The 144,179-nt window shown below is 40.1% G+C and overlaps 1 protein-coding gene across 1 annotated transcript; it reads right to left on the bottom strand.

The window, feature by feature from the left end:
• Nucleotides 1-58,172: 58,172 nt before the first annotated feature.
• LOC126198913 (DNA repair protein complementing XP-C cells homolog) lies at nucleotides 58,173-142,529 on the bottom strand. The gene is made up of 6 exons (XM_049935543.1): nucleotides 139,828-142,529; nucleotides 105,128-105,369; nucleotides 98,550-98,775; nucleotides 86,399-86,567; nucleotides 75,003-75,157; nucleotides 58,173-59,330 (listed from the first exon to the last, which is right to left on the bottom strand). The coding sequence occupies exons 1-6, from the start codon at nucleotides 142,057-142,059 to the stop codon at nucleotides 59,091-59,093; spliced, it is 3,264 nt and encodes a 1,087-aa protein (XP_049791500.1). The 5' UTR covers nucleotides 142,060-142,529; the 3' UTR covers nucleotides 58,173-59,090.
• Between the last annotated feature and the right edge of the window lie 1,650 nt (nucleotides 142,530-144,179).

Below are 144,179 nucleotides of genomic sequence, written 5' to 3'. Positions count from 1 at the left end.
ATTGTCACATTACATTTCTTTATTTCCTTTTTCAGGTTCTGTAGTCCTCCAGGATTCCGAAGCCAAGGCCATTTATCCATTACATCCATCCAGCTTTCTTTGTCCTTTGGTTCCATAACAAGCTCTTTTTTCCTGGGGTGAGGTAGTTAGTCTCACGCCCAACCTCCATCTTGGAGGACTTGGATTTTTTTAGGGTTCACTCCTCTAGGAGGGTTGGCTTCTCTACACCTATAGAGCCCCCCCCCCCCCCCTCCCTGCCCTATATTGCAAGACACACTTCATCTGTCTCCTCTGTCAAGACCAATCTGGCTTGGGTGACCCTGGCAGTAGCTACACTACCGCAGGTACACATCTCGGCTTCATCGGAGCACACAAACCCTCCCACCCAGCACTGAAGGTGCCTACGATAAGGTGGAGAGGAGCAAAGCATCTGCATTAAATTTTACATGAAATTCAAGAAAATCTTTACAGAGACACACTAAATGATGCAGGAAGCCTACGGTGATGAGTGGTTATGTAGTACTCAGTGTTACAAATGGTTCACAGGGTTTAAAAATGACCTGGCGGAAGTTTAAGAGGACCCTTCTTAAGGATGCCCTTCGATGTTTACCAATGATGCTCATATCCGGAATGTCAACAAAACTGTGCATGCCAATGGAAGAATGGCTGTTCAGGAGATTGCAGAAGAATGTTACATCTCAGTTGGATCATGTCATGAATGCCTGTGTTGAATGCATTGTGTTGCCACCAAGTTTGTTCCACACCTCATGACTCAAGACCAGAATGAGCTTCACTTTACAAACTGTGAAGAGCTTTTGGATCAAGTAAATGAGAATGAAATGTTTCTTAAGAGAATCATAACTGGTGATGAGACACTGGTCTACAGTTATGATATTGACAGCAAGGTTCAATCTTCACAAGTGTCAAGAAAGGTTCTCCAAGACCAAAGAAAGCTCATCAGGTCAGTTCAAATGTCAAAGCCATGCTGACAGTTTTCTTTGACTTTGAAGGATTAGTTCATCATGAATTCACGCCACAGGGAGAAATTGTTAGTTGATGGTACTATCGAGATGTGTTGCGATGCGTGTGAGGAAATTTCTGTTGATCCATCATGGACATGGGACATCAGCTGATCAAGTAATTATCAATGAAATTCGCCAAGAGCCATGTAATTGAGGTGTTATTTCATTTTATTTTGACTATACCATCTTCAAGCCCCATAGGCATCTCTCAAAAATAAATGATTTTGTCATACAGTGCCATATATTCCTGGATGTTGTGAATTCAACTGTATTTCAAGTGCTTCATTCAAAGACTTGATTGCAATCAAGTGTTCAAATGAAGCACTTGAGATACGATTGAATATATGGTACCGTATGACAATATTGGTTATTTTTGAGAGATGCATATGGAGCCTGAGATAGAATAGTGGAATGCTGAAACTGGTATTAAAAGTAACATAAAATAACATCTCAGTTACATGGCTGTTGGCAAATTTCATTGATAATTACCTGAGAGAAAATGTGAGAAGGAAATGGCCTGAAATGTGGTGAGACAATTCATGGCTCTTGCATCATGATAACAAACCTACACATTTATCCCTGTTGGTGCATGCATGACTATTGCACAAAAAGCAAAATCACTGTGCTGCCTCATCCTCTGTTCTTTCCACACCTGACCTCTGTGGCCTTTTTCTAAATTTCCAATGTTGGAAAACCTGTTGAAAGGACAAAGCTTTGCAATGATAAATGAAATAAAAGAAAATTCACAGACAGCACTTTGCAGGATCCTGCAAGAGGTGCACCAAGACTGCTTCCGGAAGTGGAAACAGCATTGGGAGCAGAGTATCAATTGTGGAGGAGAGTATTTCGAAGGAGACCATGCACAATAAGTAAAAGGTAAGTGCAGAAAGATTTTGTGGGCAAGTTCTGGAATTTTTTGAGCATACCCTATAAGATGTTCCCAGGGCATCCACAATTAAAACATGCCAGTGTGCTGTCCTCTATTCTACGAATGTCCATTTCTCTATGCTGCAATTGAATTCGAGAGGGATCCTGTTTATCTGCCTCATCAGTAACCTTGGATGTTATTTGACATTTACAGCATGACTCATTCCTCAATGCCATTAACATTGCAAGGTCCTGTTAGTTGTCCACAAATGACATTGACACAACATTTGGAAGTCTCTTGGATATCTTTTGGTGTACTCTTTTCTGGTGCATTGCCTCAATGTAATGACATGATATGATGAAGACTTCTTTTGTGGTGACATGCTTCAAATGGAGCTCTTGATAAACATCCTCCACCAAGCCCTTCATTAGGTTTAAAACTTCATTGACTTCCATGGTATTTGAGTGTACTGTGTGATGTAGCAGACTGTCAACTGGACCTGTCATTGGCTGCATTCTTGAACTGTCCTTCAGCTATGTGGACTTGGTGCTGGTTGTCACCAAACGTTTTCTTAATTTTTGCCTGTTATTTTTAACAGCTCTTGAAATTTTCTTTGTAATCGAACTACTGCTTGGCCTTACTGTACTAGCAATAGTAAAATTTGTTAACATGTGTTGTACCTGTTGTACATATCGAGGAGAAGTCCATTTAGTCAGTACATCAGATCCTATTGAGACTCTCCAGAAACACTGCTGAGTGCCTGACGTGCAGCTGATTCACTAATGCTTTCTCTCCATTGCTACCTTGACAACTCAGACAATAGGAGGAAGGTAGTATATGTACTCAGGTTCATGCTTGCGAAGGCGATGTATTTTGCATAACGTTATTGGGGCCATGGTGATGTTAATATGATAGACCTGGCATCTCCATCAAACTGTGTTACATAGAACCCAGAGTGGAAAATCAGTCATGAAAGCAGGATCATCAATAAGAAATGATATTTCACACTGAAAGCATGATTATTGGTCATAAATGAACTGTCTGTCTCTGCAGAGTGCTTCTATTTGTACATTCATAGAATTTTCAAGAAAATTCCAATAACAACCACCTGGAATTAAACAGGTGATTGGCAGATCAGCAGTCAGTAACTGTAATTGCTATATCATGGCAGATGGCACACAGGAATATCCTGTTATAAGCTACATCCTTAAAAAGTTATTAGAACATGGGAAATGAGCATACATTTAGAGGGCATTTGCTCACCTACACTTTCATAAATGGGTGTTACAATCACATACTTCAATCTTTAAGAAAATACACTTTCAGCCATCACCTGATTACAAAGATAACTTCTGTGTGTGATACAATTAAGTCCGTAGAAGTTTTTAAGAGTCAGGTTGAAATACTATCATAACCAGAGAAGTGACTGCCATTTAGTGATCTAATGGTAGATGTGATCCCTGTAGCATATAACTTTGCCCAACTGATGTCCACTTATTGAGTATACAGTACCTGTCTAAGTAAATCTAATGGATCTGCCTTTGTAGGTTGGCTTTCTGGATCAATGTTTTCAGCTATTGTTTGCAAGAACTGTTGAACTGAACTTTTGAATGATTCTCAGGAGTAGTATGTGTCAAGTAAGTGGATTAAGGATGGAAAAGAACATGGAAATGCTGAGAGGCAAAAGTTAGTACAAATTCAGATATCTATAAAAACAAGCATACAACTTAGATAATTATACCTTAGCAAAAGATCTTGCCAAGAAATTCTGGTCCTATGCATTAAGTGGGTCAAAGACTTCCATCCAGTCACTTGTTGACTGGTCTAGATTGGCAATAAAAAACAGCAAAAGGAACGGTACAGTTTCAAATTTCCTATTTAAAAAATGTTGTAGATGCAGGATAATCACACAATCATACCATTATTTGAGCATCACTCAGACTCCCACATGAAGGACGGAAAAAAAGGCATCCCTGGCACTGAGAAGTAACTAAAAGAGTTGAAAACAAATAAGTCACCGGGTCAACATAGAGTCACAAATTGGTTTTACAGAGAGTTTCTTCAATACTGGTCTCATATTTATCTTGCACTTATTGCATATATCTCACCCAGTGCGAAGTTCCAAGTGACTGGAAAAAGTACAGGTGACTCCTGTTTATAAGAATGATAAAAAATGGACCCACAGAATTACAGACCAATATGCTTAACATTGGTTTGCTGAAAAATTCTTGAGCATATTCTAAGTTCAAATGTAACAGCAAGCTTCTGTCCAGAAACCAGCACAATTTTAAAAAGTGTCACTCATGCAAAAGTTAGTTTGCTGTTTTCTTGCACCTTATCCTGTGAACTGTGGATGAAGAGCTACAGACAGAGTCCATACTAATGGATTTCAAGAAAGTTTGACACAGTGCTTCACTGCAGACTGTTAATGAAGATCTGAGCATATGGAATAGGTTCCCAGATATGTGAGTGGTTCAAAGGCTTTTTTAGGTAATAGAACCCTGTAGGTTGTCCTGGATGGCAAGTGTTCACCACAGACAAGGTACTACCTGTAGTGCCCCGGGGAAGTGTGATAGGAAAACTTTTGTTCTCCATATACATAATTGATCTGATGGAGACGGTGAGCACAAATCTGTGACTGTTTGCCGATGAAGTTGTAATACATGGGAAAACATCATTGTTGCCTGACTCTAGAAGGACAGAGGATGACTTAGATGGAATTTCTATTCAGGGTGGTGAATGAAAGCTTGTTCAAAATGTAGAAAAATTTAAGTTAATGCAAATGAGTAGGGAAAATAAGCTTATAGTATTCAAATGCAGAATTGGTGGTGTGCTGCTGGATACAGTAGTCATGTCAATTAAATATCTAGGTGTATCATTGCAAAAAGATATGAAATGGAGCAACCATGTAAGGACAATACTATGGACAGCAAATGGTTGACTTTGGTTTACCTGGAGAATTCTAGGAAACTGTAGCTCATCTACAAATGAGCCTACATATGGAACACTAGTGTGACCCATTCTTGAATATTGCTCATGTGTTTGAGATACCCATCATGTCAGATTGAAGAAAGATGTCAAAACAATTCAGAGGCATGCTGCCAGATATGTTACTCAATACATTCAATCAACAAGTGAGTAATACAGAGATGCTTCATTAACTCAAATAGGAATCCCTGGAGAGAAGACATCATTCTTTATGCAAAACCCTATAGAGAAAATTTAGAGAACTGACATTTGCAGCTGATTGCTAAAAATTCAACTGGCACCAATGTACATTTCATGAAGAGCCACTAAGATAAGAGAAACCAGGCCTTGTTCAGAGATTAAAGAATCTCACTTTTTTCATGCTTCATTTGTGAGTCAAAAAGGAAAGTGGTGCAAAATATCCTGTGCCACACACTGTATGGTGGCCTATGGAGTATGTACATGGATACAGATCTGAATTTAACATAATCGGTCTCACAGCAACAATTATCTGAGGCCTGAATGTCATTTGCCTTACTGTGTATTTGTTTCATGCTGTGGTGTTATGTGTCATTTGGAACTTCTACCTGTACATATGTCTTATAATAACATGAAAAGAATTGATAAAATGATAAAGAGAAACAAATATTCCAAGAATTTTGGAAGAAAAGCAAGAGTTCTGATAAAAACTAAACAGGAAGGCATGGTCGACTGCAGTAAGGAAGTCCACTCTATGGAATATTGCTTGTGTGATGACAGGAAAAGATGTCTCACACACGTACAGTTGGTGTTATAATAAGGAAGAAATCTTGGTGAGTCCAGGAGTCCAGCAAAGAAGAGTGATGTTGGGATGGACATTGCATCTGCTGCTTGATTCAGCAAGCAGTCTACAGCACATTGCAGTTCCAGTTGTCGGCTACACTAGACCAGCAGCCTGTAATTACTGATCAACGCAATGTGTCTGCAACATGTCAATACACCAGCATGCATTTCTAGTCTTAGAGTGAGCTGTGGTTAAAACAGTTTTAATGTAAATTTGTTTATTTTGGTAGTGTGACTAGAGTAAAGAAATTAATTGTTGATATTAGCTAAGCATACAAAAGTGACTTTGTGCAGGAAGTACTATAAAAGACAAGTAATTTTAAATTTGGTAGACTGAATATACTTACATTTGCTAAAAAAGTAGCTGCTGAGAGACACGGAATGAATATGGAAATTTTATTTGCAAAGTTTCAGGGGATGCTTGCTAGTAATAAGAAAACAGACAGATAAAGGTATTAATACTCAAGGGGGTAACCTTAATAGTAAAATACTTCAAATACAAGAGAGTATAACAAATCTAGAAAAGAATAATTAGATTAGAAGAAGATTGAAAGAAACAAATTTGGGAAAAAACATGAGTTTCTGAATCATACCCTGACATGAGGCTACAGAATAACTGTCACCATTGAAAGAGAAGATATACACAGAACCTTTACAGAGAGAACGACATTACCACACAGATATGATCTAATGTATCACTCGTGTGTAAATAAAGAAATTCGTAAAACTAACATTAAGATAAAGCAGATGTGTTCTTTGTTTGGAAAATGTAGCGTCCTTGATATAGGCAAATTGGACACATGCCAGCATACCAAACACGGAATGCATCTAAATTATGAAGGAAAAAACTTTGTATGTAAAATGATAAATGAAATCATTGCGAACAGAGAGAGAGCGAACAGAAAAATTCCATGTACCGGTATGGGACCAGTCTCAGCAAAGGAAAAAGAAGAATCCTCAAAAGCAGCAGAATCGTCAGTGGCAGAACCAACAACTAAAACAACATATTGAGCAATAACTATTGCCCGTCCTACATGCAACAGAAAACAAACTCAGCGTTTTTTATGGTGAGTAACACGAGAGATGAGGAATCAAAGTTGCGTGAAGCATCTCTCTCGTGTGTTCAATATGAGTTTTCCACACCTCAAGCTATACTATCAATTAATGTACTGAAAAAAGCCACTCCTAGCAAACATCATGCAAATGCAGAGGTGAGAAAAAATCAAACTTTGTCTTTATTCCACCAAAATATATGTAGCCTCAAGAATAAAATAGACCAGTTGCTAATAAATTTAAAAGATGAGTGTGAAAGTGAGCCTGATATACTGTGTTTCTCAGAACATCACGTTATGAGTGGGATCCACATGATATAGATTGAGAACTTTAGTTTAGCTACTCATTACTGTAGATCTGTTATGGAAAAAGGTGGTGTTGCAATATTTATAAAAAATAATATAGTGTATAAATCCCTAGATTTAAGCAAATACTGTGATGAACAACATTTTGAGGTGTGTGGCATTGAGTTAACAGCAGACAGTGCAACTGTTATTGTTCTGGCTGTTTACAGGGCACCTGCTGGAAATCTAAATGTATTTCTAAGACAAACTGAATCATTTCTGGCCCACCTATGTAGGAAAACTAAATGTATCATTTTTATGGGTGACTTCAATGTGGACCTTTTAACAGAAAATAGAAACAAGACAGATTTTGAACATTTAATGTACTGTTACAATTTAGTACCAGTGGTGGACACTCCAACTAGAGTAACTGCCAGCTCTAGCACTTTAATAGATAATGTATTTGTAGATAAGGATATTTGCTATAATTTAACCATGAAATATATTATAAATGGTCTCTCTGATCATGAAGGGCAATTCCTCACTTTAAACCAAATGAATGTACAAAGAAAAGAAAATTTCATTTGGAAAACATTTAGGATTATAAACACACACACCACTGAAACCTTTAATCAGCAATTACGGCTTGTGGACTGGTCTCCTGTATATGCTACAGTTGATGTTAATTCAGAATTTAATATATTTATCAATGAAGTTACAAGCCTTTTTGAAGAAGCATTTCCTAAAAAATCAGTGAGAGAAAACCTGTTCAAATCTGGAAACAAGCCTTGGATTACTAAAGGCATCAAAATCTCTTGTAAAACAAGAAGAGAACTATATGCTGCAGCCAGGAGTTCAAATTAAATGATAACAATAGGATTACACACTATAAAGTCTGCAATAAAGTTCTGAATAAGACCATTCAGGCAGCAAAGAACATGTGCTTGAAGTCAGAAATTGACAACTCGAGCAATAAAGTAAAAACTATCTGGAAATTTTTAAAGAAGTAAATGGGGAAAAATGCATTTTGTAGTGAAAATATCCAAATCAAAAGTGAGGGTAATCTTGTTAGCGACCCAAAAACAGTTGCAGACACATTCAACAACAATTTTTAACAGTAACAGAAAAAATAGGTTTACAAGGGTCCATGAAGCAATCCATCAATCTTTTGGAAACTAGAGTACCTGGTTCAGTACAACACATGAAGGTAAAAACAGTCACTGTTCAAGAAATTGAAAGAGTTATTAAATCCCTGAAAAGTAAAAACTCTGCTGGAATTGACAACATTTCTAACAAATTATTAAAATACTGCTCCAGCCATGCAAGTAAAGTCCTTTGCCACATTTTTGATGCATCAATTAAGCAAGGAATAGTTCCTGAGAGGCTTAAGTATGCAGTTGTAAAACCGCTGTATAAGAATGGGGATAAGACGGATACTGCTAACCATAGGCCAATATCACTACTGACAAGCTTTTCAAAGGTTTTAGAGAAATTAATGCATGCCAGGATAGTTAAGCATCTCAGTGAACACAATAGCTTCATCAAAAGTCAGTTTGGATTTCAGAAAGGTTTGTCAACGGAAGATGTAATATTTGCATTTACCGGCAAACTCTTGGAATCTATCAACAAAAAACTGAAAGTGATTGGCATATTTTGTGACCTAACAAAAGCATTTGATGTGTAAATCACCAAATTCTTTTACAAAAAGCTGCACATCTCAGTATAAGTGGTGCAGCAGGGAAATGGCTCGACTCATATCTGTCAAACAGGAAACAAAAAGTTGTAGTAGATAGTCAAGATGGTGTCCCAGTATCTTCAGAATGGGGTACCATCACATGTGGAGTGCCACAGGGCTCAGTTCTGGGGCCCCTACTTTTATTATATTTATAAATGATCTTCCTCTCTCTACGGTATATTGTAGATTCACCATTTTCGCGGATGACACTACACTACTTATTGATAATTCAGTAGATAAACTTGAGGTAACGGCAAATAAGGTTTTAAATGAAACGGTGAACTGGTTCAACATTAATGGTCTTATTTTAAATTACTGTAAAACAAACTACATTCAGTTCCACAAAACATCCAAAGATGAGGAAATATTTGTAAAGATAGGTGAGCAGACAATAACCAGGGTAGATTCCTCAAAATACCTAGGCTTGCACATTGATAGCAAACTGAATTGGTCAAACCACATCATGGATCTGTGCAAAAGACTAAGTTCAGCAACATACGGATTACGCACTGTTTCTTCTTATAGAAATATGGAAACCATGAAGTCAGCGTATTATGGTTACTTTCATGCAATTGTGGCATTTGGAATTATACACTCCTGGAAATTGAAATAAGAACACCGTGAATTCATTGTCCCAGGAAGGGGAAACTTTATTGACACATTCCTGGGGTCAGATACATCACATGATCACACTGACAGAACCACAGGCACATAGACACAGGCAACAGAGCATGCACAATGTCGGCACTAGTACAGTGTATATCCACCTTTCGCAGCAATGCAGGCTGCTATTCTCCCATGGAGACGATCGTAGAGATGCTGGATGTAGTCCTGTGGAACGGCTTGCCATGCCATTTCCACCTGGCGCCTCAGTTGGACCAGCGTTCGTGCTGGACATGCAGACCGCGTGAGACGACGCTTCATCCAGTCCCAAACATGCTCAATGCGGGACAGATCCGGAGATCTTGCTGGCCAGGGTAGTTGACTTACACCTTCTAGAGCACGTTGGGTGGCACGGGATACATGCGGACGTGCATTGTCCTGTTGGAACAGCAAGTTCCCTTGCCGGTCTAGGAATGGTAGAACGATGGGTTCGATGACGGTTTGGATGTACCGTGCACTATTCAGTGTCCCCTCGACGATCACCAGTGGTGTACGGCCAGTGTAGGAGATCGCTCCCCACACCATGATGCCGGGTGTTGGCCCTGTGTGCCTCGGTCGTATGCAGTCCTGATTGTGGCGCTCACCTGCACGGCGCCAAACACGCATACGACCATCATTGGCACCAAGGCAGAAGCGACTCTCATCGCTGAAGACGACACGTCTCCATTTGTCCCTCCATTCACGCCTGTCGCGACACCACTGGAGGCGGGCTGCACGATGTTGGGGCGTGAGCAGAAGACGGCCTAACGGTGTGCGGGACCGTAGCCCAGCTTCATGGAGACGATTGCGAATGGTCCTCGCCGATACCCCAGGAGCAACAGTGTCCCTAATTTGCTGGGAAGTGGCGGTGCGGTCCCCTACGGCACTGCGTAGGATCCTACGGTCTTGGCGTGCATCCGTGCGTCGCTGCGGTCCGGTCCCAGGTCGACGGGCACGTGCACCTTCCGCCGACCACTGGCGACAACATCGATGTACTGTGGAGACCTCACACCCCACGTGTTGAGCAATTCGGCGGTACGTCCACCCGGCCTCCCGCATGCCCACTATACGCCCTCGCTCAAAGTCCGTCAACTGCACATACGGGTCACGTCCACGCTGTCGCGGCATGCTACCAGTGTTAAAGACTGCGATGGAGCTCCGTATGCCACGGCAAACTGGCTGACACTGACGGCGGCGGTGCACAAATGCTGCGCAGCTAGCGCCATTCGACGGCCAACACCACGGTTCCTGGTGTGTCCGCTGTGCCGTGTGTGTGATCATTGCTTGTACAGCCCTCTCGCAGTGTCCGGAACAAGTATGGTGGGTCTGACACACCGGTGTCAATGTGTTCTTTTTTTCATTTCCAGCAGTGTATTTTGGGGAAATCAGCCATTGGCTAAAAAAATTACTGTGTGTACAAAAAAAAAGCCATAAGGATCATGTGTGGAGTCCATCCTAGAGCCATGTGCAGGAATTTTTTTAAGAAGCTTGAAATACTTACATCCACTGCGCAATATATATTCTCATTGATGTGCTTCATAAGGAAAGAAAAATCCATCTTTAAGCTGAATAGTGCATATCACAGTCACAATACTAGAAGGAAACATGATATCCACTATGAACAGCCAAATCTAAGTATGGTGCAGAAAGGAGTCCATTTCAGTGGCTGTAAGGTTTTTAATGCCCTCCCTTCAAGAATTAAGTGTTTGGTAGATGATGATCTCTTGTTTAAAAAAGCCTTAAGGCAGTTCCTATTGCAAGGATCATTTTATACATTAGAAGAGTACCTGAACTACAGTGTTTAATGTTTCTTGTATTGTAAATTGCAAATGTATGCCCAAATTCGTATATGTAATAGCAAATATTTTTATTGTAAACATATATTTTGCAATATTTATTTCTCTGTAACACTTATTACTTTGTAATCTTTATCTATATCTAAAATGTATTTTTGTAGTGGGACCTAAGTTACTGTTTACTGTTTTTTGTTTTGTAATCTGTATCTATCTCTAAAATGTATTTTTTTTTTTTTTTTTTTTTTTTTTTTTGTAGTGGGACCTAAGTTACTGTTTACTGTTTTTGTTTTGTTTTATTTATTACCATAAATTCTGTCCAAAAGTTTGTAAAATTGACGCGTTCCATATCCTGTGATAGGGTCACAACATGGATCACTGGAACAAGAGATAAATAAATAAAAGAGAGAGAGAGAGGGAGGGGTCATATCAGCACCCTTACACTTATCGAAACAAACAAATAACACTAAAATTTTTGCACATTCATACATGTAGTCACTCCATCTCACACAGCGCTAAAACAAATTAGGAAGAGAGAAATTAGGAAGAGTGAGATTAAAACACAGAGAAAACAAAACATAGAAGAGCTGGAAGAATGGTACAGGCAATTGGACTGGCTGACCACTTACAAAATCCTTGGGTGAGCCAGTAACTATGTTAAGAAATTAAAAACATCTCCCTAAGATATTGTTAAAAATGTTGGACAATTTAAAAAACCTTAAAACTTGAACCACATTCATTTCAACATTACCAAAAATGGATTGCAGATCCCTTGGCAAATCTGCCATGGCCTGCTGGTCATAAAAGAAAATGCAGTCCACTAAAATGTGGCACACCATGATCTGCATGCCACAAGCACCACACACTGGAGGGTCCTCTTGCCAGAGCAAGATTCCATGCATCATAGGGCTGTGGCCAATGCAAAGACAAGTAAAGAGGACGTTGTCCTGTCGACATTGCTGGGAGGAAGGTCACAGCCAAGTTGTGGGCTGTATGATATGGAGCTTGTTGTCAGTCACTTCCAGCCACTCGTCTTCCCGTTGACACATGACTTTTTACCTCAGCAGTGAGGTGATACCATGCAGGAGGCCAGCACACTGAAATGCATCCTTGGCTGCTAGATCCGCCCTTTCATTCCCTGCTCTGGTACCCAGCAGAAAGACACCTCCTTCCCCAGTCATTGTAGTTGGAGGAGAGCATCCTAGATATTCTGAGTTACTTTATCTGTTGGGTATAAATGTTGGAGAGAGTGAAGGGCACTAAGGGAATTGGAACAGACAAGATATTTAGCACTGGAGGAATGTCACACCTGCTGCAGTGGCCACAAGATTGCATATAACTCTGCATAAAAGAGTGTAAATTCTGGAGGCTTTCAGATCTTGAGGACATGATCTAGGAAAACAAAAAGCAACCAACAGAGTACCCCTGTTTAGACCCATCTGTAAAGACAGTTACATAGTTGTGAATATAGCAAATTAAAAACTGAAGTAGGAATGCAATCTCTCCTGTACTGCACTAAATCGAAAATTATGCTTGGCCTCTGCAGTAACCAGTGTGGCAGATGGTTAAAACACTGAATTTGGGATTGTACTTGCTCCACACAGAGTGACTCCAACACATGCTGCAAGCAGATCCCGAATGACACTGTGGCTCATGGACACCTGGAGAAAAGGCTTTTCAGAGGCAGATGAGCAACAGTATGCAGGTGAAGTCAGAGCTATGAGGAACTTACATGCCAGCTGGTGAGAGGCAGTTCCCTAGCCTCAGAACAGAGACTGGATATGGGACTGGTCCTACAGGCACCCGTGGCCAGCCAAATTCCCTCATGGTGGACAGCACCATCTTCAAATAAGAACACCTCACTGATCCATACACTGTGCAGCCACAGTCGAGCCACGAATGCACGAAAGCCCCATAAAACTGGAAGAGATGTGCCCTGTCCACTCCCAAGGGCCTTTGGGTGAGGCACTTTAAGAGACTCAGTGCCTTCAGGGTTCTGACTTTCATATCTCTCAGGTGTGGCAACAACGACAATTTTGAGTCAAAAATGAGGCCCAGGAACCTCACTGAGTCTCTAAAATATAGGATAGTATCCCTCATATGCAAGTCAGGCAAATTAAAAAGGTGATGGGAACAATTAAAATGAATACACACTTGCCTCCAAAAAACTGAAAAACCGTCTTTGCAACCCACTCCTCTAACCTGCGTAATGTACGCTGCACCTGACAGCTTGCTGTTGCAGCACTGGAAGAGGAACACAGAACAGCAAAATCGTCCACAATCGTCCACAGATAAGGAGCTCTCTTGGGACTCCTTACTGTAGACATGACACTGTTTATGCCTATGGCAAAGAAGGTAACACTTAAAACACTGCCCTGTGGGACATCATTCTCCTGCTCAAATCGATCTGGCAGTGTGTCACCAACTCAGGTTCTCAAAAACCACTGAGACAAGAAAGACCATATAAAGATTGGGAGGTGGCCATGAAAGTCCCATTGATGCAGTTGTGCGAGAACACATTGTCTCCAAGTAGTATCATACACCTTACTGATATCGAAGAATATGCCAACACAATGATGTTAACATAGGAAACCCTGCTTAATAGCCACCTCTAACAGAGTCAGGTTGTCAACAGTGGGCCAAAATCGCCAGAATCCACACTGAGAGCAGCTAAGGAATTGCCTGGTCTCTAACAGTCAGACCACCAGACAACCAGACGATGGTTTACCATTTGCTCCAGTGTCTTTCCTACACAGCTCGTTAAGGTGTTACTCCAATAACCACTGGGACATGTTTGGTCCTTTCCTCTTTTGAGGAGAGGTATCAGAATTGCCTCTCTCAACAAATTAGGGAAGTTACCTGTCTGCAGTATATGATTAAAGCATTTGAGGAGGATTTTCTTTGACACTTTTGGCAAATGTCGAAGCATGCAGTACTGGATTTGGTTGTGACCAGGTGTAATGTCACGAGTGTCAGACAAAGCAGACTCCAGCTCCCACATAGAGAAAGGATAGTTGTCACAGATTTTCCTCTCTCTACAGTTGCACAGTAGTGATGAAACACAGGATCCTCGCTGTCATTGGCAATAGTTTTAGCAAAATGCTGAGCAATGTCTCCGGGTGTTGTTTGGAGACACCCCTATTTCAGTACTGCTGCTACTGGTAAATGTGTTTAACGGAAATACTCCAGATGGCTTCCCATACTTTTGTAGAAGAAGTGGAAAGGTTGATGCAGTCCAGGAACGCTTGCCATGACCTTTTCTTACTCTCTCTAATGATGGATTGAGCACTGGCCCTTGTGACTCGAAAGACCCTGAGGTTGTCTGTTGTCGGTCAGCATTTAAAATGTCAAAGGGCCACATGCCTGTCCCGGATTGCTGAATGACATTCATCCATCCACCAAGTACATGTTGCTTCCTTAGATGACTGGAAGACTTGGGGATCGATAAGTCAGCAGCATGATGGATCACTCATGTGATGTGGTTTACCCATCCTTAGACGCTGTTGTGGTGTTTGAACACTGCCAGCTGGATGAACAGCATCCAGCTATCTCTGTTGACCATCCATGTTGGTGGTTTCTCTTCAGGTTGTGATCCATCCAGTAAGCGAATGTGGAGTGGGAAGTGGTCATTGGAATGAGGGTCATCAATGACTTCCCAGTGAACAGAGTCTACAAGGACTGGAGAGTAGAGACAGAGGTCAATGGCCAAGAATGACCCAGTTGCAGCACAGAAATGAGTGGGAGTTCCAGTGTTTGGGATGCACAGCTCTTGGGATGTCATGAGGCTCTACAAGACCCAACCCTGAGGGCATGTGGAGGCCGAGCTCCACAAGATTTGGTGAGCGTTGAGGTCTCCCAAGAGGAGAAATGGGCAAGGTAGTTGTTCCACAAGATCTGTGAGAGCCTCAGAGTCGACTGCATCAGAAGGAGGTAAATACAGTGAGCAAACTGTGATCTGGAGACACGTGAATTTCAGCTGCAACTGCTTGCAGGTCAGTAGTCAGAGGGAGAGCAGAGGAGTGGTGTGAATGATTTACAAATGCAACAACACCTCCCTTGGCCCTTTCCTCAGTCAGGTCATCCTGTATAGCCCCATAGGACAGGGGCATCGAATGCTTTAAAATGTATTTCCTGTAAACAGATACATATGGGCATTCCTGTGCTAGGAGCTTCAGTTCCTCCACATGGCTTTCCACATGGGAGGGGAGCCTACCGTATAAGGTGCCTGAGCTTTGGGGCAAGATGATTGCCTCAGTCTGGTATCAAGTTCCATTTGCTCCAATGAAGAATCAAGAGATACATCAGAGGGGACAAGTTCAACATCATTGGACAGTTGACTTCCTGCCTCTGTTATAGATTGATGATTTGACTCGCATTTTTTGCCCTGAGTGGGCTTTGGTGCCACAGCTGTGATTGCATTAGTAGCAGCAGCACTGAATGGTGGACCAGGGTGAACCTTCAGACAGGTAGGGAGCTCCACAGCAGCAGCAACCACAGCCTTGTCTGCAGTCTTGGGTGGAGGTATAGGCTTTGAAATAACTGAGGTAGAACAAGTGCACTGGCAGGCACAGGTACTAGTGCTGACACTGGCAACATCCATTTGTGTAGCAGCATCAATTTTAGGGACTGACAAGCACAAAGGAGGTAGCTAACATTGGGGGCTGCATGGCATCCCCATATGAGATATGTTTAGTTGTATCTTCCTTTCTTAAGAAAGACACTGCAGTCCCTACTTCAGACAGGGCAATTCCCAGAGCAGTTGACACACTTCACAGGAGATGAACATCCAACTCCTTCATGGGTGGCTTTCCCACATTTGCCACAAGTGGCTTCTCCCTTACATCTAACAATAGTGGGCCCAAAGTGCAGCTTAAAACATTGCATGAGGTTTGGGAAATAAGGCCATACACTAGGGCGAATGAAGCCAGCCTTAATGTGTTCTGGAAGCTTCGTGCTGCTGAAAGTCAGTATAAATGAGCCTGACTTCTTTAGATTGCCATCCACTCTTATTGTAAACTTCTGCACATCAACAATGCCTTCCCAGGACCATTCAGGTTTCAATTCATGTTGGAGAATGTCAACCAGATCTCTGCATGTCACAACACCTTTGCTCTAGTTCAAGGTGATGTGCAGTTCAGTTTCAACTGCATACTCCCTGAGACATAGAGATTTACAAAGGTTCTTCACTTGTTGGTAACTGGCCATTTCAACAAACAGTGTCCCATTTTGCAAGTTTTTGACAGATTTTAATGATCCAGCTATGCCCTCCAATCCTTTTTGTATATAAAATAGTGATTTTTTTTTCAAAACTGCTCTCTTTTCTTTTAACTATTAGAAAAACATTCTGAGAAACAGTATGTGTTCTGTTACAAATTACTGAATCAGGAGGATTGGTTACCTGAGTCCTCTTATTTGATTGGGTATTGTTACCTACTAGCAGCTCATTGATTCCACTGGGAAGTGGAAGAGAAAACTTCAAACGATCCATCTCAGTTCCATGAGCAGCTAGGGAACTAAAAGTCCACCCAAACAGAGCCCCACATACACAGGTAAGCCTTATACAACCTAGGTGTGGCAGGTTCCCCAAATTTTGCCCGCTAACGACTGTTCCACTTCAGCACTGTTCCTGTCAGCATGCAACACACACTGAGATTGAGGGATTTCTTCATAGAAGTTTTTTCCTTTCCCATAATCTGGGAGGTAAGGCCAAGATCCCTGTTCCCTGGCAGCACTTACCAGTCCTCAGCTCAGGAACCCCCCATTCACCAAACCCATACCAAGCAAATGAATGCTGAGTCCCTGAGGGCATGAACACATTAAAGAATTACTCACTAATGTAGATCATGATTTCACAGAGAAGGAATGCAAATATGTAAACAGTTAACTCTCAGAGGCTCAAGGCCATATCTTATTATTAGAATACAGAGGTGAAAACAATGGTATGGTCTCCTCAAAGGATACACTTACCAATTTGGAGGAAAAAGTACAAGAATCAGTAGGCCAAATATTTCTAGAACAGATAGAGAACTTGAGTAGTATCAAAGTTTCTGGGGATGAGGCTACTCAACAAAAGTGGGAATTCCAATGAGTATGGGATGGATTAGCAAAAATGAGAAAAGAACTTAAAGAATGTCAATTTGTGGAGAAAATCCCATGACACTAATATCTAATTGGAAGAACTGCAGTTAGGAAGTAGTACGAATTTGTATAAACATTTTTCAAAATTTAAACCTGATGGAAATGTACATTCTACTTACATCTTGAGTAATCTTTCCTTCTCATCCCATCTGGTAAGTCTCCCCTGAACCGAGGTTCTGGATGACTTTTCTGAAATCTACCCCTTATCTTAAACCTCTCCAGTCCTTTTCCTTCATACCTCTTCCTTCCGCTTCAACTCTTCTGCTGGAAGAAGGAGCCATTGGTTCTGAAAGCTTGCAAATTTAAATAGCTTTATGTAAGTTTACATAATTGTAACCTTCTTTTATGCGTCTGTTCTCCTGCTGCCACTTGGTGAGTAGTTTTGTGTTATCTGTCAAATTACATTACCTCTGGAGGGTATTTCCTAGGCCATTACCACACAAGTGGGAGGATTCTGATAAGATTGATTTTGCATTGAGTTACCTAGAAGGGAATGCAGCAGTCTGAGGAAACACTTGGAAGAGTTTATGTCTTGGGGAAAAATTTAAATGAAAATATTGGCAGAAGCTACGCAGGAAAAACTAAAGTTATAATTAGTAGACCCAAAATATTGTAACAGTTCATGGGGCAGTTTTAAAAAGTATATAAAATGGCACCTTGTGCAATCTAAGTATTTTGGCAACCCACTCAAGGAAATATGCTGAGCTGAGGTACTTGTTAGGTGTTTACTTATTATGTACCCAAAGAAATTTTGTATAGAGACTGATAAACAGTAAATGAATTACTCTCTTTTGTAGAAGGTTTAGATACCATGCACAAAAACACAGGAAACCAAAATCAAGAAGAGAGAAATCACAACAATAGTACACATAATCTGAAATTTCAGAAAATGAATGAAGTAAACTTTTGTCAAGTAAGAAAGGGCACACAGGATTTTTTTAAAAAAAAAAAAAAAAAAAAAAAAAAAAAAAAAAAAAAAAACAGGATGAGAAATGCAAATACACACACACACTTAGTAATACTGAAAGGAATGATAAAAATACAATATTACAACAATATACACCATCACAAGCCCCATTAGTAGTGGAAAATGGACAGTATCCTGCTCAAAGATCTAGAATCCAGGACGTGTCAATGTAAGATCATACCCATAAATAGAAAAATTAGTCACATATGCCAAAAACCTACCTGTGAAGAAAAGGTTGCTGTAGGAGGAACAGAAAGATCATACCACTGTTAAGCAATTAGAGAATAATTGTGAAATCAAGATACATTTACATTCAGAAGGCAAAATCTCTATTGTTTCTGAATCTTTATTTGAGCTATTGAAACAAAGAGCAATATATCCTACACTTCCTGCAACAGGAGTAAATGTTATTGGTATAACCGGGGCCACAGCCAAACCAATCAAACAAAAAGCAAGACTAGCTCTAAGAATAAACAATTTTACATCTATGTAAACATGTATAGTATTACCTAATGTTAACATATGATAGAGTATTTGACTGTTTTCTGGAAATTGTCTTAAATGATTAATTATGTCATTTTATGCTCCTAATATGCTTTTTCACCCTCTTGAATGTCAGTATTCTTTTATAGAAATAGAAATGAAATTCAAATAATTTGAAAGCCCAGTAAAATGCTCCATTTGAGTCATCTGAGACCTGTGATGTCTCTGGCTAGCTCACTACTCCTACTGTAATAATGCTAGTTCACTGTGATGTCTTGTTTTGGAATTTACATTTTGTAAAATGATTTACAAATGGTGTATAACACCGTACTGTACAAATACATCTATTAAAACTCCGGAAAAGTTTTTTGAGTGTTCCAGAGAATGAGAAGATGTGCAAAGTGAAGTTGCACTGTACCAGCGTATTGCCACCACGTTGACACACATGTTCACTAACTTAATTAAAAATGTGTTGCACTGTGAAGTTAACATTAATTTACCTCTGAGAAATGCGTTACTACTGTTACAAGGAAGGATAGCATCCTTCAATGAAATTAGACTCCTTACCCAGCTTCACGAAGATTATTTGGTAGCTCAGATGTTAGAGTGGAGGACTCTTGAATGTTGTAACATGATATCCATAGATCCCTCATTTGAATCCAATCCAAACAATATTTTACCTCTTTTGTATAATGACTTGACACTCCTCTCATATGAAAACCAAATAGTTATGAAACTGCACCACACCGATCAAAACCAGAATATTATTATGTTTTCCTTGCTATTTACATCCACTTACATTTGCGATTGCAGTTACACACATCATGTTCAGAAATATATTTTATAGTTAATGTGACAACACTTTTTACTTTATTAGAAACAGTTTTCTTTTTTTTTACCTTCATACTCTCTAGCTAGGATCCTTATTGTTTAAACTTTTGAAGTTTCATCACCTTACATAAATATGAAGTAAGTCTGCTTCAGACATTGGCGTCAATTTACACTCAAAACATCACAGCCCTTACATTTGTGTTACCTACATGTTGTACATGCTAAAATATCTCTGTGTATAGAAAACCTCATCATTAAATACCTTGCTGCACTGTGGGAGTATGGTAATAGCTTCACTACTAGCAATGTTCTCCAAAAAAATTGTTTTCTTTTTTTTTTCCCAAAGTAGGTGCATTTATCCTCTGTTGTCCATTTCCCAGACTAGGATTAATGTGAAGCTATATAAAATATACCCCACCATAGAAACAAGTACTACAATCTGTTCTTGCTAATGCAGTTTTCGTATTTTGTTTAAAACTTCTAAAAGTGTATAAACATACCAGGATTCGAACACATGACCTCTTTATCCACAGTCTGAGGCACTATTTTGTTTTTACTCTACATCAGTTTTGCTGCTGAGTGCCTCATCCACACAGCAGCCCTGCCACATGTCTTCTATGGAAGTCAGCACTAAGATTTTCCAAGAACAATTTTACTGAGCTTCAGCTCATAGTCAATGACTGACAGTCGACAATGTAGTTATAATACACTGACCCATTTGCAAAAGTTCTAGAATTCCTTAGTTTTGAGTGAGTTTAATGACATTACAGGGAGCAGGGAAAAGATAATCTGTCATTGCATACATCACTGTTCTAAATGGGTGGTGCATAAACGCATCAACTTTAGCAAGGTTTCAACTATCAGCATTCACTAATTAAAAAATTGTAGGGCGTTTTCCATCACTAAATAGCTAAACTGGTGCAGAAAGAGTACATAAAATCCTTATAACTTCAGCTAATATCCCTGTAACACGCATATAGCTTCGTCATACTCCTAGCCTCTGATGTCACCAGAGCAGCAGCCAATAACAGAGCATTTTTGATCAAGTGATCAGATCTTGATATTTAATGATTTTTAAGTTTTAATTACACAAAAATAACAGAAATTTTGTGAGAATTCTGTCCGAAAATGTTTTTTTAATGTTATAATCAATCAGAATAACAACAGTCTGAACCATATTTTTAACACAGGAAAATAGCCTAGTGTTACTTGTGACTGACAGGCTCATTACGTATAATGTAATTTTAGATATTGCTACTAAGAAACTGACATGTAGCTGTAATAACTAGGTTTATGAGGTACTATTTAAAAATAAGGACATTGTAGACATGGGAGATTATGAAAACACTTAATTGCTACAAAAACAACAATTAGTTTGCAGGATCCAATCAACCCTAAGGTGTGCTACAGGCACAAATTAGGATTAAAGCTTATGAGCCTGATTTATTGAATGAGTCACAAAAGGAAGATTGTACAAGACAATATTAAAATATTTGAAGGTATTTTCAGATAAATCAGGTATACTTGGAGATTACATTTGTATTTTCAAGATAAAAGATGAAACACTTTACAAAAAAATTATTTTATCTGATACTTTTAAGTGTACATCCCACTGCACAAGAGGAGATCAACAAGATGATTAATGATGGTATTACAGAATGTATACAACAATCCATTACTTGCAGTGCACAAGGCCACTGGTGGAGTATGTTTAATTGGTTCGTTGGCTAGTTGTTGGAGTTAAAGGGACCAAGCCGCTAGGTCATCAGACCCTTCATACTACAAGTATTGAACCAGGCATAACTCTCAGAAGAAAAGGCAAATCCTGGGAAACATGACAGTAAGCAAGATACAATAAGACTGAGATAAAATCAAGAAGAAGAAGGAGGCGAGTGAGGGGGTAAGGTAGGCAAGCTGCTCTGCCCAGAATGCAGTTGGAGGTCCCTGGAGCACAGTATGCAGTGGGAGAGACACCCTCTGCATCTCACCAGCACCACCTCATCATCCTTAACCTGAAGAAAATGAGCAGCACAGCAAGACCATAAAATAATAGGAAAGATAAAACATTTAAAAAGCAAATATAATAGATAAGGAGAATAAAAAGGTGGGAAGGGTAGGGCCCAGGCCAGACCACCAAGCAAGGCAGCTGAGAGGTGCCACTCCAAACCTACAGGCAGTCAATAAAGCCAAAGTGCCCCACCTCACAGAGATGAGAAGAAACCACCTTCACAGGTGAAATGTAAAACCAGATCAGCCACTTTGGCATTATCTGCTAGCACTAGAGGGAGCGTGTCAGGAAGGCTAAAAGATCGCTATAAAGCAGCCAAATTTGGGCAGTCTAGTACAATGTGGGCCACTGTCAGGTGGGCAATACACCAGCAGTAAGGTCCTCACACCAGAGAATGTGGCTGTGGATCAGCAAAGTGTGGACAACATGTAGCTGACAAAGTACAGTGGATTCCCTGTGAGAAGCGTGAATGGAAGACTGCCACATGGTTGTGATCTCCTTTATTGCCCTAAGTTTGTTTGGGGAGTACAGGGTAAACCATTCTGAGTTCCAGACATCCAAAAACTGATGGCATGGAGTCAACCAAAGGTCCAGTTCTGGGAGCTCCATTTCCAAAATTGGCATCCTGGTAGCCAACTTTGCCAAGTGGTCAACATTTGCATTCTCCATGATCCCAACATGTTCAGGGTCCAAACAAAGACGAATGGCTGTCCAGCTTGATGGAAGTCAAAAGATCCTGGATAGTTGTGACTAATGTATGACAAGCGTAGCACTGGTCTATAGGTTGAAGGCTGCTCAGGGAGTTGCTACAGATTACAAGCATCTTGCTGGAGCAAGAGAATGGCTAAGGGCATTTGATGGTTACCAGTTCAGTGGTGAGGACACTGTATCCATTTGGCAAGAAGCATAGTTCGCTGCACCTTGCATGTGTGTGTGCAAACCCAGCTTGTCGATTGACCATTGAACTGTCAGCATATACTGCTCCTGAACCTGGAAAAGCATCGTGGACCAGAAACAGGTGGTGAGACACCATGGGGTCAACTGAATCTTGTGGTCTAAAGGATAAATTGAAACAGATATGAGGTCAGGGTATACGCCATAGGGTGTACACGATGCACCCTGACAAGATGCAATAGTGGGGAAAGTTGGAATTCAGAGCAGAAACACTATAGTCGAACTGCAATTGTGACACAGTTCTGGGTCTGTGTTGTGGGAGGTGGACCTCCCTATTAGGATAAAGGACACAATAGTTTAGATTCTTAGGGTAACTGTGGACATTTATAGCATAACTGAGTAGCTGTTGTTGGCACCTGATCTGTAGTTCAGAGACCCCAGCCTCTGTGAAAAGGCTGTTCACAGGGATAGTTCAAAATGCTCCTGTTGCAAGTTGGACCCCTCAGTGGTGCATCAGGTCCAGTGACCACTATGCTGAGGGCAGTGCCAAACCATATTCCAGACTCCTGTAATCTATAATCGAAAAGGGACAGGATCAGAGTTTTGTAAAGCTGCAGAAGGGGTAGTGTAGACTGCACCCCAGCTGGTGTTACTAAGACAGTGAAATGTACTAAGGCGCAGCCAGCACCTTTGCTTAAGGTGATGAAGATGGGGAAGCCACATCAGCCAGGCAGCAAAGACTAGCCCCAAATAGCTGTAAGTCTCCGACACATTCAGTAATTGGTCACTGAGGTGAAGTTCCGGTTGTGGATGAATAGTACAATGGTCACAGACATGCATGATGTGAGTCTTGGCAGTGGAAAACTAAAAGCCATGGGTGAGGGCCCATGACTGCATCTTTTGAATGGTGCCCTGCAGCCCTGCAGCAACACCCACACTAGATAAACAATAGTAAAAGCAAAAATCTTCGAAATAGGAAGAGGATGACACTGAAGATCCCATAGCTGCTGCTACACTGTTGATGAGCACCAAAAAGAGAGGCACTTTTGCAAAAACAGACATAATGTCTGATGGGATACAGCAATCACTGGTTATACAATGTTACTTATAATCCATCTTGAGTGCAAAAATGTTTATTCAGATGACCAGTTTCAGTTCCACTAGAACCATCTTCAGATCTGAAAAGATAATGATACTAATTTACTATTTCACAAATGCAAAACTTTTTTCATCCTATCCAATCAACATCAAATGTACCAGAACATACCTGTAATTTTGGTTACAGGAGTAACCCATCCACACACAGCATCTTCACGTGCTGCATCACATAAAACTGGTTGGCAGAATGCACGTCATTTATATTAATTATAAAAAAATTAGAGACGAGTATGTTCACAAAAATTTCATTCTCCTTCTACAAAAAATAAAAAAAATTAGAAACAACTGTGCATATCTTTTTGAATGCTCTTTGTATTTTGACCAATGTTCAGCGATACAAATATGTATGTCACATCTCCAGTGCTTGTTGTAATTGGCCGAAGAAATCAGCTGCAGTGTAATCTCTTGGATATTGTAGGATACAAATTATACATCACCACTTTATTGTCATCTTTCATTCTCTTGCATACTTTACAAATTTGATAACTGTTAAGACTTCCTTACTTATATTTTTAAAGTAATAGAATTTTACCAAATGCTTTAGTCACTTCCTCATCCCAAAATGTCCATAACCATTGTGAATAAACTGAATAAGATCTAATTCGACTGTGCGAGTGTACACAACCTTCACTTGATCTTATTTTCTTCACTCTCCAGACTAGTGCCTCTCTCAGAACAGTCCATTTAGATGTGTTACCATCCAAAGCTAATCCCTGTTTGGGTGTTAATCATTTGTCTTTAAAGTATGGGTCATCCATTATATCTTGTTTAATACTTTAGATGAGGTTCTGCAGTTTGTTGTTGGTGTAGCTTAATGCTAAGAAATTTATATTAAAAGTAGCTCCAGGACCTTTTGTCTGTACCATATCATTCATTCCTCATGAAAGATGTGATAATGCATCAGTAACCACATTTTGTGAACTTTTTATGTAAATAATCTCAATATGATACTCCTGCAAGAATTGTGCCCAATGAATCAATCTATGTGCAGCAAACAGCTTTCCATGAGGAATGCTAGTGCCTGGTGATCTGCGTATATGATAATTTTAGATCCCCAGATCTGAGTTTGAAACTTTTGTACACTCGACACTATAGCTAATAAGTCTCTTTCTGTGGCTGTATAGTTCAATTCGTGTTTGCTCAAAGCTCTACTGGTATATGCTAATGTGTTACACTCTCTTATACCAGGGTCCCATTCACCTTGAAATAGTCCACAAGCTATCCCATACCCTGAAGCAGCATTACTTAGTGTAATTGGTTTATCAATACATGCATGTTTTTAAATGGGTACACTCACCAGTGCTAACTTAATGTTGTTTAAGGCTTCCAATTCTTCCTGTCACTCAATCCATTGTTATTTTTGCTTCAAAAGCTTTCATAGACATGAATCAGTCATAGATTGACCACAGACATAGCGGCTGTAGAACCCCATTAACCATAAAAATGACTTTAATTGCTTTGTATTCTTATGTTCTGGACAATCATTAATTGCCTTAATTCATTCTGGATCTGGTTTGACCGCATTTATTCCTACCAGTTCTAAATATTTTAGCTCCTCTCTACCAATGTATAACACTGAAAGCTTGATTGTATTACCTTTTGCATGAAGCCTTTCCATAGATTTTTGTTAATAAATCACTATGTTCTTCGGAATTTTTGGATACTAAAGTATATTATCAACATAAATGATTAAGTGGGCAATATCTAAAGCTCAAATAAATACAGATACTGAGATGTTCAATCCAAATGGCAACACATGACTTACTCTCACATAAAAAAATGCTGTGAATTTCTATGATGCCTAATCCCATTGCACCTGCTAGTATACAGCAGTCACATCCATTGAGATAAAGTATTCAGTTTGTTCAAACTTAGATAATACTTCATTTATACTAATAAGTCTGTCTGTCTCACATTCTATGTGCTTATTTAACATACGATCATCAAACACTCCCCCCAGAGGGCTCAGAACTCTTTCGTGAGTACATGCTTGGCTTCCACGAGACCCCAGCCTTTGCAGCACTACTTTCCTTTCTGTGCTGCAAGCCTGTACTTCCACTGCCCTTTTCCCCTTCTGCCCTTCCATTGAACGGTCTTTTTGGTATAGACCCTACTTAGACCACCAGGACCCTAGTTTTCCATTTCACTTGCAGTGCTGTCTACACTTTCTCATTAATAATTTCATGATCCCTGTTGTTGGGACTTACATGCCATCACCTCTCCAAATTTTTCAGAAGTGCGGATCATGCAGTAAAGGTCACCCAGTGTGGTGTCTGTTCCTCCTTTGTGCCTTTCAATCTTAGCACCTTTCCTTTTCACTAAGGTATTACATTCGAAACCCAGCATGGTGGCCATCCCATTGTGTGGGTATCATCAAGTACCTGCACAGTTGTAGCCCCCTGACCATGCGGGGATCACACAATTTGCGCCTGAGCTGAAACCTCCCCATGTATGCCAAGGAGTATGTGCCCTCTGTGACTGGGGCATGGGGATTCTATGCAGTGGATTACTGACCAGGTAGCCACTGCTGAGCCCATGAAAAGAGCCCCCCTTTTGGGGACAGGTGACACCATGGCGGATGATTCGCATGTGGAGCAGATGCAGCTTTCTACTGCTGGTAGTCATACGGCCCCAGTAATTTCTCCATTAGGAGAGAACTTCTTTGAGACAGAGAAATATGACCTCAAAATGGGAGGAATGTTGGGCTAAGCTACAAGCAGAGAAATACTCCCCCAACACCTGGTTTGTACAAGAACAGATGGGGATTCTTTTTTGCCACAAAGCCTTTATTCTTTAGAAAGGCTATGGAGGACGAGTACAGTCTGGATCTTCTCATTAATAATTTCATAATCCCTGTTGTCTACAAAATGAAGAATGTGCAAAACTTTTTGAATGCCCTTTATATGTAAAACTTTATCCTATTAAGCATGCAAATACAGAAATAGTAAACCATTGTCTAAGAGAATACTTCATAGATATGGGAAAACCTCATAGATTACTGACAGATAATGGACCACAGTCTATCAGTCAGGTGTTTAATGAATTTTTATCATGGGAAAATATAAAACATATTGAAGTAACACCCTCAACGTAACCCATGTGAAAGTGTAATGAAGGAAATTCCAGGTCTTTGTAGAACATCTTGCTCTACAAAACATACATCTTGGGCTCAACTGATCCCATATTCAGGTAGTGATGAATGAACTGCCACACATGACGATAGGGTTATCATCAGTGGACATAATTGATGAGCCATTTATAAGAGAATCATTACTGAAAGTGTTTAGTTGGGCTCAAAGCACAGTATTAATGGTAGAAGAACTACAGTAATTAGTAATGAGTAGCATAAAAGATAATACAAAACAAAGAGTGGAGCAATGCAGTACTCATGCGCATGTATCTGAATTTCAGACTGATGACTTAGTTTTAATTCTTGGCCATCATTTAAGTTCAAATAATAAAGAGAAGATAAGTAAATTTTTCCTGAAAATGTAGGACCATACACAATCAGCGGTATTCCACACCCAAAAGCATTATTCTTGATAGAACCAACTACTGGAAAGGAAAAAGGACTATATAATGAAGATATGATAAAATGATTTAAATCCAAAGAGTAACCAGAGGAGTTAACGAATATAATGTTATCTTAAATAGTTGAAGTGCTACTTATTTGAGAAAAATGCTCAATGAAACATGTAGTCAGATTGAAGATACAGCTGGACATGGCATTTGGTCTTATCTTGCATTGTTATCTACCTCTGCAAAGACTAGTTAATAGCATTGTTCTAATCTTGACTTCCATGAAATTGATACAATAAATATATTGAGAATTAAGTGTGACATGAGAATTTTGTACCTTTTATGAGTAATAAAGAAGTGGTTGGATTTATATACGATTTTATATGGGAGGTTTAGAATAGGGATCGGGGTTCAGTTTACACATACTGAATGAGAGACAGGCCTTAACACTAAGTGGTATTACTTACTCTTTATAGTTATGCCATAGCAGTGTGTTGGATTCACTTTTTATGATCCCTTCAGGAGAAGTCAGAGCAAGTCCGTTCTGTAGGGCATGTCAACCATTCTGAATCCTCCGCATCCTGATGATGCACCTGGTAGGAAGTGTCCTGGGATAGGGAGTTGTAAGGGATTCAGTCTTTGGGGTTATCATTTTTTTCTTCCTTGGGTCCAACTTCTCAGCTTCTGCAAACTGGTTCTAATTCCTTCTTTACAGATACATACATTTATGAGGACGAAGCCCTTCCTTTTCTCCGATTCAATAGTTGACTGTAAATTGTCACTAATTGATTATAAAGTCTATTTTCATAGGTTATTTGAGTAGGTGAAGGATGTGGTGTGACTTGTTGGTAGAGAGTAAGGAAGTTTATGTGTAAGTTACTACATAGAAGGGAACTTATACCAGGCTTGAGTGGACCTAGAAAAAAAAGATTACTCCTACCATATTTATATTGAGGAAATAAGGTGGTAAGGATGTACATTTAAAAAGAGAAAGAGCATTCATCCCTATAAATAAAACAATGGAAAATCCAGGAAGGAATGTAACAATATTATGAAAAGGTTAGTTGATACTCAGCATCTCTGGTATATGGTGAGTAGTAATTATCCTTTTCATAATATTGTTACATCTCTAGAAATATTGAGAATGAGTAGTGAAGTTTCCTCTACACCATGTAAAAAAAAGAATAATTAATAATTTTGTGTGACTTATCTGTTTCAAACTTAATCATTAAGTACCTTTGTGTTCTGGAATTTGATCCTTAGGACAAGGTCTCATCTAATAAGGGAATATACAAGGATAAACATGACAGCAAAGACACCTTAGACACAAAGACCTTCCACTGTTGTAAGTGCAAAAATGTGAAAGTCTGTATGTCTAACCATATATTTATGTGAAATGTGGTATTCTCAGAGGTGTTTGAGATGTTTTTGTAGTTAGATCAAGAATTAAGCTCTCTTTAAACGTATTCCTTAAATGTTTGCAGAAGAGGGCCTGATCACAGTACAAAGAAGAAGACAGACTGGAACTGAATAGCAGGGCCAGCTGTGGATTCTGAAATACATATTATAGACAATCATATATTCAATAAATTTGTGTCGAGCAATGATATATGGATTTCAGGGAGTAAAAGAACTTTGACAGCCTGATGTGTGAACTGGATAAAAATGTATCTAGTCTGCAGACAAGCTAAGACCCAAACCAAGTGAAAACAGTTCAGTGTGTTATAATAACTCTAATATATCTTTGTTTTGTTCTTGGAATTTTGAATTCTTTTGGTGTAGTATACAGTTTTTGTTTTTTGAGAAAAGGTGAGTAATGTTGCAGTATTACTTGTAGCATATCTTTAAATCTTGATTAGAATTATTTTTCTTCATTATGTAAAACTCTCTTGTCCTGTTACAAGCTACTTTGAACCCAAGCAACCATCCTTTTACTCATGTTCAATTATAACTGTCCCTGAGCCACAAAAATTGTGTTCATAGGGCTATAATAAAATTTTTAGAAAATAATTAAATTTCCCTTCAGCTGTATGCCTTTGGTAATTTTTTCCAGTTTTTCACCCACTGAAAGTCTCTCTAAAATTATGAGTATGCTTTCGTTCTGCCATTTGCATCACAGTCCCGGTCAATCTCTTTATTATGAGACTTGTACCTATTTAATCCAAGACAGATGAACATAAAAAAAAAATTACCAACTGCTGCTGCACTACATCCTGTTTTTGTTGGGAATGTTACAGTGAGACATCAGTAACTGTAGGTATCTTCAATCACTACCATTAAAAATGAAATCAAAATTGAAATTTCCACGTGCAATGATTTTCTAGTTATTTCTCCGAGGCTTATTAACACTCTCCCTAATTGTTTAATGAAGCATAAAACATCTCCTGTCAGGGACTTGAAGACTGTCAGAACTGCTGTCTTGTACATTTCCATGTCTGTTGCTGCAGTGCAACAATCGAAGAACTGTTCAATTGAATATTCATTTAGGTTTGTGTGACACTATTTAAATTTGTATGTATACAAGTAATCTCTTTTCTTATATTTTGCCTAGAGTCATCTGACAGTAACTTGTATCCATTCAGTTTCTGTGATTTTAATGCTATTCTGTAATGAATACCATACCTGTAGAATTGACTGAATTGCAGACCAAAACATAGGTCATTAATCCCTCCCTCCTAGTAGTGTCAAATCAATCAAATCCTTGTAAAAGGAACAACAGGGATGGCCAAAACATGCATTAGTATTTTAATTTGGGATGCAAAAAATACAAGGGGAGGTTAAAACCAGCAATAAACGAAAGACAGTACCATAAGCTGGAGGGAAGTATGCCTGACAAAAACAGCCATAGGTGCTCCGGAGTAAGTCAAACAGCGAGAGAGACCCCTTCAGCATCTGACCGGCAGGCTCCCTATCATTATAAAAGACTGATCACATACATAAATAAAATTGTAGGAATAAATAAGGTAATACCTTTAGATTAAAACAATGAGGAATGAAGAAGAATGCTGAATTGAAACATGGGGTGGAACAAATCCACCAGGCAGGGGGCCTTCGGGGCTGAGACTGAAGTGGAAAGAGACCAGCTATCCCAGCTTAAGGCTGGCAATGCTGTATTGTCTGATGTAAAAAGCCATATACACACTCAAAAAAGTTTTGCATCATCCCAGTTCCCAGAACTCCTGAAGACAGACACTGACTGTGGATATTGTATCTTTGACTGTTCAGAGATGTCACTAAACCTGCCCAAAGATGTAAACAACTATGCATGAGCAACACCTATTAGACAGAGGGGGTCTGACAGCCGATCAGTTCCAGTCGTTCCACCAGGAAGGAGGTACACAGCCATTGAGGAGTGGGACAATCTGGACCAACAGTGCCTTGATGAACTTGTGGATAGTATGGCACAATGAATAAAGGCATGTGTCAATGCAAGAGGATGGACTACTGGGTATTAGAGGTACTGGTGTGTACAGCAATCTGGACCACCACCTCTGAAGGTCTCACTGTATGGTGGTACAACATGCAACGTGTGGTTTTCATGAGCAATAAAAAGGGTGGAAATGATGTTTATGTTGATTTTCTGTACAGGTTACGAAACCCTCGGAACCGAGGTGATGCAAAACTTTTTTTTTTATATGTGTAATAGGATAAAGTGTAAAACTAGTTTTGCTGGTTGGGCAGCATTGATGGTACTAAGACATCTAGCTTGATTGTTTGCCGTATTGTAATGAAAGTGGTGCACTCTATTACAGTGCGTGCATTTGATGAAAGAGCACTACTGCTGCAGTAAGGTGGAGTGATTTGTTTAAAAATGATGACTTATTTGGACTCTCAAGACTGATGAATGTTTATCAGAATTTCAGGGTGAATTTTTGGAGGTCCAGTCTACCAGTAACTACTGAATTTGCATGGAATCTATCAGGATGATTCTCACAAGCAACCAATATCTCATTGCTGTTATTTCTGACCTACAAAAAGTGTCTGGCACCATGTGGTGGTTTCATATTTTTATATTCTTCATATGTGCAACACTAGAGGTGCCCTCCTGATTTTTATCTGTAATTTTTTATCTCATAGGTCTTTCTGTGTCCAAGTAGTTGCTTCGCCCCCCCCCCCCCCCCTCTCTCTCTCTCTCTCTCTCTCTCTCTCTCTCTCTCTCTCTCTCTCTCTCTCTCTCCCTCCCTCACACATAAGAAAACAGAGTTCTACCTTTTTCTAAGCACCAATTAATAAATTTATAGAAGCTGTGGGCCCCACAGTTTCACCTCCCCTGTATGTTGATAACTTTAACATCTATTATAGTTCTTCCAACATAGGTATCGCAAAACACCAACTGCAGGGCGCCATAAGAAAGGGGCATGTTTGGGCATTAACCAATGATTTCTAATTCACTATTGTGCCATGGTTGCCACTGTTCCAGTGGATTGAATTAGGGACCAAAATGTAGCTCACTAATCCCTCCATCCTAGTAGTATGACATTAATCAAATTCTTCTAAAAAGGACAACAGGGAAAGCCAAAACAAACATTAGTATTTTAGTATGACCTAATCCGGCAATACTTCCACCACCTGTGATTTATGAGATCGCTGCCAAATCTGTGGGCCAGTGTAAGGGTACAAAGTCTCCCTAACATATTTCGATTTTATATCCATGTTGTGTAGCTTTAAATAAATGAACAAGAAAAATGTGTTGTGAATTTGAGTGTTTCTTGTTAATGCGATAATTATGTTATTTCGTTTTTAGAACTGTTTTATTTTTGTAATCTGCGGTTATTGTATTCTTGTCTGAGGTATTCCTTCCGTGCTACATGCAGTGCTGAGAGCGGTAGGGCTGCCCATGATGTCATCGCAAGTAACAGCATAGAGACCCCAGGCTGTGCGCAGCTCCCAAGGAATACCGCAGATCCCAAGGAACACCAAAGACTGGAATGTAGAACTGACAATAATGCCGACGGGAAATCCAATTGTTCCTGGTATGAGAAAGAGATTGGTCAGTCCTGCTTGTCCATAATTGTCTATGTTTGTGAAGAAATAATAAACTGTTAGTCTGTATTTGAGGAATGGTGCTACTCCTTTAATAGAGTAGTGTGATACAAGACAAAAAAGGATTTTGTTGAGTCAGTCAGTGTTTGGTCCACTGAAGATGCAAGACATCAAAGACCTCAGATGTAGTGACTGTTTTGTGAAGAATACTGCCACAAGAAACGATATACATGGGAAAAAAATGTGGTATCAGAATTATCGTCATTTTAACAGCGCGAATACAACACAACCACAATAGTCAAATGAGAGTTTAAAGTTTTTCGGCCAGTGCTAATAAGACTATGGACAATATCAAGAACAAATATGGACCGATTACTGTAATAAAGAAAAAATTCATGCTGTATAATAATGAGTAGTATAGTGGAACTATAGTACACAAGGGTGCACATCTTTAAAACACTAATTTGTTGCACTATGATTTGAACATCACAAAAGTGATATTACCATTCTTAAAAAGTATGCTGACCAGTTTTAACATTGTCGGTAGGCTTTATCAAGAAGAAATACAGCTTAGCTACATGTTAAATAATGAGCTGCTAAGCAAGTATACATCAAACATTCACATGAAGGAAATGTGCATTATATAGTTGGCTCACAATCTACAGTGTCCTGTTATAAATATTTCAATGTTATATAATATTTGGGATGGGACAAAAGCAATTTATTGTGGTAAATTAACTAGTTTAGTAGCCGGCAACCACATCGACACTAAGTGATGACAGTGGCAGCTGGCAAAATCAAGGAGATACAAACATGTCTGATGCAACTTGTACTTATATTTTCATTTACAGTATGATTTTATTGCAGTAATCTTTTGACTGGAAAGGTATCTGTGTAAAATACAACATAGAAATTTCACAATGGGAATGTAGTAACTATAATTCAACCACAATTTGGTCTCAACAGTAGGTGAAGTGTAGTCACAACTGATACATACTTTCATTTCTGGATTCTAGACATATAACTGTAAACAAATAACATAACTTGGTTTTAATAGAGAACAGTCTCACCATGGATGGGTTTATGCAATCAGTATTAGCATAGTTTGCTTTAATGAATAACAGATTTATGGATGTAGTCTTTTAGGCAATAATTTTATGAAAATTGAAAACAGATTAGATAACATGGGTAAGAAAGTAAATGACTGCACTTTCCAACTTAATGGCAGAATGGACAGGGTGGAAAAATGATTACATTTAGGATTTAGTACACGTTGTGAACTGGAGGAATGGCTAGGTATCATAGGGGACAAAGCAGAGGGCAAATTGGAACAAGGACATTAACTAAAATCTGACCAAGACAGTTTAATACAAAGAATTCAAATTTTAGAGGGAGTTTTATTGTACACTAAAGATGCTTTACAGAAGCATACAAACAAGAATATTGATATAATATAATCTATCATTAATGAATTAGAAGCAAGATTACAAAAGGTAGAAGTTGAACAAGAAATCATACTTAAGGAAGCAAATAGTAAACCTAAGAAACCTTTTGAGAATAAATCCGCATCTTCCATAGCTACATTCATAGGTGACAGGCTGTCAGCAATTAACAGTAATGACCGGTACTTAGGCACTACCACAGATCAATAACATGGGGCCAGAAGTAACAAGGGAGGTTGTAGAATGGGTAATGATGAGTAGGATGGTAAGTAATAGTTGTGATACTTTCAATACTTCATTAAGTAAAGCAAAAATCACAAGTTCCCAAAATTTACACCATCAGGAGAGATACACCCAATTTTATTTTTGAAATCATTTAAAAGTATGTTACCAAAAACGTGGACTGATTATAATCAAATAACATTTGTCATAAGCCATATGCTGGGTGAAGCTGCACGGTGGTGGATGTTAAAATTGGAAAACTGCAGAACTCACAAAGATTTCAGAATTGCTTTAAAATGAAAATACTGGAGTGAGAGTGCACAGAAAAAGTTGTGCCTTGAACTATTATGTTCAAAGCCATACAGTAATAACTTCTGGAAAGAATACAGGGATTTTTTTGAGTGGCTTATTAATAAACCTAAGTTCTTAGATGATCCCATAAGAGAGGAACATCAGTCCCATCCCATGGGGAGTAATAGACAAACTTTTGGGCAAAGATTTGACCAATATTAATAATTTATTAGAATATTCAGAACAGATAGACAGTACTGAGAGACAATCAGAGAGATGGCAATCAAGTAACAACAGCAACAATACTCACTAATGCAACATGACGAATGGACATTACAACAGAGGCCAACAGGGAACAAGAGAAAATAATGTGAGTATTGTGTAGAAAGGGTCCAGTGGTCAAGACAATAACAGAGCAGGACATATGCACAGAAATGATAACAATGGTATAGACACCAAGGTACAATATTTAACAATAATACTGCCAGTGTAATAAGATATGACAATGAAAATACATTAACAGACAATCTCTTAGAAGAAAGAACACAACACATTAAGCAACATGTTTGACCAAAACTTAATGGAGTAGTCTGACGTACACCAGTAAGTATACTTATAGATTCTGGTAGTGATACTTGTGTTGCAGACTAAGTGTTTTTAAAACAAAGCTATATGTTTCCGAGACTGCCGGTAACAGGAGTTAAAATCACAGGGATAACAGGAACTGCAAACAAACCAATTCATTAAGAACTGTTGATTACATTTCGATTGGGCAGATATAAAGTTGAGTGTCCAAAGTTTGTGGTCACAGTGTTAAATATACCAATTGTTCCTGGGATAGTGTAGCTTACAGAACAGGTCATATTAGATTTTCAAATGAGCACAATATGATTTCCATGTGGTCAAGACAGAAACAGTCACATTACAGTTTGATCCAGTGACTACACGAGAGGTGAACCTTACATTAGTATTGTATTGTATTGTATTTTTTATTGGTCCTGTTGTCTACATAGCAGCTTATGCATAAGACATTGGACAAGTCAAGTTATAAATATAGGCTGAAAGTCATTTCAAGGCATACATATTTAAGGTTACAATAATACACTTTACACGTAAGTATTTATATAACACATTTCATAAATTTAAATATTCTTCAATAGAGTAAAAGCAGTGATGCTGTAAATATGACTTTAGAGATTTTTCCAAATGTATTGACCTCGGTGATAGCTTTTATGTTTTCAGGAAGTTTGTTATATAGCTTAACTCCCATGTGAAAAGTACCTTTTTGGCACAGTGCAGTGCTGCTTTGAGTCATATGTAAGTTTCTGTTTTGTCTGGTAAAGTGCTCATGTATATCACAGTTTTTTTGCTGTCTCCGGTCCTTGCCTATTACATTTAATTTAAAGAACGAAAGGGTTTCCATAATGTGTACACATGGTAATGGAGGAATACCAGATTTCTTAAACAGGGGTTTACAAGAGTCTCTAGGCTTCCACCCAAACAAGATTCTAATGGCCCTTTTTTGTAGTTTAAAAGTGCTATTAGCTGTTTTAAAGTTTCCCCAGAAGGTGACCCCTATATCTAAGACGAGAATGAAAGTACGCATGATATGCATCCAACACTGTTTTCTCACTACAGCATGATTTTCATGAACAAAGAAGGTAACATGTTTTGCTCAGTTCTGCATTGAGATATTCAATATGCTTATTCCATCTGATGTTACTCTGCAGCCAAAGTCCTAAGAATTTGGTTTCAGTATTGTTACCGACTGGTTTGTCATTGATAGAGACTGATGGGATAAACATGTCCTTGTTAGGAACATTGTGGAATTTTAGGGCAATGGTTTTCTTACTGTTTATTACAAGCTGATTACTCTGTGCCCAGCTGCTGAGTTGTTTCGTGACCGTGTTTACTGTCTGCTGTAACTGTTCGTCGTCGTCTCCTTTTAGTAGAATCGTGGTGTCATCTGCAAATATGATTGTTTTGTGTATATCAACATTTAAGGTTAGATCATTTATGAACAGAAGAAACAGAAGGGGTCACAAGACTGATCCTTGGGGTACACCACATTTAATTTGTTTATAGTCAGATAAGTGATTAGATACAGTTTTTAGTTCAATATTTGTGTGCTTGATGCACACTGCCTGCATACGATTAGTCAGGAAGGAACTGATCCACTTCTTGGACAGACCTCGAATACCATATCTTTCTAGCTTTGATAGCAGAATTTTATGGTCCACCATGTCAAAAGCTTTTGACAAGTCAATAAAGACTCCTATTGTTTCCTGTTTTTTGTCCATCAGGTTTAGGATGGAATTGATGCACTCGTAGACAGCAGTTGTCGTTGACCTCTTATTTCTGAATCCATGTTGTTCATTACATAGTAGTAGAAGCTAACATAGTTGATGACAATGACAGAGAATTGCATGATTACAACCTACTGATAAATCAACAGGGCAGAGTTAACAACGCAAGAACATCAGTAAATTGGAACACAAACCAGAAAGAGCACATGGCTTCTTTATTAAGTAGTCACACAGGCATTTTTTCAAAAAGATCAGGAATTATAAAAGTCTTTTTTGTACCCTAAAGATTAAGCAACACAATCCATTCTGTATAAGACCATAAATAATATCTGTTTCTATGAAAATGTTAGCTAAAAGGGAACTAACAGGATGAGTAATTGAAATATCATTGGCTCTTTTGATAGTTGCTATAATGAGCCATTAGTTGCACTCAAAAAACCTGATGGAACTGAGACACTAGCATTAGATGCATGAGGTGCCAATAAAATAATTGACCCTGAAAGAGACAAACCACTTATAATAGAAAAAATGTTAACCAAATTTACAGGGGCAAGATACATCAGCACAATTGCACAATTGACCTCAGTGTGGATACTGGCAAATACAACTTCATAAAGCCCGTAGAAAGTACATAGCTTTTCTATTTGAAGGATGATCATACCAATTTCAGGTTTACCTTTTGGATTGAACATTTCAGTGTAAGTGTTTATTAGAGCCTTAGGCAAAGCCCATTGTCAACGATTTAAGAGATAATATTTTAATTTACATTGATGACATTGTAGTTACATCTACCACATGGAACAAATACTTACAAGTGCTAAATGAATTCTTCAGTAGACTAAGATCTCAAGAATTACAATTAAACTATCAGAATCACTATCTGGTACGAATGAGATTAAATTTTTGGGACACATGGTGAGTACAACAGTAATCTGGACCCACAGAAACTAAATGCTATTCAACTTTGTGCAAAACCTTCAAACACAGGACAACTAAAGTATTTTATGGAAAATTTCTTCTGCAAGCAGTACTAAATGCACCACACTTTTTTTAAATTATTAACTGCAAACACATCTTGGAATTGGGACGAAAATTGTACAGAGGAGGTTAACAATATTAAAGAAAGTTTAGCAAATTAACCTGTATTATTTCACCCAGACTTCGTGTTACCATTCCACCTATCAGCAGATGCATCCGGCTACAGTCTGACATGCTGTATATTTCAGGAACATGTTGCAGAATAGACAATAGAACTTAAGCCAATAGCTTTCACAGAATGCTCACAAACATTGAAAGAAATTATATTATCACAGAAAAGAGGCATTATCTGTAGTGTGGGCTTTCAGAAAGTTTAAATATTTATTGGTAAGAAATGAAACTGTAATTCATAGTGACCATAATGCAGTTAGCTTTCTCCTAAAAAGCAGACTTTTACACAGAAGACTCATTAATGGGCTCTGAAATTTAAATTTTCCATTAGGTACGTAAAAGGAAAAGACCAAATGCCTTATTAAGATTACTTGTTGCCTTACAATCACACCAGGATGTAAAGGACAGAGGCACATTTGCTATATATTTCTTGAAAATTAATAAGTACAAAAAAAGATATTCAAACACTCAGCCATATGTAACATCTCTGCAGCAGAAAGATAGATTCAAAGTATACAACAAAAGAACTCAGACCATGATGAAAATTTGAAGATACATGAATGAATTTTGTTTCATAAGAACAACAAAACAGGTACATGGTTACTACACATTCCTAAAGACAGCACAGAATTACTTACTTGGTATGTACACTTAGGTTATGCACACTTTGGACCAAAGAAATGTATCATGTGTATGGAAAGATCAAACAATGGAAAATCCAGGATGGAGCATAGCAATATTATGAGAAGGAAAGTTGCTAATCACCATATAGTGGAGATGCTGAGTTGCATATAGGCACAACAAAAAGACTCTCACAATCAATTTGGCCATGGGCCTTCATCGACAACAGACACACACGTACGTGTGTGTGTGTGTGTTTTCTACTGTTGATGAAGGCCCTCCGAAAGCTTTAATTGTGAGAGACTTTTTGTTGTGCCTATCTGCGACTCAGTATCTCCGCTATATGGTGAGTAGAAACTTACTTTCTCATAATATTGGTGCATATGGAAATGTACTACTAATTTGAAAATATGAATTTACAGGTAAAGAAAATATTACACAAAGAATATTAATGAAGAGATGACTGGGGAAGCTGGAAAAAAAAGAGAGATGGGAAAAAGGCACCCCCACACCATACAGAGTGGGAGTGTAGTCTTGGTTAACAGTCACAAGAGAAGTAACAAGTGTGGAAAGACAACAGCCAAGTTTCACTCACTGTATGAGGGACCAATCATGACCACATGCAAAGGCAATAATGTTAACCAACCCAACAACCGGCAAAGAAAAGAGCATGTATAACACCCAGGATTTAGAACCATTCATAATAAATTAAAAAGTGACTAACAAGGGAACCTCCCCATCGCACCCCCCTCAGATTTAGTTATAAGTTGGCACAGTGAATAGGCCTTGAAAAACTGAACACAGATCAATCGAGAAAACAGGAAGAAGTTGTGTGGAACTATGAAAAAAAGAAGCAAAATATACAAACTGAGTAGTCCACGCGCAAGATAGGCAACATCAACGATAGTGTGAGCTGAGGAGCACCGTGGTCCCGTGGTTAGCGTCAGCAACTGCGGAATGAGAGGTCCTTGGTTCAAGTCTTCCCTCGAGTAAGAAGTTTATTTTTTTTATTTTCAGACAATCATCAAAGTTCAAACACTCACACATAATCAACTTCGCTCTCCAAAATTCCAGGACATGTTCAGATTTGCTTGGACATATACAGGATTTGACGGTCTACACACGGAAAAATTTGAAAACGTTAAAAACTTGTTTTGACAGAGCACAGAGAAAACTGTGTGACTGTGAAACTGTTGCATTCATTTGTTGCAGTTTATGTGACAAACTCTTACGTTTTCTTCACTTTTTTGGGAGTGATGATCATATACACAAGAAAACCTAAATCGGGCAAGGTAGAAGAATCTTTTTACCCATTCGCCAAGTGTGCAAGTTAGGTGGGTCGACAACATATTCCTGTCATGTGATGCACATGCCATCACCAGTGTAGTATAGAATATATCAGACGTGTTTTCCTGTGGAGGAATCGGTTGCGATCAAATGTTTTCGGTTCCCATTGGAGAGGCACGTCCTTTCGTCTACTAATCGCACGGTTTTGCGGTGCGGTCGCAAAACACAGACACTAAACTTATTACAGTGAACAGAGACGTCAATGAACGAACGACAGATCATAACTTTGCGAAAATAAAGAAAGTAAAATTTACACTCGAGAGAAAACTTGAACCCAGGACCTCTTGTTCCACAGCTGCTCACGCTAACCACGGCACTCCTGAACACATATTATCCTTAATGTTGCCATCTTACACATGGACTACTCAGTTTGTATATTGGGTAACTGGAAAAAGAACACATAGGAGATCTGTTTTTGTATAAGGTTGGGAGGGTAATTACAGTCTGTTAAGGTCTCAGGCCCTTGGTATATTTGGAGAGGGACAGCTTGTCACTACAGATGTGATGGCAATGGGTGGCTAAGCTATATGGAAGGGACATCATGGTATGGAATAGGTCACAGCTGTCAAAGTGGAGGTATTGCTGGTGTTTGGTAGGCTTGACATGTACAGAGGTACTGATATAGATATATTTGAGGTGGAGGTCAACATTGAGGAAGGTGGCTTGATGGGTTTTGCAGGAGCAGCTGAAGAAAATGGGGGAGAAGGTGTTGAGGTTCTGGAGAAATGTGAATAGAGTGTCCTCAGAGTTGACCCAGATCATGAAGATGTCATTAATGAATATCAATGAGGTAAATGGTTTGAGATTCTGGGTGTTTAGGAAAGATTCCTCTAGATGGCCCAAGAATGGGCTGACATAGAATGGTGCCCAGTGGGTGCCCATAGCCGTACGCTGGATTTGTTTGTACATAAAGTCTTCAAAAAGAAGAAATTGTAGGTGAGGATATAGCTGGCCATGGTGACTAGGAAGGAGGTTGCTGGTTTGGAATCCGTCGGGCACTGGGAAAGGTAGTGTTCAATACCAGTAAGGTCATGAACATTAGGGATGTTAAGGCAAAGGGAGGTGGCATCAATAGTGATGATAAGGGCACTGCGTGGTAAAGGGACAGGAACTGTAAAGATCCAGTAGAGGAAATGGTTGGTATCTTTTATATAGGAGGGCAGGCTCTGGGTAATAGGTTGAAGGTGTTGGTCTACTAGAACAGGGGTTCTCTCAGTGGGGGCACAGTAACCGGCAACAATGGGGCATCCTGGGTGGTTGAGTTGATGGACTTTAGGAAACATTTAGAAGGTAGGAAAGCGGGGAGTTCTAGGGGTGAGCAGAGAGATGGACTCCTGGGAGAGGTTCCAGGATGGGCCTAAGGATTTGAGGAGTGACTGGAGATCCTACTGGATTTCTGAAATAGGGTCACACTGTGTGGCAAGGCTTGTAGGTGGAAGTATCTGACAGCTGGCAGAGTCCTTCTGCCAGTTCAAAACAACAGTGGTGGAGCCTTTGTCCACAGGTAGGATTATAAGGTTGGGATCTGTTTTACATGGTGGATTGTGGTTCTTTCTGGGAATGTAAGGTTAGTTTGCATGTTGAGGGATTTGGGAAGTGCTGGTAAGGCAAGGTTAAAGGTTAAGAAATTCTGGAAAGTTAACAGGGGGTGATTTGGGTGCAGTGTGAGTGGACCATGGTTGGATGGAGGACCGAAGTGAGTTAGGCAAGGGTCAACGTTGGTCTTTGATTGAGTTTGATTGGTAGGGTTGGTGGCAAAAAAGTGTTTCCACTACAGGGACCAGGAGAAGGAGAGATCTTTAACAAGTCCTGCATGATTGAATCTGGGAGTGGGGCAAAAGAAGAGGCCTTTGGAAAGGACTGATATTTCTGTGGGGCTAAGGTTTCTGGAAGAAAGTTTCATGACTGTGTTACAGGTCTGTTTAAGTTCTGGATTCTGTGTAGTGGTGGGAAGGAGTTTTGAAGGGTGGGGTAAATGTAGTAGGTCTGTGAGACAGCACTTGTCATTTGTAAGGGGACATGGGGGAGGTTTGGAGGTCATTGTAGAGATAGTGGACAGTGGTACTCCAAGGCGGGAGTAGGAAATGAGAAGGGGGAGTTTTTTAAGGTAGTGTTGTGCATGTTGTTCTTGATCCTGGAGGTCACACATTTCAATGTGTGTTATGAGATCCAGGAATTTGAGATTGAATAGCAGGAGAATTTTATGGATGGAAAGAAGTCTTGCAAGTTCGTTTTCGGCTAGTAACAGGTTGAGCCATGCTGGCCCCAGCTTATGTGTTGGTTTAAACCTTGTCTGTTACTCTGCGTTTGGTTTCCCGCAGTTATGCCGTGGTCCTTCCTCTTTCTATGTGTGGCAACACTGGTGTGTATCGATATTCACACCTTGTACTATCTTTGGCCTGGTGCTTATAGTTTCTAGCTAGCAGTGTCTGTTCACATTGTGCTGTTGGTTTTCATGGTTGGCTGTTTTCCCATGAGCAACAGCGAGTGTTCGAGTTGGCGAAAGTTTGGCCACCATCTGGTGGAGTTTAACTGTATTTTGGTTATTTGAAGTCCAAGTGCACCAGCAGAATTTTCTGCCTTGTGGCCGTTAGCGTTCCAGTTACCTGCCCTGGCTGCTGACGTAAAATTCAGGCAGTGTCCTTTCCTCACCGTGTTGTTGCTGTCCAAAATGTGTGTGTAGTTTTGACAGCTTATGCATGCTTGGTTGTGGGCGGCTACACCTTTTACATTTTGGCATTGGAGTTCCTTGTGTACTGGTCAGGTGAGAAGCAAGTCGTCTTGTCGGGGAGGGGTTCCATTCACTCTCTCTTGGTTGGGTTGGCAGCAGATCAGAGGATAAAGTTGGGCTGACTACCTGTCTCATCTAAGCGAACGTTAATATTTGAAATGCAGACTGACCCCTGGAAAGTTCTGAGTGCCGCTGGCTGTACTGCCTTTTCTTATTGGTGTTTGACTGTATTTTAGTGGCTCATAGCCGATGGTTTGAATTTATATGCTTTTAGTTGGATTTTAAATAATGGGCCTTCAGCGATTTTAAAATTGAAAGTTCCTTACTTGTCAAGTCTTGTATTGTTAGGGCCTTCAGCCTCATTTAATTTTTTTTTATTTTTTTTTTGGGTAAAGCTTTGGGCCTTCTGCCTTTTGAAAATTTATTGTAGCTGTGTTTTTTCAATCATGGGCCTTCAAACATCTTAAAATTAAAATTCCTTACTTGTTAAGTCTTAGATTGTTTGGGCTTCAGCCTCATTTTAAAAAAAATTATTTAAGGATAAAGTCTTGGGCTTTCTTTCTTGTAAAAATTTATTGTAGTTGTGTTTTAAATAATGAGCCTTCAGCCATTTTAAAAATTAAAGAGGTTGTGCCCCTAAGCCATAAGATTGTGTGACAAATTCAGTCGATAGTTAAGCTCGAAAATTTGCACTGTAATGTTGGGGCAACTAAATAAAGTTATATGTGTTCGAATGTAACTGATAGCCGCTCATTTTTGGCCCCTTTCCACAATTCCAACTACCTGTTCTGACCTGCGGATTGAACCAGGCGTTTCACAGATGCTATAGTTTTGTCACAGTTGAGGGATGCACTATTTAGGTGACTTAGTAATATACAGTAGCCATACAATGAAAACTCCAGGTAGGAATATCAACAATGTAGGAAAAGATAGGTTGCTACTTCCCATAAAGATAGCATGCTAAGCTGCAGACAGGCACAACAAAAAGACAGTTAGATATAAACTTTCGGCCACAGCCATCACTGGTAAAAGATAATGCAATTCATGCAAGCAAGCATACCTCACACACACGACACACATGACCACCAACTCCGGCAGCTTGGGCCAGAATGCAACTATCATGTGGGATGGAAGCAGCAACCTGGAGGGGGCGGGAAGGGAAAGGGGAGCGGATAGCATTGTACTGGCACAGGAACTGAGGAGTACTGTCTGGCGGAGTGTCTTTGGACTAGAATGCCAACAGGCATAGCATCAGGAGGTTGTGAGGCAGGGAGGTGGGGAAAATGGAGCAAAAAAGGAGAGGAGCAGGCAAAGATGAGTGGGTGTGTTGGCAGAGGGTGGCAAAGACGGAGTGTAGGAGATGAGAATGGAGAGGAAGTAATAGGACAGAGGGGGTGGAAACTGTTGGATGGAGGGTGCAGGACAGTATGTTACCATAATTTGAGAGCAGGATAATTACGGGAGCAGAGAATGTGTTGCAGGGATAATTCCCATTCACACAGTTCAGGAAAGCTGGGTGTGGAGAGGAATATCTGGGAGGCTTGTGTAGTGAAGCAGCCACTGAAATCAAATGTGGTGTGTTCAGCTGCATGTTGTGCCACAGAATGGTCTACTTTGCTCTTGGCCACAGTTTAGTGGTGACTGTGTATCCTGTTGGACAGCTGGTTGGTAGTCATATCAATATAAAAAGCTGTGTAGGTCACTCGGCCCCTTATGGGGTAGGATAAATGTGTGACAGGCTGGAATAGGAAGTACTGGGAGAATGGATTGGATAGGTCTTGCATCTGGGTCTTGTACAGGGATATGATCCATGTGGCAAGGGGCTGGGACTGGTAGTGACATAGGGATGGACTAGGATATTGTGGATGATGGGTGGGTGACTTAACGCTACTTTAGGAGAGATGGGAAGGATCTCATGCAAGATGTCCATCATTTCAGGGCAGGATGAGAGAGAATCAAAGCAGGGGTGGATGTGGTTTGGTTCTATCAGTCCAGGATGGTAATGCACGATGAAGAGGCCACTCCTTTATGACTTGTTTTTTGGGGTTGTGGGATGATTGAGGAGTGAGTAAAAATGGCACAGGAGATCTGTTTGCGGACTAGCTCTGGGGGATAGTGTCTGTCTGAGAAGGCCTTGGTGAGATCTTCAGTATAATTGGCAAGGGAGTTCCTGTCATTGTAGATACACCCATCTCTGGGTGACCAGGCTGTATGGGAGAGACTTTTGGTGTGAAAGGGATGACAGCTGTCAAAATGCTGGCTGGTACTGTTGGTGACTGGTGGGTTTGATGTGGGCGGAGGTGTGGATGGAGCCATCAGAGAGATGGTGGTCAACGTCTAAGAAAGTGGAACACTGGGTTGAGGAGGACCACGTGAAGTGGATGGGAGAGACATCATTGAGGTTGTGAAGGAATAAAGATAGTGTGTCTTGGCCCTGAGTCCATATTGTGAAGATATCATCTGTGAACATGAAACAGGCTAGGGGTTAGGCATTTTAGGAGACTGGGAAGTTCTCCTCTAGATGGCCCATAAGCAGACTGGCATACGTGGGTGCCCATGGCTGTGCCACAGATTTGTTTGTGTACTAGTCTGTGCACATTCTGCGAGACAGCACTCCTCTTTTCCCCCACCCGTACACTGCTATCCTTTCCCAATCCCCACCCCCTCCAGAATACTGCTTCCATCCCACATGATATTTGCATTCTGACCCAAGCTGATGGCGTGGATGGCCATGAGTGTCATGTGTGCGTGAGGTGTGCTTGCTTGTGTGAATGAATGGTGTGTATTTCTCTTTTCCCAATGAAGGCTGTGACTGAAAACTTATGTGTAAGTGTCTTTTAATTGTGCCTGTCTGCAACTTAGTGTGTTATCTTTACAGTAACTAGCATTCTATCTTTTCCTACATTGTTAATATACAGCTGTTCTATTGAAGAACATCTGTTACACCTAAAGAAAGTATTTGAATGGTTACAAAAAGCAGGCCTCACAATAAATTCCCAAAAAGTTGTCCTTGCCTGTACTTCAATTAAATTTTTAGGATATATAGTCTATGGAGAAGGAATCTGCATTGATCCTGATAGAATAGATACTATTAATCAGTTCCCAAGACCACACAATATTAAACAAGTTGCCAAATTCATAGGCATGGAAAATTATTCAATAAAATTTATTGAAGGGTTTGCTGAAAACGTGAAACTGTTCAGTCAATTATGCTGTAAAGGATGTAGATTCAGTTGGGGTCATTCTCAGGAAGTTGTGTTTCATGTACTAAAACAAGCATTGCAGTCAGTGCCAGTGCTAGTTAGTGATTCTATTGAAAGAAAAAGTGGGCAATAGGAAGGCAAGTGACTATGCTTCTAGGGGATTGAATGAGCTGGAGAAGAAATATTCCATTTATGAATTAGAAACTTTTGTTGTATTATCTATAATGGAAAAGTTCATATATTATTTTGAACACAGAAGGTTTATTTTGGAAACTGATAATCAAACTCTCAGCTGCATGTTGGCTAGGCCCTGCAAAATTGGGTGCATTGCTAGACAGGCAACAAGGATTCTGAATTTCAAGTTCGATGTATGTAATATTAACGGCTCTCAAAATGTGCCAGTGAATGTATTAAGCTGCATGTTCAAGCAGAAAAGTGATAGTCAGACTAAGAACCCACTAATGGGAGAACATGGTCACAGAGAATGTGTCACTACCACCCTTTCCCAGATTCCTACTTTGTTCCAGGATCTTACAGAGTTCCGAGACCATCACCAAGGCATTTACAAATTAAGCAAATGCTTCAGAAAGGTGAACTGGTAAAACCATATATTTTAAAATATCAGATGGTGAGTGTTGTAAAGCACGAGGGTGGGGGCAGCCCAAGATAGTCGTGCCCAACACACTTGTTCCATTGCTCCTTCATTATTTCATGAGCCTCCTATGGGAGGCCACTTGGGTGTCTACAAGACTCATGGAAAAATCTGATAACTTGTATGGACCAGAATCGATAGTGAAATTTGCAAGAGGGTGGCAAACTGTGAGGTTTGGCAGAGTAGCAAACTTGCTCAGAGTAACAGGATACAGTATTTGGCTTTTAAATCTTTCGACAGACCAGTCCAATATACGTATACTGATTTTGTAGGCCCACTGCCAAGACCAAAAGAAGGCAACAAATATATTGTAGTTCATGTTGATGTGCTCGCTATGTTTGTACAATTGCTGCCAATGAGGGGAGCAACAGTGCAAACAGTAATCCAGAACTAGAGCAGAATTTTTGGATCCTTTGAACTACCAGGTCAATAGTGAAGGATAATGGAAGCACATTCCCTGCAAATACCTTCAAGGAATTTTACTTAGGGATGGAAGCACAGCATAACACCATCGTACTACCCCAATCCCTCCCATGTCGAATGGTTTAATCAGAATCTAAGATCAGCCCTCATTGCTTGTCACACACAGTAAGGACCAGGACAGCTGGTACAGTTTGCTTTCCTTGTTTACCATGGCTTTTAACACTACTTGCCATGAGACTCATAAATCGACACCGCCCAAGTTACTTCTCTGGTGTCAGGTGGCCACTCCACTTAGCAATTAATGGTCAATAGAGACATCCTGCCTGAAGACAAGTGGAGATTTGCCACAAAAAACATTCGAGAGGCTCACAGAAGGCAAGCAATGCGATATATTAAAGTGCGCTAGCCAAGTTCTCACCGAGTTGGAGACGAGGTCTACATTAAGAACTTTCAGGGCGTCAGCAGAACCTCTGAAGCAGTTACTAGAAAATTATTACCCAGATATAAAGGTGCCCTTCAAATAAGAAAATTTCTTACTTCCATTACAGTGCTGTTCAGTGACTTACAATCAGATACAGAACTAAGAACTATTTGCATAATGAATTAGTTTTTGATACTAAGTTATATAGCTGCCTCATATATTCAAACTGAAACAAGGTCCAGACAAAACATAATGCGCTTCACTGCCCCAGGAACGTTTCCTGTGGCTTCACCTTTTTGTGACTTTATAAAGCCCTCACACTGCCTTGGGTTAGGCTCTGACTTCAGTACATCACTGTGGGATTCAACTTTCAACCAACATATTTCAGAGGAGTACCACAGACAGCTTCCTGACACAGGTGAGGAATTCTCTCCTTACGAATTCATCACTTCCAACTATTAATTACTCTGTCCATGTACGTAGACTCAAAGACCCTCCAAACCACCATGTTCTCTTCCGAGGTAGGACACGGCCTCCCCCAAAACACATCCATTCTCGTGTCCCATTAGCATTCCCTCTGAAGTACAGGTGACCTTTGTAAACACACTGGCATGATCATTCTCAAAAACACTCCCTTGCAGGGTTCCTTGCCCCAGCTTCATGTAGATCTATTTTTTCAAGCCAAGAGATATAGCAGACCCATATATTCTTCAAAGATTGCTTTGTTTGTTAGTGATCGAATTACAGAATTCAAAAATTATTTATACTGCCGGAACATGGGCTGATGGCCAAATGGTCAGTGTCATCACATGTACAGGAGGCAGTTATCAACACTCCTTGCCACAGGAGTCTAGTGTCTTTACTGCAGAACTGGTAGTCATTATGCAAGCTATTAAATACATCCTGCTCACAAGAGCGTTCTGTAATTTCCAGTGAAACACTTAGCCATTTACAAGCCTTAACTCACTACCACCTTTAAACTTTCCCAGTGTATCAGATTTTCAGAGTGTCAAATTCATGATTTTTTCCATTGCCTTTTTTTAGTTTTATTCATCACCTCTCAAAAATACGCATGGTACAATCGAAAATGCTTTTTTTATGAACCTGAAAGCTGGTTGAAATGAAAACTGAATGTAATAATTCTTATATCACTTAAAGTATGCCATCATGAATAATCTAACTACGTATGATTTGTAGTAAATCATTAATAAAATGCTGTAAAAACATTACACTCTCACATAGGATGCAGTATAACTCTTTTCAAATATATTTATCATTATATCAACTAAAATACAAATTGTTTTAACATAGTAATGCAGACAAAAGTTACCATTTTCTTAAGACGGTGTAATAATTTTGAAGGCAAAAAATTTATGTCACAGTAAAAGATTCAGTGTTTAAGTTTCTTAGCTACAACTTGAAATTTTAACATCTAAAACTCCAGTTTTTTCTTTTGTCTCTTCAGTAATCATACTATTTTTTTGAGCTCTTTTATTTTTTGAACTAGTCATCTTTTAAAATTGGCTATTTAATTTTCATCATATTTCTTCTTTTTGAAGGCTTCTACTCTTTATGATGAAGCAGTCTTCACATCTGCTATTACCAATTTTGTAATGTTCTCATTCAGTTGTTTCTCACAGTTAAGTAAACCAACCACCTAACGACTGCAATGCACTGTAAACCCTTCTTTCAGCAACATTTGCATCTTCTTCTATATTTTCAACTAAAACTTGTTTGTTAGCAGAAAAGCCTCTTTCAACTGCAGCATTTCCATGGAAGATGCATATGTTTTTTGTGCAAACTTGATCAAGTCCTGGTTCACACTTTGCTGTAAATTCATGAGAAAAGGATAAAGTTTGTCCTCCTTAGGATTGAACTGTTTCACTCTTTTTTTTTTTTTTTCAGAATATTCACAAAATTTAAAGCTGTTGATAATCATCAGCTGTTGATGGAGTCATATTCTTTTTTGACACAAATTTTTTTCAGTGCAAATCTCATTCAAGAATTTCTCAAAGTGGAGCTCTTCATAACATAAAAATGAGCCACTTTTGATTGTCTTTAATTACAATCGACTCTTCTCAGCAATTTTTGGATACAGACTCCGCAAAACCCCTATGCATTCAATTCTGAAAATAAGGATATCCTTATCCATGTAATTCTTGCCAGCAGCAGTCCAATATCAACATAATGACTTGTTTTGCGATTATATGCTTTGGTAACACCAATAACACCTAATCTGCTAAAAGTTTTCATTTCCATAACAGTTTTCTTTATGGACTGATAAGCAACGCTATACTTTAAAATGAACAAAAAAGAGGTGGAAGAGAGAGTCATTTGACTGATACTTAGTTAAAATTTCAATTTATAATGCTTTACGAAATTCAAGTTTTGCATAAATGAATTTATCTTCTAAGTGATTTTACTTTTTCAAAGTTCCTGCTTTCAAGTGCTTCAAGCAACATACTTCTTGAAATGTGGAATAAGTTCAAGTGCTCTTCTCTTCATGACTTCCAATATTTCCAATCCCTATTGTATATGAAAAATTGAGAGGAAATGTGGAAAATTCAATGATATTTGAGAAGGTTGGCCTCCCTGAAGGAAAACCCTTCATCAAGTATCAAATCACCCTAAGAAATTTATGACAATCCAACAATTTTTATTACGACCAGTTTTCAAAGCTCAATTCACTACATTAAGTGAGCAAGTGCCACAATAAAACATTTGTGCTTGCTTGTCTTCTTCATTGATTAGAAGTCCCCTACATATAACAAAGATCTTTAAAATTTCTAGTGAATCCTTATACAGACTACTGGATACAACATTTTTGGGTATAACTTAACTTGCTACCCCTTCTAGAACTGCACCTGACACACATACAAAATAAATTCAAGACCATCTACTCAATTTCATTACCTTTTTATTAATTTCGTGATCACATGTTCCTTTTCATTACTCTCATGACCTGCAGATATCCTGTGTATAGGTTGATCCATGAAATTTTGGGCAAACTGTGTGATGTTTCTAACTCGCTGCCACAACATTTTGGTGCAGGTTTCTGGCAATTTTCAGCTGAATAATGGTAAAAATACAACTCAGCTCCACTATTTAAAATCCCACTGGCACATGCGTAGTGTCACTGTGCATGCACTTCTCCTTCAAGTCAGTGCACCACACCACACACACAGAGGGAAAAGCTGGCCACCTTGATATCAGAGTGATCATCTTCACATTGTAAAATCCAACCAAGTGTGGCAAATCTGACATTGAGCAAGCGATGCGCATTGTTCAGGAACACATCGTGGAACACCAGCAGTATACTCCATGCCAGGAAGTTCACTATTGCTGAACAATGTTATGCTACTGGCCATTTGATGAAAAACAATGAAATAAAAATTGTGGATCACACTTAAATTTTTGGAGCTCAAACATGAATGACTCAGTGGAAATATAACTGAATCCCTTACCATTTGGGACGGCAGTTTCCAATAACATGCTGCGTGGAATACTGTCACAGAAAAACTTCATGCTCTGTGTAGCCAGCATCATTCTGCGATTTTATCACATGATGACAATTGATTACATATTGATGTGGCTAGCTTTCAGCATGGAGGGTGTGCTGTGCTGCATACTGACTTGCAGTAGACATGCAGGCGCACAAGCAGAGCATGTGCAATGACAACTGGATACACTGTGCATGTGCCAGCAGAGTCTTAAATAGGGAAGCTCACTGTATTTTGACAGTATTCACCTGAATATGGCCAGAAGACTGTGTGCCAAAATATCATGGCAGTAATCTACAAGTATCTGGCAAATCACTCAAAATTTCATGGAACTAGTCACCTGTTCGAAATTCAGAGGAGGAATGATGGGTTCCAAATGCAATTAAAAACAGCAAGAATATAATATTTGTATTCTAAGGGTAAATGATGTAGCATCTGGTTATGTACATGATCCAGGCATGGGGTTATGTTATGGTACAGTGCCAGAACAGAGGTCCCATATGAAGGATGGATAAATATTCTCCACTCGCATCTCACAGAAGTGAAAGGTGAGAGGGTAGCTTTGAAACACTCAAGCTTAGACAGAGAGTGTTAACAGTCATATAGCAATGATGGATACATTAGATTCAATGGCACGCAATGCTAATACATACCTGTAAATGCAGTGCAGTTTGTCCCATAGTTGAGATGAGGAAGTATGGGCCCCAGTAGTAGTTACAAATCATTCCCAACAGCCCTTGTTTTTTAATTACATATGTAATATGTGCTGTATTACACAACATGCTATGTAATATTTCAGAATAGACAAGTAGTCTGCTGGAAATCTTTCTGTAGAACCCTACCAACTGCTGGGTAGAGTGTTATTACATGTTTAAGTTTGGCAATGAGCAAAAGCAATCACTGTGAGTCCATTGGATAATCGCACTGTATGTTTTTAAGGGGGAGATCGGGTGGGGGGGGGGGGGGGGGGTTAGGGTGGACAGTGAAACTTCTGAAATGATTCAATGTGAGCAATGATCACCTGTTGTGAGGAATTGTTGTCATGTGCCATAATTTCTGTAGGTGGCGTTGGGGTATACAGAAGCTCCGGGGTTACTATGACGAGCATTCCACTAGTGCAACATTTTTTTCTAGACCAGTTTCAGTTGAAAAAATTTGTAAATTGTTGTGGGACACCATGGGATATTCCTGCTTCAGCCCTATAATTTCATGGAGTTCCAGTAGGTGACAGTGCTATACGTAGCCTTCAAAATGGTGTCTGTAACAGAAGTGGCTTCCAAGGAGAGAACTTTCATTAAGCATCTTTTGACGGAAAACCAGAGTGTCGCAAATATTCGTAGGCACTTGCAGAATGTCTATGGAGACCTGGCACTGAACAAAAATGTGGTGAGTGGTTGAGTGACACGTTTGTCACCACCACAACAAGGTTGCGCAAACCTGTACCCCCACAAGCCAGCCGGCTGCACACAGCTGCGACTCCTCCAGTATTGGAACATGCAGATATTCTCATTTGGGTGATTGACAGGCCGCAGTCGGACACCTTCCTGCACAACTGAATGTCTGTTGGTTGTGCTGACACACTCCTCCACCAGTTGCGGTACTCAAAGGTGTGTGCATGCAGCATTTCTCACCTCATAATAGAGCAGTGAAGGGCCATCTGTGTAGAATTGATTGCACATTAAAAGGCTGATTGTGACATTTTTTTGGCAAATATTGTCACAAGCGATGAAGAATGGGTTCATCACTTCAAACCAGAAATAAAATGGCAAGCTACGGAGTGGTTCCACACCACCTCTTCTCCGAAGAAAAAGTTCAAACCATGGTGATGGTCTTCTGGGACTCTGAAGAGGTTAGTCTGTTTGATGTCCTCCCTCATTGTGCAATGCTCAACTCTAAAGTGTATTGTGCTAATTTCAGGAAACTGGGGAGACGACTTCAGTGTACTTGTCACCACAAAAATCCAAACGAACTTCTCCTTCTCCAGGATTACACAAGGCCTCAAACAAGTCTCCATGCCCAAGAGGATCTCACAAAACTTCACTGTACTGTTCCTCCTCATCCGCTATACAGTATGGATCTCACACCTTCCAGATTCCATCTGTTCGTCCCAATAAAGGATGCACTCTGTGGGAAACAGATGGTAGACGTTGGTTCGACATCGCCTCATACATCAGTCTTTCCCTTTGGTTTCTTGTTTGCTTTCATTTTCTTCTTTTACTTCTCGGATTTTAGTTCTAGTTGGAAAGTATCTATGTCGATGTTGTTGGGGTGTAGGGGTGATGGTCATTTGTAGGTGTATGCCTGGGCATTATGTGAGGGATGTGGAGTGAGCACTATTTTTTGCTGTAGGTAGTATCTTGCTTGAAATTTGTCTTCATTTGTACATGATGTGACTTATTATTTCTTCCGAGCCTCAAAGTATGTGGGTAGGTTAAATGTTTCATATTCTTGTATTTTTTGTTCTTTTTTAAAGATATGACAGAACAGTGAGTGAGTAGGGTGTCACTCTCCTTATTTAATACAAATCAGTGTTTTCCCACACAAACTGTTACCGAGAAGTGTCGCGCCTCGGTCTCCACAGGCAGGGTCATTTGTTCAGAGTGGTATGTCCAAAGCGCACAAAATTCAGAATGTCACCTAAGACGGTGTACACAGTTTAACATCACATTGATAGACCATTATCTTCACTTTTTTTTGGAGATGTGTCACCTTTGATAGCCAGAACAAATGCTCCATTGATTGTTCTATTATACTTTGGAATGCACTGCAAACAACCAAGAAATACTTGTCCTAGCAGAATGTCAGTCTAGCGACTAGTAGTACATTCATTTGTTAGGTTACCTACCAAATTTTTCATTTATATCTTTTTTTTTTTTTTTTTTTTTTTTTTTTTGTGTAGAGAGGATATAAAATGTTGGATAGCAATGGCAAGGAAAGTGTTTCTGAATAAGAGAAAAAGTATCTGTATGGAATGTAGCCATGTATGGAAGTGAAACATGGATGATAAATAGTTAAGACAAGAAGAGAAAAGAGGCTTTCGAAATGGGGTGCTGTAGAAGAATGCTGAAGATTAGATGGGTAGATCATGTAACTAATGGGGAGGTATTGAATAGAAATGGGAGAAGAGGCGTTTGTGGCACAACTTTACTAAAAGCAGAGATCGGTTGGTAGTACATGTTCTGAGGCATCAAAGGACCACCAATTTAGTATTGGAGGGCAGTGTGGAGAGTAAAAATCATAGAGGGAGACCAAGAGATGAATACACTAAGCAGATTCAGAAGGATGTAGGTTGCAGTAGGTACTGGGAGAGGAAGAAGCTTACACAGTACAGAGTAGCCCGGAAGGCTGCATCAAACCAGTCTCTGGACTGAAGACCACAACAATAACATTTTTTTTTTTTTTTTTCCTTTCAGATATTGGCGTCTGAAGTGTCAAAGGTGTACACATTTTGGAAAATGGATAAATAAAGCAAGCCTGTGGTCACCAAGTACCTGCTGAAAAAGGGCATGAGTGCTCAGGAGACTAATAATGACATGATGGAAAGATTAGGTGAGGCTTTTCCTTACTATTTTACTATGAAAAAGTGAGTGGTGCAATTCAAGCAGAGCAACTAATCTGTGCAAGATGCACCATGCAGTGGAAGATGGGTAACATCTAGTACATAGGAAAACATCACTGCAATCCAGAATATCATCAGTGGGCATATCTCACAAACGCATTGGAAACATCGTACGAGATGTACTTGACACGCACAAGGTCTCATATTGATAGGTTCGAAGACTGTTGACAGCAGAAAACAAATGCCAGACACACATAATGTCAAAACGTAACCCTTCTTCAGGTAGATCCTCTGACATTTCTTAAATGTTTTGCGACAATGGATGAAGCATGGGTTCACCACTTTCAACCTGAATCCAAAGTTCAATCATAACAGTGGAAACACCCCTCCTCACTCACCCCAAAGTAGTTCAAGTCAGTCACAACAACTGAAAAGATTATGGTCTCTGTGGATGTCTTGAGGAGTGTTATCCCGATTAAATACATCAAAAAACGTGAAACGGTGAACAAAGCATATTATGCTGCTCAACTAATGTGTTTGAAGGAGGCCACCAAAGTGAGATGCGTCAGGGTGTTGACAAAATGAGTACTCTTTCATCAGGGCAACGTGACTTCGCACATATCTGTCAATCAGTCATTGCAATGTCAGCTATCACACCCTGTGGCTTCGAACTGCTTTGGCACCCACCTTATTCAACCAGTTTGGTCCCCCTCTGACTCATCTCTTTCCTAGGCTTAAGAGATAACTAGCTGGAACCAATATTTGATCATATGATGACATCATGGCTGTGGTGGAGGCCTTTTCTGCCATGCAGCAAGAAATGTTCTACACGGAGGGTATAATGGACCTACAGCACCAGTGGAAAAAGCTTGTGGCCCTAACAGGGTACTACATTGAAATATAGCCACAAACATTTGAACTACTGACAACCTTTACTGGTTGGGCTCACTAGATTTTTAAATCTAAGATGACTAATTTCTGTGCAGAATGTAATTTTTCTAAAGAGGCTTCTGTAAAGATTTTCAAACTGAGAAAAATTTTCGCTAAACTCTCATTCAGAACATAATCTATAATACGCAGTCTATTATTTGGTTCTTGTTGATCATTATCAAAGAAAGCAGCAGCATAAGTAACAACAAAAAGCAGTCTCTTGCCATTGTTTCGCTAATGAGATGATTCCTCTCGTTTTTTAATTGTAAGCGGCAGTAGCGTGCACAAAAGCAAGCCATGCCGTGAGCAGAGACAGGCCGTAAACACTCATTATCAGAATGCGACAAACAATGCATGACACAGTACAGTAATGCATTTTCAGCTTAGAGTGACAAACACCTAAAACAAATAGAACAGCACTTATCTGATCAAAGAAAAATAAGCAATCAATTCAAACCAGGCAAAGCGCATGAAAAAGGAAGTATACCCATATAAATACAGACGGAGCGCCCGACCCATAGCAATGGCTACCTGGTAAAGCTTAACGGCTAAGCGAACAACTCGAACCAAACTACTGTAGCTGTATCGTCATTCATTCGACCTAAATTGTGTCTCATATTACAATGGACCAACTTTGTTTCGATTTGGATGTGCGGCCTAAATATTTTCTCTCCCCTTGAATTTCGAGTCTCAAATTTCAGGTGCGGCTTAGATTCGAGTAAATACGGTAATTGGTTTTCTGCAAATGGGCTTGCTCTAAACTTTGAAAAAACACAGTACATCCAATTTTCTGCTGCAAAAAGTACAATTCCTTCAATAAATATAACACATCAACAGAAGTCAATAGACAGGGTAGAGCATACTAAGTTTTTGGGTGTACATATAGATGAGAATCTTAATTGGGAAAACTCATATTTTGGATCTCCTAAAGTAACTAGGTTCAGCAACTTTTGTGATCAGAATAACTGCCAATTTTGAAGATATAGAAATTAGTAAGCTAACATACTTTGCATACTTTCACTCTCTAATGTCATACAGAATAATATTTTGGGGAAACTCAACATTTAGACAAAAAGTATTCACTGCTCAAAAGAAAGTGGTTAGAATAATGTGTGGGGTTCATAGCCGCACATCTTGTAGGCATCTTTTAAAAAGATTGGGAATTCTTACAACAGCCTCACAATACATCGACTCACTGAATGAAATTTGTTCTCAACAACATGGACTAGTTTAAAAACAACAGTGACATTCATGATTATAATACCATGAAAAAAGAAAGACTTACACTATCCTTTGCTCAACCTATCTTTGGCACAGAAAGGGGTAAAATATGCTGCTATAAAAATTTTTGACAAATTACCAGATGAAACAAGGTGTCTGAAAGACAGCAGTAATAGCTTCAAAAATAAACTGAAATCATATCTCCTTGACAACTCCTATACCACAGATGAATTCTTGAATAGGAATAAATAAATCTATAAATATAGTATATGCATTTTGTGTCATTTAAGGGAATGGGGTAAATAATAGAAATATTAATCTTTGTCTCTGTATTGTAATATATGTATATATTAAAAAATTTTGTTTCATATGTGCATTTCTTGTGCACTTGACACGTTCCACATCATAACGGCTACCGTACCGTGTGATTGATCAATGGAACATGCAACCAACCAACCAACCAAACTAAGGGCTGTTCTACAAATTGACTCCTGGAGGTATGTAATGGCCAGGTATTGTTTCATTATTTTATTAGTCTGATGTCACTTACCAATTCCATAATGTAGATATATTTTGAGAGCATGCAGTAACAATTTTTGAACAAATGCACCATTGTGTCATGCTTTACCAACTAAGGAGCCAGTTCAGTATGTTTCTTTTAGAGACAGTTCACAACAGAGATGCCTGACCAAAGGAAGTACTATTAGAAATTTCTAAGTAACATGAATTGTTGCAACTATCTCATCAAACTGTGCTTGAACAATATTGCAGAGCAGTAAATCCCACAATCAGTGATCACTGACTGCCTAAAGTTTAAATGCAACAACCCCCACTTAGGCATACCTTAGACCCTTGTGACTGGATTAAAAAGTATCCTGTAACAGAGATTCAACGGAACTGTTCATAGGAATACTGTAACACATTGGATGGAATGTAGATGGTTCTTTTGTTATGTACCTCACATGTTGCTGTCGGCTGACAGAAAGCTTCCTCATACAGATACTTAGCTGTTAGGTTTCTGTGCCTAACTCACGGCAATCCCTTCAGCCCATTTGCAGCGCGTCTTATCATGCATACTTCCTTCATCTCTCCCCTAATCTATTTTGCTCCACTTCAGACTTAAGTAAACCCCACATCTACTTTCCTTCCGTACTTTTATTCACACAGAAGGAAACTGCACATGGTCCCACATTTATAATTCACCCCTCACCCTCTGTTCTATTACAGCCTTTCTTTTCTTCCACCATTTTACAATCTTCTACCTCCCCCTCCCGCTGCTATATGTTCCTTTTCTTGTCTGATCCCCTTCACCCTGTCTCAGTCTTCAAATGTTGCTTCTTTTGAAGTACTCATTTTTTGTCACTGTGTGATTCTCATCTTAATTATTTACTTGTTCATTGTTTTCCAAATCCTTATTCTTCATTTTCTAGCACTAAATCCGCAATTAAACATCACATACAGGAAGTAGCCTGTTCTCATAAACAAGTCTAGTGTGTCACGAGCCTATGAATGGCTACAACTGAAACGGAAATTAATGTAATTTAGTGGGCAGCTCAGAACCAAGCACTGACATAACTAAATTTCTACAATACACGGAAAGGATAGGCTGCTAGTCACTATAAAGATGGCACACTGAGTTGCAGATAGGCACAACAGAAAGACTGTCTCAATTTAGCTTTTGGTCAAAGCCGTCTTCAGAAAACTAAACAAACATTCATTCATATAAGAAAGCACATTTCACCTGCATATGACCGCTGCAGCTCAGACCAGAGCTGCCGAATATCATGATCATGTGTATGTCAGGTGTGCATGCTTGTGTGAATGTGTATGTGTATGTGATGTGTGTGTGTGTGTGTGTGTGTGTGTGTGAAGAAGGCTTTGGCTAAAAGCTAAATTGAGACAGACTTTCCATTGTGCCTGTCTGCAACTCAATGTGTCATCCTCATGGTGACTAGCTGTCTACCCTTTTTCTTATATTGTTGATATTCCAACCTGGAGTTTCCATTGTCTAACTAAATTTCTGTAAGACAAATGACAATCCTAGGCAACACAACTATAATGTACTAATATAAAAATAAAACTGTTCAGCATGTTGCAGAGGAATGAAAAATAGTAACTACAGACATAAACCACCCTAATTCAGTGGAACAGGAGAACACACTACTGACAAAAGTGAAGGGTTATTTGTGTCAAACTGACATCATAATAGTTCCAGGTATGCAATATATTAACAGCTTTCAGTCATTAAGTGGTAGTGCAGCATATTTTCCTTTGTTGTGCCAAGGCAGAATCCTGTAAGAATCTTGTCAACAGAATTCACACTATACAGATTTCTTTTTTTAAAAAAAGGGTGTTAACATATTTTAAAATTTTGATAGCATACAATACCTTTACAAAATTACAGCTGCCAGCAGCATTTCACAAACAAAGAAATATGTACATGGTTCACAAATAGTGAATAGTGAATTAGAAAAAGTCTTCTTGGAAGAAACAACACAAAGTTGGTGTGAACATGCTTTCACATATACATAAAAAAAATCTTACAAGAAAAAAATTAAATCTTAGTACTATTACAGGGAAGCTCAATGTAAGCTATTAAAAAATACTGTAAGATTTAAAAATATACGAATACAGGTATAAAATGTGACAACAAGTACTAGCAAATAGTTGAAGTACAGCAATGAAATGATATCATTTGTAAAAAATCTTTGCAGTACTTTGACCAGAATATTCACAAGCTCATGGGAGGAAGTGCAATGGTTCATGTGTGAAAGATGCACTCTATGAATTGTATGATTACTAAAATTTTACAACAAATTGAGCAGAAAATTGTAATGCATTTCGTTGAAAATGTTTCATGATGATGTTACTAATTACTATTTTAACCTTACAAGATCAATTAAATTTAGTCGCACTGTCCCATTTCCCAGTCTGAATCATCAGACTGGACAGTTTTCATTCTTTTGGGCTCTTGGAATCTCTTTGCTTTCTTTGTTTTAGTTTTAGCTGTCTCTTTGACAGGGCCAAAATCATATCTCACTTTTAATCGTTCTCTTATAAGAAGACCTTTGATCAATCGTCTCCAGTTTCCATAGATCCGTTTTAATCTCTTCTCCTCATAGCGCCTATCTGCCTCCTCTTCTTCCTTTAAACAACAAAAAATAATTATAATACATAAATTAAAAAATCAGAAATATTATCTATAAACATTACAGATGTAAAAGGGCAGATTTTTTCAGCAATGAAGTGAATCAAAATTCTGTACAGGAAATATGTAAAAAAATATGCTGTAATTAAAATAAGAATGCTGAAATCTGTAGAAAGCTGGAATACATGGAAAGTGCCTTCATTCTAAACGTGTTAAGAACAGCGCATCACGAAACACATTACAAAGGGAGAAAATACACAGCTGAACAAAACAAAGCAGAGGCAGGGTAAGGAAAGGATGAGATAAAGGAAAAAGAGGGGGAACAGAACAGAAGTTGAAGGAAAACATTACAGTAGTTATCCTACCACACATTCAGAACATCTATTAAAAGATACATTTCGCATTTCATAATATTAGAGGAAATATTTCTAGGTAATAGCAGTACAAAAACTAAAGTCAGCAAGTAAGGAGTCCCCAGAAATTAATTCACTTTTTATCTGTTGCCGTAAGTATACTGGAGTCAAAAGTCAAAGATCCCACTTACAAACATATGTACCGGGTACTTATAATTAAAGTGCAGTTACTCATGGAGATCCAGTGTAGGCTGTAGTTATCGTATGGAGTGAAACTTGGTAGACATGCTAATGCGTTAATGCAGGACAGATTTACAATGGAAAAAAGTAGTTCCAACTTTGGCCACCTGGTGCAAATCTGGTGCTATACCCTGTTTGTATAACAGTATGCATCCACACTGTCATTTAACAAGCCGTAACATGAGTGACTTCATGGCTACTGAGAAGAGAGACTGTGTGCTGTTAGTGAAATTGTTTTATGGGGATATCTGCAATTAAACTGCCACATTGAGAATGTATAACTAACTGAAGGATCTGAGGAGAGGCCCATGGTATTAAATTTTTTAAAAAAGGTGGTAATGATATTTGAAAACAAGAGGTGAGCTTGGTATGGCACCTGGAAATTACTGACAAGGTTGCTGTTGCCGCAACTAACCATGTGGCACGTGCTCCGGGTAGTACTAATGCTTGTGCAGTATGACAGGGCACTTTTTACACTATAGGGCGCAGTGAACACACAGAACTACCGAATTTGGGGTACTGTTAAACTGTGTGTTGTGCACAAAAAGACACTCCACTCATCATATGAGACTGTGTGGTGTGGATTCACAAGCACCTTTACTCTCGGCTCGTTCTTTGAAGAGGATACAGAGCCTGTCATGTGTACTGTGACGTCTGCATGTTATCGACACGACCTTTTACAGTAAGTGATTCCTGCTTAGGAAGAGCACAACCATGTGGAAACCACAGTTTTCACGCAAGATGGAGCAATGTCTCATGTCGCTTGCCCAATGAGAGAACTGCTTAATGAACCTTCCACGAACATGTTATTAAGAGGTTTTCCAGATGTGTGGCCTGCAATATCACCTGATCTGAATCCATGTGACTTTTTAGCTCTGCCTCTGGGCAGTCTAAAGAACATGTTTAACCAGAGACATGTTCTGTGTCTACCCGATTTGAAGGCCAGTATACAAGAGCATGTTGCTCAGATTCCACCAGAACTGTTGTGAGCAACTGTTGATCATGTCATTTTTATGGATACAGCATCTCTTTCATGTCTCCATTGCTCATATTTAACAGAATGTGTAAAAAGTGGTCCATAATATAATCAATATTATGCTTTTCTCATTTGACATTTTCTTCCCGCATCCCATTCCAAATCCATTACACAGGGAAACATTTCTGTACAACTTTCTTGCATTCACAGCCCCAGACTTGCCCCTGGTAGCCAAAATCTGAACCCCCCTTTTTTTTCCTAGTATATCATTTCTGCGTTAAAACATTAGAACATCAACAAGGTTTCACTGCCATACAATAATTACAGCCCACACTGGATCTTCATGAGAGCTGCACTTTAATTATAACCACTTGGTATGATTGACTCTGAAAGCTTGTAAACTTAAATACCTTCATATGCGTGCTCTTGGTGAGAAGATTATTAGACTATATTTTCAAAAACTGGTTACTTTTGTTCATACAGCAGACAATATTATGTCTCAGTCTTTCTGTTCGACATGAGTATGCATCCAGAGTACATCTGCCAATGGCTTATTAAAATGTTCCACAAGCCCGTTCAGCAGTGGCTGGTAGGTGTGGTCTTTCTATGCACAATGTTGCAGAATGAAATTACCTCTAACAACAGTCTTGACTCAAATATATGGTGTCCATAAATTATCTTTACATTTTAAATACTTTGATAACAAAATGCAATTCAATGCTTTTGGAAATAGTGCAGAAGGGAACCACATTGGAACCAACTACCTGGGCTTGGCATATGGTATTGCAACGGGAAGTGTTCTCCATAAACATGGGGAGGTCACCCGCCTGTTTCAGATGTCAATATGGACAACGTATAGCAGGCATTTGTCAAGAGACTGGCAAAATCAATGTGTATAGCAGACAGAGTTGGAAATGCCATGATCAACAGTGCACAAAGTCTTCGACGAGACGTTACATCTTTATGTCAACATGGTGCAGCAGCCAAAGCCAGCTAACACAGCCAACATGAACAGTTTGCAGTGGGTCTACTAGTCAAGTTGGACACAATGATATTTGTAAAAGTAAATCATCCTTTCATGTATCCGGAAAACTGCATGCGAGCACAATGTACGGAATGCATGCAGTCTGGGGCTAGGCCTTCTCAGCACTACTTGCTACGCCACAACGTTTCATTTAATGATGTGATATGATAGTTTTTCTTATGGCATGTGGTGTGGAATTTTTCGGTTAGCAGGTTCTCTTCTATTCACGGCCATAGCAGTGTTTATCCATGGCTAATTGCTCTTGGTATGAAGTAAATTCGAAGGTTCTGTGGCTGTTGCAACAGGGCATACATTCAAAAAGGGGCAGCCTAGTGACCTACAAAAACTAAGAGGAAACAAAGGGTCTATCTTTTTTTCTGAAAAGAGGGATGTGAATTTGTAATGTTTATTATGCAGCTGCATAATAGCCAGATGCTGCAAATTTGCTGTAGAATGGCTTTACGATACCATGCACAACGAATCTGAAGATTAAGTTATCAATAAAAGAGCAAAAAGTAATCATTAATCATTATCAACAGACAATTTGTATGGGATTAATTATTTTGTACATAATGAACCACTTTGTGCTAAATTTGCAGGCTTGGAGCAGGTGACAAAATAGATATTAAAATAGTAAATTTTCCAAAATTGCAATAATTTTTGATAGAACTGTATGAAGAGTATGGTGGCACTATATATTACAGTGACATTCATTGGATAAGTCTAGGGGCAAGAATAACTTTTCCGTTTAAAACAAACTACTGAATAAAAATGAACTCAGGAACTATAATCAGACTGGGAATGGATTGCAGGCATCTCATTTCTAGTGGACTCTCTGCACCCTTGAACATACTCTGAAAAACACTGAAAGACTACAAGAAACTTACTTATTATTTTATGGGGAAAGTGGAAGCATTTAAAAAAAAATTTTAAAAAATTTAAAAAACTTTTGAAATGACAATTTTTGAAAAAACACACTGGCCATTTCCTTTAGCTCTTTGGCATCAAAGAAATGTGAATTTTGAAGAATTCAGTGCAGTGCTTCAAGAATTAAAGGAACAGCTTTCAAAATGTTTTCTCGGAACAGAAAATCTCACATCCGTCTTTGAGCTGTTTTTGAGACACTTTGCTGTTTCACTTGAAAGTGCCCCAGTGCAGATGGAACTGAAGGACCTGAAGTGTAATTCTGGTTTAAAATACACATTCTTTTACATTAAAACTGTCCACAAGTTCTATAAAGTTTTCCTCTCAAGAGTTTTCATGTCTCCATAATGAGGCTGCAAAAGTAATATTAGTGTTTCAATCAACATGTGCGTGAAAGTTTGCTTTCATGTGTTTCGTGATGATTGAGCGTAAAATGTGATTCGTCTGAAAAGGTCACCTGTCACAATTCCAGCCTATGTCATTGACGAAAAGCAATCAGCACTGGTACATGAGCCATGCGCCTGTTGCGGAGACCTGTATGCATTGACATTCCCTGAATGGTCACTGAAGAAACATTGTTGGTAGCCCCCTTGGTTCATCTGGTTGATCAGTTGATAATCACTTACATGTCATTTCACCCATACACGACTCTCCAGCTATCACTCACAGGTCATCTATGGCCTGGGTGCACCACAGTTGCCTCGTTGTCGCTTTTATATAGCACTATTTTTTCATGCATGGTACACTTTAACCATGATGATGCACAAACAAATTACAAACTTAGCAGTTTTGAAAATAATGCCAGCCTTGGCATTAAAAGACAAAGATCATTCCCTTTTGGACGCCCAATAAATTGCTCTGTTTCCAGATTACCACATTGACTGCACTGTTTTCCATGTCCCACAGACACGTTTTATATACCCCCCACTGCTAGTGCTGCCACCTGCCATCGGTTAGTGGTTTTTGCTTGTTGACATCAGACAGACAGCTGTCACATTACTGTGACTGGACAGTGTATATCTAAGTTTAAAAGTTTTAAGCATTCCATAAGGAACAATGTAGCATGCACAATACTACTGGTGTAATGCAGTTGCAAACCAGCGTAATGTATTCTTTTGTGCTATCCACTGGTAACTGTTCATCACGATAAGCTGCACAGAGCTTTAGACTTTCAAATTTTCTACAATAGTATAATATGAAGCCAAGCCACATGAAGCCATTTAATGTTCCTTGTGCGACTGCCCTCAAATGCAGTACATTCGCAGTTTCCTCATCTTCCCATACAGACAGTGAGGCTTGGTAGTGGGGGAAGTGTGCAATCTGCCATGAGATCCACATGCATCTGAGAGCTCTACACATGTGCAGAATTCTTGGCAGTTTCCTGTAGACAGGGATCACAGTGTTTTCATGTTACATATGAAACGGAAAGGGAGGGAGAGTCCCAAGAGCAATGTGTGATGCGGAGTTGTGCACAACTGCATCAATGATGCAGTCTCTTTCAGTGAATCTACTGTCATCAATAATGTTTACCTGGGCATATCACAAGAGTTTGCTGTGGCACAGTTGGAGCATACCTGCATCATATTCCAAAAGGACAGAAAAGGATGGGACACCATCTCACTGGTCCCTAAACACTCAGCAATTTCTGGATCGAAAAGTTCATGGGTAGGTGGAGGACGAAGAGGTCTGTCCCACTGCTTGCCATGGTCACTTGATCCTACATCAGTAGACTTCTTCCTACGGGATCAGGTGTTCTGAACCAAAGTCTCAGACCTACAGGACTTCATGACATGCATTCACAATGCATTTCAACATGCCCAACCTCCATCCCTCCAAGTTCCTGAAAACTGAATAAGGACTGGATGTTGTATGTGCCACTATGGAGTGTACACACTGATGTGTATGAATGAGGAAACAAAATTTTATGAGTTACCTTGTAACATGTTCAAAATCAGTTATTATCTAAAACAGTTTTAAAGACATTGAAGTCTAAAGCTGTAAATTTACAGATGCCTTTTACTTTTCCATGACAACTTGATGCTCAATGATTAAAATTATGTCTTCTGAAAGAGACTGTTGCTTTCTGGAACCTCAGCAGTTACACAGTCTTGGTGACAACACAGGATGTGAGATAGTGAGTGCTGCTTTTTATCAATTTTTTTCCCAACCGTTAACTTGGGAAACCACCCTCAAAGGTCAATTTCAAAATGCTGAAATGGAGCAAATGCAGGACGAATTGGTACCAAATGTCCTGGGGGTTCTGAGTCACATGCTTCTATCACTGTCATTCTGTACATCAGTAGAGATCTGACCAACAATTCTATCAATGATATTCGCAAATTCCATACGACTTGACAAAAGATTGTTATGACAATACTTCAGTATTACTGGCCACGAATGACCAGGGAAAATGAGCAACTGTTTTCATGGCATTTGTTCATGATTTTCTCTCCATATATTAATCTGAATTTTGTTTTGACAACTTCTTCCTTCTCTAACACCTATACAATCTTCTGTAATGCTGTATTTTCTGCTTGTCCAGCTGGAAAGTTCACTAATGCAGTTACGTGTAGGATACCACCAGTGCTGTAATATTACAACAACGGATTCCATGAAGGGCAATCTACACCCTTGCATTTGTATCCAGTTTTGCATATTACGAGGGGTAGCCATAAAGTTTTAGTTATTATTGTCGGGAAAAAAATAGAAAAAAAATGATTAGGCAGCTAAAGAAGAGTCTGACACAGCTGCAGTGTTTCCTCTGTTGCAGCGTTGTTCCCTTCCAAATGAAGATAACTAATTACTACCTGATACTCGACTAAATGAGCTATGTCATTCTGATTTGGCTTCATTAATGGCATGATACAATACTGTGGCATCGGAATCTCATGTGCACCCAGACTGCGGACAGACAATTAATGTTTGTAGGCATTGTGAGAAGACAGTGTTAATCCTTCCAGAGTGTCGTTTTCAATTAAGACACATCACATGTGGGTGAAATTCAAAGACAAGGACATAAATGTAACAGGGCAAAACAATTTACACTGCAGGCAGCTCTTTCTAGTGGTATATACGGAACTACTTGGTACCAGCATGCTGTACACTTGAAAACAGAACAGATTGTGTGATAAGACAAATCTTCACTAAATTTTGGGTTAGCACTTACTTTTCTTCAATCAACCGTTCAATTACACAAATTTATTTTTCAAAGTTATAATTTTATGACTATCTCTCAAACTGTGAAGGCATATTCCTAAGGCCTCAGTACCCATCTTGCCAATCACCCTGATGGTCCCTTCAAACTTGTCAGCCTGCAGTAACAATGATCGTCAAAGAGTGGTTGGTCTGCCATATAAATAAAATTGAAATGTACTGATTGCCCAGACAACTGCAACACACTGTTTTTCAATCAGATAGTTATTCTTTTGTGTACTTAGAGTATTCTGGAGATGAAAGCAATCACTTTTTCAACACCTTCCTTGATATGTATTTGCAATACACACTACTCCCACAACCACTAGTGTCAATATGTAATTCCGCCCTGGCATTCTCTTCCCAAATTGAAAACACTGGTGTAAATGTCATCTCCTCCTCAAGGCTACAAACAGGCCTTTCTGGCCACTCACTGTAATAACAATAAAAAAATTTAAAAAAGAGGTGACTTCTTGCAGTAGTTCCTGCAGAGATGAGCTTTACAAGCGATATCGTTTTAAAGCATCTATAGTATGAGCCAATTCCAAAGAAGCTTCTCACATGAGCACATTTAGTGAGTGACATCTACTGGGACACATTGACCTGTTTACCAGAAGTCAGCTATAGTTACCTGCAATTTCCTGCTGTGTACAGAATGACCCTGTTTGACATCTTCTACATCTACATCTATACTCCGCGAGCCACCTTACGGTGTGTGGCGGAGGGTACTTATTGTACCACTATCTGATCCCCCCTTCCCTGTTCCATTCACGAATTGTGCGTGGGAAGAACGACTGCTTGTAAGTCTCCGTATTTGCTCTAATTTCTCGGATCTTTTCGTTGTGATCATTACGCGAGATATATGTGGGCGGTAGTAATACGTTGCCCATCTCTTCCCGGAATGTGCTCTCTCGTAATTTCGATAATAAACCTCTCCGTATTGCGTAACGCCTTTCTTGAAGTGTCCGCCACTGGAGCTTGTTCAGCATCTCCGTAACGCTCTCGCGCTGACTAAATGTCCCCATGACGAATCGCGCTGCTTTTCGCCGGATCATGTCTACCTCTTCTATTAATCCAACCTGGTAAGGGTCCCATACTGATGAGCAATACTCAAGAATCGGACGAACAAGCGTTTTGTAAGCTACTTCTTTCGTCGATGAGTCACATTTTCTTAGAATTCTTCCTATGAATCTCAACCTGGCGCCTGCTTTTCCCACTATTTGTTTTATGTGATCATTCCACTTCAGATCGCTCCGGATAGTAACTCCTAAGTATTTTACGGTCGTTACCGCTTCCAATGATTTACCACCTATGGCATAATCGTACTGGAATGGATTTCTGCCCCTATGTATGCGCATTATATTACATTTATCTACGTTTAGGGAAAGCTGCCAGCTGTCGCACCATTCATTAATCCTCTGCAGGTCTTCCTGGAGTACGTACGAGTCTTCTGATGTTGCTACTTTCTTGTAGACAACCGTGTCATCTGCAAATAGCCTCACGGAGCTACCAATGTTGTCAACTAAGTCATTTGTGTATATTGTAAACAATAAAGGTCCTATCACGCTTCCTTGCGGTACTCCCGAAATTACCTCTACATCTGCAGATTTTGAACCGTTAAGAATGACATGTTGTGTTCTTTCTTCTAGGAAATCCTGAATCCAATCACAAACCTGGTCCGATATTCCGTAAGCTCGTATTTTTTTCACTAAACGTAAGTGCGGAACCGTATCAAATGCCTTCCTGAAGTCCAGGAATACGGCATCAATCTGCTCGCCAGTGTCTACGGCACTGTGAATTTCTTGGACAAATAGGGCGAGCTGAGTTTCACATGATCTCTGTTTGCGGAATCCATGTTGGTTATGATGAAGGAGATTTGTATTATCTAAGAACGTCATAATACGAGAACATAAAACATGTTCCATTATTCTACAACAGATTGACGTAAGCGAAATAGGCCTATAATTATTCGCATCTGATTTATGACCCTTCTTGAAAATGGGAACGACCTGCGCTTTCTTCCAGTCGCTAGGTACTTCACGTTCTTCCAGAGATCTACGATAAATTGCTGATAGAAAGGGGGCAAGTTCTTTAGCATAATCACTGTAGAATCTTACGGGTATCTCGTCTGGTCCGGATGCTTTTCCGCTACTAAGTGATAGCAGTTGTTTTTCAATTCCGATATCGTTTATTTCAATATTTTCCATTTTGGCGTCCGTGCGACGGCTGAAGTCAGGGACCGTGTTACGATTTTCCGCAGTGAAACAGTTTCGGAACACTGAATTCAGTATTTCTGCCTTTCTTCGGTCGTCCTCTGTTTCGGTGCCATCGTGGTCAACGAGTGACTGAATAGGGGATTTAGATCCGCTTACCGATTTTACATATGACCAAAACTTTTTAGGGTTCTTGTAAAGATTGTTTGCCAATGTTTTATGTTCGAATTCGTTGAATGCTTCTCTCATTGCTCTCTTTACGCTCTTTTTCGCTTCGTTCAGCTTTTCCTTATCAGCTATGATTCGACTACTCTTAAACCTATGATGAAGCTTTCTTTGTTTCCGTAGTACCTTTCGTACATGATTGTTATACCACGGTGGATCTTTCCCCTCGCTTTGGATTATTCTTGGGGTTACAGCTTGATAATAAATTTAAATGGGAGGAGCATACCATAGAACTGCTGAAGCGCCTAAATGAATGCTACACGAATGTTGTCAGACATAGATGATATAAAAATAGAAAAGCTAGGATACTAATGCTTACTTTCACTCCACAATGTTATACAGGATTATTTTACGGGGTAACTCATCAACTGAAGCTAAAGTTTTCTGAGCCCAGAAGCGTGCAATACAACATGTTGTGTGAGCTCAAGAACGCCCTGCAGAGGACTCTAAGTAACTGGGGATACTAACTACTGCTTCCCAATATTCTTTAATGACCCAATATTCTTTAACGACATTTTCTTTTTTTTTCAAAACAACAGCTCAGTTCGTGGAATCGGTACTAAAAATAAGAATAATTTTCACAAATATTTAAAGTCACTTACTTTGGTTCAGAAAAGTGTCCATTATTCAGCAATAAACATTTTCAATATCACACCAGCAGCCACAAAAAGTTTAACTAATTATGAAATTCAGTTTGAGAAGAATCAAAAGGATATATTGGTGGGCAACTCCTTCTACTTCATTTCTTAGCAGAACCAACTGATGTGTGTATGTTATTATTAATATCACATAGAGCGAATATTCCATACAATCTGTCAAATTTTGTGCAGTAATGCAATCATCGCAAATAAATGCTGTCAAATGTTTTGTTTTGTTTTTTTATCTGATGATGTGTGGCTACAACAGCTTAAGAATTATCATATGCACCTAAGTGTATTGAACATTTACTATTATTCCACAACTGCAAGGGCAAATTCATTTGTGATCTTTGGAAGGTACATTAGCATATCTGTTCTTACTCTGCAAATATTTATTGTGTGGTTCGCTCTTTCTTGGCTACAGGTAGTCTCATGTAGGCGTACAACAGGAGCAGCTAGGATAGCTTCCTCTGATTTTGCTGGGAATGTTGTCCTAAATGTTGAAAGCCAATAGTTTTTATTGCAATGTGTAAAATAGTTTCAGTGGATGGGGTGTTCAAGTTAAGTGCAGATTTATGTCCTCTATTGAGCAACAGTTGAAGCACAGGGAACTGCAGAGGTCATCAGTGTATCTCAAGACGCATTGTGGGCTACTTACAGAGCATGAGAACGAAGTCTTTCGCGATGGCGCTGACATGCAAAACTATGCGGTCCTCCTGCCGCGTCAATTCCGGACAAAATCCCCAGCCCTCAACGATAGCCTCCATGTCAGGAGCAACTGACTGACCTCACCGCCGCCGTGGTGGCCCCACGCAGCCCGTGGACAACCCTCTGACTGGTCGGCCCGCGACCGGTCGGCGACCACGCACCGCTGCCACAGGCCGCGCCCATGCCCGCGATGGCGGCGCCACCGCCTCCATCGGAATGCAAACACTGCAAGGAACGTCCCCACACCAAGCGCCCGCCCACACGCACCGCTAAGACAACATCCATCACAGCCAAAGTTCCCCTCGCTCATTCCCATTTCCACTGTGTCCCCAATAACAGAATCCCAGAATGTGGTGGCACGGGACAAAATTCCTATTCCATCAAACAGAACTTTATGCCTATCAGCGAGGCCGCGCTCCGCAACTGCCAACCTCCCCAGTTCCTCATCTTCAACATGCCGTCAGTGTTCTGCACAGCAGCCAGAAACGGCACGAATGGTCCGACCCACATAACTGCCTCCACGCTCACAGCAGATCGCTCACAGCAGATATTATAAATTCCCGTGAGCGTGGAAGCAATTATACAGCCCAGACCATCCGCACAGCCTCCTGACCGCTGTGCAGAAAACCAAAAACATATCAAACAAAGAGAACCAGAGAAATCAACAATTGCAGAGCACAGCCCGACCAACAAACAAACTCTGCTTGACGAAACAAAAACCCCGTCCCACGCCTGCACACACCGGGGTTCCGCCATTAAGGGGGCTGTTGAAACAGGAATGGGTGAGAAGAACCCCAACCATGACAATGAATACTATCTGAGCAGCGCACGGAAACGAGCGCCTGACGCAGAGAAGCAGCAGAGACACTCATCGCAGTGCCCACACTCACAAGGAAGCGGCGGCGCCACCAGCGCAGACAAGGTCACCGCCTGCAACAGCAGCAAGCAGCCACCAACCAATCACAAGCCAACCAATCAGAAGCCGTCCACAGGCTACACAAGGCCACCACAGCAGCTGTGAAAACAGTCAGCTGCTCCTCACGATGACGATGGAGGCAACCGTCGAAAGCCAGAGATCCCATCCCGAATTGACGCGGCAAGAAAACCGAGAATGTATTACATATCAGGGTCTCACAAAATCTATCATTCTCATTACTTTCCTCTACGGGGAGGACATCGCACGGCAGGTTCGTCAACTGGAGAAGCTGTGTGTCAAATATGCACAGTTGTGGAGAATTTGGCATTTCTGCAACATGTCGTAATAAGAAGATTGTTCCTAAGTTTGCTGTGTTTAAACACCATATCAAGTTGGTTGGAATGAAGAATATATTACAAAAGACCAGCCGGATGATTGTCCAAGAAACGTTACGACACATAAAGTACAAACTGGATTTTAATGCACACAGTTTACATAGTTGCCACCTTTTGTTATCTACAGTTCTCTTACCTTCTGACTAGGAATGAATCGATATAATGACGACTGCTCATCAAAGAGCTCATCTTAGCAATACATCGGCTAAACAAGTAATGAAATTTGGGCATCTTGCAGTTATGCAAAGACCGGAGTCATCGTATGAAATAGCACGCACTGTTGTTAACTTGTCAGGCAAGAGCCTGGACAAAGGAGCCATCTCGGACCTTAATAAAGGTTCAAATTTTGCTCCTACACCACATACTGTGCCCATCGCGGATAATATCAGTGGAATAGAATAGGCAGTGTGACATCTTGCACAGGACACCAACAAAGTGAAACTTATTATCAGTCACTTTTTGGCCTCAGCTAAGACTCCCAAATCTAATAGGAGAGAGAGGGCTCCATTTACTTCGGGGAGATAAGATCTTGCCATATTATCAGCTGACAAAGGAAATGCCACCATCGTGCTTAGTACTACCGAATATCGTAGCAAAATTACATCACCATTGGAAGAAAGTACGTACAAATGTCAAACAGAATACAACTTTGACGTACAGCAGAAAAACTATGGAGTTACTGAAGAATTCTGGTATACCAGATAATGTTACGGAAACTCTCAAAGTCTGAGCTCGTAGACCTCCGAGGTTGTATGAACTACGGAAGATCCACCAGGATAATGTTCCCTTGAGACTTATTGTCAGTGCAATTGGTTCTCCTACCTACAAGCTGGCCAAATACCTAACAAAGTTGATGACTCCTATAGTTGGCCGTTGTGAACAGTACATCAAGAACTCCCAGAAGTTCATTAAGAAAATCAAACAGATTAGAGTTGGTCCAAATGACATGTTAGTCAGCCTGGATGTGCTAACGCTGTTCACAAAAGTTCCTGTGGAGGACACTCTGAAAATGCTGGCGGATCTTTCTTCTCCTGAAACTATAAAGCTGTTCCAGCATGTGATGACAACCACCTACTTCCTGTATGGTAGTAAATTTTATGAAATGATGGATGGTATAGCAAGGGTCTCTCCGTTGTCTACATCATTTTTTTATGGAGAATTTTGAGGAATGTGGCATATATTCATCACATACAATTTTTCCGTCTTTACAGTGGCACACACTGTGTCCAGGACATAATGCAAAGCTGTCCTCAGTACACCAAATGTCCATTTTTCTGGATGGCAATGGAACTGGTTACGGAACTGACAAACTTAGTGTTTGTGACATTACAGCCTTTATCACTGTGATTTTTAACATGTAAAAGTTTTTTTTTTTCTGTATTCGCGTCAGTATGTGCGAACTTTTAACATATACCAATGAATGTTGTAACCAGATATCTTTGCCGCGCTCCTGAAAAGCGCAGAATATAACGATAGCTATAAACTGTTATACGCTGCTATCGATCAGTAAAAAAAAACTGATGCACCTATGTTTCAAAATAACAATTGCCAATTTTTACTTCTGCAGGGAGCCGCGCCGCTCTCTAGCTGTTCTGTGAATGTGTTGCGAGTCGGACGCAAAAGTATTGTGCTCCATACTGATATAATCATTTTATTGGAACTTTAAGAGTTTAAGTGATTAAAAAATATATGTAGCCACAAACAAGCGAGAATGTATATCATGAAAATTCGCTCCACCGCCACAATGGGTGGCCATGTTAATGTAAGTTTCCGTTTCATAATATAATACTTGAAGCCTTGAAGTTTATTTAATTTCAAAGAAAATCTCTCAAACTTATTTTCATTAGTTATACTTGTGATAATCTTTCCTGTTTAAAAGATTTATGCAGCTTATGATCCAGCGTGTGTTCTGTCGGAACAGGAGGCTGTCGTGACGACATCGTTATAGTATTTATTCCAAGTTCTTTCAGTTCCGTTTATATGTTTGTACAAATCCAATTAGTTGGTCCCTTAGGTTTCTTTCATGTAACTTCCGTCTGTTTTCTCCGCGCGATCTTCCTCCGAAAAAAATTTCTGTTCATTTTTTTTAGTAATTTTCGATATCGCGAATGAGAAAAGACAGCCGCCTCCTGCTCCGAACGGAACACCACGACTTTTCTAACGTCGGAGAGTACCGCACGAATTTTCCGCTAAAAGGTAATAGAATTTCTTAAAGCTGGACCAATTACACATGTTGCTGCTGTTCTCCGACAAATCTGGTGTGATTAATAGTAATTTATTCTGTCACGACAAAAAGAACCAATTTTATTTTTACCAAAGCAACAAAGCTTTCAACTAAATTACTAAAAAAAAAAAAAAAAAAATCATACCAGATGTTGCATGATAGTTGTGACATAAATCTGGGGATTCTAACTTCACTTCTCAGTGTTGGTATGCCTATTAAGAGATCAGTGCCAATGAATAACAAACCTCTTCTAGAATTAGTGATACTATCAGCTCCTGGCTGGGCTCAAAACTGAAAGCTGCTACTTCTGGCTGTCTGTGTTTGACATTAAAATATGGTTTTCCCACAAAAGCGTAGTAAGGTGTTTATGATCTTCCATGAGTACCATCAGTATGGCATGCAGAAGCTTGTCAAAGTCTTTATCATAATGTTTTCTGGTGCAATGACTGTGTATGCTACCACCAATTGATGAAGACTTCTGTTGTGGTGAGATCCTTCAAACGGAGCACTTGATACTCATCTCCTGTCGTACACCATGTCCTTCATTAGAAACGTTTTCGGCTTCTAGTATAATCATGTTCACCGTGTGATACAGCACCAAAACATACATACACAGATTACTTATCAATGGCTAATCTGTCATTGACACTGTCTACAGTTGTTTGGCAGTGTGGAGTTGCTTCCAGGTGTCGTCAAACATGGTATAAATTTATTTGCTGAATCTGTTAAGCCATTTTGTCAGATTCTGTCCTGCAACTTTGAACGGATGCATGATAAGCATCTGTCACATTGATGTTTTTTATCGTACATTGACAATCCTATGTGAAATGCACTGTTTGTACTTGGGTTCCTGCCCATTTAAGGGATGGCTTTTGTGTAGCCCCATCGTACTCACAGTGATGTTGTATGAAATACCTGGTGTCACCACCAAATTAACACGGAATCTGGAATCGAGTTCCAGTTATGAGAGCAGAGTTGTCAACAAGCTTTCACACAGGAAGTATGTTTACTGATTGCACACAAAACCGACTTGCCTGCCTCAGTACAGGCGTAACATAACATTCAACGTAAATAAAATATTTTAGCAAATTTCAATAATCCATGAATAATTAAGACACAGAACCTTTCAAAAATTATAAACGTTGAAAATAATTTCAGGAGGCAGGAATCAAGCTAGTGACATGCACATTACCAACCATCAACTGTAATCAGTACATTATGGCAGGCAATGAATAGCACAGTACAATGCTGTGTACTGGGCAAGATGAAAACATTTGGGAAATTTGGGCTTGAGGGTGTCACACATGGCCCAGCAACTTACAGAATGAAGATGTAAATATAGATCCACCCTTCCCCCACCGCAATGACACAGAAGGATTCGACAAACAACAAAACTATTACTGACCTGTCATCACATGAGATCGAAATATGGGACTTGCATAGTAATAGATGCAGAGATCACTCTACAATAACCATGAACGTAATAGCACTATTTTATACATTTTGGTCAATCTGATGAAAATTTAAAATATATTCAAAATTAATTAAAATACTTTTGAAGATTGACACCTAGATAATAGCAGTCTTTGCAAAAAGTCCATAATAATATTCTGGAAAATAATTTTAATATATTGGACTCACTGCCTGCCATGCTTCAGCCAGCACATCTTTGTACTCTTCGCAGACTACGAATCCGTCATAAACAGGATGACTTGCTCCACAGTGGAAATCAAAACCAACGACTGCTGGAGCACAATCTATCTGCAATTTTCTGGCTACACGATTCAAACCTGGAACTAAGAGGTTAATTTTGTTAGATCTCTAGATTTACTAAACAAATTAAAAAAATAAAAACTGCTTGCATAGTGGAACAGATTACGCTTTATCACATGTGCACACTAGCTTCAGAGTAACATTCTGTACATGAACTCAGTTTAAGTATAAAATATTAGACTTTTGTATGCAACCTTCACTATATAATGGAATTTTCAATTACATTAACTTGTGTGAAAAATCAGACCTGTGTGACTGACATGCAGATCTTTGCTGTCCATAGTAACACTTTCACAACAGAGACCAGAAAAGGATAAGTAGAGAACAAAGAAGCACGCAGTGTTAATCTGTCAGGAGTGTTTGTGCAAGTTCCTGATGATTTCAGAAAATATGAGAAGGCTGTATTCTTTATTATGACTTAAAATACTCTTTATACCTCTACTGCAGTGTCTTGCAAAATGTGTAAGAGCGACTCTTTATCAAACTTACTTTTTTCAAGTAAACAAACACAGTTACTCTGTTTCTACCTTGTATATTCTACTCTCAACAGTCTCTTCAGACAATGTCTGTTCCACATGACAGCTCCTCTTTTGATCTTCTTCTACACAGACACTCCGCAATGAACTGTACAGTGCATGGCAGAGAGTACACCATACCACTACAAGTCATTTCCTTTCCCATTACACTTGCAATTACAACGAGAGAAAAACAACTGTCTATAAGCCTCTGTGTGAGCTCTAATTTCTCATATCTTCGTGGTCCTTACATGCAATCTATGTTGTAGGCAGTAGAATCACTCTGCTCTCTGCTTCAAATACTGGCTCGCTAAATTTTCTAAATACTGCTACTAAAAAAGAATACATTCCCACTTGAGTCCCCGAAGCGTATACGCAACACTCGTGTGTTGTTTGAAGCTACCAGTAACAAATCTGGAAATCCATCTCTGAATTGCATCGATATCTTCCTTTAATCCGACCTGGTACAGATCCCAAACACTTTAGCACTACTTGAGAATAGATCACACTAGCATCCTGTATGCGGTCTCCTTTACAGACAAACTACATTTTCCTAGGATTCTTCCAATAAGCTTTCCTACTACAATCCTCACATTCTTTTTCCATTTCACATTGCCTTGTAACATTACTTCCAGATATTTAACCCTAGAACAGTCGGGCTGGGTCTGTGAGACCTGTTAGTTTTTGTTTCACTCAGTTTATATACTTATAGTTGCCGATTTGACTGAAGCGCCCTGCTAGCTTCCTGAAATACCTGCGAGACAGTGTTCACGTCATGAATGACATTTTGCTTTGTTTAGATGCTGTTTGGCAGCTTCTAAACAGCACACGCAGCTGACAGACCCAGCCTGACTGTCTACATTACTGTTTTCTGCCAGTGCAACCCCACTTTTATTTTGGTGTGGGCCTATCACTGAGTTACTTCGCAAACTATTTGTTATTTCCTAAAACTGATTTATCATTGTCAATCATTTGCAATTAAAGCGGCAAGAGAAAGTCATTTATAGAGTGAAATTTACAGAATTTCATAAGATGAGAGTGAAGCAGATTATTCCGACTTTGAAATAAACAGTGATCATGACAGTAATACTGAAATATGTGGTGGTGAAGATAAAGATGTTCAGCCTTCTGCCAGCACCGATGTCCCTGGTGTTGTTGACTCAAGTACAATTCCTGTGATCGACTCCTGTACATCACCCATGCACTTTTATAAAGGAAGGAAAGGAGCAACTAAATGGAGAAAAACTTGTTTCCAACAAAGCATTCGAACAAAACGCCACAACATAGTTATTGTGCATTGGCCTGGAAGTATCCGAGCTGTCACAGGTGCACACTATGTGATCAAAAAGTATCCGGACACCTGGCTGAAAATTACTTACAAGTTTGTGGCGCCCTCCATCAGTAATGCTAGAATTCAATATGGTGTTGGCCCACCCTTAGCCTTGATGACCGCTTCCACTCTCGCAGGCATACGTTCAATCGTGTGCTGGAAGGTTTCTTGGGGAATGGCAGCCCATTCTTCACGGAGCGCTGATGTCGGTCAGTGAGGCCTGGTACAAAGTTGGCGTTCCAAAACATCCAAAGGTGTTCTATAGGATTCAGGTCAGGACTCTGTGCAGGACAGTCCATTACAGGGATGTTGCTATCGTGTAACCAACCCACCACAGGCCGTGCATTATGAACAGGTGCTCAATTGTGTTGAAAGATGTAACTGCCATCCCCGAATTGCTCTTCAACAGTGGGAAGCAAGAAGTTGCTCAAAACATCAATGTAGGCCTGTGCTGTTATAGTGCCACGAAAAACAACAAGAAATTTAAGTCCCCTCCATGAAAAACACAACCACACCATACCACCACCACCTCCGAATTTCACTGTTGGCACTACACACACTGGCATATGACGTTCACCAGGCATTCGCCATACCCACACTTAGCCATCAGATCACTACATTGTGTGCCGTGATTGTTCACTCCACACAACCTTTTCCCACTGTTCAATTGTCCAATGTTTACGCTCCTTACACCAAGTGAGGCGGCGTTTGGCATTTAATGGCGTGATGTATAGCTTTGGAGCAGCCGCTTGACCATGAAATCAAAGTTTTCTCACCTCCTGCCTAACTGTCATAGTACTTGCAGTGGCTCCTGATGCAGTTTGGAATTCCTGTGTGAAGTCTGCCTATTACACATTACGGCCCTCTTCAACTGTCAGCAGTCTCTGTCAGTCAACAGATGATGTTGTACTGTACACTTTTGTGCTATACGTGCCCTTCAAGTTTCTACTTTACTATCACATTGGAGACAGTGGACCAACAGATGTTTGGGAGTGTGGAAATCTCACGTACAGATGCATGACACAAGGGACACCCAATCACCTGACGGCGTTTGAAGTCTGTGAGTTCCACAGAGCGCCCCACTCTGCTCTCTCACAATGTCTAATGACTACTGGGGTCGCTGATATGGAGTACCTGGCAGTAGGTGGCAGCACAATGCACCTAATATGAAAAACATATGTTTTTGGTGGCGTCCGGATACTTCTGATCACATAGTGTACATCCACTGTTAGAATAATGGCAGTTATTTTTTAGCAATCCACTGATTGATTTAGTTCTTGAATGAACCAATACCTATACTGATTCAGTTCAAAGCAAATATACCAGTGACCCAAATATGGCTAGGCCTACAATTTTTGATCAACTGAAGGCATATTTTGGCTTGCTTTACTTTGTTGGAACATTGTATGGCGATAAAAAGAATATTGAAGACTTTTGGAATACAGATGGTACCAGAAAAGAAATTTTTACAAGCAATTATGTCTCTGAAAAGGTTCAGAATTTTGTATCATTGTATCAGTTGTGACAACATTCATGTATGGGAAGAAAGAAAATCACGTAATACTCTTGCTGCCATAAATCAATTCTTGATATGTTTATCTCAAACGCCAATGCATATTTTGCTCTGTCAGGAAATACTGCTTTGGATGAAATACTCACTCCATACAGAGGCAGATGCAGGTTCAGAATGTGTATCCCAAATAAACCTGCCAAGCAGGGGATCAAAGTTTTCATCCTTGCTTGTTCTAAAACGTAATATGTAAAATATTTAGAAGTCTATGCAGGTGCACAACCACAAGGATCGTACAAGGTCAGTAACAAGGCAGACACTGTTGTTTTGCATCTTTTAGACACACAACACCAACAACAACAAAAAGGCCTACAAGAAATCTGACAACAGACAACTGGTTTACTTCTTACCCAACCGTCAAAAAAGTACTACAAGAAAAGAATATTACTGTTGTTGGTATGTTTAAAAGAAGCTGAAATTTCAGTTGAGTTTTTACCCAAAAATTCTAAAAAGGGTACTCTTAGTAAGTTTGGATTTCAGGAAGACATCACATTACTTTCATATGTACCAAAATGAAACAAATCCGTACTGCTTATTTCCTCAATGCATCATGATGATGAAACAAAGTGACAGCAGTAGTGGAGGGGGGGGGGGGTGGGGGGGGGGTGAAGGACACACATCTAATATAATAACATACTACAACAAAACAAAGGGCCGAGTAGAAGGCGTTGATGCTATGTGTGGTGAATAAACTGTTGCTAGAGGGGCAATACAGTGGCCTCCCCTTTCAGTTGTTGAACACTGCATCTCTCAGTGGTTACATTGTATTCAAGGCAAACAAATGTTTTAGTTGGAAGACAATATCTCAGAACACCATACTTGACAATGCTTGCAACCTAACCAAACCATCTACGTGAAATTTGCAAGCTTGCCTCTAACCTCTCCGACAACCAAGAATAAACAGTAGTTGATATTCTACAACCAGGGAAAAGGGGAAGATGCTACAAATGCTAGAACAGCAAAACTAAATACTTTCGCAAAGTCTGCAAGGTGTGGTTATGCTTGGTCCACACTGAAATGGTCTGTGGCGACTGTTTTGAAAAATGATGTTTTAGAGGACAGTATCTCAAAAACTGTTCAGTATATTCACAATTTCTATTTATATAATGAAAATTCAACATTTTTTATTCTTAGTTCTACAACTTATTCTCATTTATATAGTATTTCAATCAAATTTACTTGTATTTCCAGTATTATTATTTAGCATATGGCTAATACAGACATATCATGAAATTAAATTATATATACATATGTACATATTGACACACAAGAAATTTAAGTTTGTCTTTACAACTGAATATCCAGTCCTTCAATCCAGGGCACTGCATCTGGAGTTGCTAGCAGGAAGTCCTCTTTGGCGCCGTGATAGGCCCAAATCCTACATTCACTGCCAATGTGGTGAACAGTCTGGTATGTAGCCCCACAGTCACAGGCTGGATCAGGCACCTTCTTCCACTTAAAGAGAGCATCCCTGCACTGGCCATGGCCGGTACGGATTCTGTTGAGAGTAGTCCAGGTCTTGCGTGGTAGGTCAAATCCACTTGGAAGTTTAGCATCTGAGAAGATGTTATGCAGGTGCACATCTGTCACTGCTTCCCACCGACCTTTCCATTCTTCAAGAGGTTTGAAATCCTTAGCAACCATGTCAGCAGCATCGCACAGAGTTGGATGGCGTGATTTCAGTCTCTAACGATTTAAAAGTGGCAGGTCGCTATGCACAGGTAGGTTAGAATTCCTGAAGATCTTGTGGTATTCTCTCATGAGGGCAGTACATCAACGTAGATTGGGAGGCATCATACCGGTTAACAGTGGAAGCCAATAAACTGGAGTAGATCTGACTGCGCCAGATATTATGTGCATTGTCATATTCAGCTGGGTATCAACAACCCTTGTATGATGGCTGTTCGTCCAAACAGGTGCACAATACTCAGCACTTGAGTACACCAAGCCCAGAGCTGAAGATCTCACGGTGGTTGCTGAAGATCCCCAGGCAGTTCCGCATAGCTTATGGAGGATGTTGTTTCGAGTCCTCAACTTTTGAGCTAAGTTAAGAAGGTGTTGTTTGAAGCATAGAGTACAATCCAAGATCAACAAGAAACATTGGACCAACTATTAGACTCCTTAGACTGAATGTATTTCCAGTTACTTACATTTAGTACTACACAGAAGTAAGTTTTTCAGGATTTGTTTTGACAATTATTGTAAAATTCAAAAAATTAAAATAACGTCACTATAGTACTTAGTAATGCCTGAACAAAATAAAAATTCATCATTTGATGTAAATATCGAAGGAAATTGACAGAGATCCGAAATGTGAAATAATTTGGGTGAAGGTCACGGTTAAAGCAGGATCAGACATGGTAAATGGATGTCTCTATGGCTCAGCAGCTGTTGTGGCTGAGCACCTGAAGGATAATTTGGAAAATATTTCGAGTAGATTTCCCGACCATGTTATAGTTCTGGGTGGGGATTTTAATTTGCCGGATATAGACTGGGAGACTCAAACGTTTATAATGGGTGGCAGGGACAAAGAATCCAGTGCATTATCTGAAAACTACCTTGAGCAGTTAAACAGAGAACCGACTCGTGGCAATAACATATTAGACCTTCTGGTGAAAAAGAGACCCGAACTATTTGAAACAGTTAATGCAGAACAGGGAATCAACGATCATAAAACGGTTACTGCATCGATGATTCCAGCCATAAATAGAAATATTAAAAAAGGTAGGAAGATTTTTCTGTTTAGCAAAAGTGAGACAAAAAGCAGATTACAGAGTACCTGACGGCTCAACACAAAAGTTTTGTCTCAAGTACAGATAGCGTTGAGGATCAGTGGACGAAGTTCAAAACCATCGTACAATATGCGTTAGGTGAGTATGTGCCAAGCAAGATCGTAAGAGATGGAAAAGAGCCACCGTGGTACAACAACCGAGTTAGAAAAATGCTGCGGAAGCAAAGGGAACTTCACAGCAAACATAAACATAGCCAAAGGCTTGCAGACAAACAAAAATTACGCGAATCGAAATGTAGTGCGAGGAGAGCTATGCGAGAGGTGTTCAATGAATTCGAAAGTAAAGTTCTATGTACTGACTTGGCAGAAAATCCTAAGAAATTTTGGTCTTATGTCAAATCGGTAGGTGGATCAAAACAAAATGTCCAGACTCTCTGTGACCAAAATGGTACTGAAACAGAGGATGACAGACTAAAGCCCGAAATACTAAATGTCTTTTTCCAAAGCTGTTTCACAGAGGAAGACTGCACTGTAGTTCCTTCTCTAGATTGTCTCACAGATGACAAAATGGTACATATAGAAATAGACTACAGAGGGATAGAGAAACAATTAAAATCGCTCAAAAGAGGAAAGGTCGCTGGACCTGATGGGATACCAGTTCGATTTTACACAGAGTACGCCAAGGAACGTGCCCCCCTTCTTGCAGCGGTGTTCCGTAGGTCTCTAGAAGAGGTAGCATTCCAAAGGATTGGAAAAGGGCACAGGTCATCCCCGTTTTCAAGAAGGGACGTCGAACAGATGTGCAGAACTATAGACCTATATCTCTAACGTCGATCAGTTGTAGAATTTTGGAACACGTATTATGTTCGAGTATAATGACTTTTCTGGAGACTAGAAATCTACTCTGTAACAATCAGCATGGGTTTCGAAAAAGACGGTTGTGTGAAAACCAGCTCGCGCTATTCGTCCACGAGACTCAGAGGGCCACAGACACGGGTTCACAGGTAGATGCCGTGTTTCTTGACTTTCACAACGCGTTCGATACAGTTCCCCACAGTCGTTTAATGAACAAAGTAAGAGTATATGGACTATCAGACCAGTTGTGTGATTAGATGAAGAGTTCCTAGATAACAGAGCGCAGCATGTCATTCTCAATGGAGAGAAGTCTTCTGAAGTAAGAGTGATTTCAGATGTGCCGCAGGGGAGTGTCATAGGACCGTTGCTATTCACAATTTACATAAATGACCTTGTGGATGACATCGGAAGTTCACTGAGGCTTTTTGCAGATGATGCTGTGGTGTATCGAGAGGTTATAACAATGGAAAATTGTACTGAAATGCAGGAGGGTCTGCAGCGAATTGACGCATGGTGCAGGGAATGGTAATTCAATCTCAATGTAGACAAGTGTAATGTGCTGCGAATACATAGAAAGATAGATCCCTTATCATTTAGCTACAAAATAGCAGGTCAGCAACTGGAAGCAGTTAATTCCATAAATTATCTGGGAGTACGCATTAGGAATGATTTAAGATGGAATGATCATATAAAGTTGATCGTCGGTAAAGCAGATGCCAGACTGAGATTCATTGGAAGAATCCTAAGGAAATGCAATCCGTAAACAAAGGAAGTAGGTTACAGTACGCTTGTTCGCCCACTGCTTGAATACTGCTCAGCAGTGTGGGATCCGTACCAGATAGGGTTGAAAGAAGAGGTAGAGAAGATCCAACGGAGAGCAGCGCGCTTCGTTACAGGATCATTTAGTAATCGCGAAAGCGTTACGGAGATGATAGATAAACTCCAGTGGAAGACTCTGCAGGAGACACGCTCAGTAGCTCGGTACGGGCTTTTGTTAAAGTTTCGAGAACATACCTTCACCGAAGAGTCAAGCAGTATATTGCTCCCTCCTACGTATATCTCGCGAAGAGACCATGAGGATAAAATCAGAGAGATTAGAGCCCACACAGAAGCATACCGACAATCCTCCTTTCCACGAACAATACGAGACTGGAATAGAAGGGAGAACCGATAGCGGTACTCAGGGTACCCTCCGCCACACACCGTCAGGTGGCTTGCGGAGTATGGATGTAGATGTAGATGTAAATATACTGTCTGTCACTTGTTTTAAGTGTTTTATTTATTGGGTCCCACACACCCAGCCCAACCATTCTTGAAACTATTTTCTGCCTGACCATTCTAGAGTCAAACAATGTGACTGTGCCAAGCAGGACACTACTAGTGTTGTATTCACACATTACGGGTTTTTTTCCAAGTTATCCACATTAACTCCCATTTTTCTACATATAGAGCCATCTGCCATCCATCACAACTAGAAATTTTATCCAAGTCATCTTGTATCTCCCTAGAATCACTGCAAACAACCACAGATTGGTGCCCACCCTACCTGCCAAATCATTTCTGTATACAGAGAATAATACCAGTTTAATCACACTTCACTGGAACACTCCTGACAATACCCTGGTCTCTGATGAACACTTGTCATTGAGGACAAGATACTGGGTTCTATTATTTAAGAAGTCTCCCAGCTACTCACATATCTGTGAACCTATTCCATATGCTCATACCTTCTTTAACAGCCTGCAATGGGGTACTGTGTCAAACACTCTCTGGAAATCTAGAATTATGGAATCTGCCTGTTGCCTTTCATCCATGGTTCACATAATTTGATTGCTGTTTTGTTATACTATCTGGAGTATGCCCTTTGAAAGGATTTTGTGAAGAACAGGCAACAGAAAAATTCCTCTCTGCTGATGACAGTTAGATCCACCTTCCCTGCCACTGAATCAGATGGTACTACCAGCTATACCAGGCATCAAAATATTTTAAGTTGTTCATGGAGTCCTTATTTCTTGCACAGTACCACCAAGCAATTGGAATTAAATGGCTCCTAGTACTTCATGGGGCATAACACAATGGAAGCAACACATTCACAATTTATTTAATGTCACACTGACCCGTAATAATTGCTGTAGGTTTGTTGTTTCTCTGTTCTCAGACAAAAACACCGTATAAAACATTAAAATATTAAGGTGCATTATTTATATTCATTGGGTTGTTCGATTTTAAAAGGAATATTTTCATTCCCTCTATATCAATCCTTGAAGTAATAAGTTAAGACTTATTTTACACTGCCACAGCAATGGAAGCATCTTTATTTTTACACTAGCTTTTTACCTGTGACTTTGCCAGTGTACTCTTGTGCCACATATATCGCACACATATAAGTGGTCTTTCCTTTTATCTACCTCCCCTTCTGTTTTTCTCCCTCCTCTTCCATCAGCTTCATTACACAACCCCCATTTCTCAACTTCCCACTACCCCTACCTATCTTCCACCCACCTCCTACTCTCTCTTTTCCTTGTCCATTCATTCCTCCCCCCTTCTCCTTGTCTATCCGCTGCTCTCTCTTTTCCTGTCAATCCCCTCCTACCTGTTTCTCCATCTTCACCTTCATCTATCTCCTCAGTTGCCCTACCACTCTGTTCAACTCCTATGTCACTCCATTTTCAACTGCGACCCCACTGCAATAGGAAGCAAGTGGTTCTTACTCCACTGTACTTCTTTCCAGACAGTAAGTGATATGTGTACCAAGCATAGTTGAAATCAATTCAGAGGCTGAAGAAGAGATGTGGAACATACTGTAGCAAACCAGCAGGTACCAAATTTGTCATAAAAGTCTGTAAATTACTCAACTGATAGTATTTTCCAGTAAAGGTATTTCATTCATTCCAAGCAACTATCAATTCGTGACGTCATCATCCAGACACGAGTTGACAGTAATCTGAATCCATTTTAGCAGACTAATAGCTTCTTTCATGGGATAAAATTTTATTGATTATGAAAAACTAGTTCATGAAGTTCATTTAGAATAGAAAATGTTTAGTTAGTAATTGCATGCTGTAATTTATCTGTTTAATATAAAGGTGTTTTGATTTTTGTAAGCATGTAAAAAGTGTAAATTTTTGTGCAGCTTTTACTCTTAGTCGAGTCACCATTTAGAGTGCGAAAAGTGAGCGTTTACAGTTCGCTGATCAGTGCGGTGAATTTCATTTTGTGATTTTGAGCGGAGTAGACACAAATCCAGTTTTATTTAGACACATCACGTTATTATAAAAAGTCGTTTAACCCACCAGGGAAAATTGAAGCCTGCGCGCTCGATTTGAAACACGCTAGCGCGTGACTGAGCTTTAATTTAAATCGCGTATAATAATTGCAAACGTGCTTGGACTTAATGCACGAAGTTTGAAATCACTTTTCAAGACAAATACTGATTTTTGATAAAAAGAACCGAAAATTTATTCAAAATATCGAGGTTCTGTTTTAATTAGGACACATATCACCTTGTTGATCACGTTGCTTAGCAACACTGTAATGCAAATCAATTCATTCATTAGGACGATTTGCAACATAATAAGTCCCTTTACACATACAAACTGTTACAAGGAATTTGCTGATTGAATGAGAGTGTAAGTGCGTTCTTTTCCAGAAATGCCAATAAACCAGCGGTTTCAAAGTTAAATTACCAACTGTTGTGTGACTTCATTGATACTGCATTTCAGTGACAAAACCTTTTCTCTTTCCCCCTCTCTATCAATCCCCCCCATGCCCCATCCATCTGTTCCTCACCCCTCTCTCTGCCCGTCGTCTATCTGTCATTCTGCTTTTCACATACGTTTTATAGTGGTTTATGTTTATGTCACTGTAGTGTGCATTAAGGTTGATATGAGCAATAAATAGCATTTTGTCTACATAATTTTTTCAGTATCGAGTCAGATGAAGAAACTGTACTTGTACATTGAGCAATCCCCAGTACTGTCAGTTGCTCAACAGAGAAAACTATATGATTATGTTGTGCGAGAAATGAGAGGGGGGAGACAGACAGAGAGAGAGAGAGAGAGAGAGAGAGAGAGAGCACCACAACATATTCCTAGCATTATTCGCCAACCCTGTTGTGTGTACATTGCTTTAGTATAAACAGGATATAACACCAGTATAATGCCCCGCATGAATTACTATGTCTGCTAAAATTTGTCTGAATTACTATTAGTGTTAGGCACTAAATATTTCCTGGCAATTTCTGGGTGTGTTTAATTTACTTACTTTGCATGTGGACAGTGCCTCCAGGCAGCATACTTGGTTTGAACAGTTCCACATTGCCATATGCATTCCTTGGAACCTTGCCATCAACTGCAGTTGGTGGGACATAGTCTTCAACTTGCCACGGCCCAAAGATTTCAAGTGGGATATCTTTGACCACTTTACCACTCATCTAATAACAAACAGATGACAATGAAATATTAGAAAAATGATCTTGAACTGTAAAACTACAACTAGAAACAAGTATATCATCAACTACTCCACAGCATGGTATTAGTATTACAAGCAACAGACAACTGCTGTGACGACATCAACATGAAACCTAGTACAGATCTCAAATTCTTAAAAAGACATAGACAAAAAATATGATAATACTAATTCTAACTTTCAGAAAACCCGGGACTGGAGCAACTGAATCACATTCCCTGCCAGAGTTCTGACGATTTCTCGTGCTCTGAAATGAGAAATATCCTCCCACCACACCCACTCCAGTAGTACGCCACCTACCCAACCTCCACAATATTCTCCTATCCCTATTCCTATTTCACATCTGCTTGCAACAACTTGCCCCATGGCACGGATCCCTCCAATAGACCTATATGCAAGACCTGTTCCATAAAGCCTTCCATTATCACCTACTCCACTCCTGACAAAGGCATCTCCTATCTCATCAAATGCAGGACCACCTTTATGGTCTACCAAACAATCTGAAACACTGTGCAGCCTTCTGTGAGGCAAGACCACTAACAAGCTGTCTGTCCACATGAATGGCCTCTGAGAAGTTGTGGCCAAGACACAGCTGGACCACCCAGTTGCTGAGCATACAACACAACACGGTGCGCACGGTTTGAGCAGCTGCTTCACAGCCTGTGCCAACTGCTTTCTTCTCGCCAATACCAGCTTTTCTGAATTGCATTGGGGGGACCTACCTACCCCCCCCCCCCTCTCTCTCTCTCTCTCTCTCTCTCTCTCTCTCTCTCTCTCTCTCTCTCTCTCTCTCTCACACACACACACACACACACACACACACACACACACACACACACTTGCTATTCCCCCAGCACACTTACGTAGTCCTTTCCCCTTCTCTGGTTATCTCCTTATCCCCCCCCCCCCTTGCACCCTGCACAGCCATCCTACCATCCCACCATATAGCTACACCACATCCCTGAACACTCTCACAGGTGGCACTACCTCATCTTCCCCTTCACCCCTACCCTACCATCCATCTTCTCTACACTCTTCTCTAACCCCTAAATACCCACCCCAGTTGAGATTGTTGCTAATTGGAGATGGGTGTTAGCACTTAGAGATTACAGTGGTCACGCGCACAAGTACACGTGTGTGTGTGTGTGTGTGTCGGCGTATGCCCGTGCATTCTATAGCTTTAGAAGAATTCTGTCATATATATATATATATATATATATATATATATATATATATATATATATACACAAAGATGATGTGACTTACCAAATGAAAGTGCTGGCATTCCTACGTGGAATGTTTCCCTCTATATATATATATATATATATATATATATATATATATATATATATATATATATATCATCGCCATGCTCTCCCCACCCCTCATGTCACACCCCTTTTCTACCTGTATGTCTGAAATGATCTAAGGAACTACTCTAGGGATGGATTATGGTACAATTTTCACTAATAGACAGACTGATTCAAAAGAAAAGTTTGTGGGCACATGAGACAGCAGTAAGGCTGACCGATTGCAGTGCCTCTCTGATGTGAAATACCACTACCAGGAGCCTGGTGCAGGTTACCACCCAGTACCTAGACAACCTGTAATGCAGAACATTTCAGATATTAAACTAATAAGAATAGCCTTTTTGGTACAGAGATTATGTTCATGGGGTGTAAAGGGAAATTTGGGGAAAGGTCACGAAGCTAATGTAGCTCACTCCAGAAAGGTCCAATGGCCAGCTTCACACGTCCGTCCACATCAAACCCATCAACAAGCAATCGTACCTCCATTACGACAGCTGCCACTCATTCCACATCAAACGGTCCCTTCCCTACAGCCTAGGTCTTCGTGGCAAAGGAATCTGCTCCAGTCCGGAATCCCTGAAGCATTACACCAACAACCTGACAACAGCTTTCGCATCCCGCAACTACCCTCCTGACCTGGTACAGAAGCAAATAACCAGAGCCACTTCCTCATCCCTCAAACCCAGAACCTCCCACAGAAGAACCACAAAAGTGCTGCACTTGTGACAGGATACTTTCCGGGACTGGATCAGATTCTGAATGTGGCTCTCCAGCAGGGATACGACTTCCTCAAATCCTGCCCTGAAATGAGATCCATCCTTCATGAAATCCTCCCCACTCCACCAAGAGTGTCTTTCCGCCGTCCACCTAACCTACGTAGCCTCTTAGTTCATCCCTATGAAATCCCCAAACCACCTTCCCTACCCTCTGGCTCCTACCCTTGTAACTGCCCCCGGTGTAAAACCTGTCCCATGCACCCTCCCACCACCACCTACTCCAGTCCTGTAACCCGGAAGGTGTACACGATCAAAGGCAGAGCCACGTGTGAAAGCACCCACGTGATCTACCAACTGACCTGCCTACACTGTGACGCATTCTATGTGGGAATGACCAGCAACAAACTGTCCATTCGCATGAATGGACACAGGCAGACAGTGTTTGTTGGTAATGAGGATCACCCAGTGGCTAAACATGCCTTGGTTCACGGCCAGCACATCTTGGCACAGTGTTACACCGTCCGGGTTATCTGGATACTTCCCACTAACACCAACCTATCCGAACTCCGGAGATGGGAACTTGCTCTTCAATATATCCTCTCTTCCCGTTATCCACCAGGCCTCAATCTCCGCTAATTTCAAGTTGCCGTCACTCATACCTCACCTGTCATTCAACAACATCTTTGCCTCTGCACTTCTGCCTCGACTGACATCTCTGCCCAAACTCTTTGTCTTTAAATATGTCTGCTTGTGTCTGTATGTGTGTGTGTGTGCGCTAGCGCTAGCGCGCGCGCGTGCGCTGGCGCGCGCGCGCGTGTATACCCGTCCTTTTTTCCCCCCTAAGGTAAGTCTTTCCACTCCCGGGATTGGAATGACTCCTTACCCTCTCCCTTAAAACCCACATCCTTTCGTCTTTCCCTCTCCTTCCCTCTTCCCTGATGAGGCAACAGTTTGTTGCGAAAGCTTGAATTTTGTGTGTATGTTTGTGTTTGTTTGTGTGTCTGTCGACCTGCCAGCACTTTCATTTGGTAAGTCACATCATCTTTGTTTTTAGATATAAATTATATGAAAGTGTTGATACCCTATAGCCTAACCTTGGTTTCAGAATTTTAATCATAACTCTAGGCAGTGGCCTGCAAACAAAATTACTGCACCAGACAAGTCAGCCACCAATGTGAAGCCAGGATAGGTTGCCAGTAAGATCTAACAGACTTCTTTCAAAGTGCCTATTTACGTCTCAATAGCGTATGTATCAATCTCTCCTATTTCATATTATTGTTATTCCAACCCAGACTTTCAACCGTTTGAAAAGGGAAATTGACAGTAAAGTAAAGGGTTATCTGCAGCAAACAGAAGGGACAAAATTTATATAATTCTGTTGAATCTTCCACTCATTTTCACAATCTACCATTGACAAAACTCTACCATCTGGAGAGCAAGATGTATGAGACAGGTGAAGTACCCTCATACATCAAAAAGAATATTATAATTCCAATCCCAAAGAAAGCAGGTGTTGGCAGGTGCAAAAATTACAGAACTATCAGTTTAATAAGTCATGGCTGCAAAATACTATCACAAATTCTTTATAGACGAATGGAGAAACTGATAGAAGCCAATCTTGCGGAGGATCAGTTTGGATTCCATAGAAATACTGGAATTCGTGAGGCAATTCTCGCCCTATAACTTATCTTAGAAGGTAGATTAAGGAAAGTCAAACCTACGTTTCTAGCATTTGTAGACTTGGAGAAAGCTTTTGACAATGTTGACTAGAATACTTTCTTAAAATTCTGAAGGTGGCAGGGGTAAAATAAAGAGAGTGAAGGCTATTTACAAATTGTACAGAAACCAGATGGCAGTTATAAGAGTCAAGGGGCATGAAAGGGAAGCAGTGGTTGGGAAGGGTGTCAGACAGGGTTGTAGCGTATCCCCGATATTATTCAATCTATAATATTGATCAAGCTGTAAAGGAAACAAAAGAAAAATGTGGAGTAGGAGTTAAAATCCATGGAGAAGAAATTTGAACTTTAAGGTTTGCTGATGACATTGTAATTCTGTCAAAGACAGGAAAGGACCTGGAAGATCATTTGAACGGAATGGACAGTGTCTTGAAAGGAGGATATAAGATGAACATCAACAAAAGCAAAATGAGGATAATGGAATGTAGTTGAATTCAGATGATGCTGAGGGAATTAGATTAGGAAATGAGACACTTAAGGCAGTAGATGAGTTTTGCTACTTGGGGAGCAAAATAACTGATGATTGTCAAAGCAGAGAGGATATAAAATGTAGACTGGCAATAGCAAGGAAAACGTTTTTGAAGAAGAGAAATTTGTTAACATCAAGTATAGATTTAAGTGTCACGAAGTCTTTTCTGAAAGTATTTGTATGGAGTGCAGCCATGTATGGAAGTGAAACATGGACGATAAAAAGTTTGGACAAGAAGAGAATAGAAGTTTTCGAAACGTGGTGCTACAGAAGAATGCTGAAGATTAGATGGGTAGATCACATAACTAATGAGGACGTACAGAACAGAATTGGGGAGAAGAGGTGTTTGTGGCAAAACTAGACTAGAAGAAGGGATTGGTTGGTAGGGCATGTTCTGAGGCATCAAGGGATCAACCAATTTAGTATTGGAGGGCAGCGTGGAGGGTGAAAATCGTAGAGGGAGACCGAGAGATAAATACACTAAGCAGATTCAGAAGGATGTAGGTTGCAATAGGTACTTGGAGATGAAGAAGCTTGCACCAGATATGGTAGCATGGAGAGCTGCATCAAACCAGTCTTTGGACTGAAGACCACAACAACAACAACAACAACAACAACAACAACATTGACTGTAGCTTTTCATCTGCACCTAATGGAATGCTTTAGCCTGAAGGCTGTTTGTTCATCATAATCTACATTTTAAAAATGGAAAGTCCTTTGTGGAATACTTGAGGCAAGTTCAGAAAGTAAGTTTACTGTGTCCATAATGGTCTGTGTTTTGTTGAGCGTTAGCAACACTGAGTAGTATAGGAACATGCCCTGACCAGAGTGAGCATCACAGGAAAACAGAACTATGTAAACTCATGTTGGGGTGTCCAGTTGATCAAGTATGTCAGTAAGAAATACCATCAAGTGTGAACCATGTGCTGTGATCCGTTTCCTACTCATGGAAGGAATACCACCAACTGAAATGTTTTAGCAAATCAAAACTGTTTATGGTGAAGGTGTTATTTCCAGAACTCTCTTTTATACGAGATATTCACAGAAACACTGGGATACTGGAAACTGAACACAAGATGGGTCACAGAAAAGCTGACAAAACAGCACAAGAAAAATCTTGTCAGTAGGGCTCCAAGTTTCATGAGCAATTTGAATTGGACGTGAGGATTTTGTGACTTCTACTGTGCCTGGAGATGGAATGTGGATGGCTAATTACACACGAGACAAAAAGACACTCACCACAGTTGCGTCACATCAATTCCCCATACACCAAAGAATTCAAAGACCATTATTTTTAGAAAAAAATTATAGCCTCGGTGTTTTGGGATCAAAAAGGCATCATTTTGGTCTAATTTCTGCCTAAGGAGGAGACCATCAATGTATGACAATATTGTGGCATTCAAAACTAAAGGAGGGGAATGGTGATGAGAGGAGTGTGCTTGCTGCACAACACCCATCCCCACACAGCCTTAGCCATCATAGTGCTCTTGGACTCATTTGGTTGGGCTGTTCTGAACCCTCCCTTCCCAACTTGGTGCCCGCAGATTCAACCGACAAGCAGCTGCAAGAAAAGTTCTAAAGTGAGGGAAGGAGCGGGGGGAAGCTCCAGGAGGACATAAAGGAATTTTGTGTCTTTGTTTACCATATGCATTGAAAGTATGGCAATTATGTGGAAAAATAGTCAACAAACACACCAAAAATATCCTACAATTTTTTCAAGTACACTTTTCCAAAAAGAATAAAAATCTAGTACATTTACTTTCTGAACATGCCTCATAACTAATGGAAGGAGTAAAGGTTGTGGCATTGAACTGCTGACATGCCCATAAGCAAGACAGAGAATGAAGGTAAAAATCTCTTAAATTATTATGTTGTGTCATGTTACTTTCTAACAATCAATGTTTTTAAATGAAACAACAATTTTACTGTTACCAGTCACCATTTTATTTATTTCCACGGCGCGTTTCAAAGGTTTAAGCCTCCATCATCGGGTGGATTTACATTAGTTAGCATGAAATTGTGTGTGTGTGTGTGTGTGTGTGTGTGTGTGTGTGTTGTGTTACGATTTTTTGGAGGAACTTGTGGCACTGCCTAGTGGAGAAACAAGACACTATTTCAGAACGCTGTTTTGGATTTCTTCTGACAAAAAATTAAACTGATATCTAATGGTAAACATAAAATAAGTAAACTAGAGTACCGCCAGTGGTCACATGTTCCTTTCGCTGTCGTAGCACATCACATGTATACTGTCACATTTGTAAACAAATATGGCATCTGGAATCAGCTGGGTGCAAGGTTCGTAGCAGAAGAGAAGACATAATCGCAAAGTGCAAAGAATATACATCGTAACAACAGTATTACAGAATAATTGTTTAAATCATTTCAAGATTATGTACATACAGTTTCAAGCTGACAAGGGCTACAAGCTGTTGGCGTGATGAATTATCTGTAAATGATGTCAATCTCTTGTACTCTTGGCAGCTGTATATATTTATGGTAAATATTAAGGTGTGTGTGTGTGTGTGTGTGTGTGTGTGTGTGTGTGTGTGTGTGTGTGCGCGCGCATTTCAAGACTGTAGGCAGTTGCTGAAAACAGAGATGATACTATTGTAAATATTGTCGTTTTTGTCATTTAAGATGGATTCCGGTTTTTTCGTTTGATGTTTGTATATTTGGAGTGTTTTGAGGATTTTGTCAGAAGAAATCCAAAAGCATGTTCTGAAATAGTGTCTTGTTTCTCCACTAGGCAGTGCCACAAGTTCCTCCAAAAAATCATAACACAACACACACACAAATGTCATACTAACTAATGTAAATCCACCCGATGATGGAGGTTTAAACCTTTGAAACGCATCGTGGAAATAAATAAAACAGTGACCAGTAACAGTAAACTTGTTGTTTCATTTAATGTCAATAACAGTCACGGTAAAGCCTAACCTAAAATATTCACATTTAAAATCAATGTTTTGACCCTTCTGCTGGGGTCTTCTGATGTTGCACGTTAGTTGAATACTGTCAAAGACCGGTGTTGTGTTCACTTATAAAAGGGAGTTTTTCCGCACTCACAAGTGAATGTGACAGCTCTTTGACAGTGTTCAGATAATTGGGAACACTAGAGGATCATGAAGAAGATCCCAGAGAAGGGGTCAAACCACTGAATATTTAGAAGAAATTGAAGAGGAACATGATGTGGCCAAATAACATAGAAGATTTCACTTTAAATGACAAGGGCCAGAAAAGCCTAGAGATTTACATGAAACTAAGAATTTTGCCAACTTTCAAATGAATCCTCCATCAGAGCAAAGAAGGAATTGTCCAAAAGCTAGAACATACCTCATCAAACATAAATTTCCATGTAGTAAAAGCTGCTTCTGATGTGTTGTAACTTAACTTTCAGCTAGAACTTAAAACGAACCACCTCTTTTCATATCATCAATTTAACTTATACACTAATCATCATTAAAAAATGCATCCAAAAGAACTCAACAGATCCACTGCAAACTGGGTGGTAATGTTGCATATCATCAGCTACACCAATGATTACTTCTGCACGGTCGGCCACCACGGAGGAGCTTGGGCTGATGTGGCCGTCAGTTTACACAAGATGGCCCCAAACTACCTCACCTGTTAGTACGACAGTGGGTTGTTGTTGTTGTGGTCTTCAGTCCTGAGACTGGTTTGATGCAGCTCTCCATGTTACTCTATCCTGTGCAAGCTTCTTCATCTCCCAGTACCTACTGCAACCTACATCCTTCTGAATCTGCTTAGTGTATTGATCTCTTGGTCTCCCTCTACGATTTTTACCCTCCACGCTGCCCTCCAATGCTAAATTTGTGATCCCTTGATGCCTTAAAACATGTCCTACCAACCGATCCCTTCTTCTAGTCAAGTTGTGCCACAAACTTCTCTTCTCCCCAATCCTATTCAATACCTCCTCATTAGTTACGTGATCTACCCACCTTATCTTCAGTGGGTAGCATCACTAAAGCATCACCTGAATGAGCACTATGCCAAAGACATGTGTTTGACAGCGCATTTCCCAGGCAGCAGAGTTCACGAGGAGCCTCACCATGGGGCTGCAGCGGACTGGGTGGTTGTATCATTGTACTGCGCATCGCATGATCTTACATACATCAGCACTGCAAGTTGTTGGTGGCAACGGATACAGGAAGACGAGCATGCATGATGTGTGGGATATGGACATCCGACACACACCACAAGGAACAAGGATCAACAGATTGTCCGACAAACGCAGACAGATCCAACAGCAATGATAAGGGAATTCAGTGAGCTGTCCTGCCTTCTAAACAATATCCTGCAAGTGCTATTACCACAGGCAGGTGGATATGAAACACAGGGCTTACCACACATCTGGACAACTGATGCGACATAATCTCTGCACTGACTCATTTACATGTCTTTCGACAGCCCAGCACCTCCGCTATTTGGTGAGTTATTAACTTTTTCCTTGAAGTTGTTTATATTCCAACAAGAGCTTCCATTGGAAAATATAGTTAAATCTCCCAGTGATAATGAAATTAAATGTATATACCCAGCAATACTCATGCAGAAAACCTGTCAGTCACATGCAGAAGTCAATGAAATTTCAATAGGAACACAATATTTTATATATGTTAAACATGATAGGATTCTTATCATGACTGAACTTGAAATGCAGCTGTCACTGGAGAGAATCAACAGGAAATAATTTGAGTGGTCAGTCTTTCAAAAGCAAAATTAGAAGGGAGGGGTATTAATAGAATTGTCTGCTGCACTCAGGTTAATTATAATGAATACAATTTTTGAGAAATCAACATATGTGGGTGATGTTTGGGGGAAGGGGGTGTGTGCGAAAAACAATATCAGATTTATTATATTATAGTAAAATAAAGATTCACAAATCAAATTAATGACTGCAAAGGTCTGGTACTGAAAACAATAGTGACTGTAACCTAGTATTAATTAAGTGTCAGTTGAAATTCAGTAAGTTAGAGAGAGGGGGGATACGGGAGGGGGTGAGGTGGGGGGGGAGAGAGGGGGGGAGAGAGAGGGGGGGGAGAGAAAAAGAGAGAGAGAGAGAGAGAGAGAGAGTTCGACCACAGACAAGATGAAAGCACAAAAAACTAAAACTACTTTGCAAAAACATGACTCCTCAAAGAGCTATAAATGTGTAAAACATAAAAGAGGTGTTTTAAATGCCAAATCAAAGGTATTAAGATTATGTTGGGTCAACATCTTTCCTAGTGGACTTCACCATCAATGGGCCGACTGGCCAACCTATCCCCTTCAAAATTTCAATGTATGGGCTGGAAAAGTGCAGAATATTGACTCTGTTTACCTGTTCCTTTTCTGTTATGATTTCACTTTGCAGTGGCCTCTCGGTTAGCAATTGCACGCAGTTTTAGGTCGTGGTCAATCTGTGAGGCATCAAAACTAGATTGAGCTAGAGACCGCCTATCTAAATTTTTAAAATATTGCAAACAAAGAGCAAAAATACGCATTATCACTGGTTTTCAGTTAAAATATGCAATAACAGATGAAAAGGAGCCAAATATGCAAATGCATATGCAACATGCAAATGCATATAATCCTGTCTCTAGTCATAACAGAACATGGCCGAGCAAGTATAAATACTGTTCGCTCAAGCCTAGTGGTATTTCTTTGACTGTTGTGTATGTTGAGAACTGCTTCACACCAGTCTTCATCCCTATGTGGGTCACCGAGCCTCATCTGTAACTAGCCTGATGCCACTGGAGCTTAAATGGGCACCCATCCAGATGGGGCCTCCTTCAGGCTGCCACAGGTCAACTTCTGGATGTCTCCGGGACTTTGTTTCACAATTCATGCCTTGATGCATCACACACAGAGCCCCACTGCAAGCTGTGGGCTGACCATCCCACTCACTCAAATTCTGCTGTGGGTGGATGCCAAATGCCCCTCTGGACACTGACACTGCACCGCTGCTGTAGCCACCTCCCTGCCTGGCACCCTCCACTGGCCACTGCCAAGTGTTCTTCTGAGGTGAGCTCCACCACCCAGGGTCCCACACGCCACCGAGGCACCATATCAGCAGCTGTACAAGATCTTGCTGAATAATATATAATGTTGATACTTCTGAATTTCTAATTCCACGACTTCAAACCATCGTGGAATATTACCCTACAAGGTTGATACCTGTCACTCCTGACACCATAGTAATTAAAAGTAGCCTAAAGAGGGCAGCTGTGGATAACAGAAGATACCAGGATGAAGAAGAAATCATTTGGTGGAAAAAAAAGAAAGGGAGGCACAAGTTGCTCAGAAATTTAATTAACGGGATATGTAGAAAATCCAAACAACAGTTCAAGGACAAAAGTCATTAAATATCCAAAAAATTGTAACATATATGCAGCACCAAGACAAAACTTTAGGGAGTACAGAACAAGAAAAAAAGAAAATTATAGATGAAAAACTCAACAGGTTAATGGGAGCAGAAAGAAAGGACAGAAAAAGGACACTAATAATTGGAAAAGCTTTGTAACTGCCCAGAAGAAACTGGGTAACTTAGAAATGACACAGGGCGTGGTGAAGACTAGGGAGTTTATATTCTTATATCTGTATTTCCAGACACTTGACTACAGAGTACAGTAAATCATATGCAATAGTCTTCCACACCAAAACACTATTTCAGAGATAAACCCCCTCAAGACCAATAATATTATGATCAGCACACTTCTCACAGCAAACACATCAACAAATCTATTACTATTATTGTATCAAGGAGATGTGACAAAGGGACATTACAACAAGAGATTGTGTCTTAACTCTGTAATATCATACTCTCAATATAAAACTATATTTGGACAGAGATCACATGACATTGGATCAGAATGAGCTCCACAAACAATGAGATAATCTGCTCACCTGCAACACTGCTAGCAATTTCCACAAATTCCCTAGAGCTGTCTTACATCATATTCCCACTGCTCCCAATAATATACAGAAAGTACAATTGCAGCAACCCAAATAGCAGTTAATTTTCCTGAACAGCAAGCCTATCTCATTTTGTTATAGAGTTACTTTCTTTTGTGACAAAAACAGTGCTATCAATATATCACCAAATTTTCCTTGTCAGTAACACTGCTTATTCGGGATGAAAATATAATATCCTCAGCATATTTTTTATACAACTCCCACCTCTTGTCCCCACTAAGTTTTCATTTTTAAAAGTGTATATATATATATATATATATATATATATATCTTCCTTAACAGGAGAAATCATGTTAGTTTTATTTTTCTTACCAGCATAATGAATAAAATCAAGAAATAAGAATACTAGTTATATGACGGTAGTATCTGTTCCCAAAAGAACCGTTACCTTAGATGACCATGCAGCTTTGATAGAAATGAAATGATAATTAAATGGGCACCCTAGCTGCAAACAGGCGTTGATGTACTTCATTGGGGACATTTTCAACATGTTCCCAATGAAGTACATCAACGCCTGTTTGCAGCTAGGGTGTCCATTTAATTATCATTTCAAGAATACTAGTCTTTGCTGCAACTTCTGAAAATGTCCCAGACTGACGCATTTAAACATAGGGGTGGTCATGCAGATCTAATTCCTTCATTTATTCTTTTACTGTTTCATAAGGAAAACCAAATCTTACTTTATGACAAAAATATTAATATGATTAAATGTCAAATTATGATAGATAAATTTAAAGTTCTTACACGGTCCCACTTTGGACGTGCTTTTACTATCTTGTATGGTGTTTCTCCGAGCCTGACTACTTTTGCCTCTTTCAGCCATATTTCCCTGGAGTGCAATGTGTGGACACATTCTCTAGCGTAAACAGGGTGACCACGAACAAAGCCAAGTGTAGGTGCATCTGGAGGATATATGGCTTGGAACTTAAGCAGGTCCTTCTTCAAAACATAGAGAGGGTGGTTTTTATACCTGGAACAAGAATTTAAAAAAAAATATTGCTATCAATGAGACCATTAGTTATGTTTTCTCACCATATATATTCCTCTCTCTCTCTCTCTCTCTCTCTCTCACACACACACACACACACACACACACACACACATTGCAAATGACAATGTTTTCAGTTCAAATGAAAGCAATTTTTTTTAGAGCTACAGGAGACAAAGTGATCACACCTGTGGAGAATAAAATTATACACAATGTTGGAAAAGTTTAGAAAGAAAATCTGCCTAATTTGAAGTGTGAATGTTGTGGAAAACTCTTGTACAATGTAAATATTTAGAATTACAGGAGACCACTCACCAATAAGCAGAAGCACTGAGTTGCTGATAGTGTGCACACAAAAGAAGGAAAATTTGCTAGCTTTTAGAGTGTTTCATTGATGTGCTTAAAAACACACACACACACACACACACACACACACACACACACACACCTGTACGTGGTGCCAGCTAGACTGGCAGTGCCAATGATATTTTGCGGCAAATGGACTGGTTGTGGTGGCAGCAGTGTTGGGTGGGGTGGATAGATGGAGAGGGATGTGGAAGGCAGGGAGAGGGACTGTAGGTGAGTGGTTAACAGCTCGGAGGGAGGCCAGTTTTCAGACTAGGAACGCAGAGGGGGGGGGGGGGGGGTAGTATCAGGTACATGGGCTTACATATTTGCAGTTGCCGGTGGGAAGCAACACACTGAGGATGATGTGGGGATGTGAATTAGGAGGGAGTGGTAGGATGGAGGAAGGAAAAAACATTTGGTGGAGGGTCCAGGGGTAGTGGGTTACCTGAGACTGAGCCCAGAATGATCGCAGGAGCAAAGGAGAAGAGGATCCAGATGGCTTGTGCTGTGAAGCAGCGATTGAAACTGAGCATGTTGTGCTCATCTGCATGTTTTACTACCAGGTGTCATTCATCCTTGTGGACAGTTGGTTGGTAGTCATGTCAAAATAAAAGGCTCTGCAATGTCTGCAGCAGAGTTGGTATATAACATGGCTGCTTTTACAGAGCTTCTTGTAGGGTACAATAAGCCTGTGACAGGACTAAAGTAAGAGGCGCTGTGTGGGTGGATTGGATAGGTATTGCGCCTTGGTCACCACAGGGATCATATCCCTATGGCAAGGAGTTAGGAGTGCAAGTGGCATAGGGATGGGGATGGGCTAGGATGTTGTGTAGGTCAGCTGGCTCATTTCAGGACAGGCAAGAGAGAATCAATTTTGTGACGAAGGGTACAGTTCAGTTGTTACCAGTACAGGGAGATACTGGTGACAGGAGGTGGGGTTCCATTTAGCTGATTCTTGCAGGGTGGTGGGAAGATTGGGGTTGTGTGAGGATGTGGCATGGGAAATCTGTTTGTGGATTGGGTTACCTGTCTGTGAAAACCTTTGTCACGCCTTCTGCACACTGAGCAAGGTAGTTCTCATCACTGTAGATACACTGTACATTGGAGACTAGGCTGTATGGGAGCAATTTTTTGGTGTGAAATGGATGGCAGCTGTCAAAATACAGGAACTGTTTGCTACTTAGTTTAATGTGGATGTAGACGTGAGTAGAGCCATCTGTAAGATGAAGGTCAGCATCCAGGAAGGTGGCATGTTGGGTGGAGGAGACCAGGTGAAACAGATGTGAGAAAAGGTATTGAGGTTTTGAATTAATGTGGATAGGGTGTTTAAGCCTTAAGTCCAGATCATGAAGATATCATCAATGAGCCTGAACCATACTAGTGGTTGGGAGTTTTGGGAAGCTTCCTCTAGATGGCCCATGGCATAAGAGGGTGCCATGCAGGTACCCTGGGCTGTGCCACAGATTTATTTGTAAACCTTCCCTTCAAAGGAAAAGTAGTCATGGGTCAAGTCATGGTAAGATGTCTAAGGAATGATGTGGTGGGTCTGGTGTCTGGAGGATGTAGGGAGAGGTAGTGTCTGATAGAACCAAGGCCATGGGCATGAGAGACATTGGTATATATGGAGATGTCATCAACAGTAGCAAGTAGAGATCCAAGAGGTAAATGTGCAGATGCGGTAGAAAGTCAGTGAAGGAAGCGCATGCACACTGTGTGTGTGTAGCTTATCACAGGGTAGCTCCAAAAGAGGACAAGTTTTCAGTCTTTCGTGTGTGTCTATTGACAAATCAATGCTTCTGCTTTTTGGTGAGTGCTTTCCTTTAATCTTAAAAGTAATTTGAAGTATGACAAGTTATGGAAACTTTCACACTGCTATACTTTCCATGTAAGCTAATACAGATAAGTGGTAGTAATTTAATATGTATGTAAAAGAATTTTTCTGAGGTTAAATGACTATTTTCATAATAAGATATTGTATATTCCATAAATGTTTTTGTTTTTCCGTTCCGTGTCAAGACCGCGAGCAGCACAGCATGTCGACAGCAGAATCTGTTGCAGTGGGCTAAAATGCTAAGCTACATTTTAGTTAACAGCCAGAGTGTGCAAGAAGACCACCCGTTTATTGTTGCCTGGCTCTGATACCATTATGAATGACAATAATACACTGTACTTTAAAAAAGGAAATAAAATGTGTACCCGTAATGTAACTGATTGTAATCTGCACTTGTGTTTGAATCTTTATGAAGAACACATACAATGAAATTACATGTCATTATATATAATATTCATATTGGTGATACAAATAAATTATACTGTATGGAGAATTATATCATATGAAAATGAAATTAATTTTACCTACTGAATGCTACAATTGCCAAATTGAGATAATTTTGCATCTAAAATTCGTTCGTTAAAACATTGTCACATTACATACCTTAAGTCGAAATATGAGTGCTTTGAAATTGTGGCAACTGCGGAGCTTTTTCACTGAAATGTTTGGTTTTGCAAAAACTTCAACAGTTTTTTCCCCTGAAAATATATTTGAGTGTTTTCTTATTTTGGACCTATTTCAGATTTCAATACATGATTATTTCTGTTGAGATGATGCAGCATTGTATCTCCACAGAACAGAGTGTTTCTTTTATTTAAGATGTTCCTCGACATTACTTTCCATTTCCTAACCAAACTGATAATTTCAAAATCTGCAGAATAAGATTTCAACCTATCATGGGCTGTGTGACCCATACCTGACAAAACCTAACTATTCACAAACTAGGGAGGAATTTCAGTATGGTCAAAATCTGTTGACAGAGTTCAATTTCTGGTTGCTATAGTGCAGTTTGCAGACATTATAAACAAGCTGTCAGCCACAAGTGTAAAGAATCTAGAATTATGACTGCCAGAGGGGAGAGGTGTAGTGTGGGGATACAAGTACCACCTCTCTCTTGCAAGGCAGCCAGCCAACATCTGTGTTCTGTGTTTCTATCAAAACAGAACTGACACAGGGTCTCAGTGATTACTCACCCCATCTGGGATTGTGAGGTTTGTAATCAAACTCAATGCTGGACCAGGATTAGTAATTTCACTCATTTAAAAATATGAAAATAAAATAAGCAACCCTCTACACAAAGCATTCTGTAATGGCTACCACCCAATTACATGCCGAGGTTGGCACTGTCATAAATGAGGTAGTTTTGCAGACCATTCTACAATCAATAATTAGCATGGAATTGGAAGATCAAACATACTGACACATCGTCGTGTTTGTGTGCTTTTTGTTTTGCAGACATGAGCATGCCCGCATTATCTTTCTAATTAGGGCTTTGCCAGACGGTGTGCAATATAAATAACAAAAAATTGGTTACATTTTTTATACTTATAAGCAGAAAATAATGCTCTTTCAATCTATCACTCATATAATAGTTCATCTGAATACAATTTGCTATGAAATACCATTTGCTAGATAATTTTGCAATTTTTCATTTTGAGACAGAATCCTCATTTATTGCAAAAGTGAATTTTTCAGGTCCCTAACCATAGGGCACTCAAAAAATTTGTGGAGGCAGCTATAATTTACAGGTGAAACAAACCTGCATATAAAAAGAAAGCATTTCTCTTTATACAAAAATTAAAGGATTAATGTGGCTCACACTAGGGTGGAAAAAGATCATTCCAAGCATGGTCAAATTAGCAAACTAAGTCTTGGGAACCCTATCATAAAAGCCCAATTTGTAAAAGCAAATGTTGCTGGTAAGCTTGCTTCTCATATGACTTGATACTTTTTTCCCCATATGAGAGAATTCCTGATGTAACAGCTAAAAGCATACCAAGAACTTGGGGAATTCAACTGTCTGAAAGTGGCTCACTGTGTGGTCCCATATTCTAAAATTACATGGTAAATTTGTTCTGGACTTGGATAATTGAACAAGAAACCCAACAGCCTAGAATACTTTTCATTGAAAATCATGATTTCACATGATTTTATGCTTGCCTCAGTTCTGTTCGGAGGCTGGTACAGAACTTATTGCATTACCATATTTACTCGAATCTAAGCCGCACCTGAAAAATGAGACTCGAAATGAAGGAAAAAAATTTTTCCCGAATCTAAGCCGCACCTGAAATTTGAGACTTGAAATTCAAGGGGAGAGAAAAGATTTAGGCCGCACCTCCAAATCGAAACAAAGTTGGTTCATTGTAATACGAGATACAATTTAGGTCAAATGAATGACGATACAGCTACAGTAGTTTGGTTCGAGTTGTAAGCTTAGCCGTTAAGCTTTACCAGGTAGCCATTGCTATGCGTCAGGCGCTCCGTCCATATTTATACAGGTACCCTTCCTTTTTCACATGCTTCGTCTGGTTTGAATTGACTGCTTATTTTTCTTTGATCTGATATGCCGTTCTCTTTGTTATAGGTATGTACGTCACTCTAAGCTGAAAATGCATTACTGTACTGTGTCATGCATTGTCTGTCGCATTCTGATAATGAGTGTTTACGGCCTGTCGCAGCTCGCGGCATGGCTTGCTTTTGTGCGTGCTACCACCGCTTGCAATAAAAAAGAGAGAGAGAGAGAGAGAGAGAGAGAGAGAGAGGAATCGTCTCATTAGTGAAACAGTAGCAAGAGGCAGCTAGTTGTTCCTTACACTGCTGCTCTCTTTGATAATGATCAACAAGAACCAAATAATAGACTGCGTATGATAGAAGATGTTCTGAGCGAGAGTTTAGCGAAAATTTTTCTCCGTTTGAAAATCTTAGCAGGCGCCTCTTTAGTCATTACATCTGTACAAAAATTAGAGTCATCTTAGATTTAAAAATCTAGTCAATTGCCGTGCTTCATTTCTGACTGTATCACTATTAGGCATAAGAATAATATGAATATAAACATGACATGATATGTATATTCCTCCGCATTTGCTGTTGTCTCACTGTTATTTCGTATTTTATTAGGCAGACAGGATTTAAATGAGATAGCAGCAAACACGAAACAATACATGGCAAAATGTTTATATTCGTATTATTCTTATGGTGAAGAGAATACTGCATGTGATTCACAATTCATAAAAGTTCCTATTAGCAACCATCTCTTCTCACAGGTAGGAAAAAATTCAGAACGTAGAGTTGGCCATATTGACAAACATCCCAAACAGTCTTGCCAGTCGGATTTTCGTAGTACATTGAAATGCTGCTACATTCGAAGATGAACAATACGGAATTTGTATTTACTTCGTTGGATAATGTATGAAAATGCAGTGGTCAAAACTCGGGAGGGGGGGGGGGGGAAGCTCCTGTTCCACCTTTTTTTTTTTTTTAACTGACGCAGAGGTTTTGGCGCCAGTATTTATCTTTGTGCCTGCAAAGCATGCCTGTGTAGCGCTACATATATTCAATGGCAGAAGTTAGTTGTGGCGTCACCTACCAACATTTTTCAGAACTTCCACTTGCATTGCACAAGATTCTAAGCCGCAGGCGGTTTTTTGGACTACAAAAACTGGAAAAAAGAAGTGCGGCTTAGATTCGAGTAAATACGGTATTCCTTCACTTAACATACATTTATGTATCAAAAGTACCATAGAATTATTTACAATTCTTTACATATATGTTGATCTAACTGTCAGTGACTTGTTCATATGAGTGTGAATGACTGGTACACAAGAAAATCTTGCGTATCAAAGACTGACGCTACTGATCTGGCTTAGAAAATAATTTTTGGTTTATTTTTTTTATTTTAGGCAGTGCAAACAATTTAATGTGAAAAGTTGCTCAGGGTGTTCAGTAAAACTCTAAGGGAGATATTTTTAAGCACAGATTTGCAACATTATAGGAAATACACAAGTCTGATCACTATACTGTCAAAGACTGGTGCATCTACCTTAGATGGTTCACAAACATGTAATCAGAATATTACTATTTCTTTCATTATTTAACAAATGTCACCACCTTTTTACATTCTATGACCTGATGTATAAGACTGTTTAAGAAACTCACTCTGCAAGACTGGTAGGCAGGGGCCGATCCTGCAGCTGACGGTCCAAGTCCTCATCCTCTTCGTCATCACGAGCTGTCCTTCGGCCTATAAATGGTTTTAGAGACTCCTTCCACCATTCCTCATCAACACGATACTTACGTGTCACATTATGCCACTGAGAGCAATATCGACGAGTCACGTCCCTGATGGTACCGTCATCCTGCCATGCCAGTACATAATGCACTGGCTGGCTGGCACGAGACTGAAAATAAATTTATCATTAGTTCACTGTGTTGTATTAGGTAGGTGTGCACATGTAACAAGAACAGTAGTTTGCAATCTGAAGGTAATTACCTCCTAGAGGTTAAATTAAATTTTCTGATAAGTAAAAATGGGAAGGGTTTGATTATGATTTTGCTACGTCATTTAAAAAAAATAATGCTATTGCAACTATTTTGCTGGATTTAAATATTCATTATATCAGCACCACCAGTTTTAATCATCAGTCTTCTGGCATACACTGTTTAGCAAAGTCTCCTTTACACTTTTCTGTGGCTTAGTCAGTGATACGCATCCACATCACTCCTGCTTATTTTCTAATGTGATTTATGCACTTTCTATTATGTCACTATATCAATGTTGTCATATCTCTTGGAATGCAACAAAGAACTTTCTTGGTCCACCTACCATCCATTCACCTGGCTAGATGTTCCACCATCCTCCATTTCATTTTCATTGCTGTCGTAATTATATCTCACAGTTCAGTTTGTTTCTGATTCATTTGCTTATTTTCTTGTCTCCTAGTAATTCCCATCAGGCATCTCTTCACTGCTCACCAAGTAACCCTACGAAGTGACTGGTTTCCAATTATAAAGTACATGCCTAGGTCCCATAAGACAATTGGTAAAACATGCTCATTGTAAACTTTGTAGTGTTAAATATCACTTTGGTAAAGTTATGCATAACCCTATGTTTACCTACTACACGAATGACAGTGTCGTCTTTAAGCACTGTAGCAATTTAATAAGTAAAAGTATTTTTGCATATAGCAAGTGTACGGAGGGCAATTGCATGTCTTCTAGGTAGGGCAGTGACCACACGATCTCCACGATATTTAGTAACAGTGTAGTCTTTGTGTGTACTCTATGCATCGACACCCCAGACTGGAGTAATTCTGCAAGCCCAAACTAAATGTCCATAGTGTAACATGCAAAACTAATGAGGAATAGGGACACTGATTACTCATTCATGTAACAAACTGTCAAAGTGACACATACAGATTTATATGATGTTTACTATGTAGTCAAGTAGTGTTTAGAAGAAGCTTTTGTATTTTATGGAATAATGTACAGAGTTGGTTAGAGAAGAAACTATTTGTTTATTTAGATGAGTTCTACATATCTCAAAGCATTTCAATTCGAATGTTATACAAGACTGCAACACCATCTACGAAGTCCAATAATCCTGCATCCTCATTCATACATAAATTATATTGGGAGTTCAGAAGGTTAACACAACGAGAAATCAATTAGTTCAAATATGAGGACATACACATTTAAACGGGGAACATCACATTCTGGTGGGCTACTGACAGAACCCTGAACAATAATTGCTAGGAGTTTAACAATAACAAAGAGAACAAAGGAAGAAATTAAACAACAGAAATTGAAGATTTCAATTCAAGATTGACAATTATCAATGTTGATAATTAACAACCAAGTAAACAGAACATTATGAGGTGCATGGGGAAATACAAACACAAAAGAAAAAGAATTCAAGAAGTAGCTTTGTGATAAATTAAAATTAAACTATCAACAATACATATGGAGCAGAAGATTTTATAAAGTCCATGAGTTGGAAGAATGGTGGCCAACTGCATTCATGTCCCCGTTACGACACAGCAACTAGTTATATCAACATCAGCTGCTCACCAACCTACAGCAACCCTGGTCCACATAGTGCAGTGACCAGTTTCTCATCAGCATTGTGTGACAGCAAGGTGTGTGTGACCAACTACAGTGAGCTGTTCTAAAACCACATTGTTTGTTTCAGCCTTTTTGTTAGTGGTGTTTGTTTTGATCTAGTGGATGTTACTTTTGCGTCCTCAAGAAATCTTATAACCATTTTGACTGTGTCACTAGTAACTAGATTAGAAATATGGAGGAAATGAATTACACGTTAATTTTACACATTCTTCATTATGTAAATGCTAGAATAGAACAATTAGTACAAGACACCTCAGATTTAAAAGTGTAGATAAGAAAAAACTACGCATATGCAAAGTGTGAATTTAATACCATAAATGCAAAAATAGAAGCCCGAGGTGAGGAATTAAAAGTGAGGTAGATGCCTGGAATGTTAGACTGGAAGTAGTTCTTACTGAATTACGAACAATTAGCATGAAAATAAATCGTCAAAACCATATGCTAGATGCATGTAACAAGGAATCCCATCAGGGAGGCACAGAAATAGAATTCCTTCTTGAGCCCAGGTTTATGAATTGAAAATCTCTTACATGACTGCAGAAAACAGTTTTGGTGAAATGGAGTTGCCTTGTCACACACGCTTTCTTGATCCTGAAGGTTTTTGGTCTCTTTATGTAATCAAATGGAAGCTCAGACTTCTTGTACGTATTCTTTAACAGACTGATGAAGATGGTTTCTCTTCCTCAGTTCAAGTACTGACAGTACAGTACACTGCACACAAAGTTGTGCTCAGAGAAATAAGCAACAACTACTACAACCACTCTTCCATATAATCCAATTTGAGCCCATGTTTGTTCATCAATTGAGTTTAAATCTTTTTCCAGTGTTGTTGATTTTTCTACCAGTGCTGTTCCTCAATATTTTCTTAACAGTACATATTTTTCTTTCCAAATACTATGAACTTTATTTACAGGCTGTCTTACAGTCACCCTGTTATTCACGCATCAGCTCGTTTGTTTGTATATTTTTCTCTTTCCATGAGCCACACGGTATGGAAAGTCTGCAGCTCCAAGAGCACGAACAATATTTGAACTATAGACAGTAACACCACATAGTATTTGCATCGAAGTAGTTTTAACTTCTTGGAATAGGTACTGACAGAACCACAGTCCAAGACTGACCCTGCTGTGAACATTGATGACCAATCTTTATGCTGTTGAGTATATAACAGTAGTGTCCAAAGACCAGAATGCTGATGAACAATTTTTATGCTATTAAGTATACAATGGAGTAATGTCCAAAGACCAATTAAAGTATAACTGTCCTGAACCCAAAGATTGAATCGCATACTTCTTCACTTGGCATGATCCTACAGGATAGCAGCCCTCAGAGTGTGGTGGTGGTGGTGGTGGTGGTGGTGGTGGGGCAGAGAGTAGGAGATGGGAATGCTGGCTTTCATCGAAATATTTGTAATTCATATTCTGCAAGAAAGAGTCTTCCAGTGAACAAATATTGATAGTTTCAGATTCTCATTTCCATGAACCATGCTAGGAAGCTGGCCCATCATTAATTTGCTGTCATACTTCACAAGAACTGACCAGCAGATCTTGTCAGCAGGAATGGTGAGGAAAGTCACGAATCTCACAATTATTTCATCACACAGCCCGTCCCCAATCACCTACTGGGTTAGCTACTTACCAAACATTTAACAGCCATTAATGACAATAAGCCAACAATGCGACTGCCACTTCCTTGCACCACTGGGTACAAGAATAAGTTGTTAACCATAGCCATTTGGACCGTCCACCCGACATCAGCCAGGCTTCCTGAGTCAGGTTGAATGTAGTGAGTTAGTTACAAGTTGAGTTCTAGTGTATTTCAGTGGTAGTAGTTAACTAAATTTAAAATAAAGTTATACAAGTTCTGCAATACCCATGGATAAGTGGCTGATTTGCAGTGGTACAAAGAGATCCCATGGAAGTCATTCCCCAAGTGTGTCTGCTTCTTCGAAATTATGTAGTTCTAATAAGGAAAAAGATTCAAATTTAATCAAAGTAGACTTTTCTTTCCCATCTTCCTCTGTTCCTATCAGCAACATTAGTTCTAAACACAAAATCAAAGTATGTAAATATCTAGGTTTTGAATAATGAGAAACGACCAAATGTTTTCTTTGTCTGGAGATTTTAGCAAATGACAGCTTCAAGCCCATAAAACTAGACGCACCCACAGACAAAACAGCTAGACCACGTAAGTAAACCCCATCTAATTTTTTAAATGTCACAAGCAACAGCTAAAAGGAAATGTCAGTTCCTAAAAAAGCTCTGAGAGGTCTTCAGTAAAAATCACATAGTACAACGATATACTGGGGATGTTGGCTTCTAGAGTTGTACAACCACAAATCTATTAAGTGCTGAATGATGCAGTCAGTGTTGCGAATTTTGTGAAAGCCCAAGCTTTAATTCAATTCTAGAACATGATGCAACTTGGTATTTTTCATGTACAAAAAATATTGTGTTGCCTTGTCCTCACTACAGGTGGGTCCTTCTCATTCTGTGATCTAAATGATGTGCCCTTCCTCCTCAACCTTCCCAGACCTGTCCAATTCTCCTCCCTGATGAAAAATCTATTGGTTCTGAAAACAGGGATGGTGTATCTCTTTTCATTTTGTGTGTGTCTATCAGCAGTGCTCCACATATTGTTCAGTGAAGGTAACTACTGCCCAACAATTCTGTCTCATAATTTTTTAGAAAAATTCTAGGAACGATCGAGGACTGAATCAGGCAACTTTGAATGAACTGGTATTTATCTCCCAAATAAAACAAAACAAAATAACTATATAAATATACTATTAATTATAAATAAAATGTAAGAAAACAAATGAAACTGCAGATTAGAATACAAACAATATTATGAAAAGGATACGATTGCTACTCACTATAAAGATGACTAGTTGAGTTGCAGACACGGACAATGAAAAGACTGTAACACATTATAGTTTTCCACCACAGCAAAGAAAACAAACACACACACACACACACACACACACACACACACACAAAAGCAAGTACACATGCACACATGACCGTTAACACTGGCTGCTCCAACTGGAATGCGACTGTCACATGAATAGAAAATCTAGAGTGGGGCAGGGAAGGAGGGGGTTTAGTAGGGAACATATGGAAGGAGAAAAGCATGCTGCCTGGTGGGGCATGCAGGGACTAGATGGCAGTCTCGTCAGGCAGCCACGTGCAGCATTGGGAGCTGGGGTGTGTGGCACGGAGGTGGGGAGTATGGAGCAAAAAAGGAGAGGAGCAGGGACAGATAGGTGGGTACATTGGCAGAGCATGGCACACAATGAGGGTGCACGACATGAAAGGGGGAAGAGGTGATAGGACGTAGGGGATGGAAAATAAAGAGTGTGGAGGATGAGGGGATGGAAATTACAGAGTGTGGAGGATGAGGGGACAGTAGGTTACCATAGTTGAAGCGAACATAATTTTGAGAGCAAAGAATGTGTTGTAAGGATAACTCCTATGTCCGCAGTTCAGAGAAGTTGGTGGTGGAGGGGAGGATACAGATAACCCTAGTTTTGAAACAGCCACTGAAATCAAGCATTTTATGTTCGGCTGCATGTTGTGCCACATGGTCGTCAACTTTGTTCTTGGCCACAGTCCAACAGTGGCTGTTCATCCTGGTGGACAGCATGGCGGTAGTCACGCCAATACATAAAGTTCTGCAGTTATCACAGCAGAGCTGGCATATGACATGGCTGCTTATCCAAGTGGCCTAGCCTTTGACAGAGTAAGATAAACCTGCGACATGATTGCAATAGGAAGTGCTTGGGGGATGGATTGGGCAGGTCTTTCACCTAGGTCTGCCACAGGGATTGGGAGTGGTTGTGTTGAGGTTGGGTGTGCAACAGGACACCACATTAGGAGAGGTGGGAAGGATCTTGGTAGGATGTCCCTTATTTCAGGGCAGGATGAGAGAGACTCAAAGCCATGATGAAGGTTATGGTTCAGTTGCTCCAGTCCAGGTTGTAGGATGATTTGGGATGTGTGATGATATTGCATGGGAAACCTGTTTGTGGACTAGGTTAGGGGGTTTTGTCTGTCTGTGAAGGCCTTTGTGAGGCCTTCAGCATTCTGGGAAAGGGAGTTCTTGTCACTGCAGATAGGCCATCCCCGGATGGGCAAACTGTATGGGAGGGATTCTCTGGCTTTTGCAGAAGTTCCTATATTATAAGTATAAGCAAATGTGCAAAGTTTTGTAAAAATCTGGGATAGAGGGTTACAAATCCTAGAATTATTGCATGTTTTGATGTGGAATTAACCCATCATCACTTACAGGTTTCCTACCAGCCATCATCATACTATAAATGTACGAATGCAACACACTGAGATGTCAGATCTTCATACTAAGTGCTCCCATGTGTCTAGCGAATTCGAACAATGGAGTGGACAGAAAGCAAAATAATGGAAATGCGTCAGACGTCATCAGACATCAAAGCCGTAGCGGAAAATTGTAATGTTGGACACAGTCTGACAAGGGGGCAGAAAGGGTTAAGTTAAATAGATCACAACAGGTGTAGGCCATTTCAACACTCTGTTAAATCTGAGAAATGAAGGAGGAGCAGACGCTAGAAGTGACCATCACATAGTTTTGGCAGAGCTAAGATTGAAGACAGTTGCAAATAGAACCAAGATAAATCACAGGAGAAAAAATGGATGTGGTATGATTGAAAGACAAACAGATCAAATAAATATTTCCCCACAAATTACAAAGTAGATTTCAAAAAATGTGAATAGTGAAATGGACTGACAAAATAACAATGAAGAAGCACTTCCAAGAATAAGAGAGGAAACAAAACTAGTGGAAATGACAATGATAAGATCTTGGTTAGGACACTAACTACGAAGAAATTTTCTGCGACAATGAAACTGAACAGAAGAGACAGAGAGCAGGAAGAATAGTTAGATTTCTGAATGACATTAGAAATAGTTGAAGTCACAAGCAGATTAAAGAAGAAGCCCAGAACATAGGAAAGTGAAGAGGATCAAGTTGCCACTTGTCTTCAGATATACCTCAAAGAAGAAGATAACTTCGCTATGCCTGGGACCTCATCATGCAGGAGATGAGGAAGGAGGCAGGGAGGAGTAACAACCTCATGTAAAAAAAAGCTCACCTCGGCCAGGTGATAGCACCCTGTGAAGACTCTGTGCTGGGATTGGGATTACAGTGGAGGCTTCCACAGCAGCAAAGGGAGAAAGAATGGATCCTTCAATGGCAATATTAGCAGAAGAATCAACATTAAAAAAATCCTCAATGTGGCAAAGCAGTCAGTGTCCATTCACCAAAGTTGCTGCAGCAAACATATTCCTCAGAGTTTATTTATCTCCACGACACTTTTCAAAGGTTCTCCATGATCAGGTGGATTTACATTTGTTAGTATGGTGTGTGTGTGTGTGTGTGTGTGTGTGTGTGTGTGTGTGTGTGAGACTAAACATATAGCTAACGGTAAAAATAAAATATGTAAAATAGAGTACCTCCAGTTCCTTTCACTCTTGTAACACGTTACATGTATATTGTCATATTTTGTAAACAAATATGGCGTTGGGAAACTATTAGGTGCAAGGATCCCATAACAGAAGAGAAACATTATCACAAAGTATAAAGAATATACATACCAACAACATTATTACAGAATAAATTTTAAAGGATTTTGATCTTTGTTTTGAGGTGTTGAATACATGTGTTGGAATAAATATTTCAGGTGGTATATAAATCCGATTTTGTCAAGTTCATATAGCTTAAACTTCATATTTGTTTATATAATAATGTGAGATGTTGCAATCTTTAAGTGCAATAATTATGTTGGCTACAGTGGTAAAATTATACACAGATACAAGAAGAGAAGTTGAAAGGAATGGAGAGCGTCTTGAAAGGAGGATATAAGATGAACATCAACAAAAGCAAAACGAGGATAATGGAATGTAGTCGAATTAAGTCAGGTATTCCTGAGGGAATTAGATTAGGAAATGAGACACTAAAAGTAGTAAAGGAGTTTTGCTATTTCGGGAGCAAAATAACTGATGATGGTCAAAGTAGAGAGGATATAAAATGTAGACTGGCAACGGCGAGGAAAGCGTTTCTGAAGAAGAGAAATTTGTTAACATCGAGTGTAGATTTAAGTGTCAGGAAATCGTTTCTGAAAGTATTTGTATGGAGTGTAGCCATGTATGGAAGTGAAACATGGACAATAAATAGTTTGGACAAGAAGAGAACAGAAGCTTTCGAAATGTCGTGCAACAGAAGAATGCTGACGATTAGATGGGTAGATCACATAACTAATGAGGAGGTATTGAATAGAATTGGGGAGGAGTTTGTGGCACAACTTGACAAAAAGAAGGGATCGATTGGTAGGACATGTTCTGAGTCATCAAGGGATCACAAATTTAGCATTGGAGGGCAGCGTGGAGGGTAAAAATCGTAGAGGGAGACCAAGAGGTGAATACACTAAGCAGATTCAGAAGGATGTAGGTTGTAGTAAGTACTGGGAGATGAAGAAGTGTGCACAGGATAAAGTAGCATGGAGAGCTGCATCAAACCAGTCTCAGGACTGAAGACCACAACCACAACAACAACAACAACAATTTTGGTTGGGATTGACAGGTAGAAAAGAAAGGCTGGACGCAGAGCGAGAGGAAAATAAAGTGAAAGGGAGAGAGAGGGTAGTAGGACTGATTGGATGAGAGCAAACTTTCCAAAGGAGGGGTTCTTAGGATTATATCTGTTACATGTAACAACTGCCTAAAAGTTAGGGTAATACATTGTTTAAAAATTTAAAATATGCAGATGGATGTAGTTAGTGTCATTAGTTGATGTACATATAGTTTCATGCTGACAGGGGTACAAGTTGGTGTGATTATATATTTGTAAATGAGGTCAATTCCTTTTACATTCGGGGGATGTCATGGTAACATAACTAAATATGTATGGTAAATATTAAGGTGTGTGTGCGTGTGTGTGTGTGTGTGTGTGTGTGTGTGTGTGTGTGTGTGTGTGTGTGTGTGTGTGCGCACACGTATGCACACATATATTAGTAAGATTTGTAGAGTTTGCTCTCATCCAATCACTCCTTCCACCCCCCCCCCTCTCTCCCCCCCCCCCCTTTCACTTTCTCTCTCGCTTCCTCTAGCTTTGCTTCCAGCCTTTCTTTCCTATCTGTCATTACCAACCAAAGTTGTTATTTGTGCATAATTTTACCACCGTAGTGAACATAATTATTGTACTTAAAGGTTGCAACATGTCACTTCATTATATAAATGAATATGAAGTTTAAGCTATAGTAACTTGACAAAATTGGATTAATATACCACCTGAAATATTTATTCCAATACATGTATTCACCACCTCAAACCAAAGATCTCCAAAATCCTTTACAATTTATTCTGCAACAATGTTGTTACAATGTATATTCTTTATACTTCGTGATAATGTTTCTCTTCTGTTATACATTCCTTGCAACTAACAGTTTCCCGACACCATACTTGTTTACAAAATATGACAGTATACATGAGATGTGTTACCGCAGTGAAAGGAATCTGTGACCACTAAAGGTACTCTATTTTACTTATTTTAGTTTTACCATTAAATAAAAGTTTGGTTTTTTGTTAAAAGAAACTCATAACCATGTTCTGAAATAGTGTTTTGTTTCTCCCACTAGACAGTGTCACAAATTTCTCCAAAAAATCTTAAAACACGCACGCACGCACGCACGCACGCACGCACACACACACACACACACACACACACACACACACACACACACACACACACACACAGAGAGAGAGAGAGAGAGATCATATTAACAAATGTAAATCTACCTGATGATGGAGGTTTAAACCTTTCAAACACTCTGTGGAGATAAACAAACAGTGACCGGTAATAATAAACTTATTGTTTCATTTAATGTCAACAGCAGTCACGGTAAAGCCTAACCGAAAATGTTCACATTGAAAGACATTCCTCAGAGCTAACAACCCTGTGCAGTATCTGCACGGAACTTGTCCCCGAAACTCATCAAACAGTCAGGACTGGAGATGCACTCTGTATGAAATTTTACCCCGTAGAGTACCAAATCCCCCATTTATAAGGAAATGGAAAGCAGTCATTCGGATTCAGGGGGTCTGTAGGATGTAAACAACCTTGTGCAAAGAATGAGTTTGAGCATTCAGAAACCTATTTTAAAAAAGACACAAATTACCCAGCCACTTTTAATGTAAATTCGCACTTAATAACAGAGAAACTTAAGATTTTAATAAACTTCTTGGATGGGGGAAGAAAAAAAAAAAAGAAAAACCAGCACTGCAAGAAACAAGATTTATTAATGAAGATCTACATCTACACGGATACTCCTCAAATCATATTTAAGTGCCTGGCAGAGGGTTCATCAAACCACTTTCACAATTCCCTATCTCGTATAGCGTGCGGAAAGAATGAACACCTATATCTTTCCATACGAGCTCTGATTCCCTTATTTTATCGTGGTGATCGTTCCTCCCTATGTAGGTCGGTGTCAACTAAATATTTTCGCATTCTGAGGAGAAAGTTGGTGATTAGAATTTGGTGAGAAGACTTCCTCGCAACGAAAAACGCCTTTCTTTTAATGATGTCCAGCCCAAATCCTGTATCAATTCTGTGACATTCCCTCCCATATTTCCCGATAATACAAAACGCGCTGCCTTTCTTTGGACTTTTTCGATGTACTCCATCAGTCCTATCTGGTAATGATCCCACACCGCACAGCAGTATTCTAAAAGAGGACGGACAAGCGCAGTGTAGGCAGTCTCCTTAGTACAACTGTTACATTTTCAAAGTGTCCTGCCAATAAAACGCAATCTTTGGTTAGCCTTCCCCACGACATTCTCTGTGTGTTCCTTCCAATTTAAGTTGTTCGTGATTGTAATACCTAGGTATTTAGTTGAATTTATGGCTTTTAGATTAGACTGATTTATCGTGTAACCGAAGTTTAACGAGCTCCTTTTAGCACTCATGTGGATGACCTCACACTTTTCGTTATTTAGTGTCAACAGCCACTTTTCGCACCATTCAAATATCTTTTCTAAATCGTTTCACAGTTTGTTTTGATCTTCTGATGACTTTATTAGTCGATAAACGACAGTGTCATCTGCAAACAACCAAAGGCGGCTGCTCAGATTGTCTCCAAAATCGTTAATATAGATAAGGAACAGTAAAAGGGCCTATAACTCAACCTTGGGGAACACCAGAAATCACTTCTGTTTTACTTGATGACTTTCCGTCAATTACTACGAACTGTGACCTCTCTGACAGGAAATCACAAATCCAGTCACATAACTGAGACGATGTTCTATAAGCACGCAATTTCACTACGAGCCGCTTGTGTGGTACAGTGTCAACAGCCTTCTGGAAACCCAGAAATACAGAATCGATCTGAAATCCCTTGTCAATAGCACTCACTACTTCATGTGAATAAAGAGCTAGTTGTGTTTCACAGAAACGATATTTTCTAAACCCATGTTGACTGTGTGTCAACAGACCGTTTTCTTCGAGGTAATTCATAAAGTTCGAGCACAATGTATGTTCTAAAACCCTACAGCATATCGACGTTAACGATATGGGCCTGTAATTTAGTGGATTACTCCTACTACCTTTCTTGAATATTGGTGTGACCCATGCAACTTTCCAGTCTTTGGGTACGGATCTTTCGTCGAGCGAACGGTTGTATACGATTGTTAAGTACGGAGCTAATGCATCAACATACTCAGAAAGTAACCTAATTGGTATACAGTCTGGACCAGGAGACTTGCTTTTATTATGTGATTTAAGTTGCTTCACTATGCCGAGGATATTTACTTCTACATTACCCATGTTGGCAGCTGTTCTCGATTCGAATTCTGGAATATTTACTTCGTCGTCTTTTGTGAAGGCATTTCGGAAGGCTGTGTTTAGTAACTCTGCTTTGGCAACACTGTCTTCGATAGTATCTCCATTGCTAACGTGCAGAGACGGCATTGATTGTTTCTTGCTGCTAACATACTTCACATACGACCAGAATCTCTTTGGAGTTTCTGCCAGGTTTCGAAACAAAGTTTCATTGTGGAAACTGTTATAGGCATGTCGCATTGAAGTCCGCGCTAAATTTCGAGCTTCTGTAAAAGATCGCATGCTTTTGATTCAGGATAATTCAGGATATTTAAGGGAAAATCAGGAAAAAGAGTTATGAAGAATGTACCCCAAATTGGAAAAGGTTTCATTGGAGGGAGGGAAGGGGGGGGGGGGGGGGGGGGGTTCAAAATTCAGATCAATTAATGGAAGACTTCCCATACCAACATTTAAATCATCAAAGTTTACACTGTTATAAATACACAGGCCCAACAAACAAGAAAAACAGAACACAGAAACAGCAAACACAATTTTTTTGGTATATGGGTCAAACACCTTAGATCACATTCCATTGAAAAACACAGTACTACTACTTGGAGACATTAAAGCACCAATTGGCAAGGAACATCAGCACACCTATAGTTATAAAATTTGTTGCACATAAATGAACCAATAAAAACAGCATAACATAGTACCCAAATCTACACTACAAATCAGTAAGCTGTCACATTTTGCATATTTTCATTGAATAATGTAACATGGAATGATGTTCTGGGATACCTCATATATAAAACAGGAAGTCTTTATTGTGCAAAATTGTTCTGGTTGGTTGGTTGGTTGGTTTGGGGGATTAAAGGGACCAGACTGCGACGGTCATCGGTCCCTTTTTCCAAAAAATTAAAACCACCCAAAGAGAAGAAAAACGAACAGCAGAAAAAACGTCAGACGACACAGGACAAGAAATACTCCTACAGAGATCAGACAAGACAAATTAAAATCACACAGAGTGTGACGGTGGTTGGCCGACCATAGAGATAAAAAGGAAAAGCCAACCACCGAGAACACATTAAAAACTCAGCGTAAAATCGTAGGCCAATGGCCAGAATCAACACAAAAGAACAGAACAAACACTCAGAGTAAACGATAAAAACGCCCTGCCCGAATAAAACGTAAAACTAAGCCAGCCATAACAGGGTCATCAGATAAAAGGGCAGGGAGCGTATCAGGCAGCGCAAATGTCTGCCTGACCACAGCTAAAAGGGGGCAGGCCAACAAAATGTGGGCCACTGTCAAAGCCGCCCCGCAGCGACATACACGAGGGTCCTCCCAGCACAGTAAATAACTGTGTGTCAGCCGGGAGTGGCCAATGCGGAGCCGACAAAGGACGACTGAGTCCCAGCGGTTGGCGCGCATGGATGACCGCCAGACAGTCGTCTTCTCCTTAATGGCACGGAGTTTATTGGGCGGGATCCGATCGTGCCATTCAGCGTCCCAAATCGCAAAAACTTTTCGGCGGAGGACTGCCCGCAAATCAGTCTCTGGGAGGCCAACATCCAGAGACGGTTGTCTCGTGGCCTCCTTCGCCAGGCGGTCAGCATGTTCATTGCCCGGGATACCGACATGACCGGGGGTCCACACAAAGACCACAGAGCGGCCGCAACGCGCAAGAGTATGCAGGGACTCATGGATAGCCATCACCAGACGAGAACGAGGAAAACACTGGTCGAGAGCTCGTAAACTGCTCAGGGAATCGCTACAGATAACGAAGGACTCACCTGAGCAGGAGCGGATATACTCTAGGGCTCGAAAGATGGCGACTAGCTCAGCAGTGTAAACACTGCAGCCAGCCGCCAAGGACCGTTGTTCGGAATGGTCCCCTAGAGTTAGCGCATACCCGACACGACCAGCAACCATCGAACCGTCGGTGTAAACAATTCCAGAGCCCTGATACGTGGCCAGGATGGAATAAAAGTGGCGGCGGAAGGCCTCTGGAGGGACCGAGTCCTTCGAGCCCTGTGCCAAGTCGAGCCGAAGGCAAGGGCGAGGAACACACCACGGGGGTGTACGCAGAGGCGCCCGGAAAGGAGGTGGAACAGGGAAAAACACAAGCCCGCAGAGAAGCTCCTTGACGCGTATGGCGATCGGACAACCCGACCGGGGCCGACGGCCTGGCAGATGGACGACTGACTGCGGGAACAGGACACGGTAATTTGGATGCCCGGGCAAGCTAAAAACATGGGCAGCATAAGCAGCCAGTAATTGTTGGCGTCGTAACCGCAGTGGAGGGACACCTGCCTCAACAAGGATGCTGTCCACAGGCCGGTGCGGAAGGCACCAGTGGCAAGGCGTATCCCGCTGTGGAGGATTGGGTCCAACACCCGTAACGCAGATGGGGATGCTGAGCCATAACCCAGGCTCCCATAATCCAGACGGGACTGGATTAAAGCCTGGTAGAGCCGTAACAGGGTAGATCGGTCGGCGCCCCAGCTGGTGTGGCTCAAGCATCGCAGAGCATTTAGATGCCTCCAACACGCCTGTTTAAGCTGCCGGATATGAGGCAGCCAAGTCAACCGAGCATCAAAAACGACCCCCAAAAACCTGTGGGTCTCAACCACTGCGAGGAGTTCGTCTGCAAGATAAAGCTGCGGCTCAGGATGGACTGTTTGGCGCCGGCAGAAATGCATAACACGGGTATTGGCAGCCGAAAACTGAAAGCCATGCGCTACAGCCCAAGACTGCGCCTTGCGGATAGCGCCCTGTAGCTGACGTTCAACAGCTGCAATGCCAGTAGAGCTGTAGTAAAGGCAGAAGTCGTCAGCATACAGGGAAGCGGAGACAGAACTTCCCACGGACGCAGCGAGTCCGTTAATGGCTATTAAAAACAGGCAGACACTTAAGACAGAACCCTGCGGCACGCCGTTCTCCTGGACGTGGGAGGAACTATATGAGGCTGCGACTTGCACGCGGAAGGTACGAAGCGACAGGAAATTGCGGATAAAAATTGGCAGAGGGCCCCGAAGACCCCATCCATGAAGCGTAGAAAGGATGTGATGACACCATGTCGTATCGTACGCCTTCCGCATGTCGAAAAAGACAGCGACCAGGTGCTGACGGCGGGCAAAGGCAGTACGGATGGCCGACTCCAGGCTCACCAGATTGTCGGTGGCGGAGCGGCCTTTACGGAACCCACCCTGAGATGAAGCCAGAAGGCCCTGAGACTCCAGTACCCAATTCAAGCGCCGGCTCACCATCCGTTCGAGAAGCTTGCAAAGAACGTTGGTGAGGCTAATGGGGCGGTAGCTGTCCATCTCCAAAGGGCTCTTGCCCGGTTTCAAAACGGGGATGACAATGCTTTCCCGCCATTGCGACGGAAACTCACCCTCGACCCAGAGACGGTTGTAAAGGTCGAGGAGGCGTCGCTTGCAGTCCACTGAAAGGTGTTTCAGCATCTGACAGTGGATGCTATCTGGCCCGGGAGCGGTATCAGGGCAAGCGGCAAGGGCACTGTGTAATTCCCACTCACTGAATGGAGCGTTGTAGCATGCGGAAGTGTGGGTGCGAAAAGAAAGGCTCCGACGTTCCATCCGCTCTTTAATGGAGCGGAAGGCCTGGGGGTAATTCGCAGAAGCGGAACTCATAGCAAAATGCTCTGCCAAGCGGTTTGCAATGACGTCGGAGTCAGTACAAACTGCGCCATTCAGTGAGAGCGCAGGGACGCTGACAGGGGTCCGATAGCCGTAGACGCGTCGAATCTTGGCCCAGACCTGCGATGGAGTGACATGGAGGCCAATGGTGGACACATACCGCTCCCAGCACTCCTTCTTGCCTTGGCGGATAAGGAGGCGGGCCCGCGCACGCAGCCGTTTGAAGGCGATTAGGTGGTCTATGGAGGGATGTCGCTTGTGACGCTGGAGCGCCCGCCGGCGATCTTTAATCGCTTCAGCGATCTCAGGCGACCACCAAGGCACAGCCCTCCGCCGAGGGGACCCACAAGAACGGGGAATGGCAGATTCGGCGGCAGTAACGATGCCGGTGGTGACTGATTTAACCACCGCATCAATGTCATCAGTAGAGAGAGGCTCAATAGCGGCAGTGGAGGAGAACAAGTCCCAGTCAGCCTTATTCATAGCCCATCTGCTAGGGCGCCCAGAAGAGTGATGCTGTGGTAGTGACAGAAAGATCGGAAAGTGGTCACTACCACACAGGTCGTCATGCACACTCCATTGGAGAGACGGTAAGGCCGGTATTACACTATCAAATTTCTTTGTCCAATATCTTTGTCCAATATCTTTGTCAAAGATATTTGATAGTGTAATAGGGATCTTTGACAAATGTCGTCCAATATTTGATCAAATCTAGGCCGAGGCCGTATATTTGATCAAAGAAATCGCTTGTCTTCTGTTCACTGCAATGCGATATGTTACCACGTGGAGCGCTAGCATCGCTGCAGCGTTCTGTCGTCTGTAGTGTTTTTATAACCATTGCCGGTAAATACAATTGGTGTGTGCCCACAACTACAGAATTAATAGAGATATCTGAAGCTGATGAGGCGCTTTACAACATGAGGCACCCTGAATACAAAAATAGATTAAGAAGATTGGAGACCTAACCTAACATAACCTAACCTAACATAACCCTCTCCTGTAGCAAGGAATCGGAGTGTTATAGTGAGCCTGTCTTCTGAAGATGTAGCAGTTCTTAAGTGAAAATTGTGCTTTGTGATATGAGGATACACTTCATTGAGCACATACAGAAATGTATGCTCATCCATTCTTAAGTAATTGATGTACGACTTGACGTCTTCCACTGTAAGCTCACGTAACAAGTTTTGTTGAATGCTTTTATCGTGTCGTCGTAAAACCCACGGCTTCACCCAGATTAGATTAGTTTTTCGTTCCATAGATCCGTGCTGAGGAGATCCTCGTGGATGTGGAACATGTCGATTTTTTTTAAGCTGAAATAAAAATACTAATAGTATGAATAAATACAATACATCATTTGTTTCTATTAAAAAATTTCGCCAATGGAGTAGGAGTTGGCCAGTAGTAAGTCTTTCAGGCTCCTTTTAAACTGATCTTTATTTCTAACTAAATTTTTTATGTTTCCTGGCAAATTATTGAAGATGAGTGTTCCTGAGTAGTGGACCCCTTTTTGAACTAAAGTAAGTGCTTTTAAGTCCTTGTGCAGATCATTTTTGTTCCTGGTATTGTATGTATGAACTGAATTGTTTGTTGGAAAAAGAGATATATTATTTACGACAAATTTTATTAAGAAGTAAATATACTGAGAGGCAGTAGTTAGTATACCCAGTTCTTTGAAGAGGTTTCTGCAGGAGGTCCGTGAATTTACTCCACAAATAATACGTATTATACGCTTTTGGACCTTGAAAACTTTTGTTTGACTTCAAGATTTACCCCAAAATATTATCCCATATGACATTATGGAATGAAAGTATGCAAGCTTTTTCATTTTTATGTTGCCTATGTCTGCTAACACTAGAATTGCAAATACAGATTTGTTAAGGCGTTTCTGCAGTTCTGTGGTGTGCTCCTCCCAACTGAATTTATTATCAAGTTGTAATCCCAGGACTTTTAAGACTGTCAGCCTCGTATGTATGGTTCCATTTTTTTCCCCCCACTTCTTTTCCGCATGTGCACACAATGCAATTGGAGTACGTAGAACTGCTGCGGTTAATAACAAGTTGTTGTCAGCCATCTTGAACTTTGACGAAAAATTTGATGACAGTGTAATACCCCTTGTAGCGCTACGTCAAAGATCTTTGTCAAATATATTGGACGGAATATTGGATCACATCTTTGATCAAATCTTTGACAAAGAAATTTGACAGTGTAATACCGGCCTAAGAGGCTAGGGCTACAGATTGAAAGGTCAATGGCGGAGTATGTGCCATGCGCCACACTGAAGTGTGTGAAGGCACCATTATTTAACAGCGAGAGATCAAGCTGCGACAATAAATGCTCAACGATGGCGCCTCGACCTGTTGCCACTGACCCACCCCACAGAGGGTTATGGGCGTTGAAATCGCCCAATAGCAAGAAAGGTGGCGGCAATTGGGCTACCAGTGCAGCCAGGACATGCTGCGAGACATCACCATCCGGTGGAAGGTAAAGACTGCAGACGGTAACAGCCTGTGGCGTCCACACCCGTACAGCGACAGCCTCTAAAGGTGTCTGGAGAGGGACAGACTCGCTGTGCAGAGTTGGACGGACATATATGCAGACGCCACCAGACACCCTTTCATAAGCTGCTCGGTTCTTATAATAACCCCGATAGCCACGGAGGGCGGGGGTTCGCATTGCTGGAAACCAAGTTTCCTGGAGAGCAATGCAGAAGAAAGGGTGAAGGCTGATAAGTTGGCGGAGCTCAGCTAGATGTTGGAAGAAACCGCTGCAGTTCCACTGGAGGATGGTGTTGGCCATGGCTGGGAAAGGCGTGACGGGACTGGGAAGGCAGATTACGCAGCTGGGTCACCTGCTGCCTCTGATTGAGCACCTGCGCTAGTGCTATTCATGGCGTCTGAAGGACCGGCGAGATCGGGGTCCTCAGCGGACGCCAGAATCTCCACCTCGTCCTCAGACGCAGAGCTGGAAGGTTGCGGTGGGGCGGCTGCCACCGCGAGTTCCTTGGGCTTAGAGCTCTCCTTCTTCGATTTCTCACGCTGCTCCTTGGGTTTAACTGGCTGGGAGGGCTTCACCGATTCAGTCTCCGGGACTGAGGAGGATCGTGAAGCCCTTCGACCAGCTGATTGTGGGCACTTACGCCACTGTCTGTCGTCAGCCTTCCCGCTGGTGGAAACCTGGGAATGGAGGGACCCCAAGGGACCCCTTGCGAGCGTGAGAAGCCGACGAAGTTGGACACTTCTCCGGCTTAGAAGCGGGGACCGACGTCCCCGATGGGGGGGATGGTGTGGCTCCTGAGGTAGGTGGCACAGGAGCAACCCGGTGGGTAGAGCCCCCCACTGGCAAGGGGGCAGGAGGAGTTGTACCACTCGTCGATCCGGCCGGAAGTCGCGAAACTGATGGGGCGAGCACAGGTGTTGTAGCAGCGGCGTAGGAAGATGTCATTCTCACTGGATGTAATCGGTCGTATTTCCTTTTGGCCTCAGTATAAGTCAGTCGGTCCAGGGTCTTATATTCCATGATTTTGCGCTCTTTCTGGAATATTCTGCAGTCTGGCGAGCAAGGGGAATGATGCTCTCCGCAGTTGACACAGATGGGAGGCGGGGCACATGGAGTATCGGGATGAGATGGGCGTCCGCAATCTCGACATGTGAGGCTGGAAGTGCAGCGGGAAGACATATGGCCGGACTTCCAGCACTTGAAGCACCGCATCGGGGGAGGGATATAGGGCTTGACGTCACATCGGTAGACCATCACCTTGACCTTTTCCGGTAACGTATCACCCTCGAAGGCCAAGATGAAGGCACCGGTAGCAACCTGATTGTCCCTCGGACCCCGATGAACGCGCCGGACGAAATGAACACCTCTACGTTCTAAGTTGGCGCGCAGCTCGTCATCAGACTGCAAAAGGAGGTCCCTATGGAAAATAACACCCTGGACCATATTTAAACTCTTATGTGGTGTAATAGTAACGTTAACATCCCCCAACTTGTCACAAGCAAGTAACCTGCGTGACTGGGCGGAGGATGCCGTTTGTATCAGTACCGACCCAGAGCGCATTTTAGACAAGCCCTCCACCTCCCCAAACTTGTCCTCTAAATGCTCGACGAAGAACTGAGGCTTTGTGGAGAGAAAAGACTCCCCATCAGCTCTCGTGCAAACTAAGAATCGGGGCGAATAACTGTTACCGCCATCCTGAGACTTACGCTCTTCCCACAGCGTGGCCAGGGAGGGGAATGTTTTCGGATCGTACTTCTGAGCATTAAATTGAGCCCGAGAACGCTTAGAGACTGCTGGCGGCTGGCCGCCAGCGAGAGATGATGTACCACGCTTCAATGCGGGTCATCCGCCCTGATGCCACCTACTCCGACCAAGGGCCCTCCCCACGGGCGCCACCCTGCCACAGCAAAGGCCACCTGGCAGGATGGCCGTTGCCGGGAGTCCCGATACCCCAGGAGGATAGGCATCTACTCCTTGGCATACGTGGGGAGTTAACGGCGCAGGCATCAGTAGAGCGATCCCTGTGTTGTCAGGGAGCTACAACCAACAGGGTACATGGCGGCCCCACCACAACGGACTGGCTACCGTGCTGGATCTTAGGTGCAAAACTGTCCAAGGTCGTCATCGCAGTTAAAAGAAACACTGCAGAGTGCAGTGTGGGGAATCGCACCCAGGGACGTATCCTCACCCAAGAGATGGAAAACGAGCGGGACACCATTGCAACGACGTAAAAGCCGGCTAAAGGTCTCAATGCACGACGAATACAGTGCACCATATAAGGCGCCCTTCCCCAATTGGCTCGCTCTTCGGAAGAATTTAGAAAGATGGAGGTCAAACCCTAGAGGGGACCATCACATAAGGCCGAAACATGTGAGACTCTTTTTAGTCGCCTCTTACGACAGGCAGGAATACCGCGGGCCTATTCTAACCCCCGAACCCGCAGGGGGTAAATTGTTCTGCAAGAATAATATGTAGTGCACAGCGATGATTATCTTGTACACATCTGTTTAAGGAGTTGGAAAATTTGACTATTGGTTGACAGTATATTTATTCCCTCATTAAGTTAAATAATCAACTACAGTACAAAAGCAATAATGATGTACATAATTACAATACCAGAAGGGTAAATGACATTCATCTCTCCATATTAAGGTCATCTTCAGTGCAAAAAGGGGTGCACAATTCTGCAACAAGAATTTCTGATCACTTACCCAGAGACATAAAATGTCTGACAGACAGAAAAGTAAAATTCGAGAACTGGAAATGTTTTTCCTTGACAACTTTTTCAATTTTCAATTCCGCAGAAGAAATTCTATTACTGTAATGGGTGGGTAGGAATTCTAACTCACACCTCTGTGTGTGTGTGTGTGTGTGTGTGTGTGTGTGTGTGTGTGTGTGTGTGTGTGTGTAGGGTGGGGGGGGGGGGTATATAAACCTTACAAATGCTCAGAATTTAACTGTACGTACAAATTAATTTGTGCTGTGATTGTAAAATGACTCATTAAGATCTATCGTGCAAAATGATCCATGGAACATGTAACTTAACTAACTTCTTACAAAAAAAACTTGGGTGCAACCCAATCCAATTTGTGGTCAAAACAGCTCTATCATGTTGGTGTAAGTAGACACTCTGCAATGGAAGTCTTCAACATAATAGTTGCCGAACGCATCGTCTTATTTTAAAATCACTACTTATCTTTCAATAAATTCAAGATTAGACCAATATTCAGAAGAAAGAACTAATACCAACCCAAGAAGTTTGACATAGCTATAGAAATTATCTAGAAAAAATGATCACAAAATGCAGTTGGAAAAAAGAATAGCCACATATTATGCACACTGCAAAAGAAACTATTCCTCTTAAAAAGAAATGGAAACATGCCTGGTACAATGGTGTTGGTGGTGAGTTAATTATAAAGAGATAACGAGCTTGGAGTATCTGGAGAACAAATAAAAATCATAAGAAGAGTAAAAATTTTGCAGGAGCAAGGAAACATGCATCAAAAAATCTCAAAAATCAGAATACAACATATAGGAGATCAGTTTATGTCAACCAAGTCACACTTTAACCAATACGAGGAACTTTTATAAAACATTCAAAAAAAGTTTAAAGAAATACACATCACCAAGGTTACAGTTTACAGATCCAAAAACACAAAAGACTGCATATAATAACACCCAGAACTGCAGAATACTTGTGGACTACCTCAAAGAACTACACAATTGCCATCCACTACCTCAAAGAACTGCACAATTGCAATCCACCAAAAGAAAAATTTCATTTTCATAATGTAATCTAAATACAGCCAGATTCAGAGCCACCAACAATAGTGGAAACCAGAAAAATCATAAAACAATTTAAAAATAAACCATTAATGAAATTCGGACAACAAACAGCTTGACTTCAGGAAGGAAATTGGCATTAATAGACTCACTACATAAAATCAGATGGCAAACTAATCCTCACAATTACAGAGGGATCTCCCTCTTACCAATGACATATCAGATCTTGTCGATGGTACTTTTAAAGGGAGTTGAAGGAATACTTGACCCATAACTGAGAGAGTATCAAGCACAATTTAGGAAGAGAAGGTCTTGAGCAGAACAAATACTAAAACTATAGAACATAATGGGAATGAGGAAAATCAGATACCTGAGGGAATGGAGAAACTCCATCAATACTAACAAAGAGAGGTCCCAAGCAATGGGATCAACTTTTTTAAAAATCATCCATGTTGTGATGTACAGGTAGGTTAAGGTCCCAGGTATCACACCTTTGAGCCATTCATTCTGGTGGGCTCTCTTTTGCAAGTAATAGATAAAAATGATTTTGGAATTTTTCATGATACTCTACAGTTTTAAGAAAGGGTGGTTTAGCAGAGTAGTTCCTCAGCATAATCGTTAATGTATAGGCTACACATGATACAGGTTGTAGGTTTCAACCTCATAGGGTGCTTTGAAAATTTTAATTTTTTTATTTATCAAAATGACTGTGGCTGTTATTGTGACTCAATTTATTGGTGTAAAAGAAATACTTCTTATTTGTATCACTTTGGTATATCATTTTAATAACCCTATTAATTTCAATTTAAACTCTTCCATTTTATCATTCTTTTACTGCCCCGCCCCCTCCCCCTAATGTGATTGCATTTATTACCTCCTTTCCTTATTTTGCTATAATTTGATTTTATTTGTAATCCCTTCTTTCTTACAAAGCTTCATCTGTTTTACTTTAGCCACAGTGAAATAAGAATTTATGTTTTAAGTGTTTGCCAGTTACTATAAAGAAGACACATTAAGCTGCGCACAGATACAATTAAAAGACATTACATAGAGCTTTTGGCCACAGCCTTCATCAGCACAAGAGAAACACACACCATTCATACACACAAGCAAGCACACCTCATGCACAAATGACCGCCACCTCCAGCATCTCAGGCCAGAATCCTACCCGGAGTTTCCACTGTTTGTTTTACAGGTTTTTATGATGATTACCAGCCAGGTGTTGAATAGAATTGGAGTGAAGAGGAGGTTGTGGCACAACTTGACAAGAAGAAGGGACCGGTTGGTAGGACATGTTCTGAGGCATCAAGGGATCACAAATTTAGCATTGGAGGGCAGCGTGGAGGGTAAAAATCGTAGAGGGAGACCAAGAGATCAATACACTAAGCAGATTCAGAAGGATGTAGGTTGCAGTAAGTACTGGGAGATGAAGAAGCTTGCACAGGATAGAGTAGCATGGAGAGCTGCATCAAACCAGTCTCAGGACTGAAGACAACAACAACAACCAGCCAAAAAAATTACTTCTTGTATTTAAATACAATGACACCACTACACATTCAACGGTAAACAGATTGCTTCCTCTTCTTTTCTTAACTGATACACTGGCAGTTTTAAATGTTTAAATATTATGACTAATAAATAAAAAGAATTAATTCACATGCACAAAGATTCAAAGTGAACAAAGAATGAAGAAAAACAGAGCAACTGAAAAAGTTAAAACAGTTACCAAAATGGTGTGACAAAGGAACAAACGCAGAAAAGTTACATTTAAGCAATTAACTGAATAAAATTAATGACTAAAGTCATTTCAATAAAGATTTAAAAATAAGCAATTTCAAAGTACCTGACACGATATGAACCAACAACCTTTTGCACATGAGACCTGTACCTTCACAGTTATGCTGCAGAACCAGTCTGTTGAATATCCCTTATTTAAAAGTTGTTGAGTGATACAGCGATTGCTTGTAAACGAGGGCCCACCAGGTAGAATGGCTGCAAGGTGTGATACCTGGGACCTTAACTTACATCACCACACAGATTATTTCAAAAAGTTGATCCCACCACTGGAGACCTCTCCTTGTAAGTTTGTTCAACTAAGAAGAAACACAAATAAAATCACCACAGATTGTCTAGTTTCTGCAGATGACATGGCATTAATTACTGACTCAATGGATAGTGCCACAGAACAAATCACAGAATTACATAAAGAAGCAGACAAAACAGGACTAGACAAAACAGGACTAAAACTTCATTTGAAAAAACAACTTCATGACAATTATTATCAATGAAGCCCCTCAAAATCTTAGAATTCATAACAGTACAGCACCTAAAACAAACTGTTTTAAGTATCTAGGAGAGTGGCTAATAAGCAATGAGAAAGAAACGATAGTCATAGAAACTAGAGTACATAAAATGGAAAGAGCATTCCAGATGATGATGATGATGATGATGATGAACATAGGCCTACCTAACAAAAGAACTTTGTCCTGTGACACTAAATTGACACTATCAACGGGCCTGAAACACTGTATGCAGCAGAAACACAAACTTACAAGATTCGGGAATCTTAAAAAACTAGAAAAAGTTGAAAGAAGTATTTCAAGGAAAATACTAGGACCCATAAGTAATAGTAATGTTGAATACAAATTAAGATCAGACATGGATCTCTATTTGAAAATGGAAAAGCTAACTGATGTAATGAGAAAAAGAAGACCAAAATTTATGGACACACATACAGAACGGATAACAACAGACTAACCAAAGATATCCACAACTTGCACTTGAAAGAATTACACAGAATGGATAACAACAGACTAACCATGCTGGTCTTCAACTTACACTCGGACTTTTTTCTGCCAAGCAGGGTGAAGGGGCTTCCAAGGTGAGCAACTCATCAAATCTAGGGGTCAACCCCTTAGCTGTGGTGTATCAAACTGTGTGAGCTAAAGTCCTTTTAAATTGTAATCTTAACAAGGTTTCTGTATTGTGTGCTAATGAGCACTGGTTATGAGAACTCCAGATTTGTGTAGCAAAAATCACAGACTTTGACCAGATAAGAAGCTCTAGCAGGGAACTTATAAATGTAGAGGTGTATGCTTATATGTTAGGAGTGGTGTTAAATCTATTGAGGTAAAACTTAGGAAGGTGAAATGTGCAGAAAGCTTTTTTTAAATATTTTATATGTGAACTGACAGGCTGTCAAATTATCACTGCTTGCATCCACAGGTTCCACTTAGGTGATTTTACCAAATAGTGCTTGGTGACTATCAATTTTAACAGAAGTACTTGGAAAATAGTGCAATTATTAAATCTGTTTAGCTCATATAACAAGCAGTCACCTGTGAGGAAAACTACCAGGTATGGGGTCGGTACAAAACAACACTTGATGAGATATTTACTAACAAACAGGACTGTGACTATAATATTAAAGTAACATACATCAGCTTCCCTGATCATTGTTGTTGTTGTTGTGGTCTTCAGTCCTGAGACTGGTTTGATGCAGCTCTCCATGCTACTCTATCCTGTGCAAGTTTCTTCATCTCCCAGTACCTACTGCAACCTACATCCTTCTGAATCTGCTTAGTGTATTGATCTCTTGGTCTCCCTCTACGATTTTTACCCTCCACGCTGCCCTCCAATGCTAAATTTGTGATCCCTTGATGCCTCAAAACATGTCCTACCAACCGATCCCTTCTTCTAGTCAAGTTGAGCCACAAACTTCTCTTCTCCCCAATCCTATTCAATACCTCCTCATTAGTTACGTGATCTACCCAACTTGTCTTCAGCATTCTTCTGTAGCACCACATTTCGGAAGCTTCTATTCTCTTCTTGTCCAAACTGTTTATCGTCCATGTTTCACTTCCATACATGGCTACACTCCATACAAATACTTTCAGAAACGACTTCCTGACACTTAAATCTATACTCGATGTTAACAAATTTCTCTTCCTCAGAAACGATTTCCTTGCCATTGCCAGTCTACATTTTATATCATCTCTACTTTGACCATCATCAGTTATTTTGCTCCCTAAATAGCAAAACTCCTTTACTACTTTAAGTGTCTCATTTCCTAATCTAATCCCCTCAGCATCACCCGATTTAATTTGACTACATTCCATTATCCTCGTTTTGTTTTTGTTGATGTTCATCTTATATCCTCCTTTCAAGACACTGTCCATTCCGTTCAACTGCTCTTCCAAGTCCTTTGCTGTCTCTGACAGAATTACAATGTCATCGGTGAACCTCAAAGTTTTTACTTCTTCTCCATGAATTTTAATACCTACTCCGAATTTTTCTTTTGTTTCCTTTACTGCTTGCTCAATATACAGATTGAATAACATCGGGGAGAGGCTACAACCCTGTCTCACTCCCTTCCCAACCACTGCTTCCCTTTCATGCCCCTCGACTCTTATAACTGCCATCTGGTTTCTGTACAAATTGTAAATAGCCTTTCGCTCCCTGTATTTTACCCCTGCCACCTTCAGAATTTGAAAGAGTATTCCAGTTAACGTTGTCAAAAGCTTTCTCTAAGTCTACAAATGCTAGAAACGTAGGTTTGCCTTTCCTTAATCTTTCTTCTAAGATAAGTCGTAAGGTTAGTATTGTCTCACGTGTTCCAACATTTCTACGGAATCCAAACTGATCTTCCCCGAGGTCCGCTTCTACCAGTTTTTCCATTCGTCTGTAAAGAATTCGCGTTAGTATTTTGCAGCTGTGACTTATTAAACTGATAGTTCGGTAATTTTCACATCTGTCAACACCTGCTTTCTTTGGTATTGGTATTATTATATTCTTCTTGAAGTCTGTGGGTATTTCGCCTGTCTCATACATCTTGCTCACCAGATGGTAGAGTTTTGTCATGACTGGCTCTCCCAAGGCCATCAGTAGTTCTAATGGAATGTTGTCTACTCCCGGGGCCTTGTTTCGACTCAGGTCTTTCAGTGCTCTGTCAAACTCTTCACGCAGTATCTTATCTCCCATTTCATCTTCATCTACATCCTCTTCCATTTCCATAATACTGTCCTCAAGTACATCGCCCTTGTATAAACCCTCTATATACTCCTTCCACCTTTCTGCCTTCCCATCTTTGCTTAGAACTGGGTTGCCATCTGAGCTCTTGATATTCATACAAGTGGTTCTCTTCTCTCCAAAGGTCTCTTTAATTTTCCTGTAGGCAGTATCTATCTTACCCCTAGTGAGACAAGCCTCTACATCCTTACATTTGTCGTCTAGCCATCCCTGCTTAGCCATTCTGCACTTTCTGTCGATCTCATTTTTGAGACGTTTGTATTCCCTTTTGCCTGCTTCATTTACTGCATTTTTATATTTTCTCCTTTCATCAATTAAATTCAATATTTCTTCTGTTGCCCAAGGATTTCTATTAGCCCTCGTCTTTTTACCTACTTGATCCTCTGCTGCCTTCACTACTTCATCCCTCAGAGCTACCCATTCTTCTTCTACTGTATTTCTTTCCCCCATTCCTGTCAATTGTTCCCTTATGCTCTCCCTGAAACTCTCTACAACCTCTGGTTCTTTCAGTTTATCCAGGTCCCATCTCCTTAAATTCCCACCTTTTTGCAGTTTCTTCAGTTTCAATCTGCAGTTCATAACCAATAGATTGTGGTCAGAATCCACATCTGCCCCTGGAAATGTCTTACAATTTAAAACCTGGTTCCTAAATCTCTGTCTTACCATTATATAATCTATCTGATACCTATTAGTATCTCCAGGATTCTTCCAGGTATACAACCTTCTTTTATGATTCTTGAACCAAGTGTTAGCTATGATTAAGTTATGCTCTGTGCAAAATTCTACAAGGCGGCTTCCTCTTTCATTTCTTCCCCCCAATCCATATTCACCTACTATGTTTCCTTCTCTCCCTTTTCCTACTGACGAATTCCAGTCACCCATGACTATTAAATTTTCGTCTCCCTTCACTACCTGAATAATTTCTTTTATCTCGTCATACATTTCATCAATTTCTTCATCATCTGCAGAGCTAGTTGGCATATAAACTTGTACTACTGTAGTAGGCATGGGCTTTGTGTCTATCTTGGCCACAATAATGCGTTCACTATGCTGTTTGTAGTAGCTAACCCGTACTCCTATTTTTTTATTCATCATTAAACCTACTCCTGCATTACCCCTATTTGATTTTGTATTTATAACCCTGTAATCACCTGACCAAAAGTCTTGTTCCTCCTGCCACCGAACTTCACTAATTCCCACTATATCTAACTTTAACCTATCCATTTCCCTTTTTAAATTTTCTAACCTACCTGCCAGATTAAGGGATCTGACATTCCACGCTCCGATCCGTAGAATGCCAGTTTTCTTTCTCCTGATAACGACGTCCTCTTGAGTAGTCCCCACCCGGAGATCCCCTGATCATATGGCTTTAAAATCATAAGGAATGGGAACAAGAAGAAATCTACACTCACTGAAAAATATGTACAGAGAAGACTTGTTAATGATAACATAACCATTTTCGATAGTATGCTAAAAATGGTGCACTGGGTCAGAGAACAAACTGATGGCGTAGACAAGAAGTATGAAGCATTTTTCACTGATTATAAATATTATTATGATATGGCATTGCCATTAACAAGAATTCAAGTCAAAAAAGTCAAATACATTTGTACCACAAGATATTAAGAAATCAGCAATCACCCCTAGAAATCTTAGCAGACACACGAATAAAACCATATTATACAAAATACCAAAGGTTCTACAGGAAAGTATTACACACAGCAAAAACGCTAAGCAATGTATTATATATCAACCACAGAAGCAATAAATCAAAACTGATGGGGAATGTTATAAAAACTAGCATTGGGGAATGGAAAACTAAAACACATAACTTCAAAATCAAAAGTGAGGGTAAAGTGATAGAAGGCTTTCAACACATACATAGAACCAAACGTAATTAAAAGTAAGTGCAATGCAATAAATAAATAAAAGCATCAACTTGTGAAAAGACAATACTTCTGTACCCAGTGACAGAAGCTGAGGAGAGAAATGTTATTAATAAATTTAAAAAATGTCCAGTGGTATTGAGGGAGTTTCAGGCAAGGTAATCAAACATAGTTCCATCAGTATATATTCTTAGCTAACTGACATCATTAATACTTCTTTCAGGACTGGGGTGTTCCCATCACAATTAAAGTTATCCATAATAAAGCCACTCTAAAAAAGGATAGTACACTGACAAATAATTATAGACCACTGTCAGGGTTTTTTTTTTTTTTTTTTTTTTTTTTTTTTTTTTTTTTAAGTAACTGAAGGAGCAATGTATGAAAGGCTAGCTGATAGCTGAATTCCAAAATAAAAATACTGACTAATGCTCAAAAATAGGTTTAGAAAGAACAAACTGACAGAAGCAGCAATCTTTCAGTTCATGAAAATGGTCCTACATGCCTTGGATAGAAATGAATTAAGCTGTGGAATATTCTTAGATTTATCCACAGGATCTGGTCTAATCTGCCATGATTTACTGCTTATTAAATTAGATTGTTATGGGGTCTGGGACGATGATGATGATGTCTGGTTTGTGGGGCGCTCAACTGCGTGGTTATCAGCGCCCATACAAATCCTCAACCTTCACTCAGTCCAGTCTCGCCACATTCATGAATGATGATGAAATGATGAGGACAACACAAACACCCATTCATCTCAAGGCAGGTGAAAATCCCTGACCCCGCCAGAAATCTAACCCGGGACCCAGTGCTCGGGAAGCATCAACGCGACTGTGAGACCACGAGCTGCAGACAAGGGTCTGGGAACTGGCCTTCAAATGTTTCAAATCTTATCTCTCTGATAAGCAGCCCTTAGACAGTCAGCAATATTGCGCAATATTTCCTGAAGTATAATGACACTGAACATACAGGTGTGAGGTTGATAAAGTTGGCAGTAATACTGAGAACATCAAAAACTTATATTTTGCACTGTCCAGAAATATTGCGCCACCTGTGGGCAGTATTGCACAACATCCTTGACAGTCTCTTGCATGCTACAGACACTGGATATCTTTGTCTTCACTGTTCATTGCTGTTATGATGTTGAAAATTAGTTCAAAAGTAGAAGAAAGTGTATTATGATTGAGTGCATTGAAATGTATAAATTGCCAGCATTGAAATATGTCAGGGCAGATGAGCACAAAAACACAAATGTTATGAATGAATTGTATGACTTGTCCCTTAGAAAATACAAGGAAATGACACAAATGACAATTTAAAAAAATAATTAATGTAAAAATTATAAATAAAGTGTGTGTGTGTGTGTGTGTGTGTGTGTGTGTGTGTGTGTCCATTGCCTACCCACAAATAATCGTTTAGTGCACATTGACTGATACATTTCTATAACAATGTATTAAATACTTTTAAGATGACACTGGACATGTAAATTTAAAGTATTCCATAGAATTCCCAGTGGCAAGATGGTGTAGCATAATAGGTGTACGCTGACTAGGTGGAATTATGTCTTTCATTAGAGTATTTTGGTTTTTGATCATGGCTATCTGAGTCTGCAGAAATTTAACAGTGGTGGGTGAGTGCAAGACTCAAATTTATAGTTTTGATGAAAACGATTTGGTCAGTTTTGACACAAAAACATTTTATCCCAGCGAACTGATGGTTATACTCTCAGAATTTGTTACATGAAAATTACTTCAATGTCATGTTTAGAATAAGAAACGAATGATTATGGAGCAATTGCTAAAGCCATAGTACTGTCTCACTGAGATTAGCCATGTAGCACCACATTTATCTAAATGAAAGGTTTAGCAGAATCGCAGGAAATCACTTCTAGAAGTGTACAAGTATTTTATGATGAATAAAAACACCGTGCATCAGATTCCAAGATAATAAATTAGGGAATTATCATGGCAACAGCATCTTTAATTAATAGTCTGAACCTAAATATTATTGCACAGTATTATTGACCAGTGTAGGGAGAACATCAATAATATTGCACAATATTATTGTGCAGTAGTACTGACCGTTTAGGAGCTGCTATAGTGGCTATGGAGTGTCCCAGGCTTCTGTAACAGGTGCTCTGTTATTCATGATACACACATATAAATGATTTGACAAACCAAGTAAGAGCCATAAGCACAGTGATGTTTGCACACAAGCATTTTTATAAGAGGATGTGCAGAGGACGACCTATGACAATAAATAAGGTGGGAAAATGGTTTAGAGATAGCACTTTGGTCATAAACAAAAAACGATATGGATGAATTTCAGTAATAATGTAAGTACAGCTAGAAGCAGCATAACAGTTGAGTTAGGTAATAATGCCAATGCACCAGCTCCATCGAAAAAAATTTTAGCATGTGGGCGGATGAGCACTTGAGATGGGGGAAGCATCTAGCATTTTTGGATAAAAACAAAGTAAATGCAGTTATGTGCTAAGAATGCCTTGAGACTGTTGCAGCACTGAATTATTGCTATGTGCCTATTATACTTATATGAACAGCTTACACAGATATGGGGAAACACGTGTGGCTGAACAAACTTGAAAAAAGGGCTGTTAGAACAATGAAAGTAGTTCCCTGTAGAGAGCTATTAAGGGAAATACTTGAAGAATTTAAAATATTGACGCTCCCTGACTTGAATGTTAATGTATGTACATATGGGCTTTCTGAAAACTCAGCAGCAATTTTCAACACTGAACAACATTGAATAACTACAAAACAAGAAACAGATGATTTTCGCACAGACATTAAAAAAAAACTTGAACAACAAGGCATACATTATCAAGCCAGCCTATCTTTTAGTCCATTGCCAGATACAAGAAAGAAAATTACAGAACTTCGTAAATTCAAAGTAGAGCTAAATTAAATCTGTGTCAACGGAAGTGCTCGATTCCTCCCGTCTGCTTTAACTCATGATGTAAAAGTGGTGGTGTGTGTGACGTCATTACAGTGTGGAGTTTATGAGTTCGTTGGTTGTAGATGTCACCTTATTGTGTTTGATGGTGCCCTCTGGTGGTGATGTGTGTATGCGCTGAATCTAATATTTTGTATTAGGTTCATCTGAGATTTTGTGTTGTATGTGTGAAGTCATTGGCAGCATTTGTAGTTGGGTATGTAAGGATTGGAAGTTTTTTCAGCAAGTTATCAATTACTTTTTGCTGTTTATGTGTTTGGCTTTTCATTATGTGTTATTGGTTCACTGTTTGTGGTGTGGTAAGACGTTTAATTTATCGTGTGGCTTTTGTTGTTAGGTATGAATATGATGATGAAAAACAGTACTATGTTGTGGTCAGTTATGGGGGAGGACATGTTGTCCGTTATTAAATTCCTCCAGTTATTTGGACTGACTGCTGAGGTTGTGAAGTGTAGTATTTGCCATGAGAACATGAGGTTGACCAGAGTTCTTGCGTCTTGGATTAGGGATGTGTACATGTGGTGGTGTAGGCATGATAATGTCTGGTGCTCCATTAGACGTGCTATCTGGTCCAGGAAATCTAGGTTGGCCATGAGAGAGATTGTTTTGCTGACATAATATTTCTGTTATAGGTCCTCTATTAGTTTTTGTGCACATTAGACTGATTATGTTGTAGAGGACCTTTTTCTGTTGCAGTTGTTGATTTGCAAGCTGTGTTTTTGTTTATTTTGTGGTTTTTATTTGTTGGGTGACAGTTTTTTTTGGTGGGGGGGGGGTTTAGTGACAGGAGTGGTGTGTGTGTGTGTGTGTGTGTGTGTGTGTGTGTGTGTGTGTGTGTGTTTCAAGTAGCCGATCTAGTCTGCAGCGTCGGACTTTGTTGGTGGTAAGTAATTGTTTTTTAGGGTCTATTCTTCTCGAGTTGTGACGTTTTGTATATTTATGGTGTACTGATAGTGTTTTAATTTATGTATAGACGTTCAATTTTTGGGTTTTTGAAGTGTGGTGGTTTTGGTTCTATATTTTGTAGTTATAGGTGTTGGCTTTTTGCATCAAAAGTTGTGGTTGAACTATATAGGTGAGGAGAGATGTTCGATTCTATTTTTCATACTTGATGGTGTTTGCATTTTGGTATCAACAGTTATAGTTGACCTATGTAGGTCAAGGCAAATGTCCAATTCCAATTTTTTTAGTTTTAGGTGTTGTTTTTGTGGTATCGACAGTTGTGGTTGACCTGTATAGGTAAAGAGAAGTGTCAGCTTCCTGTGGATTTTGTAGGTGTAGCATCGTTTTGTGTGTTTTGGGACCATAGCTTGTTTTTTTTTTACTGTTATATTTAGCTTGGTCACACCCTAAAACCCCCAATTTCCCGCAGTTGTCCTGTTAGTTTGATTGTATTTTTGGAGGGCGATGTTACTGTCTTATTTATACGTATTTTTCAGTTTGCTGGCGTGTGTATATAGACATCATAGGTGCCATATTGGAGATGCTGAGAATAGTGTTTTCTGCCATACTGATGATGGGTGGAATCAGACATTTCTGTAATCCCACAACTTTTAATAATGCCTAGCTTTTATAGCTTTTACAACATATCTGGATATGACAGAGTAAAATTATTTACATTTACTGATGCAAGGTGATTGCCTTGAAATTTTACTGCGACTTGACCTGGTTATGAATTGACTACATTCATACAACATATATTGTTAATGATAAATAAAGGCATTGAACTGCATTGACTAAACAGTTAAAAAATCAAACCTACACGGTTTGCAAAACTGACGCAGATATGAAAAACCATGGACATGATTGGACATAATAGATAACAGGGGGGATCTCAGGAATGAAGGAAGTCTGCATGAAATCTAAGAGCCACGAAATTCAACACAAAGAAGGAAAACCAAAGGTGATTTACTGAACCCACCATAGGAGTTATTTGAATAAATAAACAGAGAACATGCTACTTTTCAAAGAACTAATTACAGTACAAATACCAAGCACAAAAGCCAGTCAATAATCCCTTTTACAAGAATGGTATACTGAAAATAACTATCTTTTTCCATATTTCCTTATTTATTTCCATCATTGTAGTCTACTTTATGTGGTTTCCAAGTTTCCCGGTGAGAAATATTTTCAATTCATTTGTGAATACCTTTAAATTTCAATGCACACTTTTTATTGTCTGTCACTTGTTAAATATTTTCATCTGAGGGCTCTCGAAATAATCATATATTTTTGTGGAAATTATGTTTGTTTATTGTATGATACTTCGCAGATTTCCTAAGTATGTTGTATGTACTGCACAGATCAACATCAGTCTCCAAACAGTAGGCCCGTCTATTGACACCAAGTGAGGTGTCACAGTGGTTAACACACTGACTCGCTTTTGGGAGGATGACAATTCGAACCAGTGTCCGGCCAACCTGATTTAGGTTCTCCGTGATTTCCCTAAATTGCTTCAGGAAAATGTCAGCATGGTTCTTTTGAAAGGGCATGGCAGACTTCCTTCCTGATCCTTTCATAATCTGATCATACGAATGACCTTGCTGTTTGGTCCCTTCCCCAAAATCAACCAACCTGTCTACTGACAGCTAAAGATGTGAGCCATACCTTTAAAAAAACATGGGGGGGGGGGGGAGGGGGGATATAATAAAACAAGAAAATGATACGTTGACAGACAAAAAAATGAATAACACTTTTACCATAGCAAAAACCATTCACTAAATAGTTTATAACAACATCCAACCTTTCACTTGTGCATATACATTGAGAGGTAAAATAAAACAAGAAGCAAAATTTTTGAAAAATACACCACGTAAGAAATTCCAAGACATCAGAGGCTACAAGAGATGATGCTAAGACACTATCCAGCTGAAGAATATTAAGCCACTGCAAAAAAAATATTATATAACACATTTATACTACATTCTGACATAAATCTCTCTTTCTTTCTCTTTTCTCATCAAAATTAGTTGCTGTGTTAAAAATCTGTATTTACAACAGCAGAAACAAAAGTTTTCATATGGGCTACAACTGCTTACAGGAGAAATGAGCTACGTACCGAAAGTTCTCGCACACAATGAATCTGTCGGTGATATACATCTACGCAGATCCATTTCTCTTCAGATTCCAAAAACACTTCTAACCATACATCACATCGGTCTTTCTTCTTCTTGGTGTCCGCCCTACATGCTCCATCAGATACTGAATCAGAAGACAATACCCTACGGTCAGTTCTACCTTTCCTAGTTTTCTTCTCTTTAAATTCTGCAGTATAATCACTTTCACTTCCAGAAGAATGTGTTACTGTACAAGTGGTGCTTGCTTTACCCCTCTTTGTATTTTTCACAGTTATTTTTTCAGTATTGGTACTGACCTTTTTCTTGGAACCTGAGGAATTTGTATTAATTGTTTTTGTTTCCTTGTCACTTTCTTGATCACACTGAACTTTTTCATCATCGTCTGTGGTGTCACGATCATCTACATACTTCTTCACAGATTTTCTGTCTCTCAAAGATCGACATAAATCACCTGCGAATTGAGACTTTATATTTTTTTTATCGCCTACAGGACTTTTATTGTTTTTTTTCTGATCTGACTTCCCTGCTTGTTCAACTTTCTTTGCAGCTGCTTCTTTAATTCGCTTCACAGCTTCTTCCTTTGTCATGACATCTCGTCTTTTCCGTACGACATCTTTTGACGTATCTGATGCACCCTTTTTTCTCCCAGATTGTGCCTTCTTTTGCTGCTCCCCCTTTATTTTCTTTCCTTTCGAAGTTGATGGTTTCTTTGAAGTTAAGTTACTTATTTCTGAGAGTGGTGGCTTTAATGGCAGGGGCTGCAGTGATATTATAAGCCTTGTGTTGATTCCCAAAGAGCGCAACACACACACAAACATTAGTACCATGTCCCTTCTTGATTTTGCAACCTTCTTTTGAAACTGAACCTGCATTGAACTTAACAGCTCTTCTTTGTCATCAACATTCTCTTGAACTTCCACAGTTTTTGAAAACCACTGAACAATTTGTTGCAAATAGGCAAGATCTGTATGTTTGTCAGGGTAACAGTGCTTTGAAGGTATCAAGGATAATGACAATCCCATAAGAATCTCTGAATTCACAATTTTATTCACATAATTTCCATGAGCAATCCAACACAACAAATGTGCCTTATGCATAAGGACTTGAATATCTCGCCGCACCCTATTCATTCTACGTTTTACATATGCTGCCATATCAAAACCTTTCTTCTTCTTCTTCTGGTGAATGTTGGGAACTTGCACAGTAACAGCAATACCTTCTTTAGGAATGTTGTGTTTGATATGCTGTTCTTCAAAATTAACAGAATCTACTTCTTCCCAATCACTAATTCCTTCCTCTTCACTCTCCACGTTCTTCTTCGAGACATTTTTTCTTTTTGTTTTAGCAACAGCTTTAGGTTTATGGTTAGGATCCTGACCTTCTCCCAAAGCTAGCAGTTGTGACACATCCAATTTACTTACATCAGGGGTAAAGGCTTCCACTTTGACTTTTTGAAGCTGCTTCCTTCCAGTTTCCTGTGTTTTGACCTTTTGTATACTGCCATCGTTTTCCGCTTTGATACGACTGGACTTCACCAAAGTCTTACATTGCTGACTTTGCTTTTGTTTGCCATTCTTATCAGAAGACTTTCGCTGCTTTGTATTGAGCGTCTTCTTTCCACTTTGAATTAAACTTGGTTTAATGTCACTAACATCCTCCACCTTTATGTTTACTGGTCCTGCAGAACAATAATCTGGCTTGATCGTCTTATTTTCTTTCTCCAGTCCTGGGTTGCACGTTATTCTCTCTATTTCGATGGGTTTCGAATCATCGTCTGAGTCTTCTGATTCACTTAACCTGTTTACGTCAGCAAAAATACTATTTTCTATTGCTGAGAAATCGGAAACTGGTTTTTTTTCAATCTTGAAGAAATCTGAGTTTAAGTCAAGTGACTGTGTCGGCACTAGAAAGTCATCGGAACTACTGTCAGATGATTCATCAGCCGCATCTTCACTCTTGCGTTTTTTGCCCGACAGAAATCCAGAATTTGAGGCTTTTGTTGCTCCCCTTCTTTGCCAGTCAGTATCATCTTCGCACGAACTACCACCGTAACCTTTGTCTGAGAAACTTATACTGTCATTTTTAATTGATTTTGCCTTTTTTCCAACACCTTTCTGTATTGGTGACACTCTTTTTATCTTTTCCGGCGATTCGTCACTTTCAGGAGTATGTGCACGCAACGAAGATCTTTTACTAGAATTCCTTGTCCTCATATTTGAAACTAATTTCGTATAAATGAAGGTGAAATGTGTGCTGTCCTGAGTTCCTCTACAGCTCAACTAGGATAAAGCACATAAAAGGTAACGAAATCCACAAACATAACAAGATTAAATGGAAATTGCCCTTTCTTTTTCTATCTCAATTTCCTGATTGTAATGCTTAATAATGAAACTAGAAATGAGCAACTTTGAAAGATACTCAGATAATAATTGAACGTGCAGTAGCTGGCATCTACTAATATTCTATGCACTATTTGATCGTCTCGTGTAACTTCGGCACACAACAAAGAAATATATACCGATCTTACATAACACAATATGATTATATCAGACGACACACTATCTTCTGTATTCCGCCTCAGTTTACAGTAGATATTTAAAACACAACGCTGTCAGAACTGTTAATTACGGATTTCAAGCTGTCAAACACAAAATTTTCTCTATATTACGCTCGTCTAGAATTACCGCCATTTCACAAACATCCTCGTAAGGCAGACATTTCATTGGCAAGGATATTTTAAAAACATGTATCATTGAATCGATATGAACTCAGACGCAAGGGTATTTCTTATAACTAATGGAATTTTGTACTTTTGCTCTAATCCTTACTGTGCGACATTTAGCAGAAAGGGAACCCTCAATTGATGAGAATCATTTCTGCCCAGGGATTATAACCTGGTTTTCCTTTAGATACTTTAAAATCAGGTGAAAGCTCTGGTGAACTATTTTATTTATAACGTATATCTCATTTCAGTTAATGTGGCATTCAGTTTACTAAAAACCACTTTGTTGACTAAAGGTAACAGGAATTTGCTTAAATATACACTACTACGCATGCAAAGGTTGCAAAAACTGATATCGAGAAAGCTCAACTAATAATTCATGATAATGCCACTTATCGTAAGCTTCAGAGAATTTTTAATTTACTTCTGTATGCCTCTTGATCTGAATGTGATGACGAAATAACAAACAACCACTGAAAACAACCACTGTAGTTCTTTGTGTTGTCCCAAGGAAATCAGAAGGAGCTTCAAACTCACAAGGAAAACAAATAATGAAATTCAATATGTAGGAAATCGATTGGATCGAGTATCCAGAATAACACGCTGAATGAGGGAATGAAATTGTGATACTTGATTACAAATAGTGCGGACAGTCGTATAGATACGGTAGCATAAAGCCCGTCCTTAGATGGAACGAGACAGCTAACGTTGACGGGGATGCGGATGGGATAATCAGTCTCATGAGACACAGCACCTACGTCACATGGGATGTGCTAGTTAACGTGATTTGCGAGTGCAGCACTCTCTAGTATTCAATGGCATCTGTCGGTTTTATCTGGCACAATGTTTTTACAAAAACTGAAGCGTATAAAACTCCTATGTTAGCTCTATTAAAAAGCAATTTCCTCCCTTGTCCATAAGCTAGTCACATTGTTCTGTTTGTAGCTACGTAAATAGAAAATTTATAGCGATCCTGCTTAGTTTTATTCCATTTACAGAAAAAATGATAAGCTTCAGGAAGCTATAATTATTTAGTTTTGTCATTGCAATACAAAATTCAAGATAAAGCGGCAAACACTATGAACAAAGGAATAAAAGAACTCTCAAAGAATAATGGAACTGCTGCTTCATGAGTTCCAAGGAATAAACTGGCAACGTGTTCTGTGTGCACTTTCCTCGCTTGACGCCGACTCCACAGTAGATCAAAGCTCTGCGGACGAATGGGAAATTGTAGTTATTCTTTGGTCCGCCCTGGAATACCTCGCTGGAGTCGGTGTCTTCTCCCTCTAGCTCGCCTCTCGTGCTAGACTTGGTGGACTATCATTTTGTGTCATCACCTCGTCTTATCTTTGCTGCTGAACGGGCGCCATCTCATTTTGTTGTTCGTGCTCTTTGTCGTCATCTGAAAAAAGCATGCGTACTGGTTTAACTCTGTCTTGTGAGACGTTTGCTGTTTTCCATTGGTATTGTATGTTCGCCCCTTGTCAATACTTCATGCAGACTAGAGTACAGACGTTGCAATGGCAGTCATACTGCATCAGTCTGCAACCAAACACGAGAGCAAGAACCTAGTTCTTTGTGTATGAACGGTTTGCCTATGCCATGCTGAAA

This window comes from Schistocerca nitens, chromosome 8 (genome assembly GCF_023898315.1).
Source record: "Schistocerca nitens isolate TAMUIC-IGC-003100 chromosome 8, iqSchNite1.1, whole genome shotgun sequence".
NCBI classification, from domain to species: domain Eukaryota; kingdom Metazoa; phylum Arthropoda; class Insecta; order Orthoptera; family Acrididae; genus Schistocerca; species Schistocerca nitens.
Note: the sequence above shows the minus strand (reverse complement) of the source record. Positions and strands in the feature narration are given on the sequence as shown.

Excerpts from the sequence above, each read along its gene's own strand:
- LOC126198913 (XM_049935543.1), bottom strand. The coding sequence starts at position 142,059 with ATGAGGACAAGGAATTCTAGTAAAAGATCTTCGTTGCGTGCACATACT. Across the intron at positions 105,370-139,827 it reads ATTGTGTGCGAGAACTTTCG|TCTCGTGCCAGCCAGCCAGT; the intron begins GTACGTAGCTCA and ends ATTTATTTTCAG. Across the intron at positions 98,776-105,127 it reads CTGCCTACCAGTCTTGCAGA|GTATAAAAACCACCCTCTCT; the intron begins GTGAGTTTCTTA and ends TTCTTGTTCCAG.